Source organism: Xiphias gladius, chromosome 16 (assembly GCF_016859285.1).
Source record: "Xiphias gladius isolate SHS-SW01 ecotype Sanya breed wild chromosome 16, ASM1685928v1, whole genome shotgun sequence".
NCBI classification, from domain to species: Eukaryota; Metazoa; Chordata; class Actinopteri; order Istiophoriformes; family Xiphiidae; genus Xiphias; species Xiphias gladius.
Genome location: NC_053415.1, coordinates 13,115,380 through 13,237,500, shown reverse-complemented (window position 1 = coordinate 13,237,500; position 122,121 = coordinate 13,115,380). Strand labels below are relative to the sequence as shown.

Here is a 122,121-nt window from a genome sequence, read left to right as displayed (position 1 = left end):
ATGCATGATTATACACAGCGCCATTTGAATGTGTACACAAAGGAGTTATTTTCAAGGCACTTTTGAAGCCAAATGGCATTGTGTTAGTAGCCTTGTGTCTTTATGTGTTTTACTAAAAAATATATTCAACATAGACAAACTCAAAAGAGATAAAGGTGGAATGTGGAAAACTAATAGTACAAATAACAACTGGTCACTATAATTTCTTCCAAAGACAGTTTGAGGCTGAAAGTGATCACAGCAGCTTACTTTATTTCTCTTTGCTTTGGTCAGGATCAAGACAAGACTCTGCCCAACTGCAAGAGAGAGACAATGAAGATTAGAAATAAAAGCATAAATCCATTCAACATGAAGTATCCTCTAGTGTTAAAACTGGCAGCAGACGCTCGGATAAGCCCTCCCACATACTCAGTCTTGAGAAATTCCCTGTTTGTATTCTTTTCAGGAGATCGCATTGCATAATTCCCACGTGGCTAGACACAACAATCTGTAGATTAAGCCCAACAAAAATATGCATTAGAACTCCCTGGCCTTAACAGTTTTGTAAGTGCATTCAAAATACAATTCCCTCATAATTTGAGCTTTTTAAAAACAAAAAACAGAACTGGTTTCTTAATGAAAGCAGCAATAGTCCACAATAGAAATGGATTAACCAGAAGAGAACTAGAGATGCACAATAAGTCTTTGAAAGAGCCTTCATATACAATTGTCACAGCAGAGCCAAACATATGAAGCCCTCACTTTGACAGTGTGCATAAGAAAATAATTGCTTTATTTATGGATGGTGTGAAATTAAGCACACTTAAAAGCTTGGGACAGTACGGTTTAATCAACCCCCCTGATTCATGCTAACAATTCACACTGCAACTGAAAGCAGGGCGCATTAAATACATTCCCTTATTACTCTATAAATGCAAGTGGCCAAGCAGACAAAACCCAAGTGATAAATTAATAGTAATAAAAACACCAACTGCACGGACAGATACAGAAATTAAAAGCCAGCATCAAATACGGCAAGCCATTCAGCTTAATAAAATGCAAGACAATAACATTTCTTAGAACCAATCACATGCACCTACTGTAGGATATTTAAACACATTTAATGTTGATTTGTGTCTCGTTCAGCATTGACTGAATTAATCTAATAAATATTGAGCATTTAGAGTCCTTTTGGGTAGGATGATGTACAGATTTTGATGGTAGTGAGTGAAGAAAGCTCTCATTTTGCAATTACACCTTAAAGCCTGATTGCATTAAAGAGCCACTTCACCCAAATCAAGAGAAACACAGTTTCTGGATTGCGCCTTGTGGTATTAAGCCATACAGAAGTTTTGGTTTTGTGACAAGCCTTTTTTTTTTTTTGACATATTTGTCTCTAAAATATCAACTGTACCACTACCCCACCACTGTGATGGTGGATGATGTTTTGTTTGTGCCGCTAAAAACATTGAAAACTATTTTCCGCCAAAGGAACCGTTCCAGTCAAAATGTTGGCGTTGCGGTGGCAGCAGAAAACTTAAAGGCAGATATCCCTAACCTGTGCAAATAAAACCAATGGATAGATAACACGAAGGGCAAATGGGGTAAATGGGAAAGTTTGGGTGAACCCTTAGAATTAACTGTAAATAAACTAAACTTAAGTGTAATTAACATCACTACAGCCATCAAAAACTGATTTTCAGATTGAATTGTCATTTTGTTTCACTTCATTATTCAGTCTGACATTGTGCTCATGTTTGCGAATTTCTGTTTGAGATTGGAATATTTTTATTTTACCCAAACCAATCAGTAGCGAGCAACCTATCCGTTCTGCTGACATCACTTTCAATTGACATGGACGCTGTGGTAGCGGTAGCAGTTCATTTAACATTTCTTATGACAATCAAAAATTTTTCTGTTGTTAGTCTCTCGACTTACAACAACCTCTACAGCTTCGTCAATCTCATCCACATCTGTTGCCATTTTTGAAACATTTTTTAATGTTGCGATAAACATCTGAGATGTGAGCAGCGATTCAGAGGTTGGAACCAGCCTACGAACATGACTAATGTTTTCAGAATTTACTTTTTATCAGGTGGCACAATAGCACAATGTACAGCAGAAATATTTATGAAAAAAAAAAAACACAACCAGTGGAAAACAAGTATAACATTGCCCACGGGTTATGCACACTCACTCACTCATTTGAAAATTGAAACATTAAAATAACTTTCGTTAAACCATCTTCACTGGCACACTATTGACAAATAAAAAGAATTTCTTTTATGAAACATGTTGGACATGAAGTGCACATACGTAGACAGTGTGATGTGTGTGAGTTTTGGCAGAGCTGCTCATTTACAGCTGCCAACACACTATTCAGTGTTTGATTTGGCAATATGATTTACAGTATTTGTGATGAGGAGGATCCACACAAATTATAAAACCTGCTGCCATCTTACTGCAATATGTTGTTCATTGCTAAGTGTAATTTTGGGGCATGCCCGATCAGACTCGACCCAGTCTTAAGTGTGTCTCTTCAAACACCTGGTCTCTTCTTACCAGACTCACAAGAAAGATGCATACATTTAAAATCATATGTTGAAAGGCTAAGGGAAAGGAAAAAAGTATCACACACAAGTATTACAAAAGTATTACACACAAAAACACGCACATTTCTCTTCTGAGTTCCTCATTGTGTTGAGGACTAACATTTATTTAAAAAAAGGGAGTAGAAAATGAAAATCTCTGATCTGTTGGCTTTAAATTCATCACTTTCACAATGTGGTAAACGTCCTCCACTTCTATTGTACACTCTTCTAATTATAAAGCATCGGCATGTAAGGACATACAGTAAGTATACAAGGTTCATAATTTACAACCAGAAGTTCAAAATCAAAAACTCTCCTAATTAGTTAGATTTCACCAGAATGTGTCATCAAAATGTCAGAAGCCTTCACACTTTAAACACGTCCCAGTAAGGCTTTAGACATCTAAGGCTTTAGACATCTCATACAAGTAGAATCCACTTATTACAATGACAGCTTATTGCTGATGAAGCACTGTGCAGAGAAAGTATATAACACAGGGCGCCTTCCCATAATAATTCACCTCTGTAGGTGAGATGAGAAGCTTATAGCATTATATAAAAGTGTGACCACTTGGACAGTGAACAGAGTATATTTTTTAGTCTGTGTTCATCTCAAGTTTGAGAATGGTTTGAGATTCCCATGACCTCCCGCTTTAGCAGCAAGGGCCTTATCTCTGGTGGGTCAATTACCATTCGCTTTGGCTTGATCTTGTTTGTTTAACTTGACACAGTGAAGAAAGGGCTGACACTGACCAGAATCTGCTGCATTAATGTGTTTCATGTTCTGCATTCATCATTGTCACTGAGCTGGAAAAGACTGCCAGCATCACACGGGGACAGAAAAGAGGATGTGTTTGTGTGTGTAGAGAGACAGCAGGAGAGAACGATATGTGTGTGCAGGTAAGCAATCATAATAGTCATAATAATAATAATAATAATAATAGATAATAATAATAATAAATAATAATAATAATAATAGAGATTCTTTTCTTAACTGTGAGACTTGACAACTTTTTCTTTTCATGCACTGTGTTTTCATCAGACTGAACAATGATGCCGTGGTAGAAAATAATAAAAGATCATTTTTAAGTTGAGTCACAACCAACAACCCAGGGGACAAAGAATCAAAGAAATTCTCTGTAAGGATATGTTTGAATAGCGGTTTCAAAGTTGTGCAGCTGCGTTATCTTAAAATATTTTAACTGTGTATGGTCCACTTCTTCTCTTGAAATCACAATTAGTTAATTTTACTCTCAACATGTTTTAAGCATAAAATACTACACTCTATGATCAAACAAAAAAGTCCAAAATGCCCAAATTGTACTGTCCAAACACTGAACTACAATTCAGAGTAAAGTAATTTGAGTTACACTCAAATTCTACATGATTTTTGTCGGTTAAAAATAATAGTACAGGTGTTGTTCAGGCAGTGTAACACTCCACTGTCCTAGTTCAATGTGCAACCTGTGTGATGATAGGTGAAAACTTGTAAATGTAATTCTCAAGCAGTCCTTAATAAAGGGTGTACTGTTCCAGTGTGTAGACAGCTAATTCATGATTGAGTTCACAGTATGTCTCATACCTGCTTCCTTCCTTTACTTGTACTCTTTATATTATCCATCTCGGTCACTTCTGATCTAATCTCTCACCACTTTCACTTGAGCAAATTCATGATATGATTCTTATGCCTTTTTATTACTTGAACACATTAACCATTGTATTTGTATGTTTTTGGCTGGAACAGCCCTATAAATGCAAATGTGGCTGGCTGACTGAGTGCTGAAGTTACACCCTTTGTTGGCTGGCCGAGTGCTGGAGTTTCCCTATTGGCTGTGGCTCTTGCAAAATGAACTGGCGCCAACAGTTTCTAATATGTAATTTGGGGTTCTTTATAGGCAGTGTTGTCAACTTAGCCCCTTTGTCGCTAGATTTACAGACTTTTCATATCCCTTTAGCGACTGTTCTTCAAAAAATATCCTAACGACAAATCTAGCAATTTTTTTGGACAAACCTTAGCTACTTTCTTTAGAAGAGAGTCGCCAGCATTGTCCTGCGAACACGAGGTTGGGCTTTCCCTCTGCAGGCACACATATCTCTGGTCTCATTCAATTGACCGCATGGCAGCTGACATAGATGTGAATGAGCTTGTAATGCTCTCTCTGAGTGATAATTTTACAAGTAAATATAGCTGAAATCACGGCACAGCTGTTTTCTTTAACTTAAGTGTATGGTGATTTTGTCAGATGATGTCGCGGTTATAAAATCTGGATTCTAGCAGTGCAGAGCAGCAGCTTGGAAATGGCTTGGAAGTAACCGCTCGTTAACATGCATTCTTAATGGGTTACATTTCAGTCTCTATTTCATACTTGTTTCATTGTTTGGCAACAGAAACAGAAAAACATGTAAATGTGAACAGCTTTATTGCGAATTCGGCTGTATTTACTTACTGTATATGTGAGCACAGACAGTAGGAAAAATGGTGGTCCAGCCATATACTCGGTTTTGACCTTGTCTTGTTATTATAGACAATGCACATTAAAGGGGACCTATTATGCTAATCCACAATTCCATATTTTTATTCTGGGACTCCAATAGAGTAGCTTTGCATGATTCACTGTTCAAAAAAAAGTCCTTATTTATCTCAAACTGCCTGTAATGCAGCGCTTCCGTTGAGCCTCTGACTGAAACAGTCAATACTAGCTCAGGTCTCCTTAAGAGGACTCCTTAAAGCCCACTTTCTTCTGATTGGCCGAACATCCAGATGCTTGCCAAGGGGCACCGCACACAGTGCTTGTGAGCACTGCCTCATCCCTTTATCAATGTGGTGGTTCTGAAAGCAAACTGTAAAACTAAGTAACTAGTGACTAAAACCAAGTAACATAACATGTGTTGTACATATATTACCAACATAATTGGAATTGGAAATGGCAATTTCTCAAATCTATCTGTACATATTCAAACCTGAATCCAATCCAGAATATGAGAGTGGACAACACGAACATCAGCAGCAACAGAGATTAAAGCAGGACGTCTCTTGTTTGGTAAATATTACGCCTGCTTATTGTGTGACCTAATAGTGGATTTAGTCTTTCAATAACAATCCGTATAGAAAAACGTTTCTATAAATGAGACTGTAAATAGTTGCATGTGTGGGAAATGTGCTAAAATGTCAACTGAGTGCAAAACGTCTACTGTGTTTCTAGTCACCTGACAAATGTAAGTTCAATATTTACTCTCCTTTTAGCTCTGCTTTGGTCTGCATCCAACCCTGAGAGAAATCTGGCTCATCAGTTGCTAAATGCTTCACTGCATTAATCAGCTAGTCATTAACTCTGTCTGAAGTTTGGTGTTGATCAGGTAGCATACAGTGGGGTTTTGACAAAACTGCTACCCGCTGCATCTGGAAATGATGCTGATGAGAGCAGTGAGAGTGAACCAAAACAGTCAAGTTGGGGACAAAAAAACAGAACAATGGGCTTGATGCTTCATTAAAGCCTTTAATTACCGTGAACTTTGCTTTGCTCTCATTTGCAACCACACCATACTCACTACAGTAAGCTTTAAGTTATTTACAGCTGCTACTGACTGTCTTTTCACATAAACCCTGAAAATACTTCTCATCGATTGTTGTTTCAAGGCCTCAAATGATCTAACTCTACAGTTAAAAACTCCAGAGACAACAACTGGAGAAGTGGAACTGAGATGAGGAGTTGCCTGGTTGTCTAACACTTGAGCGCAGCTCAACAAGTCAAAAAATCTTCTCAAGCAGGTTAAATGCAGAATAATACAAGCACTTCATATCAGAAATGATGAAAAATTCTTATGAATATATCTCTTCAGTATTTGCTGCTGCTGAAATATGTTTAATTTAAAAATTGTGTTGACAGAACCTCCCACCCAAGCCCCTACAGCAAGCCCACGGCTCAATTAGTTATGCAGCAGGGTTCACTTAGAGACCTGTCAGTAGCTGAATCTCTGTTTACAGGTAATCCATACGTTTTCTGTCAAAGTGAGGTGAACTGGCTTGGACTAACAACAGGAATGTTTCCACTGAAAGTTGTTCAGGCACACTCTTACTGCAATACACAATACACAATAGCACAGTGTTGTGCAGACATTTTAATTACGTTTTCAGGACAGTGTAAATTTCATGAACGATTTTTGTCAGCGTCTAAGTTTTTATTCCCTTTAGTTGACTTTATTGCAATAGGTCTATGTAAGCTTGTAGGAGGAAGAAACATTACAGTGTCTTTATAACATTTTTAAACATTTAGAATATGTATTTCAGTGACTTTTTCAGGTTTGGCCATAATCATAGAGGTAAGTGGGGAGACAAATATGTCATGGTTTGGTATAAAAGATGGATGAATCACCAACGTGAATATGCTGTTCCAGTCAACATCTGGAGTGTTGTTACTGATCCTAGACATCAGACCTAGAGAATCTGAGTGTCATGGTTACTGAGCTAAAAGAGGATCATCAGCACAGGGCTTCTATTAAAGGAGAGAAATCTAAAACCTCTTCTCATAAAGGCACACCAGAGAAACACCCACAGGTAATAATCAGATACACACAGGCACCCGCACACACACATGCACACACACACACACACGCATGCGCGCACGCACACGCACACGCACACGCACACACGCAGATCTTTCCCTGTAATAGTCTGTGGACATCCATAGTTGATAAAACCTTTGATTTGTTTAAAAAAATGCGTAGAACCTTTTCATGTACCTGTCAGAAGAGTAAAGAGGAACACCTGTACACCTGGCCCTCAGAGAATACTACATGGTAACAACATGTGGCATGGATGGTAGAGATGGGAAAGATTCCCATGTTTAGAAATAGGGAGCATTCATGTCAACTCAAGACAGTTGAATGATTGCAGAGTTGGAAGTTTGAGGGTTAAAAATACTGCAAATGGTCAATATAACACTGTGTCCCTGAAATGTGTGTTTGATGATTTTGAGTGACAGTCTTTGGCTACTGTGGGTCATCCGTATTTATTTGCCTTGTCAGATATTTACTGTTATTTAACTGCAAGTTGGATAAATTGGGGATTTACAAAAAAGTGTCAACTTGAAATGTATTTACAAGTTGAATATATGGGTTGTCTGGTCTCATATAACTAGAGCCTGATTGATATTGTTTAATTTTTTTTTTTTTAATTTAACTTTTACCTTTCACCAGGTAAGTCCCACTGAGGTTGCAAAGCTCTTTTGAGTTTTTATTTGGGTTTTTTTGAGGCAGATATTAATATCAATATTAAATTTTTAAAAAATCAGATAATAATATATGGACTGATATTTATTTTTTGCATGAAATTTTTTTTTTTATAAGGATCCTTAAAATTTGATTATTAAAGAATCATGACTAAGACCAACTAACAGCAATGTGGGTGCTAATTACGAGGATAAAGGCTGTGAACTGTACATGAAAGCATTAAAGTCCTGTGGCAATACTAATGACCTTCAGGACTAACTATTGTCAGAACTATTAGGGAGAAAAAGCCCCTGGAAATTCAAAATCCCTATAATCATCAAGTATATTTTCATTGAATGGGAAGTTCCCTCTGTGGTTTGAAATATGTCTAATATATCAAAGCACAGCGGGCAGACGTTTCCATGACCCATGGGAGCTGAGACCTTAATCTGAGCAATGTTAGTGCTATGGCAGATGTACAGGGCTCATTTTTTTTTAAATAATCTGGGAATTTATTCGTTTTTAATTTGAATAAAATGCACAAAAATGAATATTGGAAAATAAGTGGTATTGTAGAAATCTAATAGAAAACAAATCTGTGTGAAACTCTTAAGCAAAGAGTGGTTTCCACCTCATAAAGGTGCTGTGATCAGATCTACATCTGGGCTGCACGTAAAATGCCTTATTAAGGAGAGAATGACAGGAAGGGCAAGGTTTCAACTAAGCTCAGCAGAATCAAACTGTATCAAAAGTACTGCTAAGTAGAGTGCTAATAATAGACCAATACAAACGAAACTCTCGACAGGAATAGAAAGATCAAAACAATGCCTATTTAGTGCTCACGCAGGCAATGTGAATGGCTTTTGTGTGGTGCTTATTATTGCAATCTCTGTGTAGCGATGGTACAGAGCAAATCTCAGTAATTAACCTATGGTAATGACAAAAGCCAATTTATGGATCTTAAAGATCAAATGTATCTGGGTTAATGTGAGGTCAATCTAATGCATGTGCGGGAATACCAGCACTGGAATTGAAGGAGAGGTGTACTGCCAGTGTGAATTGTGCTGTCAAAAACATCCATTCTAAATAGACAGTGTCGCAAAAGCTGGTGTCAGGCTTAATTTGACACAGTAACTACATACTGTGAACACAATTGTACACTAAGTAATTGGGTTTTATAATGTACAGTGAGATTAATAGAAGACAGACAGATAAAACAGACTTCTTTTTGCGTACTTTTGAGTCAACCTGCCTGTGTTTACGATTGAATATGCCAGTTTTGGATGTGAAACCTGAGTCACCTGCTCACTTTATTTTGCAAGCCTTGCCATGAGCTCCACAATTCAAGGAAGAGCCTCCTCTGCTGCCTGCATGCTCAGGAAGCCCAACAGTGTCTGCCACAATGGCTGTGTGTACATACTCCTTCATAGAACACAGTAAGCCTTGTTTCTACTGCAGGAACTTTAATGACTCACAACTTGGAGCTTCCCATAACCTAAACTCTTCGGAACCTGTGAGGCTTCAGTTCTAGACTCTGCCCCGTGTTTCCACTGTGTTTTACAAACCAGAACATTTTTTATATACAGTAACTCAGTGTGCAGTTCAGGGACAGTCGAAAAAGTGGTTCTAATATTTATATGGAATTTCTTCCACATTTACACATAATTACTTTTAAACATCAGTATCACTAAATTAATTAGAGGGTGTATGTGTGTGATGCAATTGGACTCCTTAAAGCAGTATGGCTATTTTCTTTTCCCACCTGCAGTTAGAGAACAGAATGGATCAGAGAGGTGGGATTGGAACCAAACCAGCTCTCCAGTACCAAGTGTGTCCTCTGGGACAGGCTGGGCGCTGGGTTTGCTCTTTCCTGCTCCATGCTATCGAACTAAACTGCTTGGTTTATTCTCACCTGAATCATAGGATGGGAAGGCAGAGGTGAAGAGTCTGGTCGAGAACAGACTGTGGGATGCAGTGTGAGATTTAGTGTTTGGTCACACCACCCCAGTTCTTAGAAGATAAAAATAGCTTACTACTGGAAAACCTTACATGATTTTGAAAAAAAATTCACAAAGGTGCCTGAATGTTACTGAGAAGTAGGTAGTGTAGTGTAGTAAGTAAAGTAAACTAGTGGGATACCCTCCAACACTGTGCATATAATCAAAAGGCAGCAAAACACGCACTGCATTGAAACACACACTGCTTCGCTAAACTCATGCCCTGCTTTACTAACGCTGTGTGCTATGCCTCTGCAAATGAGGAGTTGCATTAATGACCCAAGTACTCACAGCCGCTTTATCAATTACGTATGCACAAATTAACAGTATGAGTTGTGGCAAGCAGTGCAAAGTAATAACATATTTGCCAGACCAATCATAGTCAACAGCACTGCTACCAACCCCTTAAGAGGACATGGAACTGGCTCTCAAAGAGAGCTAAGAACAGTGGAAACAAAAGCAGAACCCGTGACAATGTTACATGTTAAGTAAAAGGTCATTACGTTCCTGTAGTAGAAACAGGGATAAAGAGAACCTCAAAGCAGCCAAGGTTAGTGAGATGATACAAAGATCACTCATATCATCAATATATAATCTGATGCAAGTATCAATATGCCTACCTCATCCTTTGAAAGGAAGTTTTGATCTAACCTGTGTGTCAGCTGCAGGCCACCTTCTCACCTGCCTTGGCAAGATATCCCTGGATTGCTTGCAAGTGGATCAAAATGCTGTTGCAAAGCCTTTTACCAAGTCCCCTAAAAAGTGTCATGTGATCTTGTTTTTACACCATCAAATTCATCTGTATGGTCAGGTGCCTGCCTATGTTAGAGAGTTACAGTGCTGCAGCCCCACATCAGGTATCTGATGTCTTCTGATCAGGACTTTTTCTCCTTTCAGGCTGAAAACTGAAGTCTCTCCTAAACTAGTTAAGTTTTATTTTTTTATTACTAGGATTTTTACTTTCCTCGTGTCCGCATTGTATGTCTGTTGCTGTTTTTTTTAAATTGTGAGGCCTTTTGCGATGTCGGCTCTTGTAAGGTGCCAAAATAAATAAACTTACTTACTCTTCCTGGGTTATGTGAGCCTTCCTGACCACTTAGTAGGCAATGCCTCTGTAGGTAGGGGCCAGATGTTGGGCCACCTGGACACGGCGACAGACAAAACAGGCATTAGTTATTCAGCCAGACTCCAAACAGAGCCTACTGACAGATCATGGCTCCTGGGGAGTTATGCTGCATTTAAATAGCACCTTTTGATATTAGATCAATACGCTGGATTAACAGTCAAGTCACTCATGGGCAGATGCTGTGGGGAGACAGCATGCTTTGACTGTGATACATTATGTGCCAGAACTAAACAAAGAAGTTATTTCAATTCCAATGGTTTTGTTACTTTTTTCACAAAAGGTCAAGCGCTGTCAAAAATATCAGCATATTGACCTTTTTAAACATTCCAGAAACATTGGGATCATAGATTATGCTTTCTTCCCCTCTTTCTCACTAACAAAGGGTTAAAACTCATTCACACCAAAATCGCAGGGGGCTGCAACTCTCTGTGCTTGTCATTTGCAGGTCATTGTACAGTTCATTTGAAGTCTAACATGGCATGGACTGTCCTGGTGATATGTGTGTATTGTCAGGAGGACAGAGACACTGTGCAGGATGACAGCAGGCTCTGGTACTACTTGAGCAGATCTGTTCACTTCTCACACACCAGTGGCTCATTCACTCACAGTCCAACACCTACACACATCTCATCATCCATCTTTGCAGTCTAACTCTAAAACCTGGAAAATATTTTCCTGTCTTTGAATTTTTTTTAATCTTTAACCTTATCTTTAACCTTATTTTCATTTTATCAAACTCATTTCTGCACAGTAGGAGTGCTGGTGTAGAAGGACAGGATCCCTCACCTGCTTCCCACACACAAACTTTGGCAGTTATATTTGACTGGGTGTTGTATGAGCTGGGTCTCTGTGGTTGTGCAGGTGAGCAAGTGCTTTTCACCTTGTGCCACACAGGTACCCCAACATTAGTTTGTTCAAAAATTAAGTGAAGGAAACAACCAGTGCCAACAGAAAAAAAAACAGATATATATGTAAGTTGTTTTTTTTTTTTTAGCTTATATGCTTGTTAACATACTCAAATAGATTATCTGTGAACAACAGTAATTTATAAACAAATACATTTAGTGAGTGTGTCTCAAACTAGTCTCCAGATCAGCAGGTAGGACATTGTCTAGGGTATCAGCCAAAATTGTTTCAGTACTCCAGAGATTGAACAAGCAAATGAAGTTCAACACACTCTTTGGTTGGTGTTGGACATAATGGAGGACTTACAATGAATCCTGGGTATTGTAGGAGAAGTCAAACAGAACTTGAAAAGAAGCCTAAAAATGTAATTTTTTCAGCCAATATTAGGATTTTTTTTTTCTTTCTTTAATGCATTTACAGGTAACATTGGACATTGACATTAGCACAATTTCTTCCTGCAGCTGTCAATCTGCAGCTAGAACACTCATGACATTGGACTTGGGCTTTGTGACTAGAGGACAAAAAACACTCCAGGGTACCCAGACATCTCCTCTTCTGTCTCAGACAGACAGCACAAACAGGCATGTAGGCAAACATAAATTTGTGGACACTTACGCTATGAAGACACACAAATCCTGCAGAGATATGCATTGTGTGTGTGTGTGTGTGTCTGTATGCACATGCACACCCCTTAAGTGAGTTGTCTATCCTGTCTCTTTCACTGCTAGCACGAAAATAAACGAGTTCCAGCTGCTGCTTCTCAACAATCCACTTTTTCTTATATTGTAGTGACATATAAAGAATTAAATATTAATGCGCTATTGTGTATTGATTGAAAAAATACCTGCCACTATAATGGCTTGGTTGATATTTCTGAATAAAACAATGACAAACTCGTTATCAAAGGGCATTTTTTAAACATTTATGACAGCTGAGTAGCTGTGGAGCAGAAGGCCTCACATGGGCAATAAAAAGCATGCAGATGAAGACAATACCCATTTATAGATGTTCAAAATGAAACTTATGCATGAATAACAATGTCTCTGGAGCTGTATTAACCTGGAGGACCTGGCACCATGAATTCAAGAGTCCAATTGATTATTTTGATGGGTGAAAAGGTTCAACTAACACATCTCCTGAACACTTACAAGTCAGTACAGTGTATAGCTGCTACTGGATGAAGACAATAAAACACATCTTGTAGAATTTTATTGTAAATTCTAACAGTGAACAAAATGAGAAGTTCCTTTGGATGTGAGGACTAAGAGACTGGACTGGAAACATTCAGTGAAAAAAATGTTTTTCATTCTTTAATTCCAGACGCAGAGTCGACACTGATGCCTCCTTTGTTCGGCTGACTCATGGTTGGGGAATGGAACTGTTGTGTGGTGTGGAAAGATTTCACCACAAAAACAGAAAAGAGAGTCCACTTCAGGCAGCAGGAACTGAACAAAGAGAGTCTTTAAATATACCAGTCCAGTCAGTCGAGAGTCCAGTAAGTCAAACTGAGTACAGTGGAGTAGAGATCTGCTGCTAGACATGCAGAGATTCTGGTGTGACTGTGAGAAGCCATAGAGACCCCCGGCCCCTTAAGGGAAGGACTACAGGAGACACTGGCTGTCCACTATGGAGGCCAGTAGGTCCTCTGAGGTGTAACCTCCACACAATGTGACAAACCCCTCTGGTATGACCCTTCTTCACACTCCCCCATCCCTTTCCTTCCAGATTCTTAGACAAATGAGTGAAGACCCCTGCCCAGGCACTACCACAGGCAAGGACGGAGACCGCGTGGACTCCACCAGTCACGGCTTCTCGCTCCATCACTTCACACTTAAATCCCCCATGCTCTCCGTCCCCTTCCTTTATCTTTTTTTCTCAGGCTTCGGGCTCTCTCTGCTCATTTTGTGACTACAGGACTTTTACCAGGGTCTCGCCCAGACATACGCCACATGTCACCCTCCCGTCCATGGCCACACTGCCTAAAGCCAGATGTAGTCTGAGGCTTGACAGGAGAACTACTATGACACATCCCCAACAACCATTTCTCTGTCTTATTCTGCATCTCTTATAAAGATGAAAGAAATACTCGGATCCTTTCCTTGAGTACGAGTGCCAATCCAAAACTGTAAAAATGCTCCAAATAAAATTCCTGCATTCAAAATCCTACTCAAGTACACACATATTATGGGCAAAAAACACTTAAATGATCATAAATAAAGCAATGGTATATTGTTATACTATTAGATTGTTACTAATGCATCAATGCTGCTACTGCTTTAGTTGGCTGAGTTGTACCTAGTTTTACCTACTGTATATACAGCTAGGTACCGTAGTTTGGCCCTATGGTTCCCACCCAAGAAGTATGGCCCCTCCAAAGGGTCACAAAATAAATCTGTAACGCTGTGAGATGATTATGGAAGTAGCAATGAAAATACAAGACTAAGAGTCTATAGCCATGCTAGAGACTATATGTAGGCCCAGGGGTGCTTTGAGCTAAATGATCATGTCACCACACTGACATGCTGATGAGATGTGAATTTGTATTTTTTTTTTTTTTTGCCTTATTTGTAATCATTGCTGTATTTGGGTAATTTTGAAGCAGGTATCATATTTTCCATGTTCCCCATCTTAGTTTGGTGTGCTAGGGTGACGTTAATTTTGCAAGCATTTGGTCATAAACCAAAGTATTTGACAAACTAAAATTTGAGCTGCTGATAGTGCTAGGGGAAAAGTTAAGGGCTACCAAAGTGATTGCATTTCATCCATAGAGGGACATGAATGCACCAGATTATTTCAATCAAAACCATTAATGTCAACCTCATGGTGACACTAGATGAATAGTCAGGGGCTCACCAAAGTCTTAGGATTCATCCTTGGGATACCACGAATGTGTGCACAAAATTTAAAGGAAATCCATCTTGTAGTTATTGAAATATTTCAGTCTTGACCAAAGTGGTGGACTGAACAAAGTTCTGCTTTATAAATTTTCTTTATTTATTTATTTATTTTTGCTTATCTCTAATCTTTGGTTTTATTTGTGAAATACTGAATGTTGAAAATATAAGTATATCATATTTTGCAATGTACGATCTTAATCTGAAAAGTATGTAGCAGTTATAGATTGAAGTATATGAAGTACAGTAAAAAGAATATTTCCTTCTGAAATTCAGTTAAGTAATGGGATGATGCAGCATAAAATGGAAATCCTCAAGTAAAGTTAGAAATTGTTCTTAAGTACATTACTTGAGTAGCTGTACTTAGTTACTCTCCACGACTTATCTCTTATTCTGTCTATCCATGTTTCTCTCACGTGTGTATCAATCTGACTCACATGATTTCTCCCCCATATTCCCAATAGATCAAATTTATTGTATCAACCGACTTTTCCTCTTTTTTTTTTTTTTTTTGCTTTAGCATCGAGAGGGCAAAGCTAATATTGTGGAATGCAAAAAAAAAAAAAAAAAAAAAAAACCTTCGTGGACTAATCTTGTGCTGAGTACAGCCATGATAATGATGATGGATTAGAAATACAGCAGTGTATTGGGATTACAGTGCTATTAACTGGCCAGGGGAGGAGGATGAGGAGGCAGACCAGTATCAAGCTAATCAATCAAATAATCGGGACAAGCCCTTGTCTACTAGAAACAATTAGACCACTTCTCCAAAATCAATAGCCCTGCATTCTGTTTAGATACCCACTGGTCATTCATTCAATAAAGCCTCCGTGGGTTTTGATAAGCCTGCCAGTCGGCAAGGGCCATTTGAGGCTCAGAGTGGGAACAAAATACATCAAACAGGCTCCAGGAAGGCCTCGTAAAAATTGCAAATCGAAAACAATATAATTTAATGTGGCAAAGGTTATTTTTCCACTTGTTCATTATCAAATGTCTCATGTGAAAGCATTGCTATAAAGACGAAAAAATCTATTTTGTCTTGAGTGTTTGGGGAGAACAGGAGGGACATGTATTATATTTTAAGGAAAACAAAATAACGATGGAATCAAAGGGGTTCATAAAGTTGCTCTGAGAAATAGTCCTGGTAGTAGAGGTGTCTCCTGTTTCCAGCACAGCTCCCATACATAATTAAAGCAGGAATTTGTATCTGTCTGCACTCTGTGGCCTCCTGATGAATTAATATCTGGTGGAAGTCCTACACAGCCATCAGATTAGCTCATTTATTTCTGTCAGCTGCTTGCTCTATCAGCTATTTGTAAATCAGAGAGGGTAGGTGGGTGGATTGGGGGGTGTTGAGATTGTTGGACGTGTATTTATTATCATAAATGGCTGTTATGAATTAGGTCTGTTTCAAACATCCAGGCTATAGTGCCGCAAGTGTAAGTGCACAGTGATGACTAATTTTTTTCCTGGGAGAAATGTTATGTTGATGCTGTTGTGCTAGTTATACCTTGGCATCACAGCAGTTCTCTGTATACACCAACACACTGTGAGATTGACCGTGGACACACAGTCATCGAAGGGGACAGGACAACTTGATGTTGATCTAAACATTATCAACTTCCAATTAAGTATAGGTTTGACATTCCACATGCAGAAAACAAACACACCTGCAGAACAGTGCAGAGGTCACAACCCGGTAACTTTGTGTGTATATCAGTGCGGTAATCACCTTCTGTGTCCTGGCTGTGGCAGTTGGGTAGTTTTGGACTTCAGTCAGTGTAAAGTCGATGTCCTACTCCTCCACAGGGATGGCTCTTGCCGTGTGTGGGTGTGTTGGGGGATCCTCTCCCAGGTCAGTAAGAAGATGTCGTGACAGGATGCAGGAGCTCCAGGACCAGAGGTGTGTGTGTGTGTGTGTGTGTGTGTGTGTGCGCCTTATGTGCATGGGCGGGTGAAGGGATAGGGAGGGGAACAAACAAGAGGACTGCATTAACCTTTGGTCTGCTGGGGAGGGGAGGGCACGAGCGGGCCGGGCTGGTTGAAGGGACACCCCATAATCAGGCTCCTGTCAGCGCTGTTTCCAGGAGATTAATTCAGCTGGTTTCAATTCCAGCCGCTGCTCCCCTAGCCTCAACCCAGGGTGCACATATTGTCCTGTTTAAAACACATGCATGTGGCTCTGACTCAATTTAACACAGGCATAGCTGAGGGGGAAGGCTGGGTCACGGGAGTAGCCTTCTTCCCTTGCAAACACAAATAACATGCATCAACAAGAAAGCCGAAATCCCAGCTCCGGTTGAGGCGGAGAGGAATCCAATCAGAACATGGTTGCAACCCCCACAAGAAGAAATTATGTTTGATCAGGCTGGAACACTAAATTACACACAGAAGATGCAAATTTTCTCTTACAGTTAACAAAATAATTACATGACAGTCCTTAGCTGTGGTTATCATTTTTACTAAACACCTGCTCTGAGCCACCCAAACCAACAGTGCTGCCGAAAAGAGCCTGGCTTTTGTGATCAGAGGCTGAGGAGTCTCTGGTGCCTGTGCTGGCTAATGAACAGATGAGACGGCAGTGCTAAGGAGCAGGTGATACATTGACAGAGACGTAGGGGCCCACCGTTAGTTACCTGTAATAGCCCAGGATGACGATGTGCACCCCAGCACTGGGCTGAAAGATGTCGGGGTTCTTCTGATCATCCATTTTCCGCAGCTCGTCCGTAAAAGGTCCCGTGGCATTGATAACACATTTGGCTCTGACATCAAATTCCTGCCCTATGAAAGAAAACAGCATCAATCACCAGGGGCTATTCATCTGTGGCTGGTGACAAGCCGGATTATTAATTTATCAGCGAACGCCCCCCCTCTCTCCGTAATAGAGTGGCTCGAGTGTGTCCATGGGAGACTTCCCAGGATTGTAATTAATAGGAAACAGACATACCTAATTTCCCTCTTGCTTCTTTGTGTCACAGAGCAGCTTGGTGGCAGTGACTGAGGAAGCCTTTTGAAATTGTGGAAGGGAAATGTTTGTTAATGTGATGCTTGATGTTGACGAGCCACAGTATATAATGGTACGCATATCAAAAGATACCATGAGGATAGCAAATGATCTGTTTTGACAACAAGGTGAATGACGGACTACCCTTTGTAATTTGACGTTTGACGCTGCCACTGCTAAGAAGGAGGAAGAGGAGAAATGGAATGACGAGGTCTTAGGCCTGAAATTCATGTTTTTGTGAGGGAGAAGAAAAAAATAGGAAAAATTCAAAGAAAAAAGAAATGATGTCAAAACTGTTTCTATTATCCTTTCAGTCTAAGCCCTCCCTGTGTAAGGCCCTCCTCTCACATTATTAAAGTGAGACATCTCCTCCAAGAGCATACTTCCATCTTTTAAAACATCAGGGGGTGGTCATGTGTTGAGATCCTCAAATCTTGGTTATTCATGAAATGTTTCAGAATACCATCTTTTACCCTTAACTGCTTTATTCTTCTAAAGCCGGCCCTATGCATGACATTTAAAAGGTAAGTAAGGCCATTTGGAGTCCGCTAATTCCGTCTTATGTTCCTCCCTACAAGATCTGAAGCAGCCCTCTACACCATAAAAAGCTTATAAAATATTAAAAGCCCCTGCATTAGATGTGCAATGACTATGTGCAAACTAGCACTGAGTAAGAGTTGCTGGGAGGGCCCCTGTTGTGAGGGCTAGAGAGAGTGGGAATAGAGTGAGGCAGGGAGGAAGGAAGCGGCTTTTGTTGGATTTACCTGTGATCACATCCCTGCAGTGTGCTCCGCAGACCCTCTCCTTCCCCGTCTGAGGGTCTGCCCTCTTGAGTAGGTGCACCACTTCAGTGTAATTGGCTATGGCAGCCCCATACCTGGCAGCAGTGAGGGCGATGGCGAGGTTCATTCGAGCATCGTTGTGTTGTCCTGCAGCGGGGGGACAGGACCAGAGCAGGGGGATGTGAGTCACCCCGAGCCTGTGACTGGTGGTATGGAAGTGTGTCGGAACCGATATGTCACATCTGTCCCTGTCACTTTGCATCAGCGCGATGGCTGCTCCGGCCACACAAGGAGCGCACTTAAAGCCACAGTGCACAGTGGCCCTTTGGCCTGAGTGTGGGCCCCCGACCACTCCGCCCCTCCCCTCTCCTGCACTGGGAAGGAGAACTGGTCCTCGGGAAAAGGCAGGGAATGTGGGGGATAAGCAGTAGACGCATCAAAGCCTTAAATATACCAGCAGTGCAGAGGTAGGACCTGACGAACCTGTTGTTTGACAGTGTGTGCTGTTTTTTGCCCTTATGTGTAACATGTTATAGTGTGTTATACCTGCCTTTAGAGGACGCTTTGTTACCACTAAGATTTTTTTTCACTTTTTTTCTTTGTATGGGCTTTCTACTACTTGCTTACATAACACAGATTTTTACACATTTTACAAATTTAAATGGGAATAAAAACAATAAATCATTGACACTCTACGTTTTAAAAAGAAAACCGCATCATTTCGATCACTGAAAACAATGACTCTCTCTCCTGATAATCACATTTTTCAGTATGTCATTATGACAGTAAATAGCTCCTGACAGCGGCTGATCTGCTTTTCCAGCTGAAGATCCCTTGGCAGAATCCTTTTAATGAACAGAGAAATCTAGTATCAAGATTTATGGATTAATCCCTCTTCAGCTCTAAAATACCAGAGATCTATATTCAGAGTCACAAGGTCACAAGTTTTGTAATTTAAATGAAAGGGTCTAAAATGTGACAAATGAACAAAGCCCGGTTTCATTAGGAAGTGATTCTTATGTACATCTTTGAAGATTTATTGCTGGACAATCCCTTGGTTCAAAAGTAAAGAGAGAATAGAGATGATTAATCACTTTTAATGTTGGTGTCTCGGGCGACTTTCTTTCTATTTGTTATTGCCAGGGAAGTTCAAGTCCTCGTTGTTGGCCAGGGAAAATGTTGCTACTTTGCAGGAATGAGCGAGGTCCTTTGTGCCCTGATTTATTTTACGTTTGAGCGACTTGAGGCTAGCTAGCTGGTGGGCTCTGCTTAATGCTACGGCATGCTCGAAGCCATTCCCCCACTATGGAAAATAAATAAATAAATTGAAAGCAAAAAGTAAAAAAACAAGAAAACAACAGATTTAAAGGCCACATTTTAGAATGAATTACATACAAGAGTATGCACCCTGCCATGATGTATTAGGAAGACCATGGAATCCACTTCTTCATCTCTGTAGGGTGAATGTGACCATTATAGTATATGGTTAGCAAACTTACGCTACCGGTGGTGTGTGTGCACACGCATACCCACATACTCACAAGCAGCTCAGGCCTGAGCAGGGCCCGGCACCAGTAGGCAGTGTCTGATCCTCAATGATTGCTGAGCCTCCTAATGACCTCTGACCCTGTGATTCACAGCTCTCTGTTGTGGGCCTGTCACAGACTGGCACCGGGCAAAGAACAGGAGTATTAATACTACATTAAATGTCAGGAATTCAAGAATTATTCAGATCCGATACCAGGATTTATGAACAAACAGCATAGCATGGCTATAATAACCTGACACACCGATGAAGATAATAATGATGATGATAATTATCATCAGCAATTAAAAGCCAAAATGGCTGAATGACAGACCAGAGCTAAATGAGCATCAAAGCTCCCTGGAGGAACAGGAGCCCTCCTCCTCCTCTCCTCTCCTCTCCCCTCCCTCCCTTCCAGCCCCTACCTCCGCTCAGCTCACACCACCACTCGTTCCAGCCTCCTGGAGGTACAAAACTCAGTGGAGTGAGAGGAACTCTGCGGCTGGACAAAATGCTGCAAAATGACAGGGACAATAATGACAATGAATTTCATGTCTCCCAGTCATAGAGCCAGAGATGGTTGGCTGACTTGTCCAATTAAATTGTTACAGGTACAGCGGGAGATGGAGTTATTATCCCAGATGCTTTTGTCAATTACTCCTCTAGCACGGAAATGAAGTGCACAGTTGAATGGTACATAAAGACACAGCAAGCGGCAATATTTCCTTAAAGGTATAAAGTTTAAATACGGTGCAGAATTGCGAAAAATGATTAAGCTCAGTATTATATAACATAACATACAGTATGTAATACTAAAGAATGAACTATGAATATAATATCAGTTTATCAGGTCCCTTTGTGACATTTGTCTGTGTGATTTATGTGTATGAAGACTGACAATCTGTTTGTCATTTCTTACTAAATTATATGTTTGCAAAGACTACGTTTTCTAAGGCTAAATAATGTCTACATGTTGAAACTATCTGACCATGATGGCTTGAAAAATCCTGAGGAGATGAACCCGAGCAGTCAAGGCCCGATCTCCAGTAAAGAAGGTCAGAACAGAAAATGTCACTGCCATAATGTACCCAGTTGCGTATGGGAAAAGGGGTGGAAAAGACAGCTTGAGGAAATATTAAATACATGCAAGTGGTCTAAGGTTTTTAATTTTTTTTATTCCTTTGTGCTTTCTACACTAATTATGATAGAGTTCATAATTTTATTATTACTATTAAATTCTAGCCATAGCTTCCTATTTTTCTTCTCAGATTTTGCTGCTTTCTAGAGGTAAAAAAGATATTTTTTTCTAAATCTGCTGGTATAAAACTGAACAAATATAAATAGCTCATGTAAAATACCCCCCTCTCCTACTTACTTCTGCTAAATGAATAAGGTTGACAGATCACTGCTCAGAAAGTGGCCGTATTCCCTGAGAAGTATGTTGCCTTTTTGCAGTACATGGGAATCCACATATCCTCAAATGCTAAATGAAGTCTGACAGATAGCCTAGAGAAACAAAGTTGGGAGTTTGCAGCTACAAGGGAGACCTTGAGTGAACAGGACATGCTATGTACACCCTGGCTAACAATCAACATATGCTTTGTTTTTCTGATGCCAACACGAGGCACGTTTAGCCTGGAGATAGATGGATCCTGGGACTGGTTGGAACGCAATGCCCACTGGCTATTTTCTGTTTTTAAAAAATGTTGTTTCTAATTTGTTTACGCTCACATACACAGCAATTACATGACTGTGTGAGACACAAGATATTTTACTTAGAAACCATAGACTCTAGAATTTGTGATTATGGAAAAATAACAATCAAAACCTGTATTTAATTATACTTTTTCTTTTTGGTGCCAAACACACTGATCTAGACATCTGTGCTGCAGGGCTCTCAATTGAATAACACTAAATCTATTTAAATTTAAAAGTGTTTATGGTATGTTTGGGTTATGAGTGTTGATGGCAACATACAAGCCTTCAAGTGCGCCATTCAGCTTTATAGATATGTTACATGTTGCAATTACTGCAGACAAAATTCTGTTGTCCTGAAAGTTAAATTTAAACTTAAACTTTTTGTTCACATAAGACAAGAAAAAACAAGTTTTGCAATCATATGAAACAGATAAGAGAGATTTAGAATTCCACAATCTGCAGTCAGATTGCTGTTACCAGCATCTCCAGCTGTGATAAGTGCTTTAATTTTTAACACTGCACAAAGTGATTCATACTTTATACTTTCATCCTGCATTATAATTTACACAGAACACCATGTACTGTTCAAGAAAATATTTCACGATTTGAGGTTTGAGCATCATAATAAGCAATGGCTCTAATCAGTTTGTCTTTCATGAGCATGGCAGAATACCTTGCAATACAACGAGAAACTCAACACCTGAAGGGTTGGTAATATGTGCTGTGGATCATATGTTACCACAGTAACACTCTTTTATTCCCTATAATACTGTCTGCAGCTTCCTTCTCTATGACAGTGTTGCAGTACTAAAAAAGTGCCTATCATTTTATGAACTCTGCTTTGACTGATGATAGTTGGGTCAGATATGGCTTTGTGGGAGTGAGGGAGGGGTTCTGGGATGGTGACAGGCAGCATGATGAGTTAAGACGCTGCCACAGCTCAGCAATGAGAGAGAAATCAGAAAATCTCCTATCCCCCTCTTAGTAATGAGCCACACCTGTACACTGCTTTAAATACCAGAGAGAAGCTTTAAATGTCAGGTGCAATTAAAGCTTATGATTCAAGGCTGCACCAATCAAATCAAGGCCCCTGAGTTCACCCAAGTCTGAGAGAGCAAAGGCGAGATGGTGCAGAGACGCCATGGAACACTGTTCCTTTACCTTACACTTCAATGGGCCTCTCAGCCAAAGATGATTGTAAAGTTTACCACCATTCGGCTGAACTTCTCCATCTTCCCAACTCCATGGGTTTATCAAGGGAAAAGTTTACTGCTTTTTTCTGGTATATGAGGTGAAGAATTATCAGAGAATATGTCAAATAAAGAAAAAACATAGGTTTTACTTGTACACCTGAAGCGACAGACAAGTGTAGTCCGCAAACTGGACTAGACATGGGCTCCTTTCACCAATCATGACAGAAAAGTTGAAATAGATCATTTGTCAGAACTAAAATATATTTTAATTAGGGCTGAAATAACAATTGCTTTCATTTCTCCCAAAAAACCCAAAGATTTTCCATTACTATCATAGAGGAATAAGAAAACCACCCATAATTTGCATTTTGGAAGTTGGAACAAGTGAATTTTTGGCATATTTTGCTTTAAAAAAATGACTTAATCGACTTATTTATTCAGCTAATTTTAATTCTAATTCTTCAGCCTTTATCTCGGTAGTTAAAGTAATAAATTAAACATAATCTGTCTGCATATTTGAATGACAGCAATGACCTATTATAGTAAACCTTATCCTACTGCTATCAGAACATTTTATTCCTTAATAAAGAACCAAAATTGATTTTCCTGCTGTTTTGTTAGTTATTAGTTGATTTTGAGACCTGAGTGAGATTAGAGGTTTTGGGGGTAAATATTATTGCGACTACAAGTATAAAGTTCCCGGCCCAAACACTGTTGCTTTAATTTGCCCTCTGTTTCATCCAAGACATGTAGTACAGCCTTGATTTTACTGTCAAGCTGCTGACTAGGCAGTTGCGATTCACACTAATTGGTCTCTTCTCCTGCTCACCTCTAGGACCCTTGTATGTTCATACAGATAGCAAAATAAGGCTCCTAAAGAAAACACAAGCTGAGAATAATGAGATTTCTCAAATGCTGTGAAATGTAACAGAAAATGGTGACATTTCAGTTTGAACCTTGGTGACTCGCCTTAAATAATTCACAGACAAAGGAGGACACACAGGCATCATTCCACCTATTACTGAGCAATAATTTCATGAATTAATTAACAATATGATAACAACAGAGGTCTAGTAAGTTGTAGGATTTCTTTAAAACAACTTCAGAAAATTCCAGGCAGGCAGTCATTCAAGGAAAACATGTCACTGCTTCCCATGAATGAAAAATGAACATCGGCTGGTAAATAAAGCAATATGACCAGCGGGACCAGGAATTCTGCGGATAAGTGTCAGCTGCGGAGAAAAAATGAAGCATTTACCTGTTTGTAATCCAATTTCATGATGGCTTTCTGTAGATATCGGACTCCTCTGTGAATGAGCTTGGTGCTGTGGCTGCTGGTGCCTGATGAGAAATTGTCTCCCCGCACAGGGGCAGTTTTGAGATCTAACAATGGGAACCAAGGAAACACATCAACATTTGGATACTTATTGTCCCAAATCTTTAGAATTGATCAAGATACTATTCACAAATGCACAACCTTCCACTGTAATATTCATGACGAGAACAATATTGTGAGGCCATACATATTCCATTGGTTAAAAACAACAATCACTTCCACAAGTATGACAGCATGAATCTCAAAAAGGAACTGCGTGTGTGGAAAACAAGCTTAAAGAAACTAAACTAAACTAAAAAAAAAAATCTAGAAAACATCAGTTTTCTTCTGCACATCATTAATGAATGTATATTTGAGAGATTGAGAGAAATCATGACTTTCATAGCTTTTTTTAACACTGAAATCGCTCTTTACTTTGCTTATTAGAAGCTTCTTTGCTGTCCCAGATGGTCTGTAAATCCCAGTTTTGAACAGAAGAAAGGAAAAATACTGAGGATTAGAAGAAAGGGTTTGAAAAACCCCCTCTACACCACCATTAGACAACTCGTGTAAATAAAGGGGCAAAACACATTTAAGAAGCCTCCAACCAGCAGCATAGATAATTGATTTGGTATGTAATGGTAACCACAAGAGGATGCTCTCCCTCATTGGAGGAAAATAAAAGAGTTATCATCTATTTTTTTGTGTTGGTGATTGGACTAAAGCCCATGGACTTGTTAAGGAGAGAAATCCTCCCAGTCCAACCATGCTGCTGCTCTAGACTTCACAGCAGACATGTGAAGCGCCTTACAGATCAAGCCCCAGAGAGACAGCTTGGAAGCAACTCCATCACAATGGCAAGGAGGTTATGCAACATCAGGATGGAGAATGCCCATTTGTGGTTGCAAGCAGGGGCTGAAAATGAGTCTGCCATGAAAAATCCTGTCAAAAAGCTGTCCACAAAAAATTGTGGCGCATGTGTTATAAGAAAAACTAGAATTTATCAGTTTGTTTGCTCATGAAACCCAAATACATTCCTTTTATATGAAGTGACAACTAGATTTTTAATAATTATTAATAAAAAACAATTAAAGCACATGGGCCGCTATCGTTGGGGACTGGCGATGGCTTAAAGACAAAACCCAACCCTCTTCTCTATTTTTCTTACTGTCAACCAATGACATGAAAAGATCAAAACCAAAATATTTTCAGCCTGTCTCTCTGACTTCCCTACCATGTCTCTCGCACTCAGTCCAATGCGCCCAAGACCATTCATGTCTACTGAAGATGTAGGTCTATAAAAACAGGTCACAAATATACAGCTTCATTACGTACTTAGTAATTTCCTTAAACAACTCTTGTTTTAATAGACATCACTCGAAAGGGAGCGAATACATGCATTTGTGCATTTGTTGGGGACTATTTTCAATTGCGGATTAACATACTTTTGGCGCTCTAATGAGTATTTTCAGCAGGATGGTGTATATATGATGGTGTATTATCACAAAATAATTTACAGTGCCAATGTTTATCATGATGAATGAACTTGTCACCCACTGCAATGTTGTGGCTCATTGATATGCTTCCGATAGTTTTTTGGCAACAATGGATGTCAATGGCACTTAGGAATAAGGTATATCAGGCTCTGGCTGCACAAACAATACTTATTAGGATCAATTCACCATTGATTTGGGGCTGAAGAAACATTTTCTACTATCCATTCACTATCTCTGTATAAGCTGGCAAAGTCTACAGCGTAAATCAAAAAGTCTTTCTTGTCTGTTAGTACAAGTCCCAGAAACAACCAGTGGACTCACACTAAATACCCTAAGGAATACTGAGCTTCGGCTCTTTTTGCTCAAACCAGTGGACAAAAGCAACTTGCTGCCTGTGGGTGCATCTAAATATAACCTGAGTCAATGGCTCCTCCTCCGACAATGAACCCATCAAACTCCTGTGAGCTTCGCAAGGCCATTATCTGAGCTTGTGTGGGTGAGAGCTCATCCATGTAGACCGTATTTACCTGTTCAGCTGCCGCCACATGCGATATACAGGCCTATACCATCCATGCAAAGGAAAACCAGTCATCCATTTCACTGTCATATGACTCCAGGGGACAGTACATATTAATAAATGTGTTTCATTATTATGCACATGTCTTTATATTCCTCATGATGGATTTAGGGAAAAAAGAAGCAATGCATTTTCTGTGACAAAACTGTCAGACACCATCAACCAATAAAAACAATACATCATGTGCTTGTTTATATTCCACACCCAATAACATTTCAAAATATTGTCTTTCTAGATTAATCACCAAATCTGCATGTGCTACGCAGATGAACAATACTGAGACATGTTAACAAGCAAAGTTGACTGATGGCAAGATTTGTAGTTAGTAGAGAAGATGGTGCCACAGGATTATCTAAAATAAGCAGAGCAGAAAAAGACTAATGACTCCCATTCTCAAGTTCAGTGTGGTTGTTACTTGTGCACATCACAGAGGCACCATACAATCTACCATCTATTAGAAAGAAGAGGCAATAGTAAACAGGATGCAGTGTAACTAAAATTACTTCTGAAGTTGCTCTCTATAATTTTTTTATTTTTTTATTTTTTTTTCATATTTTTGATTATTTTTTCTATTATTATTATTTTATATATCCCATTCATGGTTTGGGATCAGTAGAATGAAATTGTGTTAAAAAATATCGTCTATATCTAATAGAGTTAGTCTTTTTTACAAATTCTGAAATATTTAAAGTAGGATTATTTTTATTCAACAAACGTAATCTGAGGCCACCTAATTATATCAATAAGACTGTGTTAACAACATAGATCACTAAGCAGTCCTCTGCAACACTTACCAGAATCTCATCTGTTTAGTTTGGCTATAAAATGCAAAAAAGGCCTCCTCTAGCAGTGACAGCAATTTCTATCACCTCCTTGTGGAACGCCATGCCTCGTACTGCAATCTGCTACTACAGCTCAGCTGATAATGAACAGGAAAAAAGAGAGAAAAGAACAGCAAAGATTACAGTGTAAGTGATCCACTGTTGAAACAAAAAGCATACAGTGGACCTTTTGCGCCAATTCAGTTGCATTCAGAATTTATGGATTGCAGTTTTTCTTATTTTATCAAGTATTTTGCTGATGGTATTTTTACTTATGTAGGATTTTGAATGCAGGACTTTTACTTGTAACAGAGTATTTTTACCTTATTGTATTGGTGTTTATGTGAAGGATCTGAATACTTCTTCCACAACTGGAAACATGCCTATTGCTGTGCCTATGAAATTCACTTTGTTGTAAACAATGTCACCATTTCAATACTGCCCCCTGTACTGGTCTAGAACCAGGTCTACCTCCTTACATCGCAGCCTGGATGGTGCACTGCACTAAACTGTAGCCACAAGGAGAAAAATCCTCCTATCCAGTTGCCTTGAGGAGAAAGCTTTACAGCTTAGGCAAAGCGCCATCCAATTCCCTCATTATCCATTCTAGGACACTTTAGTGGGGCCGAAATGGAGTCGCAGCAAATTCCAGTACAAAAACAAATCTGCCACAGTGTGCCCAATATCAGTGAACAGTCTCCATAAACAGGCTTGTGTCTGTGCTAGCCGCAAAATCTACTCACACCTCAAACAATTTAGATAAGAGACAACTGTATGTCATATCATTAGAGAGCACAAGCACATTCCTGGTTAACTAAATAATTAAATAATCTAGGCCTATTACTTTTTAAAGTAATCAATACATTTTACTAGTGATCTTTTAAAAGCCCATTAGCCAGTGGCAATGACAGGGTATATAGGATTCCTTAAGGTCCACATTCATAACTATTACAAAGAGATTCACTTTACACTATTTAGAGTCCTCTCAACCTTTTATAAATCAGATATGTTATTAATCAAAGAGATTGACAAAGAAACTAATGGTGTGTCTGATTTTCACTGGGGCACAATCCAGCCAGCAATTGATTGTGGCACCAAGGACACCTGCAGCTTCAGAATACATTTTCACTTTCAGGAGGAGAGAAAAAAACAGCACTGTGAGGAAATATTGCCCCACCACATGAATATGCAGCGGCTTGATACCAGCAGTGTCATTGCTAATGTTGCTGCCAATTACAGAGCATGTCATGACACTGTGATTCATGAATATTCATCGTTGACTGATATAGACAGCAGCAGTATGCAGAGGCCTCTATTCCCATTTTACTGTCTCATTGTGAATGGTGAACAGGTACCTCCATCATGCCATGGAGGTGCCTCCCAGCTGCAAGACAAGCTGTTCCATAAGGCATTGCTAGTTAACAGTGTGTTATATAAAGGTGTATAAAAGTGATGAAGTGCTCCCTGGCTCTAAAGAGCAGGCATTAAAGCATATTAAGTAGACATTTAAGCTTGTAAAGTGGGAATCTAGAAATGGAAGAAAGACACTGAGCAAAGGGATGCCTTCAGGGTTGGGCTGTTCAATTCTCAGAAAGTTTGATACCTGCTGGTGCTTAGAAATGAAATGAGGTTTGTGGGAGCGACCAGCGGATTTTGCAAACTACCTAGGCTGCAATTTAAGGAGGATGGAACAACTCCCTCCTAGCTTTTATCCAGTTTCAGAAAAAAAGTCTAAACTAAACTATTAAAACTAATTAAAGTAATATATGGAAGAATGATTAAGAAATCAAAAGAAGTGGAAAGCCTTTTAGTAAAACATATTTTCTCAGGTTTCTGAAACAAGTATTTTCATACTTTTGTCAAGTAATGTGCTTAAAGACAGTTTTGAGGGAGTGGTGTTCCACAGAATATTTCCATCTTCTGCAACTTTATAAATCTGCCCCACTAAATTTCAGAGGGAAATTCTGTTCTTCTCACTCCACAAGTTACTTCACAGGTATGGCATGCAAAACATTCAATGAGCTTGGGCATATGAAGAAACTCCTGTTGATTAACCTAACAGTCTGACTTATTGCACAACCTGGACAGGGAACAGCATACCTAGAAATAAAGTAGAAATAAAACAATGAATAAATATTCCATTTCAAGTAAAAGTGCAGCATTCAAAATCTTACTCTACATCAGTATTATTACCTAAATGTTCTTGATATATCAAAAGTACAAGTACACATTATGCATCTGAACGGTGCCTGTCTGAAATATGATATTATTGTAAGTGATTTTGGAGTAACATTAGTGATGCACAAACATGAAAGCAGTATTTTGATATTGCAGCTGATAACGGTGGATGTCATTTTAACAACCTTATATACTCTGTTTGTCTGTTTAATCCGTCAAATATCATTGTCTTTTATGAGCTGAAGATAACTTGTATGTAAATTCTTAATGGGCAAAGTACCAGACTATAGGTGTCATACAAAAGTACAATTAAAAAAAGGTACAATATTTCCCCCTGAAATGAGGTGGCTTGGAAGTATAAAGTAAAAGAAAATTGAAATTGCCTCAAAATATTACCAAAGTATAGTATTCAAGTAAATGTACTTTGCTGCTTCAACATCTTAAACATAAATGCCTCAATTGCTGAACACTGATAGAGATCATTCTATATGCTATAAGCCCGTACCTTTAATAAAGTTGAGTACTGATAGTTTTGGAAGAGTATTTATAGTGGTATTACCACTTCTACTCAAGTATCTGAATATTTATTTTATCACTGGGAATGACCAGCTCCAGTATTGACTCCACCACCATAAGCAACTCATTACAGCAGTGAGACTATTGTGTATAGCTACTAAATACATATAACATACCAGTTAACCATTTAACATGTTTGAAAGTTGGGATCCAGCTGCCACATTTCAAAACGCTGCAGCTGCATCATGGGCAGGCACGTGGTCTGTGAGGGTGATACTCTGATGTAATCTTATCGTTTACATCATGCTTATATCTCTTTGGATGCAGTTAAGATAGAAATATTGACAATTTCATGTGGGCCAGAAGCTAAGTGGTGCTAATGGAGGCCCAGAATCTGTGAACCACTTGCAAACTGGAGGCTGGTGACGTGTAGTGCTGACGTAAGCTGGACTTGTGACAAAAAAAAACAAACAACATCTAGACTCCAAAGTCCAGTTCATGATGGACAACCCTTTCTCTTTCATGCTCTCACCCTGGCTTGACCTGTCAAGCAGCGGACAGATGCTGGGATCCATGAACATCCTGTGACCTTGAGATGACGACAGTGTCTTATCCAAGTGCATTTCCTGTAGATTTCCGGATTTTACCTGAAGAGAAGAGAATAACAGAGCACTGACGGTCTGTAAGCCAATTTAAAAAGATGCATCTTCTCTCTTTCTCTCTCTCTCACACACAAACACACACACACACACACACACGCACACGCACACACACACACACACACACACAGTGGTGCACGGTCGGGCTCCCACACACTGCAACTGGTAATGTCAGTAAACATTTCTTCAAACAAAGTTAAAATATTATCTCAGGAAATAACTTCTGTATGATTAAAACTAACTCCTCAGTTTCAAATGACTGTCAATTAATTGTGCATATAAATGGGAAGTTAATTATTCTTCAGTAAAATGGCCAATTAAACTGCTAATTGTGTTTTCATTTTAATTCTAAATGGTAAATGGATAACAGTAAATACACAGTGTGACCATGCATCGCCCCGACAGCACTATTTTCAGACAAGGTAGTTTGGATTTGTTATGCAGACGTGCGTCATATACTGTATGTATGGTCAGTGGACTTCAGCACACATGCAAAGGTAGAAACTAGAGGCCTCATGTAAAGGATGCGAGTGAAAGGCGTTGTTCAAGATAATTACAGCTTGTCACAAAAAACACCATAAGGTTTACTAAAATATTCTGCTTCTGACTATTCACAGTGCAGTGAGTGGAATTTGTAATTTACAAATCCTGCCACACAGCCCACCTGAAAATGACTGGGCGTGCCCACACAGCCTTAATGGGGTTAGGTTAATTAAAAGGTTAATTGTAAGAAACAGGAGCTGTTTGATGTATGGCTGGTGAACAATAGTGTCCTCTAGAGGTGAGTGTAACCATGATATAGTTTTCCTTTTTTCCCCTTGCACTTGCACACTCTCTCCTTGTGTGCTCTGAGTACAGGGCAGTTAAAAAAAAAAAAAAAAAAAGAAAGACTGCTCTGTGACTGATGGCCGTTCTGTGGTTCGTATAATAAAGAATCAGTCCTCTAGAAATAACACATGGTGCTACGTGCTATGTAATTCTGGCTGCTGTTCTACGCATGTGCTCCCACATCTTTACACATGTAGTTGGTGCTCTCTCCTTGGCTTGCTGCCCAGGCCAATATGCATCCAGAAAAATTTAGACCATGATGGGCTACAAGGTGCTGGTTTAAGATTGCACTGAGATCAGTAATTCCATCGCTGCAGAACAATAAGGCCAAAAGATTATTTTGGCGACTGCGTCAACTTGAGCGTTTTCTGCGTCACTCTCCATTCTGCCTGCTCCTATCACGTTTCCCTCTCTGGGGACTAAATTGGTTCCCCCATGACAACTGGCCACAGGCCCACTAATTATCCCCCCTTCCTCCTCCAGCAGCTCACATACACTACCAGCTCTATGAATAGGCAGGCCACCCCGCAGACCCCACCCCATCTGAGGTCTAAATTTGGAACACAATTGAAATACAGATATCCTGTCAGAAGATAACGAAGAATAATATTGACCCCCACTTCATTAGGCCTATTTCATACAAGTGTGGTGAGTCTGGCATAACAGCCTCATTGTGACATAACTGTGCCTAGAGGTGCCAATGTACACTCAATTTTACAGTAAAACAGCCACAATCGGGGAATAAATAAACTCAGTACTAGTCAGTAGAAATGTTTCTAACTGTGACATATGTGTTTCAATACCTGTGATAAAAACACACCTTCAAAATGGCACCTGGGTGGAACGAGATTACTACATGTTGGCTGCTGCAATTTACAGAAGTTATTGTATCAGAGAAATGTCCTATGTGCTGATATAGGGGGGGGAACAAAGGTGATTACACCATGACATGCAGAAAAATATCCATCAGTATGAACAAAAATGAACTGTATGAGCGGAAATGACCGGATCATCAGAACCTGCATCATTTACTTTCTAAACCTGTGATAAGAAAAATAAACAAACAAACAATGAAATCATAGGGATCACAGTGATTAATGTCTGCTTAAAACAAGCCTGACTTAACTCCCCTGCAAACACAGAGGTGTCTGCACTGAGTTTAGGCGGGTTTACCCTCCACTACATCTCTGCTAAGGTCCATGTGGGAAGCAACACAGAACACATACCACCAGCCAAACACACTCGCCAGAAAAATTGGGGCTTGAGAGAGCTCCCGTGCGGATTGGTCCGTGTCGGTGTCGACGCCGATGACGTCGGGCTGTGAAACACGTGGGCCACGGTATCCAGAGCTCACATAAACAAAGCCACATTGGCCAGACTGGGTAGTCGAAGCTCGTGTCGCTGTCAGTGCGCGGAGTCACACGGTCTGCCTGCCTGGCATTGTTGGGCACCGACGCTCATGGTTTGGAGCTTTTACTGAAATTGATGAATACCCCCTGCGCGCTTATCGCATGGATTGAAAGCCGAGATCCTGATGTGAAAGAGGTAAGGTTCACGCATCCAACCTGATCTCTTTGCAGCATGATCTGTGTCTGTGCCTGACTTGCACCGACTTCTCCGGGCCAGTTGAATCTTTTTCCTTTCACTCTGTTTTTTTTTTTTTTTTCCACTTAAACTGAAATGACACAATACCGGGTCTGACCCGGACCGTTCAGACCTGTGGATGTGGCCGATATTTCACGAGAATGTTCGGCGTTCTGCTTCGCAGACAAGTTGATACGAATGCGAAAGTTTGTCAGTTCATCCTGAACAATTCCAGACTTTATAACAGCAAAAGAAAAAGACGACTTGTGCAGTTACATTTCTACATGCACGTATTTTGTCCGTATCCATTCAAAACTGTACGAATTTTTTTTAAAATGCTGTGCGTAGTAAGAAATTGTTTATAGTTTGTGCGCAATTGTATAAATTGATTCTGGCTTAATCTGGTCTTTTTTTTTTTGATGTTGTTTTTATTTTATAATCTTGTAAATGTCAGAGTTGTGTGTCTTATTAGGGGACGATCCAGAACAGAGCCGCCTTTTTGAATCCTGACACCCATACAACTCCAGACATTACCCATTTCAAGTGTCACCGAAAAACTGTCAGAAGACTTGAGGTATGATACGGAAAATTGTTTACTAATACAAAATACATACAGTATTTCAATTGTTTCGTGTTCTTTTACTTGGAATTGACTCACTACTGTAAAGTGCTGTTAATAAAGCTCTTGTTCAGACTAAAATGGGATTTAACTGGCTAACCTGTCGAACTCTATTCACAGTTTGAAGATTTAGTGGAGAAATTCTGATGTACTTTTACTGGTTTGGTTTTCAGCCATGCCCTGCGTTCAGGCTCAGTATGGATCATCACCTCAAGGAGCTAGTCCTGCTTCCCAGAGCTACAGCTACCACACCGCAGGAGAATACAGCTGCGACTTCTTAACACCTGAGTTTGTTAAGTTTAGCATGGACTTGACCAACACTGAGATCACAGCTACTACTTCTCTCCCGAGTTTCAGTACATTCATGGACAATTATAACACCAGTTACGACGTTAAACCACCCTGTCTGTATCAGATGCCCCACTCTGGAGAGCAGTCCTCTATCAAGGTGGAGGAGGTCCAGATGCACAACTACCATCAGCAGGGCCACCTGCCACCTCAGTCGGAAGAAATGATGGCTCACTCTGGGCCTATGTACTTCAAACCCTCCTCGCCTCATGCCCCAAGTACACCAAACTTCCAAGTTCAGCCCAATCACATGTGGGAGGACCCGGGCTCCCTCCACAGTTTTCACCAGAACTATGTTGCGGCCACGTCTCATATGATAGACCAGCGCAAGAATCCGGTGTCCAGGCTTTCACTCTTCTCCTTCAAGCAGTCTCCGCCCGGTACCCCTGTGTCCAGCTGTCAGATGCGGTTCGACGGGCCGCTGCATGTCTCCATGAACCACGACAACCCGGGCGCGCACCGCGGCCTGGACGGCCAGAGCTTCGCGGTGCCCAGCGCCATACGGAAACAGGCTGGCCTGGCCTTCCCTCACTCCCTGCAGCTCAGCCACGGGCACCAGCTGGTGGACAGCCAAGTGCCGTCGCCCCCGTCCCGAGGATCTCCGTCAAACGAGGGTCTGTGTGCGGTATGTGGCGACAACGCAGCCTGCCAGCATTATGGAGTGAGGACCTGCGAGGGCTGCAAAGGATTTTTCAAGGTGGGCTCAGATGACAGTAATACTGAATCAGTAATCCTGTCCGTACATGAAAGGTACGCTGTGTGCCCCTTATTCACTGCGCCCATGTGTTCAATTCTGTCCAGTTTCCTAAAAATAATAGCGATGCAGCCTAAACATTTATTAGAACCACGTTTTCGTTGCAAGCCACACTAAATGTCATTAAGCAACAGCTTAACGTGCGTGCGTGAAATGCCACACATATCTGGGAATAAGGAATAAAACAAATCTGAAAGACAGCGATTGTGTATTTGCTGACAGTCTATTCCCTCTTGTTGGTTCCTACAGTTGGGTCCCAAACAGGAGATGAGACAGATATTATATCGCTTTCATCTTTTCATTTTTTTTTTCCACGTTGTGCAGTAGCTTTAGAAAATAGGCCTAGGCAGTGACACTATGTTTTTCTATTTTTCTCTTTCCAGCGCACCGTCCAGAAAAATGCAAAATACGTGTGTTTAGCAAATAAAAACTGTCCTGTAGACAAACGCCGAAGAAATCGTTGCCAGTTCTGCCGTTTCCAGAAGTGCCTCGTCGTCGGAATGGTGAGAGAAGGTATGTTTAGACCATGCCTTAAATCATTTTAGACTAGTAGTGTATATTTCCACACTGATACACCGGGAAAACATCGTGCGTAATAGAATGTTATCCTATCCACATATAAGCATTTACGCAGGATTGTCGACTTATGGATTTCACGTATTTCTCCAAACGCAGTTGTCCGAACGGATAACCTCAAAGGTCGGAGAGGACGCCTACCGTCCAAACCCAAAAGTCCCCAGGAGCCCTCTCCACCCTCGCCGCCGGTGAGCCTCATAAGCGCACTTGTTAGGGCCCATGTGGACTCCAACCCCTCCATGTCTGCTTTGGACTACTCTAGAGTAAGTAAAGTGGCACAAGCCTAGAGATTAAACGTACACACACCACACACACACACACACACGAGAAAAAGACAAAAAAAAAAAAAAAAAAGACAGCAACTATTACTTTGGGTGAGAACAGAAAGAACAACAAGATTGACGACCTTTTTTCATTTACTCCTGCTTTGAGGTAGCAATTTATTGCTTTGAAAGTTTTCTGAAATACATCGCTGAATTCCTAACTTTGGCAGGCTTTTAATGTGGCATTTTTCTCCTAAGTAAATTGCAGTGAAATAGAGAAGTTCATCAAAAGGAGACGTGAATATAACAGTAAAAAAAGGCACCCTTTCTCTCTTGGAAATGGGCATTTGCAATTTCACGGATTATATATTTTAAAGGACCTCATTAAGGCGCTGTTTAAATTAAATTCCAGTTCCAGGCTAACCCTGACTACCAAATGACTGGAGACAACACTCAGCACATCCAGCAGTTCTATGATCTCCTGACGGGCTCCATGGAGATCATCCGGGGCTGGGCAGAGAAGATCCCTGGCTTTTCTGATCTACCGAAGCAAGATCAGGATCTCCTCTTTGAGTCCGCCTTCCTTGAACTTTTTGTCCTGCGGCTGGCTTACAGGTAAACTGCGTAATTATTAAACAAAACAATCCAGGCTCTAGATAATCATCCGCTCCTCCTTCAAGCTTCATCGCTTTCGGTTTTATTAGCTGCTCAATAATTGGAGGGCTCTTAAATTCCCATTTATTTCCAAGCGTAATTAATGGCATTTTCTCATTAATTGCAGGTCCAACCCAGTGGAAGGAAAACTTATTTTTTGTAATGGGGTGGTGTTACACAGGCTACAGTGCGTCCGTGGATTTGGAGAGTGGGTGGACGCTATCGCGGAGTTTTCTTCGAACCTGCAGAGCATGAACATAGACATCTCAGCTTTCTCCTGCATCGCAGCTCTGGCCATGGTGACAGGTGAGTGAAGGCGGCTGCTCCCTCGGAAACTCTGCCTGCGTCACAGTGCATGCAAAACAGATCAAGTTCATGCGTCGGAAACAATTTCCCCATCTCATTTCCCTCTCGGTGTGTTTTTTATTGCAGAACGACACGGGCTTAAGGAACCCAAAAGGGTCGAGGATCTCCAAAACAAGATAGTCAACTGCCTCAAAGATCAAGTGACATTCAATGGCGGTGGATTGAATCGTCCCAACTACTTGTCAAAACTCTTGGGAAAGCTCCCTGAACTGCGCACACTATGTACCCAAGGTCTGCAGCGTATCTTTTACCTAAAACTAGAAGATCTAGTCCCTCCGCCAGCAATAATTGACAAACTTTTCCTCGACACCCTACCTTTCTGAGTCTGACTCGATGGCGAGACCTCAAAGAACTTCCAAAAGACTGTTTGAGTCAGACTTGACAGATTTTTAACGTTATCATTTCTGAATATTTTGCAAGCTCCGTAGGCTAATAGAACAACAGTTACCCTATTATGATTCATGAGGGGAAAAAAAAAGAAGAGAGAAACAGGTGGAAGAGACAGAAAGTGTGATTGCTGTTTAGGCCTTTTGATTCTCTGAAATTGTTTTTTTGTTTTGGGGTTGTTTTTTTTCGAGTGCCAAACGAGTGAATCATCACAGGGAATTTCTCTCCAGTGGACAAATTGTCAACAAAGTTAATCCAGTGTTGCAATCACTTACTATTTATTTAACATCGGCTCTACTGATTCAGCATACTCAGATGTAATATATTCAATTTATATATATATGACCACGCACGCGTGCGCACGCACACTCACGCACACACACATACGCGCACACAGACAAACACACACTCACGCACTGTATATTATGATAGATTATGGGATGCCTCCAATGCATCGGTTTATAACGTGTACAAAGTTTGTTATAATGAAAAGATTTAATTTTCTTTTCTTTTCTGACTCGTGCCTATGTGTTTCTGACAGGATCCCAAAAGTATCCAGAAAAGACAACGCATGTTCTAGTTTACGTTTTTTTCCCCTTTTTCTTTTCTTTTATAGGCACTTGCTGAGGTGATGTCTATATATAATATATACCGGACACTATGTAGTCTGCTAGATTTGATACAGATTCGTAGTTATGGCACTCCTTTTATGTATAACGCATATGTGGAAAAATATCTCATCTGTATAGAAAATGGGGGACCCATGGTGTTTGTAAAACTGTCAGACATTCCTTGTTTGTATGTGCTGTAAGTATTGTTGCTGTTGAATATAAACGTTTCTATATATTTATTATTTCTATTGCCAAGAGCTACACTAAGCATGGTGCAATTTAAACGATTTCAAACCACCCAAGTTCATGCTGAGCACGTTGTCTATGTTTTATGTCTTATAAACGTCTGGATAGTTATGATTTAACACGTTTGGAAATGAAAAAAAACTCCATCTTATATCAAGAGGTTCGTGAGCGTGTGACCTAGGCCCACGTCTTTGACATCCTGATGTATACTTACAATTCTGTAACGCATTTGGTGCCGAATTCAAAAACTTTAGAGAAGAAAGAAATATTTAATGTTTACAAATAAAACTTTTAAATCAATTCTTTGCTAAATAATTTCTCTGAAGTTAATTTATTCTTTAAATGTAGATCTATGTGATTGAAATACGCTGCTTAAGCGCGAGAGAAAATATTATTCTGTAGTTCAAACTTAGATATTATTTTAATTCCCTCCAGTATAGTTATCAGCGCTTACAGGCCTATTGAACAAAAACAAACATTGAAATAATACTACGTTTTTTTCCTTTTAGTAACTTACTTTAACTAATTGTGAAATTATGTAGAGCCATTTAGTTCAAATGAATAAAATAAGTTATTACCTTTAAAGACTATAAATATGTCGCAAATGATGGGCAGGCCTACTCATGTTGTATTTTGAATTCTCTATTCTCTATACACACATATGTTGCTTTCTAAATGATCACATTTATTATCTGACCATTTCAACCGTTTTATTTAAGCCTATACTGTGTGAATATTTCAGTCACCAAAATTAGGCTACATTTGAATAGACTTTTAATTTGTTGAGCACCTAAAAGTTTGCCCCTTGCATGCGCGTCTATGTTTCTAATATTTCGACAATGTAAAAAAAACACGCTTTTATTAGTCCATCCCTGGCTGTTAAAACCTCTTTTCATTTTCTAACGTCTATTTGCATTTGACAAAAGAAAAGGTTACAACGGATTAAATATAGGAATCTTCATTTTTCGTTTGGATCCCACACAAAGTAATATATTTTTTTTTTTGAACCATCATTTAAAAGCGAACATCGGATTTTATAATTCAGTATATTCCACTGGATGTTCTTTTCGGGTGCGAAAGTTGATGCAAATAAAAGTTGAAGGTTGTCTTTCTGGATAGACGTTCCTTGTTGAATAATAGTCTGAGGATTAAAAACATGTAATATCCACTTTTATTTTATTTCAGTTTGTACATGAGATCATTAATGCGCTTCCTCAAACCGCTTCATTTGCCTTCACTTTTACTTTCTAAACGCGGTGTTTAGGTCTCACCTTCTTTACGCTGCCGACAGGTCAAAGCAGAACCAGAACCAGATATAAACCCCGCAAATAAAAGGCCCGAATATCTGCAACCTGCCATTACTGAGAGGAAGTGAGCGCACTCAGTGTGCAGCTAAAAAGAACACATTTACTGCGAACTGTGAAACCTGGTTGGGCACAGGTAGCACAGCTTTATACTGTGCTATATACTTGTCTGTGGATTTTTGAATTTTCAGTGAACAAGAACCATATGAGGATGCCACAGACAGGCACATTTTCTCTCTACATTTCTCCACAGTCCCGACGATTTAAAGTTGTTTTTTTTTTTTTTTTTTTAGCGGAGCCGGCGTCTGATGAAAAGACAAAGCAACCTAGTTTGTTTGACTGTAGTTTCATAGCAAGCCTGTTATTACCGTCAACCTCCCACAAACCCCCGGGGAGTCCAGCTCTGCTCCCCTGATTTCCTGCAGCTTCTCCTCCACGCCTTACCGGCCATTAAATCACACAGGTTACTGTCAGGTTCAGAGTCCACCACTGCATACCCTTTAATCCCACTGACTGGTTGCCCCCTTACACAACCACGATGCAAGACACTCCGAGATGTTGTCGCGCATCAAATCTGCATATTATGGTCCGTCACTGCGGAAAGGAAAGTCGTTTGGAAATGTATATAAAACGGCAGCGACTGGCCCGCACGAACTGAAGCCGCGCCGCTGTCACAAAGCCTTTCCGTTTGTCTATCAGAGGGGAGAAGTGACGCCAGGCTCTGAGGCATGTCTGGGACTTATCCTCGGTGATTCCACATTTACCACATGATCAAGATGAAGGGAACAGCTTATTTTGAGAGATATTAGCGGCAGGCAATAAATTGTCTAAATAATTAGATCGTCACTGTAAAGCGCTAATTCCAAGGCAAATTGGGATTACATTCAGAACCAGTTTGCTGACATTTAGCAGATCTGTTGAAAAGGGTGCATTACAATGTCACAAGCTCCTTCTATTGACTCAAAGTACAGTTAGGTTTTAAACATGTCTATCTCCACACAATAAAACATGACACATGTAGCTAAGACTTCTGTCAGTGTTTGTGCATGATTATATACGCTGGAGGACCTTGAGTCTAAATTCATTAAGAGCCTAGGACTTCATTTCCTCCCCACACTTGACATCAGCGGAAGGTTAGATGTGATGGTGTCAGCATAAGTAGGACTAGAAGAAAAGAAAAAGAAATAATTTCCCAGTTGTTCTGTCTTGTCCTCAGCTCCTGTACAGAGGACAACAAACCAGGGCCAGCGAGTGAAAGTGGCCCTCTTCAGAGAACAGAGCCTGTGTGTCTGCTGCTAAGTGCTTGTACGCAAAGTGAGAAGGGCATTGAAGTATAAGACTGAGCCATAGCTTCACGAGAAGGCTCCTTCACATCCGCAGTAGGCCATCGCTATTGGACGCATGCTGCACACTGCGACTGTCATGGATTATGTTGCATGCACAGCTGCACATTGTTGTGCTTTTGTCTAATTCTGTGATGCAATCTGACAGGTTCATGTGTGTGGCGCTTGGTTGTAGGTGTGTTTAGCGTGGTGGCCATCTGCATGACTACGTGTGAACTGACCATTAACATCGACAGTTATAGACAGGAGCCATTCCCCAACAACAAAGTGGAATAAGGATGTATTTTATTTTGAAAGGGATATGCCTTATTGTCATTTTTTGCCAAAAGTTTTCATTTGTTGACAGTATTGGCCATAACCTTAGTCTGGAGGTGTAATGTGTGAATTACCATGTTGGGAAGATAAGCTAGACCTTTGCTTCATCTGATCCCTGTGGTGGGAGAACAACTGACCTTTCACCTTTTCACTACATGTGAACTTGGTAGACATCTGGGAAGGAGACCTCACTGCTGCTCAAACTGAAGCTACGTTTAGAAAGAGGAGAAATGTGTTATTTTTTTTCAACTGCAGCAGCAAAGAGCAGAGTGCAGCGGCAGTCAACAGGGAATGCAGAGGGAGAATTATTATGAGGATGCAAAATATACATGCTACAAACTTCTGTGATACTTTGTCCAAAAATACATGCTGCCCAATGATGGCAATGTCTACACTCTCCTGAACATAGCAGAGGGTTTTTTGCACACAGTGTGTTGTTTTCTCCGACTTGGATAAAATTAAGCCTACAGTAAATTACAGTGAAGTTATATCTTTTCATTTTATGAGTGGCATTTAAAGTTATTTTGAAGTAATAAGTGAGAATCTTATCAGAAAGCTTGTTGGCAACACCTGAAATAGATCCATATGACTGAAAAGCCAAACCATGCTCTCTATTAGCTGGCTTTCTTGAAAAAGAAAGTGATTTAAAGAAATCATCTGATTCTTGAGTATGTCTTTCCAGCTGCCCTTGGTTACGCACTGCTTTTCAATAATTCTGCTGCTTTTCATTCATTCAGCGCATTCAGTCTCCATTCTTACATTTAGAATCACTTCCCTTCATGTTACCTTTTCCTCTGTTCGGTCAGGCTGCTCTGTGAGCCTGCAGTAAAACATGTTGATTACACAACTTATGAATCCTGCCGACTATAGCTCTAAACAAAATGAATGAATAATGAGTAGAATGATGGCCCTTTGGATATGACTGTCTATAGTTATATTACTATGACTATTTGATTTACCATATTGAAATGCTGATGATTGTCCAATAAATAATGCAAAAAGCTGATTTCCAAGTGGCGAGGCAGGAAAAGATATCCACCTTGCATATAGATGGAAGGGAAGCCGTGTCTGTCCCTCTCAGCCTGTGGCCCAGAGCAGCTTTATCATTCATAGGACTAAACAGACAATCAATTCAGCAGCCTTGTATGAAGGATGAAGGGATGCGACAAGCTGTGAATGATGAGGAGCCAAAAATCAAAGGCCTCACTCCTTCTTAGCTCTAATGGCCATTACCAGCCCAGACAGCACCAGTAAAATGAGGTTAATCATTCGCACAGATCCTTTCAAAGAAGACTGACTGAACTTGATGCCTAGTCAGATCACTCATAAATATTTACTTCATATTAAACAGCTGTGCATGCTCTGTTCTTGCACATTGATTTCTGACGGATGCCATCAAATTATTGTTTCAAGTGTGGTCAGTAAAAACCATGATTTGCAATGCTTGTACCAAGACTCAATTATGCTAACCACAAGAAATTAATAATGCAATGAAATTGACAGGACATTATGTTAGCAAGGGGGTTCTTCAGGTTTCTGCAGGAAACTATACATTTGGAGAAAAAAAGAAAGGTGATTTTTACAAATGATCTTATAATCACCAGCAACCACAAGTGTTCAAATAGTACATTCAGTGCTGATAAATAGCAGTCTGTTTATCAAAATTAAATAGCCCTACAGTTTAAGTTTATGGGCACAGCATGTATCAGTATTGAACACATGGGCTCAGTCCTTTGACCTTATTGACAAAATGAAATCAGAAATTTCCTTTATAGAAGGAGTTAATGTTTCCTCGGGCAGACGTGTTTCCGATTCAATTAGTTTTAATGAAGCCGGTGCTCAGTGGTTACTGAAGTAGAAAAAACAGGCATAAATGCCTGATGGTAATAGAGGACATATTAAGGAGGAAGGGATCAGACACACAGTGCGTGTTTCTAAGTGGCGAAAAATGCCTCTTTCAGGCTGGTAGGAGCCAGTGGCTTGGGAAGCAATGAATTGTATGAGCCTCAAATGATGCATTAGGTCTCTGGGGCAAGGCTGGAGGAGACTGAGGAGCAAACTGTAAAAACACACGAGAGAAGAAGCTAGTTTTGATGACACATGCGGGGTATCACCAACAATGCTCATCTAAACAGTCTTATCTACATAATTTTATCACAGCAGCCTAACATATACATTTCAAATCATTTACATTGAATTGAATTTTTTGTGAAATAATTACATTTGAAATTCCTAAAGTCTAAAAAATGCTGCCCATTACTTGCTTCTTGTTTTCTCCCCCCATTTACACCTTCCACTGTGACAATGACTGAATGCAGGGATGCAAACTATCCCTTCGTCAGATGTCAGTGTGTAAAATGTCAACATGGTCAGATGCACTGGCTCAGTTCCCACACGGATATGCCCTCATCCTGTGTTATGGTTTGTGCCGCTGCTCCATGTGAAGTGAAACATATAAAACACACCCATGCACATGTAATCTGTTCATGTCTTTGAGTCAAATCATGTGTGTGTATGTGTGGTCCTCTATCATCTGCAATCCGGATTAAGTAGAAGGTACATGGGTGCCCTGGTACCCTAGCGGATTAAGGCGTTCCCCGTGCGACTGCAACAGCCCTGGTTTGATTCCACCTGGGGAACAATGCTGCATGCCATACACCGATTTCTCCCTCCCGTCATTACATGTATGTCTCTTCTGTCTGCTCTCTAAATAAAGGCCTGAAATACACCAAAAATACATTAATTCCCAGGAGAAAGATGCATTTGCTTTTTAAATAGAAATTACAATCACAGATTTATTAATTGAGAAGAGATACAGGAATAGCAAAAGTTATGTGCTTCATTTGGACAATCATACAGCTAAACAGCAAAAATACAGTATGTCTATTGAAGTTTGATCATAAGGTTCAACAAAAAAATGAGCTCTTATGAGCGCAAAGCCACAGACCTCTGTAGTGTCACCCCTCGATTAAACAAGCAGATTTGGAAAAATGTTGCGGTAGGTTTTTGCAGCTCCAAAGTCCTCCCATCAGTGTATTCTTGCTTCCGAGCTGAATCTCAGAAACGATCAAGTCAACTTGTGAAAAGGCAAAGAAAGAGATTTGTTTAATGTGATTTTTTCAAAAAAGTTCAGTTCAAACAATCCAACAAGAACTTCACAATACCTTTTACCTCAATCTTCGGCGTGTTGACTAGCAAACAAGTCTGAAATGCACTCACACTTGTCTGCATCTACAGGGCGTCCTAGGCCTCTACTCTCCATTGAATGAATTTCTGTGTGCATTGATACATGCAGTATAGGTATGTACCCACAACACAAATAGATGCACGTACTGATGGTGTTACTAATCTGCCATAGCACATATAAGTACACATTTACAGTGAGAGGGTGCCAATAGATGGAGTGGTGGATTCTTGAAGGGTCAAGAGGGGAATATGATGTGTGTGTGTTGGACAAAAGGGAAGGGGGGATGGGTTTATGGTGTCTGTGTATCACAACAGACAGGCGAGATCCAACCCAGGCTCCCACACAGCTTTGTCATATCACTAGGAGATTAGGAACACACACATGTCAAGCTAGGCAGAGCCTGCTGCAATAATGCACCTGCCAGCTCTCAAGATCCACTCAACCCTTGTTCAACCCCTTGTTCCTACATGTTAACACAAAGGCATGCCCACACAGAAATGACAAATTTCTAAATATTGACCCTCTTTCTTAATGCACATATAGAACCCAAATGTTATCATTTGAGATTAGTGGAAAAGGAATTTGTTGAAAACAGCATTTAGCATTTCAACTTGTCAGACAAAAGAGGAATAAATCAATGGCAATGTGAGAATTAAAATATGTTAAAGGAAAATGTACTTCAACACACATACAGTGAAAAACATAAAATATCAAAGACATGAAAAGGTTGGGAGATTGGAAAAGTGGATATTTTCTATGAAAAGACTGATGGGAGAAGGTCGTCTTTCTTCATGACAGAGTTCCCTAAGAAAAGGACAGAGTGGAGGCTCAAAGAGATTCATCTCTACCAGGATTCAAGGTCATCCAACCTGGTCATCCTAGAAGCACTTGAAAAATATGGAGTGAAGACTGGAGATATTTTTCCCCCCCAAAAAGGAGTGTGGAGGGAAGACTCTGACTGAAGAGAATCACTGACCTTCAAACAAGCTCTCTATCCATATAGAGTAGGGGAAGACATGCACAATCCATCAAAAATGCACATGAACTTTCCCTCTTCAAATAGTTCCCGCTTGAATAGCAGTCAATGGATCAACTATGAATATTGCATGTACTGAATTGCAGGGGATCAGATTGAATTCACTGTGAAAAAAAAAAATCAGTGATATTAGAAAATCATATTTCAAGACTGAGACTAAAAATTATGTTTCGAGTGAAAACAGTTTCAGTTGTGAACAGAATGACAGGTAGTGATGATAGATTTAAACCATGTTTTGTTATTTGCAACACAACCTGATCACAGACTTGATTTTAATCACCAAAAATGTAAAGAGAAGAAAAATATATAACACAATTAATAAAAGTGTAAATAAATAAAAGTCCCCCCTACGGTCATGAAATTGTCTTTTGCCACAGTCCCTCTTCAGGAATGAAAGATCAGTGTTAATTTTCAGCCGGTCTTTGATTGGATGAACCTGCCTGCCTCTTGCATGACATGGCTAGCACAGGTCAGTGGCTGGTGCAGTGTAGCATGAAACAAACAAATAGAAAAAGGCACCTTGTGGCACTTGACTCTCGCCAGAATGCAACTGTCGGCAAGCCTGCCAGCGTCCTATAATAACAACCAGTGCCTCCTATCCAAAGTATGGGAGAGAGAGAAAGAGAGAAGAGGAGGGGTGGAGGTCAGGGAGAAAAGAGAGCTGGAAAAGGGGGAAAGATGGATAAAAGAGCTGGAGAAGGTTAGGAAAAAAACGTAGCATGTTAGTGCTCTGAAATCTGGGAAGAGGAGATAACTTGCTGATTTAATATTGAACAGTAAAAGCATGTAACAGTACAGAGAGCAGATAAATATAAATGATGAATCCTGGCACAGAAGACGTTTTCAAAAAATCTGGCTATGTCATGTTTATTTTTTCAATCTTCTAACAGTGCATTATCACTGCTTTGCTGTGGCATTAACAGTGTTTTGGCTTTCCTTTCGGGGCAACTTATGATGTCGGTTGTTAATACTGTGACTTGACTAAAAATAAAATTCAAATCACTGAATCTCTATGCCTCTTCTCTTACTGTAAGGCCACTGAACTGCTTGAATACTATATTCATTTTATATTAATCAGCAGAAATACAACGATACGTACAAAGATACACATACTGCTATTTTCTTTTTTTTTTTTCTCTTTTTTTTAAAAAGGCATTTAAGGGGAATTCCACTGATTTTACACATCAATAACTTCTCCAACCTTAAAAACCGAATAGTTCCCTTGCCCCTACCCTCGGATATGACCCATAGGAGCGTACCAGCGGCAGGTGGTCATCAGGGTAAGAATAATAAACACCTGGTTTAGGCTGTAGAGCGGTAACGGATAAAAGAAACAATGATGATTATCGGTTTCACACAGGAAACAAACAAGGGCCTCCTGCGTGAAAGTCTTGTGGTTGTGGTTGATCCATCCCTCCTCGTAACGCAGACTTATTTGCTCTTTGAACTACGTCACCTGGCTTCCTCCCTTGCTCCTATCATAATTACTGTGGCCGCTAGAGGTTGACTAACAATAAAACACAACTATGGGTCATAATAAGCTGTGTGCACGGACGACCTGTGTGTTCATCTGTCTCCTCTGTTTACAGGTCTTTAGGAGTACTACTACACATGTGAAAATAGTTGTATAAAGTGTCATTTGGGTATGATGAATGCAAATTTGAAAATGAAAGAAATTTGGATGCATGGAGCTAGAAAGAAGTGAGCTTACAAGACCTCTGTAGCCCACTCTTCATCTCTGCTTGGGGCTAGTGGCTCGAGACTACACCAGCTGCTACTAGCATAACTCACTGGAATCTCAAACAGAACTGTCGGTAGTCGAGTTGTACTGGGGGTAATATAGGTAGGTAATGTAACTGTGCATAGGGAAAGAGAATGTGTGGAATAAAAAAAGGCGATATCTCTGATCCTGCTTAATCAGTTTTGATCATTTTCTAAAAACTCTCCGTTGTTAGAGGAGTGCAATGCTAAATCGGTGGAATTCTCTTTTAAGGACCTTTCTGTAATTAAACACATTTAAGCTGTGCATAGAATTAGGAGGGTTTGTGTTTTTTTGTTTTTTTTTACTGTACTCTTTTACCAAAGCATAAACATAAACTAAACATAACTGTGTTTCAAGACAGCCTTCTCTAACAGTCCATGCAAAATTAAGACAAAAATAAGATGGAAAGGACAAGGTAAAGAGGGTTGGAGGAGGTTTGAAGGTAGGGACAAGACAGAAGGGAGAGGGGAATAGAGAACAGGAGAGCCATGCCGATCATCCAGTGATAACATGAGGAAAATAAGTCTGATTATCACAGAGGCCGGGAGCATTAGACAGACAGTTGGGAGTCATCCCGAAACTCAGGAGGGAAGAGGCAAGACAAGAGGTCACAATTATGCCCCGCTAGCTGCACTCCCCTCCTCCTCATGAAGTCCTCTAATATATTCAGTTAGTTCCTGTATGGCACGGAGGGGAAATTCTAATTAAAGGGTGGGGGGAATTTTGACACATGTGAGGCAGAGATCAATATTTAGCACCATAATCAGCCATTCCTGATGGCTTGACGGTGTCACTGTGAGCAGACTGCGGCTCTCCATTAGAGGCAGCCAAGCAGGCAGGCTGCAGAGAAGCGCCAAACTCCCAGCCATCATGAATCAAAGCAAGTGATGCCTCTCGTGCTCGATTTTGCTTTGCTTTTTATCTTCATTCATCCTCTTAAAGGAGAAAGTGAACTCTGTCAGACTGCTTTGTGATAGGGGTGCAGGGGAAGTGGAAAAGAAAGGAAGAAAAATGCCATAGAGTGGTTATGGTAGATCAGGGGGGAGAGCAGCTGTCAGGACTTTAGACTGGAAGGTGTTTGTAAGTAACACAGATGGTCCTCTCTATTGAATGATTTCTCTTTTTGATTTGACAAATATTTTTATATTAATTTCAAAAAGTTGTGGAAAGCATTTAGATCCTTTACACTAAGTAACAGTAGCAATACCACACTATGAAAATACACCATCACAAATCCATTAAAAGTCCTACACTGAAAATGTGAAGTAAAAGTATGTATGTATTGTTAGCAAATATTTATAAAGTATCAAAAACTGAAGTGCTCAAAAAGCAGGAAACGGCCCATGTGAGTGTTATACATTGTATATAATACTATTTGATGTATCAATAGCATTTTACTGTTGTAGCTGGTGGAGGTGGAGCTGTTTTTAACGAGACAGGTAACTCAAATTTGTACCTAAGTACAGTACTTGAGTAAATTCACTGGTAAATGTTAACTTTCCACTGCTGTTTTTGAAAAAAGTCCTTTATTATTATATTATTATTTTTTAAAAACAGTAGCGCTCTACAAATGGAAAGTATATTTAATTGTCAAAACCACATTACTGTATTAATTTTCCAAATAGATACACACACGCTCGCACATTCACAGCCCACACAACATTTGTGGCATGTGAACACGGCTGTTCTGCTGACATGGATAGTGACCACTGAGTCAGTATCAAGAACATGGTGTTGTTTCCAGAGGGCAAGGAGAAAGTGCAAGGGGCAAAGGAGGGGGCATGTGAAAGTGTGTGTGTGTGTGTGTGTGTGTAGGTGGGGAGGGTTGGGGGCAGCCCAGCCCAGGATGTCCCCTGTCTCCATGTGTCAGCCAATCTCCTTGTTCTTGCATGTCACTGACACACATGTGGGTACTTACCAACCCAAGTTGCTCCAATTAATGGCTGTCCCACTGCGCTGTCCATTGTGCGGTGTGCTAGCCTGGGTGACAAGATATGGTCTGGGATCTGTCTCTCCAGTGACATAAGGAAGGAATTTTAAGAGGGAAAAGTGATGCAAACCCACACCGCCTCATGCTGCGCACAGATAGGTAGATAACAGACTCTTGTAAATGAGTGGCAGCAAGGAAGGCATTGAGGATTCTCTAATTACTTGCTGCAATCTATCTAAGTCACTGGCCTTCTAATTTGATTTATCAGAATGCATGAAATCCCTTGGAATAATGCCCTTATTAGAAGGACAGAATTGACGGGGGTACAAGAGGTCTGCCGAGAGGAGGAGGGGAGGGGAGATTTAAGCATCAATTACAGTCAAAAGAAGAATTAATAGTTATTAATCCACAAACATAGCTATCGTTCTCTCTGTTACCTTTCTGCCACAATATCCTTCACACTTGCCCCGCCACACAAGCACATGGTCACATACACTTCTCCTGCATGCACAGACATACACATACCAGCACAAAGAATACATACACGCAGGCGTCTTCCTGTTGGTACACACCAGTACGCGCATCAACACGCACATGCACATCTACAAACAGACAGATACAAACAAACATGCACACAACCACACACATCTATGAATGCAGGAGCAGACGTGCATACTGCAGAACTGAGTGAAAATGAGCATCGAAAAAAATAATTCACATAAAAAAGCAAGACACAGTAACAAAAGCCAACATGCCATAAATATCTCTTACTCTGGACGGTCGTATCATTTTGCCCACTGGTGGATCAAAGGTCTTTAACTCTTTAACTAAATTCTTGACTGACAAATTCAATTGCTGTCAGTCTTCCAGGGCCCTCAATGTAATATGTGCATTTTGATTCAATTTGTGCTGCAAATACATACATATACATATTGTTTATCTGGTTATGGATACAAAAAAATCAATACTTATATCTGTGCTTTGTCATTCCTAAGTGCATCATGAAATAGCAAGATATCCCTCTAATTGAATCCAGCAAAACCACATAGATTGTTAATTTTGTGCTATTAAGGTTTTGCAACATTTGCAATGTCTTCTTTTTGCCTGTTGATGACTCTTGTTTGTCCCCTTGTATGGGAAAAGAACATTTTATATATCTAAAAATTGAATTTAGAAAGGTCAATCTCTAAACAAATAACAATAAATCAAAGATAGAGCTCGTATCATTTCTAAGGAGAGGACTTCAAAGTACAAAGGAAGACTTTTCATAAGCCAATATCATTACAAACAAAAAAAGTCATTTTACTATGTGGAAGATGATTTTGTAATTACACAAAGCAGAAAAATCGTGATTATTCAAATCACCCTAATTAAGTCATGTTACAACTAACAGGGTCATATCACATTCACAACAATGACAACAAAAGGACAGCTTGTCATGTTAAATAATTTAAAGAGCTGTGAAGGCAGCAATGCTGCATTGGGTGGCACTCTGGTCTGAGTTTTATGTTAAATCCTTTGGTTTTTGTTAAAGGGTTGCTGAGTTGCTGAAAAGAGAATGCCAGTGCGCTGTTGCTTTGCTGTCAGTCACACAGAGGCAGTATTTAGACAGGGAGCTGAGAGGTCTGCTCCACTGCCAGCTCCTGCCTTTTAAACAGCCCTTTCCTCAGAGAGACAACTTACCAGTGAGCGCCAGTCAACCTCGCCTGCCCGGCCATGCAGCCCCCCCCAAACACACACACACACACACACACACACACACACACACACACACACACACACACACACACACACACACACACACACACACTTTGATAGCCTCTTTGCCAAAGAACTATTTGGCAGAAGGGGAGAAATGATCGTGTATGGTCAAACCCAAAGGTACATTGTGATGGGTCTATCCCCCTGTTTCAACAAAGGGGAGCGCAAGGCATCTGGACAGCAGATTCATCAGCATTACTTGAATGGAGGAACAAGCTCATACAGCATTACGTGGCTGTCAGGGAAGATGAATCAGGCAACTTGCTGCATTGAGGATCCTCACAGACCTTCAGTCATGGCCTGTGGTAAAGACTGAAGGATGGGAGAGAGGTTGTGGAGATAACACATCACGCCCTGTCTACGTCCTATATTATGGTGCTGTCCTGTAGAGTGTCTGGGACAATACTGTGTTAGCTGCCAGAGTGCCGTTGACATCATTGACAAACCTCTATGGTGTCAGGCAGTCACTCACACTTCTACTGGGTGTCTGTCATCATGCTCTAACAGTCAGGCACTGACACCTTTTCACGTGAATGAAGATTCTCCAGTGACTGACAAAAAATAGTGGATGGCCTTTAAGGAGGGGGAAAAAAACACAGCAAGAATAGCACCTCTCTTCAAAAGGAGAGACTTATAATTTGCAATAATGGCACACCAATAGCTCTCGGAGAGAAAATTACAGGAAAAAGCCGATCTGAAATTTCCTTTTAACTGACAGAAACACATCCATTGTAGACAGAAGTCTTGTTTACTTGGTAAAATGGCATCAATTAGGAGCGGATGGCAAAATTAGCATATTCTCTTAATGGACTGGCCTTTCTTATGCGGCGCTCTCACACTGATTGTATGGAAGGGACATGTTAAGGGAGACTGAGAAAAGGTCAGGTGTCTGCACCATTCAGGTGATCATATTTTTCACCAAACAGTTGTGCATTCTCCATGGCTATTGTCATGTTATACTGCAGCTGAGAGCAACATTCCTGTATGTGGGGAAAATTTATTTTAAATTATTGCAGAAAACAAGTCACTCATTCTGACACTTCCAAGATACTGGACAGGTAGCACAAATTCCAACTGTGTATGTGTCCATATACATTTATTTTTTTAACATTAGTTTTAAAATTTGCACACTAATAAATGTAAGTATGTCACAAAAAATGATGTCAATTCTAGTGAAAATGCTACTGCAAAACCCATCAAAAGTATAATCAGATCTACAGTATGTTTCTGTTAGAACACACACACTTTAAAATCATAGAAAAAAATATTATAGCCAGAAATTAGAGAAATTAACAGACAATTTAAAGAAGTGTTCAATATCCCTTTCCTAGCAATGAGCTAATCAATTTGAAATGATTTGCCAGTTTATTTTCATTATTAACAGCCCCTCATCACTTTGCAAGCTAATTAATTCTGAAAACGATATTTCATCATCAGTGCTGCAGTATGTATCTCAAAAAGGGCTCAGCTCCTCCCAACCAGACCAAAGCCGCAGACTGCAAATTCTCTTCCCTCGTCCTCCCCCCCTCCTCCCTTGTGCCTCTGCTCCCACCACCCCAAATTGACTGGTCTTGCACAGTTGCAGCTGAACAAGAAAGGAATTGCTAGTGTCAAGACACAGTTTACAAATATGACATCTCCTCTGGCATGGCTGGAAATATGAAATATTGATTTATGTGCAGTAAAAGGTCTTATAAAAATGATCACATACACATGAGGGATTAATGCGCAGAAGATCAATAGAAATTTCATTCTTGACACTAGACTGTCACCTATGGTGAAATGCTAAAATAAAGAAATCAATATTATCTATGAAATGTCAAATTTATTATAATTATGTGGATGAAAGCTGGCCAAGTGGCTCCCAGGGGGCTAAGAGGGATAGGTTACCACTCTCAAGCATCCCTCATGTCCCTTCTTCTCATGCTGCCAATTTTGAGAGCAATATTGGTGTAAAGGGTTTTTACCCGTTATGTATGGCCTTGTTGTAACAAATTCCTCCTGGAATATTTAACTGTGGAAAGACTGACAATGGACAGAGCTGCAGTTCATAGCCTGCAGGTTGTGTGGTTAACAGCTGTTAGCTTTGGCACATATTGTATGACTCTGCCCTCTCGTCTGAAACCTATTTGGCAGCTGCTGCTGACATGGATAAGTCACAGGCCACCAAAGTACGACATCTCAGCATGCATCCTGCTTCAAAGATGACAGATTCAGTCTGGCTATATATTGATCTTATAACTAGAATGTATCAGTAATCACGCGGATTTGTTTTGCCTTGAAAAAAAAAAAGATTTAATGAAAAAAATTTACATGAAGCCATAAAACGATCATATTAATTGAGAAAAACAGTACCTTTTTAATAATGATTTTATGGTCAATCCAACTAGTTTTACAATCCACAAAGTGGATTGACGTTTCTGCACATGCTCCACCATTGTAAACTGATATCAAGCGGCTTCAGGTCTTTATGTGTTACTGGGCTTTCTCACATCCCCCTCAAGGTTTTATTTGCTATTGCATTTAAACTAAGAGCTATTTGTGTTCATTCACTTGTTTTCCATGTCTAATTAATATCCTCTGAATGTGTGGGGATCAATTTATTTAATCAATGTTGGGTAGTGCCTCTAGCTTTCTAAAGGTCACTTAGATATGGAATGGGATATGATCAGAGTCAGATCACAAAGGGGCGAGCAGGTAATTTTAATGTGGCAGGCAAACTTTGCATGTATGATCACACATTTCTGAAAAACTACAGAAAATTATTTTCCCTTCTGTCTTTCCATTTCAGGCAATAGTCTTTTTTTCCACCAGAGGCCCAATGTACACACTAGAGTGTGGCAGCTGTGTAATCCCTTTAACAACCGACGGGGCTATTAAATGAACCAGCGTTGCAGCTGCAAATAGCCAATAAAGCCAGCACAATATCATCCCTATTAAACAGTAATCTCGGCAGGCTTAAGAAGTTCTCTGAAAAATGGGAGGAAAACCATAACAAAATGTAATCAAGCAAAACATGGGGATTTTTCTCAACAAAATAAGCCAAACAATTTTCACAGTGGCTTACATGAAAGGTGCTGAGAAACAGCACTCAAGCCTCAGAGAACTTCTCAGCCCCTTCAGGTGACCACAGTTTGCTGCCTTATCACAAATACAGAAGCACACAACAAAAAAAATGAGCCTGTCAATCGAAGCAATTTATCGCCACAGATATTAACAGAGAAAGGGAAACAGGAGAAAATAACAAATTGTGCAGTTACATTTTAAAAGTGACCAAATCGAATTCATAAGATCACAGTTTGAGAGATAGAACCCAGTTTATTTTTCTCCCTTTCAGCGGCTTATGTGCTCTGTCAGATGAAAGCGGAGCAGAGAGCCGCCGTTGATGGAGCCTTTGAGCCTAGAAGAGGAGGCAATGCAGCCTCTTGAAGGGGTGCCGGGGACAGCGATAACCAGGGAGGCCGCAGGAGCTCCCTCCGCTGCCGGGGGAAGGTGTTCCAACTTATCAGAGTCGGCACACGGGGAATGATTACCCCTCTGCCAGGCCGATTACTGCTGGCTCTCCGGGTCAAAAGCAGGCAAGGATGAAAGGGAGAACTGAAGCCTCCTATCCTGCCACCAATCATCCATTAGCGCTCAGAGGCGAGGGGCTTGTCTCTCCGACATGGGCTTGTCAGTCTGGTGCATAAGAAGGAGAGGGACATAATCACAGGCAGGACTCTCACTCACACTGATGTCATGGAGGACAGCGTGGGGCCTACGGAGGTACTTTATGGATCTGAGTATAAGCACTTCCTTGACATATTATTTATTCATTTGAGTTTGTTTTAGAACAATCCTCGTCATCTGCACAGTGAGGCAAAGTGTTGAGTGGTGTGTACACTGTTGATGTATGGTATATATGCTGATCCACTCACATGAATAAGAATGTGAAACAGGCCAGATAGCACAAAACATCACATCAGACACATCAAATAACAATAACTGATTGAAACACACACCATACAAGGTCCCTCTCCTTTCTGTTTGCAGTATTCTAATAATGTAGGATAAGGCATGAGGAATGTACTCAGGCTGGTCAGCCTGTAATTTTGCTGCCTGTGCAGTATCTGTTCCGTGTATTTTTTTAGACCATTTTCACGCGTCTCTGTTAAAAACAAATGGGACCGCTGTATTCTTTATGATATATGACTAAGTACCTGAAACAAACCACATAGGTCTGAAACTGTTCTACTGGCTCCTGGGTGAGTGAGACACTACAGTTGGAGTATATACATTTAATGCTTCACTCTGTATGCATTCTCCAGCTGCCGTCATGTTATGGATGGACAATGGGCTGGTGTGGCACAGCTGACCAGACTCACCTCTGCTTATAACAGCACAACCCTTCAGATTAAGGTCAGTGCTCCAGTCAGCTACCTCTCACTCTCCTCTCTTTAATACCAGGAAAGGGAGAGGAAAAACTCCAAGCCAATTGTTAGTGGCACCTCTGATGAATAGAGTGTAAAAATTCTTCTTCCTATGCCTCCATGCACAGGTCAGTGTAGGGGTCTTTACAATACAACAGAGTAATGCCTTACTCAGAAACCTCAATCATGTAATTCCAGCGACCAATCTATTTGGCAATATGGAGAGCTGGGTCTCAGGGGAGTGGGTCCGGCTGTGGGAATTTGGGACGGATGAGTGGAAGGAAGCTGTGCTACCTCTCCCACAGGTAAGCCAAAGGGACGCTGCAGGTCACTCCTAACATACGAAAAGTCCTTAATGTGCTCAGAAAAATGGAAAGGGGGACACTTACATTTCCACAACAACCGGGCAAACTCCACCTGCTGAAGAAGATAATGTGACACAATTGAAAGCTCCAGAGCAGCCACTTATGGGTACTGTAGTGAGATTGTTTTTAGCCATGCTAAAGGTGTGACTTTAGGGATGGCAATGTCGTTCTGTTGGTCAGTCATTGCACCACTTTGGTCCAGGCTGAAATATCTCAACAACTATTAGATACATCGACAGGAAATTTTGTACAGACATTCATGGTCCAAAGAGGATAAATCTGAATGACTTTGGTGATCTCCTGACATTTCATCTAGCGCCCCCATGGGGTTAACATTTATGGTTTTTAGTGAAATGACTCCATAATTATTAGATAGATTGCTGTGATATCTGGTACATACAGTCATGTCCCTCTCAGTAAAATGAATTATGATAACTTCATCATCATCATAAGCATCATCAGATTAAATGTCTTAATTATAAGATACTTTGGTTTATGATTTAATATGAGAAAAACTAATGACATTCTCATCAGCCTGAGCTGTACATTGTGTTTAATGGTAATTAGCAAGTGTTAGCATGCCAACGTGTTTAACTAAGATGGTGAACATGGAAAACATTATACCCCCTAAACTTCAGCATGTTAGCATGCTGCCATTAACATTTAGTTCAAAGCACTACTGTGCTTAATACAGCCACACAGAGCTGCTAGCATGGCTGTAGATTCTTGTTGTAAACTGCTTAAGAAAAGTTTAGGTACCAGCATTTCACCAAGATCTTTTTGCTGCTGAAGTGTGATTGAGCAAGACAATGAATCAAACAGTCACCATGACCCAGACTACTTCTTCTCAGTAAAATGCTGAGGCGATTTAGATAACCCTAATACAACTGATAAATTGAATGAAATGAAAAAGTCCAAGAGAGAATGTTTGTAATGCTGAAACAGAAATGACATGCCAAATGATATACAAGGATCAAGAGTAGCCCTCACATTAGTAGCAATTAACACTGGCCTTGCCCTTCTGAAGATGAGTAGACAGAAAGCATGTAGTGTGTAGCATATAGTGACCAACAGCACTGCAGTGACACTATCACTGAGTGAACTCTTTATACTTCTATTTTAACCATTTCCCGTATTGAAAATATTGACAATTGTTCTATTCATCTTTTCATATTGATCAAATCTGATATTAAAATGCATAAGAATAAAACTGAAAGGATGCACATTTATCATTCTGCATTATTCAGATGAGAGTGCAAGTTGAACAAAGTAACAAATTCCAATACAAACAAAGACTGAGATCTCACTACATGGAAAGACCTGTGGAAATGCTGTTTTCAATAATCCAAAGCATCTTGTCTTGTCCTTTTCACATGCTTCCAATGAATTATGTATCTGCAGTGATTTATGGTGCGCCATGCTCAACCCTCTCCCTCTCCCTCAATGTGGAATCCTACATGGATTTTTCACAGGGAACCAACTGGGAAAACCAAAATTGCTCAATTTAAAGAAGTAATTAAAACTGTCCGCAATCAATATTTATCTTTAGAAGGACCCTGGTGGGGGTTTAGTGCCTCGCCATCCCCCCACCCTGCCCCATGTCTAGCCCTACGTCCCAATGCTCCTTTCATTGACAGCTGTTCACCTCCTTCAAACAAACCAGAGACAGGAGCAAGCTGTTCTCACTCAGGACTAAAATGACATGTGTTGTGAATAATCAAATGACCCTAATATGTAGGCCAGCATAATACAAGTTGAGCAAATTTAGCAGCCTAAGATACAGATGAATTTGCCGGGGAGCCTATTTAATTTGCCCTTCATTGTGTATTTAGTGCAATAATTAACTGTAACTCTAAAACAGCCAATTCCTAATTTTCTGACAAACTAACACATTTGGATATTATCAAACTTTCAAAACACATAAATTATCAAAAGCTGAGCACTCTCATCTTTTGATACTCTGCACTCAGATAATTAGTTTGACATTATCCTCTCACCTGTACACAAGCGGAAGAAGTAGAGCAACACATACTCCAAGAATGATTATTAATAGATATTAAAAAAACCCTTAAACCTCCCTATAGCATATAAACATTAGTATATAAATTATTTATAACACACTATAATGTAGTTGTAAGCAGATATAATAACATTTTAGATGCTTCTATCCCTTCCCCTATGAAGCAGCAATACTGTAACTCGTGTATAAACAGCTAATGATTGATAACACTGTATAACAAACCTCAGAAATAGTTGTTTTACCAAAAAAATTCTAACTCAATGTCCATTTCCTTGATATTTTTCCACAGATTTCAGCTGCATCATTTGGCCTTCATCAGCAGAAGAACTTTGCTCAGTTGTCATAGAGTGAAGACTTATTAATAAATAAAATTACATGTTCAATAAATATAATTTGTTCTTTACTATTAAATACTAATTATATATATATATATATTTCATATTTTGTGTTCATATATATCTCTTAGTAGATTAAAACTTTCTTATATTGTCAATCATTCATTATGTTTCTTAACCCCAGTTACAGTTATAATTGTTGACAAACATTATAATAACAAACACTTGAAAATATCTTTCGGCTGACAACCTAATACATTATGGTCTATTAAAAAACTAATTATTAGGTGTTTATATACTGCTTATAAATGCTGAATTTGGTGGGGTTACAGTGTTACAGTGTTACCCTCATCTACTTTATATACACATCTAGACTGGTGAACTCCCTAAACTAGAGGCTAAAATCCTAAATGGTGCAATAGAAATCACTCACATTAAACTAACTGTGATAAAGGGTCATGAGAGGACAACCTCCATCAAAAGACAGTAACCCTGAGTCCCCAGACTGATACATCACACTTTAATTCAATAGAGTATTTACTTGCAATCAATTTAGTAAGGTGAAACAGTCATGTAAAACAGAATAGCGATGGCATGACAGTTTGGTTAGACTGTCTTTGGAGACCTCTCGCTGCAGGCAGAAATCATGTCTCTGTCATTCTATATCATCAATTTTAATTATCCTCACAAGTGCTCATTCTGCTTCAGGCAGCAGAGGGGAACGCAGAATCTGGGAAAAATTCCTTTAATTTATTTGGGATGTGAAGTGTGAGGTGAGATCTCTGTCTGTCACAACCCCCCCCCCCCCACTCCACTGCCACACAACCCCGCCCAAAAACCACACACACACATTTTATGGGTTTGCACTTCAGTATACATATGTGCAGTAAAAGGCTCACGTGCATTCGTACATCCATGTACAGAGATGCAGTTATGCTAATTGAATAGGTACGTTCTTTTATCATTTATCTGTGGGTACATTTAACAAACTTTTTCTTGCCGTTTTCCCTCTTTCCTTCTTTAATGCTGTTTCTTGTGTTGCTGCAGCACCCCACTAGGAGTTAGCCAACAGGTCAATATAGCAAAGGTCATGCACCTCCTTACCAATCTCCTGCTGCAATTGAACACCGCACACATTTAGTGATCATAATGACACCCCCACTTGGCAGGGGTCTCACTCTCCACTTTCCCCTTGCTGAGTTAGACCACCTTGTATCTAACCACATACAGACATCATACAGACTGTACAGTCACTGCTTGTGGGGGTTTTTGTAATTGGGTTGCATTGGGTTAGATTATTGGCTTCATGATCATGCACTGTAACCGTAGTTTGGTTGAGGGGTACTGGAGTTGATCCTGAAGATTAAGGAATTTTTTGGTTTTTGAGTAATGTGGTAGATCACACTTGTTCACTAACCCTCTACTTAACTGCCAACTATTATTACACAATTAGGATTAAGAGGAAATGGAAAAGTTAGATTTCATGATGACTAATAGAGGACTATGTGAGAATTTAGCCAACCCTGGCTCCTAGAAATTACATTCATATACTACTAAACTGCTTTCCCAATTATGATGTGTTGGTATCATAATCACTGGCTGGATGGAAAAGTTAAATTATGCTGTATTCACTACAGGAGGATAATGTACTGCAAGAACTGATTTTGGCCAAAAACAAATACGTTGTCTGTGAACATTTTGCTGATATGTTTACTATCAACATATCTGCAACTTGCCCAATACATAAATTAAGAACATATCCTCATTGTGTTAATAGAAGTCGTAATCCGGTTACAACTGTAAATCATGTGGAATTTTCCTATAAAAACGTATTTGCTGTTGCAGTTTAGTTATATAAAAAAGTATTTTGTAGGAGACAGGGTTGCGCTACAATGCCCCTCCTTCAAAAGGATCTTTGTTAGATCCTTGTTGTCACGTTTATTCAACGTTTTTATGGCAAAAGAAAACAAGACAAGAATGTCGATATCGGATGATTTTGCAAAATCCCAGATTATATATTATCACAGATTAATATCTGTGAATTACAACTATGGTGCAGTTAAGGTTTGGTTGGAATAGATTTGGCAAATAGACTATGGTTAAGGGTTAGCATTGGGCAACTAAAACACTTGGTTAAGGATAGGAAAAGTTAACTGCACGTTAACTGCAGGGTTAGGTTTAGGGGACGCAAATCTTGTTACATTAAGGGCACACTACCTCTTTGATTGGCACTGAACATTGGCAGTGGATGTAAATCCTGTGGAATTGTCCAATATAGACATAATTCCTGGGATACTGGGCTGAGTCTAAATATTAAGGGTTAAAATTAGCCTAAAGCGATTTCTATGCTCACAATTACAGTATCTTTGTATAACAACTTAATCTTGCAGCAGCAGGTAAAAAAGGTTTGGCTGAAGTTTAACAAGGTAAAGAGCCCCTTTTCCTCTTATAGCTTCAGTTTTATGACATAATATTCAACAAATATAGAATAGCTGTGGTATTTCCAATTGATGCTATTATTTACCATACAATGTCTGATGCTCAATCAGACTTTCAGTGATTGGAAATCTCTAGCATGTAAGTATACAATATAGTTACATCCAATTGAGGCAAATTGCATGCATTTTTGGGGATCATTACGCTATTAGCATCTCTAGAGGGGGCAGAAAAACACTTGAAAAATCTCTCTGCTAATTGCAATCAATTTATTCCTTTCAGAGAAACTTCTAATGCCTCCCGGAATTCTACCCTTCATGGATTTCACATGGGGCTTCATGGATCTCATCCGAAAAACTGTTGTTGGCCACTGAGAGTGGATCAGTTGAAAAATGTCTGAGGATATCCAGAAAAATATTGTAATGTACTGCTAGAGTCACATACGTACCGCTCTGCATACAGCCTTCGCCATTAAGTTAAGGCAGGAATGACCCATAAAAAGACATGATTAATAGAAAATGGGATAGGCCATGATTGGCAAGTGCTGAAAAGTGAAGCAGACAGATGAGGAAGTGATAATGAGTTCTGGCATTGGTTAAAAATTCTTCTTGCTCCAGGGTGAAAAATAACCCCCCACCCCCCACCACCCCCATCCCCCATAAAAAAGAAAGGATAAAAGAAATAAGTTAGAGAAAATCACTGACCAGCTTTTATGTTTCACTGTCAGCTGAGTGTCAGGGATTTGCTGTCATAAAGATAGTGAAAGCTCAAGAGCTGGTGCTTACCAAGAATTAATCAGTTTAGGTTTTGGGTCCTGAACATAAAATGTCAGACATTGCCGTTCAACTCTTGTAGGTGATTTCTTTGAGCCGAACAACACAATAATCCCACTCTCACTTCTACTGAAGGTCAAAGTTGGTCAGTGAGCCAAGAAATACCATATCAGAGCTTCCTTCCTCCTCAATTGCTGCGAGTATAAATTATGGAATTAGTGTATTGATTGCTGACTATGGCTTCAAGCGATCACTTTTACAGCCATGACAAGATTATTTTATCCTACTTTTCCTGTATTACTATATGTTGGGTTTGAGTTATTCTGCCAGCATGGGGAGTGACAGCTTGAATTTATTCAATAAAGTGGAGCAGTTAGGAAAGCCAGTGAGGCAAAAAACAGAAGACACGGCATGAGAGAGAGAGACAGCGTTGCTGCCTGTAAACCTGCCATCCTAAATAAAAAAAGATATCTGCCCAAATAGAGCACTGATCAATACATTCATACAAACACAAGCACATCGTTTGTTAAGTCTTGGGTGATAACCTCACACTGTTGCACATGGGAAACTGCAGGAGTGAGAAAAAAAAGCCATAAATTACAGATAATAGAGTAATTTGTAATATATGAATGGGGAAATGGGGTAAGAATCGCTGTGTTTGAGTTGTGTTTGAGTTTATATATTTGTGGGTGTCAAAACAGACATGATACAATTTCAAGCATAGAAGTGACGGGATACATAATTCTGCTGCCTGCAAATGGCTGCAGATTAGCGTTTGTGGCAGTAATGCACAATAAAAGTTGGTCGGAAAAACATTCAGTATGTTTGTTAGGCTTTAAATATACACTATTTGATTTTGATGAGAAACCTTGACTGTAAACAAAATGGTGTTTTCATAGAATTAACTCTACAGGGCATATTTCAATAGGTCAAACATGAGTGTGTCCAGGAAAGAAAAAGCCACACAGTTCTAAAACTCTTAATGATAACCTCCGTTTATCACAACTTGTGTTCATAGTTTTTCCTATCGTTTTTATGGGTTTTAAAAGCTTTTTACTCCTCACAGCTAAGCTGGCAAGAAACAAACAGTCAGGCATTTTATCACACACCCGAATTGTCTCACATAAAAACTGTGTGCACACAAAACTACGCAAGCGCAAGACTTCAAAGTTGAACCTGTAATGACTGTGCTCATGTTTTTTTGCCTCTTTGTACTTTTTTTTTTGTAGCAATGTTGCAGCTTTGCCGATGAACTTGGTGAGTAAAATGTAAGTGTACAAGCAAGATAAAAAGATAAGGTAGATAAAAATGCAACTGAAATGATTGTTTAAGGGCAAACAAATGACTATTAAATAATAGCACGTGTAATGCTGAATCATGCGTATTACTCAGCCGCAGACATGCACTGTGTAATATTGTACTGTGTACAGTACAGTTTGTACTGTACTTTTGCACAAAAATATGTTGTTAAAAATTGATTTAAACAATCACAAAATAAATAAATAACTCAACATGTAAAAAAAAGTTTGTTTTTTTGCCCGCCATAAAACAATAATTTAACTAACTGAAATTCATTTCTTCAAAAGATTCATGCTCCTTTGTTTTCCTTTGCAGCAGCCAGTGGAGCGAAAAAAAACAATATTACAAGTGTGCTGTGACTGATGTACCTTCCCATTTATAATCCAATTTGTATTGGCTTTCACTTATTCCCAAAGCACCTAAAAACATAAAAGGTAAAGTGCATAAAAGGTACTATGGAAATGAGACACACTGTATGAGCAAAGATAAACTACAGACACTAAACAAGGGCAATTTTATTCCTGCATTATATACTTTGTGAATTTCATTACCATAGTTCTACACTAAATATGCAACTCTTTACATAATATAGCTTTAGGACTTAAAAAATATAGCTAATTTCGAAAAACAACCACTTTCACAGTTATAACGATCGGAATAGCAAGGAGATTCAGTTTCCTCAATGACTTGTGACCAAGTAGAGAAGAGTATGATTCTCCATTAGACTATCTAGAGCTGCTCTCTTCAGTTAAATTGTTAATAACCTAAGACAAATATCTTGGAACCAATCTGTGAAAATAGCATTAAAGACTAAGACAATGCCTCAGTCTGCACATGACAGACAAGCATCTTTGGTCTGTATTGCATCAAAATGACAGGACCTAACACAAGTAATCTGACACATCTTGATCACAGCACAGTCCTGATCTTTCTGTCACACTGGGGATTAAAACAGAAACACAGGGCTAACAGGGGTCAGATATGAAATTTCAAGGAAGTGACAGATGACAGGACAAACAATTAAGTGTCAGTATGCTGACCTTGGGGCAACGGTTTTACACCATGACCCTCTGTGCATTAGTCATTCCACCGGCAGCATGAAGGGGTGAAAATGTGTGCCTCACTGCTCTTGTCCATCGAATGCCACAGGCCCAGTGTTGTTCATTGTTATGTCATTATGATTAAAAGATGTACAGCACTATGGAAATTGGAGAGCTTGTGATTTGTCTTTGTCTGGTCGGCCTCCTACAGTATTCTGTGTACACACACACACACACACACACACACACACACACACACACACACACACACACACACATTACATTTCAGAAGTTAAGAAATAATGTAAATGAAGATGTGATACCCTCTTTGCTGACTTTGGTGCTATGGTTCACTATCCAAAGAGAAAATTTTTAGTTTTTTAGGCTATTTGGCTATTTTAGTTACTAAAGGAGCCAACTTTTTCTACTTTTTTTTCCTACTGTGGAAACTATAAAACTGCACCTCAAAAACCATGGATGTAATTACTTCTGCAGAAAGCACAACGTGAAAGAGAAAAAGCCATGTTCTGCTGAGTATTGCTTTTAGAGGAGGCAACCAAACAAGCAATGGTGCTGTAATCGGTCAAACTTGACTACTACTTCTTCAGGTGGTGGAGCACTTTTACCTCAGAATTGTCCTAGTGTCCTTTTTTTTTTTTTAAAACAAAAAACAAAAAACAAAACAAAACACAGAGAGCAATAGGAGAGTCTCTCATTCCTATATTTCGTCCTTCTCTATGACCCAAAAGTTACAAGATAGCTTTATTAATTTTTTCAATAGAATTCATTGACAAATATAAATGTTATTGCTTCAGATTATGCATATTTGTATGTAGTATGTAGTGTGCATATTTTTTTATAACTTAGTATAAGTACAAATGTAAGGCTTATACTTTCTTTGCTCTTCCAGCTATTTCTTTCACCTGTTGAACAAATTTTAAGAACAATAAAATGTTTCATCCTCAAAAACACTATTACTACCACCACTAATATAATCATTTATTCAAAATAACTTTTTAAAAGAACTGAATAATAACCAGTACTACTACTGCCCTGCACACAGAAGAATAATGGCCATTAATTTCCAAATGTATTTTTTTTAAATCATCATAGACATTGGCCAGCATGGTCTAATTTCTCTGTGACAGCTGGTGATGCTTTCCTGTGATTCACAGTAATCCACTTTTTATTATGAAGAAAATACTGGTATTTTTTTGTACAGTGGGGAATGAATAAATATTGTACGTGGTAGGGACATATGGTCTAAACAGAACAGAAATTACAAGCCACATTTCAGGAAGAAAATTCAGCACTTCTTATCTACTACACAAAGGATTTTAACTGTTTTGGCATTATTAAGGATATTAATGTATATATTACAAAATGCAGAAATGCTTAATTAAAGCTCTTAATGCTATCAAAAACCCAACATGTAATAAAGACCTTTGTTTTCTAAGGAAGACACAGTTATACTGGGCATAAATTCTAATTTCTAAGTTAAATTCATTTATTATATTTTTAATATTTTATTATATTATTTATTATATTTCTTTAAATATACAGTGTTGGATCCTATTTTAAGATTACTGCTCGAAGATTATGCAACTAACAAATTAACCAAGGCCAACTGCCACAGTTAAGTTTCACAGTGTGTACTATCCTCATTAGCTGGCAGAGCAGAAAACAATATATATTGGAAAAGATACAGAATCCCAGAGACATATATAACTTTTCATGTAATAAGGTAACACACCGATTATTAAGTGTAAGCCCTTTCCCCCATAATGTAGTTTACCTGCTTTGATAATGCATACTATTATGTAAATGAACATGACTTGACCCAAATCTGCTTTGTGTAAATTAATGCATTTTACTTTTACGATAAGATGCGGCATATTCACAAAGCTGTTTGTGTAATATGTTATCAAGAAGGTAGAGCTGAGATTTAGTAGATAAAAATGGCATACTACATTACTATAAGATGAAGCTGTTGGGCAATTCTCCTACTAAATGATTCCATGAAAAGCATTAATATTGTTTTATTAGTAAGATTGGTATTTTCAAGGTGCAAAACAAATGTCATTACTCATCTGTGGTCTCAATGCCTCATTATACTGCTGCAGCTAGCTTCACCAACTTGTTAAGTAATTTAGTACTTGGTCAGTCGGACCTCAGTTAACATTGGCATAATCTTAGTTCAAGTAAAAACGCACGACGCACCAGAGGGCGCATTTAGTATATTTTCTACAGCAATTTTTATTTTCACTCATCTGTGGTAAAAATATTTTATTTTTGGAATGTCATTTGTTTGATTACAGCTTTATGTGATAACATTTAGGACCAAAAAGGATCTCAATGTTCAGTTCCTTTACTTCAAAAATGTCACTTTAACAGAATTACATAATCTTATGTTACTGAGATGCATTGTATTATGATGAACTCGGTAGTTCTGGTACAGAAATATTATTTCTTCAGTATAATCTGGAGGGCAAAACTTACTAAGAGGAGATAAAAGGAGACAATACAGAGAAATCCTGACAAATGTAAACCTAAATCAAAACCATACAACGAAAGAATACCAGGCTTTGCAAATGAAAACACGCAAAACAAACAAACAAACAAACAAGTTTAAGGAGCAGATAAGTGGGGTTATGACCGCTACAACATCAAGCAAGGAGGTTGACTGGATGGAAAAGGGGGCTGGGGACACCTTTTTTAAACTACTTCTCCTGCAAACAGCATTATCTTGATTAAAGTTTAATTAAGGATCACATTTGGCTGTGCCTTTCATAGCGATCTACATGAGCAGATTTCCTAGGGCTTAACTTTATCGCTGGGAAAATCCTCCTTTATTACTTTCAACCTGTTGTAAAAGCTGTTGGCACGGAGGGACGGCTGCCTCATTCAGTGGCCTTGTTTGCTGCTGGAAAAATCCAGAGTCTCAGGAGATCTCCCCACAGTAGTTCAATTTAATATCTGTCCTATCACTACAAGGCTCAGGCTCATTATTAATGATACTATTCATTAATTTCTTGTTGGGCTGATGTTATTTATTAAAATATTAAAGGAACCTCCTGAGACACTCTCACGTAATGAGCGATGTGTCCTCCTTCCACAAACCCCCTCCTCCCTGACTCCAACCCCCCTGTGTTGGATGGATGGTGGGTGGAATTACCCCACTCGGACGCCGCTAGCCTGTACACCCTCATTAGTCGTTCTCCAGGGCTGAGTGACACCATAAATCCATTCTGCATGTCGACCAACGGCAGCCATATACAAACGCACACCACTCGCCTCAGCCCCTTAATGAGCCATTCCCATGCACAGGGAATTGACTCGTGTCCATCCACCATAAATGGACAGTATTTTTTGGAAGAGCTAAATTGCAGCCAACAGTTTCACTTCTCATTAATAAACTATCATGTTATAAACTTGAAATTGAACTGATTGGCCATGTCTGCAGTAGTAAACAGAGTGATGCTGATTGTAAAAGTGACATTACTATAATGCTTATAGACACAATAAGAAGACAATGCTATTTTTCAGTTCCTATATGGTAGGAAAATTAATTACATAAACAGAAATTAAGTTATTGAGTTAATTTCACTTAAATGTATGTCATTATATATATTATGGACAGTATAATAGTATAATAGTCAAACATTAGGAGAAACTATAAATTGAAGTATACTCAGAATTACTGAGGCATCTTAACAAATTTAGAAGTAATAAAACTGTTATATGATTTTCACATATGCAAGAAAATTAAACAAAAACGTAGAATTCTGGTTCATACACAGACTGAGAAAGCCACTGATGAAAATGTTGAAGTGAGACGTTCAAGAGGCTCGGAGTTAACAACTTATGTCAGTCTGGCACCTCAAATTTGTATACATTCCCTGTTTCAAGCCCCTAGTATTCATGGCTACACACAGAAACCCAAGAATTCATTAATCATAATAATTAATCTGATCCAATTATAATGCAAAGAATATAACAAATTGCAAGGAAAAATAATGATCTATCACTGCCATGTCATAGGGATATGGGACTAAAGCAGTAATTAGACAGAGGGATTTTAAATAGTACACAGCGAGTGAGCAGCTGATGGCTCTACTGTTTGAATCTGATGATGTAATTAGAGACCAAGTTGAACACAGTACTTTTGCTGGTTTAACTAATGAAGGTCTAGCTTTAGTCACCTTTTTAGAGGCAAGATGTACTGTACAAGTAACTCATGTTTTTGTGAAGGTAAGTGAAAAAAAAAAAAAAACACTTGTGTTGTTTGTTCGGTGAGGTCTGGACCAAACACTTTAAAGAGTGTGCCTTTTACTTCATTATATATGATGCCTGCACGGTCAATTAATAAACTTTTAAGTTAAATTATATTACATACAGTTTTTAAACTGAATGTTAGATTTATGTCTAAGAGCTGGTGAAATATGTAGTGTGTTGTACGAATGCAACAAGAGGCTTCAGACTTGGACAACTTTGATCTCAGTGTTGCGACGAGTACAAAGACATCTGGCGCTTATCACAGCTGCTCAAGAGGGTCTCCGCAAACAGAACTCAGTGATGCTCTGAAACATGTAAAGATGCAATAATTTTCACAGAGATTCACAGAGCAGGTATATCCTCAGGCATAAACCACATCCGATATACAGTAAATCCTCTATATGTCACTAGATAACTACCATGTGCAAACCATCATGGCACATACAGTTCTGTATGTATTCTGCTCAACATTATCACTTAATCACAAGTAAGCTACCCCTAATAGGGAACAATAAAATTGGATATGAAAATAAACAGCCAAGAAAACTATAAAGTAAAGAGATTGAATGCTCTCCATGAAAAGCCCTATAGAAATCCTCCTCTGCTTCTTCTTGTGGAATCGTTGGCTTCTCATGAGCACAGAATTAATCACCTGCCTGCCTTCCTGGTCTCTGTTGTAGGACCTGAGGATTGAGGTAATAAGACAAGCCCTTCAGGGACACAACGCCGAGTATAAATATCAGCTGCTGTGCATATGTAAGTCACTTCCGGATTTATTTATTTTTTAATTTCTTCTCAAAGGCTCAAGTGTGCTAATATCAAATAGCAAGCATTTAGGGAGTGTTTAATGGCTGTTGGTGGGTGGTAGGGAGCGTTGGACTCTGGAGCATGCGCCAGTTCATGAGTAATTAAAGGGTGTTTTGCCGAGCATAAATAATGCTGTTTGTATTGGCCCGATGCAGGAGTGGAGTGCGGAAAGAGGAGAGGAGGCGGCTGGGAGGGGTTGGACAGACAGGAACCACAGGGGTTAACCTCTCAACACACACCTCTTCTCAGCACTCTGCACCTCTTAAAGCAATGCGCAGGCATGGAAAGGCTCATTTGTTACTTCTATACCACTCAGCATGACTTAAAGAAAATTATTGTTCATGAAGATCACTGTGACGTGGGAAGAATTACAGTGCTACTTTACACTAAACCGCCTAATTGTTCTTTCATAAAATAAATATAACTGGGGAAAAACATGGTAATAAGCACAAAAACTGTGAAGATACATAGTTTTTGTGTTAATCTACAATATAGCAAACAGCCAATTTTGCAATCTTTACACTGGTGGCCTATGCATTTTAGCATGGATTCGAAGATTTTTCTGAAGGCTTTATCTGAAGACTAATGGCAACTTGTTATCTGTGTTTAATATTTTTACTTAGAGTTGTTTCTCTCACTATTATGTTGTTGTTTGTATTTTTTTGGTTTATGTTATTGTTTGCTTAAATAGCCATACAGCACTTTGTTACACTGTTTTCTAAGGTGTTCTATTTAAAAAAAATAAATAAATAATAATAATAATCATTATTAACTTGATTATCATGGAATTTAATCCTTGCCTCTTATTTTTTCTGTGGGTATTAACTGCATACACCTATTACGCCATGTTAACAGTATTTTCATGAGGCTTTTGTAACAAATTCACCATTAAAAAAATCTTATGAACAGTGTGTACTTTAAGTCATGTCAGAGCAGGTGATTTTCACTGGGGTAGGAAATAGAGTTATTTCCTCACACATTAGTAGAGGAGTTGACAGGCCATAGAATGTACTGCACTTGAGCGCACTAATGGTCAGTGAGTAACCCCCCCCCCAGACACCACCACTGCAGACACCAAAGGAGTAGGAGCAATTTATAGATCCTTCCCTCTTGTCTCCTCTCGCCAACATGTTCGCCTGCACTTAAAAATGCTCAGGTATGTGCCGCTCTACTTGCCAAAGATATAACTCTAAGTGGTGATATTTTGTCACAGAAAGGGCATAAAACCTTTTGATTTAGAGTAAAATTAGAGCAAGATTTTCTCCTTATAATTACAAGAAAAATCCGCAACACAAAGCATTTATCATGCACATGAAATACGCTTCTTGTTAGCTTTAATACAATCAACACAGCAAGTGCAGTAGATTTGCCAAGAGAGAAAAAACAAAGCTCTAGAGGAAATAAGTGATTCTAAACATGCTGTACTTTATGAAACCGCGATCCAATATTGCCTCTAACAAAGGGGGAATAAATATCCTACCCTCCTCCTCCTCTTATTTTTAGGTGCCACATAGGACTGTGCTCTTGAAGAGAAACAGACTCACAATATAGGCTTACAAGTTCCTTTGGGTATAATTATACCATATCTCTCTAGTAACAAGTGGCTTAGGTAAGGGGGGCAAGGGGACAACCTCTCGAGTATAACAATTTAGCTGTCATGACTGTGTGGCAGGACCCAGTCCTGTTTGGGAAGCAGGCTGATCCCCAGAGTCAGAAGATAATCGTGTCCAGCCCAAAGAACCAATAAATCAATCTGGTTTAACAATCACGTTTTACAGACCTCTGTTTAGCTCTATGAACAAAAAAACATCAGTATGTGCCTTTAAAACAAACCTTTGTTATTTCTCACTATGTAACGTCAATAAACACGAATTGACCTCAACAGGAGTAATATCTAATCTTATTATTTTTTAACATCTCTCTGTCTTCAAGCTAATTAAAATTTGTCATTACTGATGGTGCCACAGAACTGTTTTTGCTGCTTGATAAAAATGATCAAAGACAGCTAAGAGAATACAGCTTTCCACTATCACCTCAATGGTCATGCACACAAAAGACTTGTTTATTCATTAGACTTTTAATAAGCTGAGGTATCAGAGCAGACACATGCTGGGATTGTTTGTGACTCTGCAGGAGGTACTGTAAAGCTAACAGGGACTGGCAGCACCTGTGCCCCCACGTTCCAGCTGCCAGCGCTGTGCTGCGGGGCCCAGGAGAGGCACATTAGCCAGGGCTGCGACGGGAGCTCCGCTAGCCCTGGTCATGCTGGGGAAATGTCAGCCGCGAAACTAGCCAGGTCCACTGAGCCCTGAGCCTGGCTCTGGCGCCCAGCATGACTCTGACATGATCATGGACGGCGGTTGTGACACATGTAAGCAATGACTCCACACAGCTATCTGATCAGCATTATGCCACTGTCAGAAGGCTCTGACTACAGGAGCGTGATGAGAGCTGTGATAGGGCTCCCTCTCTCATATGGGTCAAAGATGGAGGTGGCCGGTCCACCTCCCTGAAAGCACTCAGTACTATACACTACCTTCTCACTATCAAAAGCACTTGATATGTATGAAAAGACTCACACAATCAGACAAAGAATATCTTTTCAGAATTTCATTCATTAATTTATTTCCATTAATCTATTTATTTATTTCTCAGTTCATGTATTTATTTTTAGTGAACACACAAGTAGGATTTAAAATGCACCAGAAGCAAAATAAGCATTATTTGTCATAAGCTTGTGTGTGCATCAACCATCAATCATTGCCATCAGAATTGCCACAGTCTGCTGTCAGGGCCTATTAACGCTGAATTCATTTCCCTCAATTAATTCAAAATCTAACCCCTTGGCAGCCACCAATGTATGTTTTTATATCCATCCACCCACCTATTTGTCAAAATGGAGTCAGTGACAGTAAAGTAATGCATTCATTATAAAAATGAGAAACAATTGTCCGGACATACGATTAATTAACTCAGCATTTAGAAAAGACAAATATACAGCAACAGCATTTCTGCAAATACTATGGTCCCCACACCAATAAACATTTAAACTACACACAGACTCAATTCATCGTTGAATATTCTTTCCAAAACAGGAAAAATGTGCTCTGTCGCACCTGAAATTACAATTATAGATTTCAGAGAAAAGTTGCTTTCTGATACTTAGGTTTGCTGACCCAACTTGTCTTTGATTTAACAATTTTTGTGATGACAATGAGCTTATAAACCCAAAGCCAACACATGAGATCCCATCAGTTAAGTAAGAAAAGACAAAGAAATGTCATCAGAGTGTATTACTGTCTGATCATTTGTCTTATCTAACTACCCCCCACCCCCCTCATATATACACAGATATGAGCATAACCAACTAAACAGAAAGAGTACATAATTAATAAACAGCACAAAGCGCAACTCTCCTTATCACCGAGGCTACTGTATCCTATTAAACAACAGTTTTGTCTTGAGGAGGACAAGACGACTTTCATGCCCAAAATGTAGGGTTAAAATTAATTAAGTGTGAACATGATTTAACTTCAGGATATCATTTGAAAGTATAATTGCCCATAAGGATTAAAATGAACTCGGTGGGCTGTAGTGTCACCCCACTGAGCTTTCCATGTTGGGAAATGTCCAGTTTTAAAGATTAATTTGCATCTTTGAGGGGAAAGTCTTAATCTCAATCTTAGGAAACATTAAAAGAAAGGAAAAAAAAAGAACTTGCTTGCAATCAGATGCCACTTGACTAAAATGTTCACCATGCAGAATCCAAAATTACATTTTTCCTGTGCATGATTCCAATCGCTTTAGTGGCTGTGCAGGGAGCATTTCACCGTGCATATTAATTACACGGGGGCTTTGTCATGTGAGGGTCACAGCAGCCATGCTAGCTAAGGTGGGTCATTTGAACTTGGAGTGCAGTTTCGTGAGCCTGCTGTGCACATCATGGTTTCAGTCAGAAGGCAAAGGGCCGCAAAGCTAGGTTGCTGGTGTGATTACCAGTTCAGTAATAAATACCAATTTCTCATTGGCACCCGCAGAACTCATGCGTCTAAGCAGTTCACAATAGGATTAAAATACGCCTATTAGACTGTGTTTATTACAGATTAGAAAGTTAGAACAGCCAATTATTCTGATCACTTATAGTACAAACATAATTTTTTTAATTTATTGAAAATAATTTAATACAAACTGATTTTGGAATGAAAATCCTTGAAAATTATGCTTATAAAACCTGTAGTAGGGTTAATTTAGCGCCACATGTTACACTATTTCCACTTTCGTAACTATGCAACCTCTTCTTTAAAATAAATACATCACTGTGTTGTGTAAAACAATCAGTTAAATTTGTTTCCTGTGCGGTCCCTTTGCCACAAGTGCTGGATGACATGAGCTCATGTGACATTTGGGAGGAGGGACGGAGGAGGGAGGGCATGAGTTGTCGCTGGTTACGCATACAACAGTGACTCAGCTTGCTAATGTATGGGACATTTAAAACATATGTACATGTTACAAGGAAAAAGACTATGCTGAGATTTGAAAACAATGTATCTCATGTTAGGACTCCTGACAAACGTCTAAAAGTACCCTAATAATAATCCAAATGTTTTGGTGATGAAATAACAGTAAAGTGCTTTTCAAGTAGCATTGGAAGTCAAATCATTACCGTCTTTCTGTATTTATGGATGAAATTCCTGAAGTAATTTGAACACACATGAGAAAGTGGTCTTCATAGGGCTGACTGTCGTTTTCTAATGTGATATACAGATAAAGATATATAAATAATAGATATATATATATATATATAAATAATAATAACAGGGCTCAAAATATACAGCACAAATGATATTTTCTGTGATATTGGCATCAGAAAGCCACACCTGCAGCAACTCTGTGTCCTTGAAATAATTACACTTGTACTGTTATGGAGGTCATAATTCATCCTCATTGTCCTGAACTTTGCTGTATGGAAAAAAAAAAAAAATCACAACACACTCATGCTAATGTCCATGCAGCATTCAGTGTGCAGTGGGAAGCATGAATAAGGCCCCACTCAGTATGGAGAAGTGATATCCAAATCCTGTGATGTGTCCTTTTGAGGCACACCTAACAAGTTTTCCCATTTCTGATTAGCTCAGCAGAAACTGTGATAGTTTAGCTTGATAAATTAGAGGAGGCAAGATTTAATGAACGGAACATGGGGGTCACCTTTGTTTCTTGGGGTGTTACAATAAGAAAAAAACAAACAGATTTTTCTTACTGCCACATGCCTCTCCTTAATAATCAGATTTCTCATCCTCCTCGTAATAGAGGGTGCACAGAATCTCATTACCTTCTCTAGCTGAGGGGAGAGAGGCAACACTTCTTCTTTGACTTTCTCTGTAAACTGGGGAGGGGAGGGAGAGGACTGGGGTAGTGGTAAAGAAAGCATGGGACACACAGAGTTCTGCTTATTTGCACATACATCGACATCCCCTTACAGATATGTAAATGACTCAGGCAAAACCCAAATGCTAAAGTCTACACCATTAGTTTTCCACTTCATAATCTCCACATGGGGCCGTTAGAGGGATAATGTACCATACAATACATGGTTTACTTTTAATTAATAGGGAAAACGTATTTTGAAATTAATATTAAATCTAGATTAATGTGGAAAACCTCCCAGCTCTTTGTAAATGTACAGCTCTGATCGTTTGTAAAAAAGAGGGAAAACAGCAAAAGCATTCCACTTGAGGGGGGGAATCAAAATTCAATAGGCGTGAAATTGTTAAATGGAACAATGGGAGATCACAAGTTTATTTTTTGGCAAAATAAGAATAAAGGGCAAGCATGGTTATCTTGTCACCAGAAAAAAGTCATGCAGCAATTCATATAAACTTCAAGCTGAGAATAAAAGGTTTTACAGTATATAATTGTTGAGTTGCAGTCAATGTTGTTTTACTTATGAAAAAATTAATAGGTATATCAGTTAGTTGATAGACAAAAAATTGTAAAAACAATTTTTAAAATCAAGTCATTGTCTAAGTCATTTATCAAGGAAAGAGACTAAGAGACGACAGCCAGAGGCTCTGTGAGGCTGTACTAAGGGACAGTAATGCTTTGAGCCAACTTCAGTAGCAACTTACTTGCTCATAGTGATGACAGTTATAATGTTTACATGATCACCATCTTAGTTTAGTGTGTTAGCATGCTAACTTGCTAATTAGCACTAAACACAAAGTACAAGTAATGCTAACCAGAGTGATTAAGATTCATCCTCTGGAGACCATGAATATCTGTACACAGTTTAAAGGGAATAGTTGTTGAGGTTATTGAGTTGTTTCAGGCTGGTGGCAAAGTGGTGAACTAACATTGGGATTCATAGAGCCATGTTGCTAGAATGGCTAAAAAATACCAGATATTCAATTTTCATGTTTTTGACACAAAAAATGTTTTAGACTACTGATTGTAAAATTTGACAATGTTAACTTGAGCTCTCATAACTTGTGATGAGGGTTTTTAACAAAATTTATAGACTAAATAATTAACATCTGAATTAAAATAGAAACTACTGATCAATCAATAATGAAAATAATCATATGTTACAGTCCTAGTTGGTTTCATATCTTACCTTTTAATTTCAAAATAGGACAAGGATTCATGAACACTTAGATTAGATTCTAAATATTCATTCCAACAGTACATCCATGTCAGTGCTGCTCAGGAATATATCTCATAATACAACATATAGCAATGACCAGTCAGGTTTTTCTCTGACTTGAATTCAAGATATTTTAAAACAGAAATGCCCATACAGAAGTTCCATGCTGAAATCACACTAACAACGACCCTGCAGTGATGTAGGCTTGCGACAATAGCCATGTTTTAAGCAACATCTGCTTGATCTCCTTTGTTCATCCTTCCATCTGACAGACCACAAAGTAAAAGCAAAAAGGACAGCTCCTCCACCACCCAAAGTGGCACAGGACAGTATAACCCTCTGCGTGTTCTGCTCTCTCCAAATTGCCAGCCTTTATTGCCAGGCTAAGCCCCAGTTAGACCAATCTGCACTTCTTGTATTCCCTGTCCCTACTTACTTTGTCATAAATCCATCTTTCCGACATCAGAAACTTCCTTGATCAATACACTTCTCGGTTTCTCCTTTAACTCACAAGCATACATGTCAGGCAAGCCTTACAGTTGAAGGGATGTTTGTTTATATATCTGTCACTGTTATGGTGCTTCATGTACACTGTACAAGTGACTCTTTATTTCTGAGCACATGGGGTTTCCCACTCCCCTAAGCAGAAGGTGACAAAGCATTTAGCAGCTCCTCTACAGTAAGTGACACATTTGGCTTCAGTTTGAATTAAGCACAACGATTAATGCATGTTAATTCTTAATTATGCTAATTTCATTTGAAATGGGCTGTGAGGTTCTAACAGGGTGGCTGGGTGAGAGAGGATCCTTTGGCGACATGAGGTTGTTGTTTTCTCTGGTAATGCTCCTAGCACATTCACATGTCCTCTGGTGTTAGAAACCCTTAATGAGGATGGAAGTTCAAACATGACATGCTCTCAGCTCATAAAAATAATTGGGCTGTTTTTATATCTGTCAAAAAATGGGATAAAAGTATAATTAATTTGCGTTCATCCCTACCCAAATCTACAAGAGCATTTTAACACATCACATTTTAAACAAAAAACAGTGGCAATGCCAGGATACTCTGAAGGTCTTTAGCAAATGTGTACAATGATGTTTGAAACATAAACAATAAACTGCCAATTGTGCAATGTAGTTGTAAGTATGGAAAAAAATACAATATTACTCGATAACTTTTAAATTGTTTTGGAAATACAATAAAATTATCCTAACTTGAAAAATGAATGGATGGGTATTTTAATATCTTAATGGCTGATATATTACAGAGTGGGCCAAGAGGGTTTGAATGGGCAGATAACGCTCATACTAAATTGTACTTCAGCATCTTGGTTTTTGATACATCTTTAATATACTCTACCATGTGAAAACTGAAGTGTCATGTTAACCAAAGAGCAGTTAAAATTTTTTGTCTCTCTACTGGACAACACTCAACATCATATTTCAACGGAGCAACACAATGAAATGATCAGTCTGATAGGTAATTCAGTGTACACATTTGCTAATCTAATGAAATACGATCAAATCAAACCAATCTGTGTATCAAATGTTTGTATCCAAAAATGCATCTCTCCAGAAGCCTGCAAAATGTGTACTTTTGATTTTATAGTTCCATAAAATGTCTCTAATTCTCTTTATTCTCCTGTGTTTCGGGTATTCAACAAAAATGAACAAGACATGGTTTGCACTAGTATAGACTGTGGCAGTCGGCATATTTCACCTGACGCGAGCTGTACAAGTCGCATGGCACAACCAGGCACAACCAGCCACAACTGGGCCATTAAATATATGTAAATGAGAAACACAAGAGAGCAGGGTATAATAGCACGCACAAGGGAGAAATGGATCCTGGCTAGTGATTAATTTATTTGATGATGCCTCTAGTGAGGAATTTTAGGTCACAAATGAAGTGACAGTTTGACAAATTACCATTTTAAGGAATTTACTGGGAATCATTAATGAACAATTGTCAGGTAGTTTACAGCAGGCAGAGAAGATGGAATAAATGTAGATCCCTGTCCTTATCTGAGATAAATGATTTTATTCTTTTCTTAGGACATCCTTTCAGAAGGGTCTTGGTATATGAAATGCAGCAAGCAATTCTAACTTAACAGCAAATTTATTTAGTATAGAAAGAGGCACAATTAAATAGCTGTTGGTGGGAGATAAAGTAGTTAAATAAGGAGCAGTCACCATCAGCTTGTTAATCTGGATAAATCCTGCTGTGATTGCACATCACTGTTCTTCTTCTATTACAGCTCTGTCACCACTTCAAGGAATGTAGCTATCAAGCAACATATAGCGAATACAGTGATTTGGGATGCCCTGTGTACTGTATAGTTTTAAATAGGTAAAATTATCCTCAATGCACTTGTATCAACACCTATATACATGCTTTATAATTTCAAGCACATGTCTAATTAAGAAAAGATTTATGCAGAGTGATGTAAAACCTGGCATGTTCCTTATTGGAAGAAATATAAAGATTGCTTCTGGCATCTTTTGAACAATTTGGCTTTGTTACTGACAAAATAAATTAATTCATTAATTAAAATTGGGCTCATGTGTAAAAGATGGTATCATGGTTTATTTAAGTGTTAAAGGAGACAGATGCTCTTTCAAGAGTCCCTGTCAAGCTTGTCTTTCCCGTTCAGTTTGTTGCCTTTAAATGACTTTTAAAAGCCAGTGGTAAAAGAGAGCTGAGATGACAGGAGGAATCTTCACTGCATTTATTAATTCGACAGATTCCCTGATTCCCCTCCTGGGCCCCTCCAGAGGACCCAATGCTTCATCGACTCGATGGTGCATTACCGTAGGTGTGACAAATATCTTTGGTTTAGAAGTGCTAGTGGTATGTTGGTTACAGATGACATATCACTTTGATGTCTAAAAACTCTCATAATTGCACTTTCCAAAAGGGAAACAGTGTCCCAATTTGGTCCATGGTGCAATGATGTGTTGCTGTGAGGAGGCTACTCTGTGTCTGATATCGTTATACTTGTTATATGCGAGGCATCATACCAGAAGAACAGATTTCACTTTGATGAAAGAAATTCAAATAGGTTGTTACTCATAATAAATATTAGCTATGTAGTATGCTATGGTAAATATTGTCACAAGTGTCATAAGTGAAATTTGGCTACGACACAACTATATACCATAATTTACACAATAGTGCACTATTGTCAGCTCATTCCTAAATAATTCCTAAAAGTCAAACTGAAATTAATATTCATTTTTGTACACACATATACACACACACACAAATACATATTTATACACTTACACACACACACACACATACATATTTATACATATATACATATATATTTATACATATACACACACACACACACACACACACACACACACACACACACACACACACACACACACACACATACATACATATACACACACACACGTATGTATGTATTTATGTATATACACATACATATATACACACATACACATACATATACATAAATACACATACATATATACATATATATCTGTAAGCAGCTTCCACTTTCCAAATGACATACAAACTTAACTGTGCAATGATTCCTCTCAAAGTTTTGAATGTTGTAAAGGGACTGATGTTAGCACCGTAAATAACCAGTACTATGTGGGCTTGTGGAAAAAAAGGGAATACTTCTGCGAATGTTTGCAGGATATGACGTCAGTAGTGCACTTTGAAACAAGATTAGGTCAAAACCTAATATATAGCTGGACCATGTATGGTCAATGTGCGAAATTGATGACCTGTTGAAAACTGTTGTGAAACCACCACAAGCAATTCCTTTCAATGGAAAGTAGCTAAAGCCTGCTCAATAGGACAGTAAATGTCGCTGTACGAAGTAATACATTAATTAGCATATTCATGATGTCATTGCATCTTTTTTGCATTTTGCCTAGCGTCAGATGGTTTCAGCCATTTATCTGTTTGTTTCTCTCGTACTCTCTGTGCTCACATATACAGTCTTAATACAGCCGAATTCCCAATAAAGCTGTTCTAATTTACATGTTTTTCTGTTTCTGTTGTCAACTAATGGTACATGTATGAAATAGTGACTGAAACGCGGCCCAGTAAGACTATATGTTAACTGAGAGTAATTTCTAAGCCCTTTCGAAGCTGCTGCTCTGCACTGCTAAAATCCTGATTTTATAACCGCGACGTCGTCTGACAAAATCACCATACACATAAATTAAAGACAACGGCCATCTCGTGATTTTGACTATATTTACTTGTAAAATGATCACTCACAGAGAAAGTTAGAAGCTCATTCTTGTCTGAGTCAGCTGTAGTGCGGTCATTTGAATGAGATACATAGAGAGGTGTGCCTGCAGAGGGAAAGCCTGACCTTGCACTCATGGGGCAATACTGGCGACTCTCTTCTAAGGAAAGTAGCTAAGGTTTCTCCAAAACGTTGCTAGATTTGTTGCTAGGTGCTTTTTTGGAGAAAAAAAATAAATAAAATAAAATAATCACTAAAGTGGTCTGAAAAGTCAGTAAATCTTGCAACAAAGGTGCTAAATTGGCCACACTGCCTGTAAACGCCCCAATTATGTAACTGTAAAACTATTCACGACAATTCATTTTGAAAGAACAACAGCCAATGGGGAAACTCCAACAATGACCAATGGTTTAAGTTTGTCAGTCAGTCACAGACTGACATTTATAAAACTGGCCTTGTTGTTGCAGTCCAGCCAAAAAAGCCAGCTCTCAAATTTAATTGCTTTCATTGGAAATGCCCACCCAGAGGCCAGAAGTTTAGTTGCCGTTTCCACAAATATATCCAAAAACATTTTCCTCCTCTTTTTTTTTGCTCAACAATGTTGGTGCTTTATCATCATAGTTAATATTTTCTTACACAAACTGTGAGGAAAATTCAAATTGTATTTAAACTTTAAAGCAAGCTTTGTTATCCATTTATTGTAGTAATACACTCTTTCAGTGGGACAGCAAAATTACACCTTTAATTCAAATTTACAGACCACTGCAAACCAGAGAGGGTATAAACTGTCTATATGATACAAAATCATCTATAGGACAATATCAATAGCTAAAATTGCCTGTTGACTCTCTTCTGCACAACATTTCCTGAAGTACTAGTCTTGATTTATGTCAAGAATACGAAGAAGCAGTGCACCCATATCCCTTTCTCTGTCCCAGAATGCATTAAATCAAATATCACAGAGGAGTGACTTGGTATTTCTATGATACATCTGGGTTATTTTGCTCACTAGTTTCCTCTACATTAATTACATGAATGATTACTTTGTTCTGAAGAGCAACACTCCTACTGAACATAAGTCTGGCAGTAACACAACAGCCTATCACAACTCACTGGTGCAGACACAGCCTATTGTTACTCACTTTGCAAGTATTGCATTAGAGGGAAACGTGGAAATTTGATGCTGGAATTGAAAAGTGCTAGCTCTGTAGAAGAATGAGTCATTCCTCTAGTTCTCTTTAAGCAGCCCAAAAATAAAAACTGATTTATTGACTATTTAATAGGGTGGGGAATCATTTGTGAAGAAGTTTGTTTTCTTCTGAATTTCAATAATTTACATTTCTCTTAAATGTTTAATTCGAATAATCCAGTTTTGAATGTAAGTCTTTATGCTTTGAGCAAAGAGGTCATCACTTTACAGTTGCCCTTAACTGGGATTATTTAGCTGACAGGCATGACAAAAAAAATCTGTGGCAACATTTTCTTTTAAATTACAGTAGAGCTAATCTGGTCACTTGCAAAACAGATAGAAAGAGAAAGATGACAGAATCCAAATGTCTGCTGCAAAGCCTTGGTTTTTTTTCTTTATCTTTTTTTTTTTTTTAACCAATAAGACATGGGTACTCTACCTCTGCATAACCTCTGACCAGACCTCTTTGGTGTCACAACTGAATGCATGAGTGACCAGGGTAATGTTCACACTCTGCATTGGATACACATTGCATGTACCATGAAAGTGACTATGAGTTCCTTTCCAGATTGTGCCCAATTTCATGGTGCTATACACACACAGCATCAGTTGATCATACTGATTTGGTAGATACTGAGTGTTTTCTGTACTTCAAGGGACTGTCTACAGCATGCTTTACCATGGATAGCAGTGCCAACAATATAAAATTGCGTTTTGCATTTTAAGTTATACAGTGAGTTCTGTAAGTAGGATTTATTGAACCAACAAACCAGTATATCTAAAGAAAGACAACAGTACAGTGTTATTCATCACATATATCTTCTGTGTTTTAAAGCAATAAGGGGCTGTCTATGTACATAGTTAAAGAGAACCTAAAAACCTTGTAAGTGAGATCATCTCCCTCAGTGAGGCAGAAAAAAGTAGATATTCCCACCCTTTCTTCCTCTCCTGCTCTTGGCCTTTGTGGTGAGGATTATAAACTGAATTCAAGTGATGTGTGTGGTTGTGGTTTGATTAACCTCTGCTCCAAGCTGTTGCACCACACAATATCATTGCCTATTGACCTGCAGGTGCTCAGAGGTTGGGCCAGAGCAAAGGTCTGGAGATGTGGGACTAGCAGTGGTAACAGACCCCGGCCTAATTGTATGTTCTTTGTAAGCTGAAGTTATTGGCAGCTGCCACTGTCTCAACCACTCCATCCTAGCTCTGGCAAAAGGAACGGGGGCCTGCTAATTGCAATGGCCTTTTCATCATCTCAAATCAAACGCTTTCATACAAGCCAGGAGAGGCAGCATCCTTTCAGACCATTAGTGAAGTACTGTACGCACTGAGCTCAGAGCTGGATAGACGCATCACCACCACCACCTCCACCACTCGCAGGATGTTACGCACTCTCCCTCACTAGCTATGGGAGTATTTAGCACACAGCCCCATTGACCTCTCTCTCTCTGTACCTGAATGCCATAACCCGATTTTACCAGTCATTTAAGAGGGTGGTTGGCAGGAGAGAGGATAGCAGCTCAGATGGCGGGTGTAAGTGGGGGTGTGATGGTGGGGTGGTTGGAAAGTTCAGCAGTGCTGGATTGTAAGGGAGGGCAACTGGTCCTCATGACAAGAGATCAATACCGTCCTCAGAGTGGCTGGAGTCAAGCTGCTGGGTCTGACAGGGGGCTGTGTGGCGTAATTGGATCAGGGGGCGCAGCAAGTCGCCTGCCCACCCCCCCTTCAGTACTGTCACAGCTGTCACATGTCATCCCCCTGCACTGCTGTCACCCCAGGAGGCTAGTGGTTCTCTCCCTCTCCCCTTCCCCTCGCACCCATGCAAATGTCCACTTAGCAGATGAATGCCGCCGATATTAGGCACATTCTTCATGCTTTTATGCAAAAGTAAAATCTATGTCATTTGAGAATTTCATGGAAATAAAGTCACCATTTATTCAGAGCCGAAAGAGTGAAGCCGCCTGTAAAAAGTGAAAATGGTTTGGTTCAGCTTATTAAAAATGGAAAGAAAATAAGGCTTTGGAAAAACAAACAATGAGGGAGTTGAGGATTAGAGAAAATAAAAAGAAAAGTGAAAGAAAAAAAACTTTATAGATAACACATAGTAATAAAAAATCTCTAACCTCTATATTACCTCATATAATTCACTAGTAACACTTAATCCAAAACTATTGATTGACTGATGTGTGTAAGCTTGCAGGATATCTGTAAATTGAACCATGCAAGGAGAGGTATTGGTTGTTTTCCAATAAATATTGTAGCACCATTGTCACATAAGACTTAAGTTGATAGGTTCTCACACAGAAATGGACAAAAAAGATGCGTAACCTCTTAAGTAACTTTATTTTACAATGAACTCAAGATGCCTTTAATCTGTCATTTTTTCAGCACGGCACAAGGGAGATGGCGATTGATTCCAATGGGGAAGACTGTGTGATGTAAAATGAGAATAATGGAGATAATGATTGTCTGATGTTAATCTAGCCATTGTGGATTCCAGCTGAAAGCCCTTTAAAAAGTAGTGTTCTGGTCAATTCCTGGAGGAAAGTGAGAATGTTTTGTCCACCCTGACTAAAACGATTCCTAAATCTAACTGTTGGAAAGCTCCAGTAATTGTTACCATTTCATCAAAAGCAGACTGAGAATATTTGGAATAATCACACATCACATGTGACGTACGTGGATATTTCCGACTGCAGACATCACAGAGCTGGGTGGATTAAAGACTGGTTAAACATTAAACAGGAATCCATATGTAAATTTACAGCACCAATTAGGAGATGCTGTCTGTGATGTTATCCTCCAAGAGACTCTCTGCCCTCAATTTTCACGCACTTAATCAAATTAAAAGCTTAGAAGCAGCATGATTATCGGATTATCACTGATACATGTACAATTCCTTTTAGTTTGGGCAAATAAGGGGTTGATTCTGGTACAATCTATCCAGTGGCTTAACTCACTGTTGTTTGTTTTGGAAGACTATAAAAGGAAGAATCACTTTTCTTTTGTCATATCAAAATTATCCCCATTAACATTCTATTTCCTAGAACAAATTTCGATAATTTTCTCTTATATAGTTGACTCAACTTTTTACAATTCTGTTTCGCGTCATGATGTAGATATCGATTAGACACAGTTCTGATGGCACTGTTTTGATCATGAGGCCTGAAGACCTCAGGACTGGAGAAGGTTTTCACACAGGCAGAATATGTTTCATACAGGTACACACACACACACACACACACACACACTGCAAGGGTTAATACCCTAAAAGAACATGCAAAAGTGAATTCACATAAACAGACGAGTGAAGCTGAATCACTGTTTCACTGATCTATGAGAGCAAAGCCTCCTTCTGGGACTGCAACTTCACCTTGGCAGTCTCAACGGTTCAGCAGTCACAAGGATGTGGTTAACAAATGGGGAGAAAGCTCGCCAACTTCAGGGCAGTCACAGGCTTGTGCTAAGTGATCTGTATTCCCAGTGAATCTGCTGTTCCTTAACCCTGTGAAATTAAGAACACTTCCTGAAACTCGCCCCCCCGACCTCTAACATAATACAAAATTCAAAAAGCATCATGCATCAGTGTCCTTGTGTAATGTTAGAAGAAAAAATTGCCAGAGCAGAGCTAGGGAATTTTCTTCCTCAAACACTGTTGGAAAATTCTTATTACTATTGACTATCTATATTACCTATACAGTATTGTGCTACAATACGTCAAATAAAATCGATGTTTAATTTATGTTTTTTTTCCCTTCTGTCTCAATACTGGAGGTTTTTCTCCACAGTAGGAATTCCATGAGGCTATACCCAAGTTTTGTAGAAGTGTTTTGTAGACATAATTTACCAGATACCACCTGCTGTAAGACAGTTAACAGTATAAAGAAAAAGGCTCTCTGAGTATCGAGGAAAGTAAAGATTGGCAGGTGAAAGTGATGCTTACAGGCTGACCTACACACAAGACCTCTTCATCCGTGACTCATAATCACTACTCTGGGGGAGTCACATGGTCTGCTAAAAGGCAGCCAAAGCCATTATGGGGGTGCTAAAAACTCCACTTAAAGATCACTTTATAGCCTATTACTTTAACTATGGTTGGGTATTTACATGCCACCTCCAGCAGCTTTTTGGTTTGGTGATACATTTGCTTGTGGGTAGAGCATCTTATGTGACTGTCTGCTGTGACAAAAGTAGCCTACATCCAGGCAATCACTATATAAAAAGGTGCAGTGTATTTCCGTTCACTTGCTGCTGATCCTGATGCCATTGTATTAAAGGATAAGATAATAAAAGGCCAGATATTCATGGATACATGGGACAAGTACATTTTAAATGTAATTTTAAATATTGTCAGAAATAAAAAACATCACCTTTTTATAGAGCACTATCACAAAGCCGGAAATGCTAAAGATTTATTAATTTCTTGGAGGATATTTGTATGGTGGCACGAAAAGCTGCCACTGTTACATTGTGTATTACATGACCAGGACCTGGTCCACTAGCTGGCTAAGCTTGGATCAGTGGAGACAGCCATTACCCTGGGGTCAGCCGTGACCGCGTGACCACACCACTCTGACGTGACGTGGAGCCGGGGCGGTGGTGTGTAAATAAAGGGAGAGAATAGTAACTCTTGTCATGGCTGCAGCGAGCTGAGCAGCTCAAGCAAAGATGGTTGCCCGCAAACCTGACTGGGAGGTGGTTTTTGGCTCTGTGTGGAGGTGGCTGGCTGGCCAGCTGGGGAAGAGAATGACTACCATCACTTCGTCCCTCTCACAGCCTCCCCCTGGCCTGACAGCTCAGGAGCAATTCACCCAGCTGCTCACTGCTGACATATGACTTAATCAACCACATGTGTACTAATGAAGGGCCATATGAAAACAATTAAGGCTATCACAGCGGCCATACAATTCAAGCTTTTTCTCAGCTGCTTAAGCCTATATGAGAAAGTATTATTACATTTACAGTAGCTGAATTTGGTCACTGACAACTTCCAGTTACAACTTTCATTTTTCCCCGCCACTTTAAATGTATGGTAGATAATCATGCTAAATAAAAGGCGATTATCAGCCGTTTCCTGACAATTAAGCTACAGACAGATCAAAATTATTATTTTACTTCAATATTTCAATATCCTGCTCTGTGTGAACCCCATGCATTGTGCAAATGTCTCCTCAACAAAGGATTACAATCAATTAAACATTTATGGAAATGGCATCGCTCCCTCTAACACGGGGCTATTTCCCTTGACATTTTGCACCTATTATATTTTCAGACATTTGATGATGTTCCTGACTCATACTTGGACATTTTGATAAACACTGCCATGGACAAGACTGAGACAAGGTAACCAGGTACATGTCTCTATTTGATACATCTTGTACTTCCCCACAGTTGGAGGCTTACAAATGAGCCAATTCTAAAGTTTGTCAGAATTTGTGAGAAATATCATTGACTAACAAAACATGAATCAGTCACAGAATAATTACAGTCATTACCTATTCAATTTATGAGTTTCTTTGGAAGGCATTCTTTATGAGTTTGGATTGAATGTTACAGGCCAAAGAAATAAAAGCTGTTTTTTTTTTTTCAGATTAAAAATTTATTCTCAATATGAAGTTCGTAAATAACATAAATGGAAGTAAAGAGAAATACTATGAACGCTATCTTTTGCTGTGAGATCTCATACTTATAGGTTATATATTTAAGTTTTTTCTATTGCTACATAGCAAGTGTTAGCAGTAATGGCTGTTTACTTGCCAAGACCTTCAGCCATTGTTGTGTTTACAAGACAAGAGGTTAGAATACACCCTCTGGGCAGCACTACTTCTTCATCCTTTCATGGTGGACTGAGGGCAGATTGGATGCTACAGTGACTCACTATCGCAAAGTGGTATTACGAGACGGGACAGGCAGGTGCTAGCTGATTAGCATGCTAACTTCAGTAGAAGAAAGTAAGTTAGATAAATAGAATTTAAACAAGAGTTAACATTGGCATTGCTTTCCATCACTGGAGACAGCTAAAGGAATGAAGTTTGATGCTGAACTCGCACCATTTCTTCTAGACTGGTAAGTAAACAGCTGTTATTGCTAACTTTAGTTGTGTTAGTTGTGAGATTATTAGTTTTTGTTTCTTACATTAAATTGAATTGTTGACAGCATTGCTTTCAACTCAGAGCTTGAAATATGCAGACACAGTAAACAGGGTATGTGAATCTGTGTAGGGAAAGTGCCTATGGGTTGAACCGGCAGACACCTTTAAGACTGAAAATATTCATATCCTCTCATTATCATTCAAATCTGTGTTTATGCATAATACCATTTCACATAAAATAACTCAATCTAATAATCTAACAGGACTTACGTGAAGCAGACTCCTTCTTTGACAGTGTTGTCTGCTATGAGTGAAGCAATGGGCAGAGGTTGTCAATGTTTGCCGGTGGGTTTGCTAATGGATGAGACTGTGATGAACATTTCAATTCTCTTACTTTAATTCACTATAAAAAAAACCAACACTTGCCACCCAGAGTTTGAAAATTTCACATAAATTTGACTTTGTCTAAACGTGTGGTGTTTGTAAAGCTTCCAAAATACAAAATGCAACTTAAGAATTATAAATTGTTTTTCATCTGGTTCTCCTCTCTTAAAGAGGGGAGAGCAAACATTACTCTGATATATTCATTCTACATCTCCCTTCAATAATGCATTATTTAAAGTATAAACCTTGAAGTCTTGCTTGCCTTTATGCATTTTTACATTGACAAAAGGTCTGTAATTCATGCTGTTATTCTGGAAAAAGGAAGAGTTTGGATAAACAGCATGGTTCATTCCATCTTAATTCTTTATTCAACTGGCATATCATGGAAATTTCAACAGTCATAGCAGATTAACCTTGTGTGTGCTTTCTATGGGCCTCTCTTTGATACATTTACATGCATCCTGATCAGACCTCTGTTTGGCGAATTATTGCATTTCCATCCTTTTCTCACCATCTTGACCTTCTTCTAGCAAAATAATCATAACTGTTATGTTCGAATATTTAGTCATAGTAATTATATAAATTATGAATTCCTTGAGGTTGGAGTATTCTCAGTGAACCATGTTCAGAGAGCATGTCTGCCACCTCTTCAGTAACATACGGTATAGAACAGGCTTCATATCCACAGTGTTGAAGAAGAATTGCAACTGGAAGGTCATATTAGGTAGTGCTAAATAAGGGAAAATGTATTTTCATCCTGAAAGCGCTCCCACCATAATGGCAGGTGAAATGTTTGTTGCAGTGGTGTGAAAATGTCATGACATCAGTCAAGGTGAAACTCACAATTTAAAGGGAAAGTCTACCTTAAAACAAATTAATATATGTTGTGCAGATTTATGAAAATTAATTAAATATCATAGTTATAGTAACAAATAATAGTTATAACATATTATACTATAAGTTTTATGTAATATTGTACAACTTGGACTTTTTACCCAGTAAGCTGGAAAGCAGAGGCAATCATCTACAGACGAATTGTCATTTATGATTACTAAAAAGAAAGTATTTGCTTGCATTTCCTTTGAAAGCTGCCAGTAATGATGGCATTATGATTAGCGTGTATGATAAACTGTGCAGGAATCTTAAATCATTGGACCAAATCAAGTAAAAAAAACCACACTACCTTAGGCAGTGCCATTTAAGGTTGGTAGTCAGCTGGAGCTAATCCCAGTTAACACTGGGCGAGAGGTGAGGTACACCCTGGACAGTTCGCCAGTCTATCACCGGGCCGACACGTAAAGACAAACAGTCACGCTACAGGCAATTTAGAGTCACCAATTAACCCAACATGCATGTCTTTGGACTGTGGGAGGAAGCTGGAGTACCTGTAGGAAACACATGTCGAACCCAGAACCTCCTTGCTGTGAGGCGACCACTACACCATTGTGCTGCTCAAAAATGTTACACTTCCTTTAAGTTTTAAGATGGACTTTTCTTTTAACCTTAATGGAACAGAATGATGAAATGCTTTTCTTCCACAGAAAAAAAATTGTTTTAATCTTTAAAAAAAAAAAAAAAAAAAAGGTGACAAATAATTGCCTTTTATTTGCATAGATGACCACTTGAAACTGGCTTTGTGACAATAAAAATATCACTCTTAAGAAAGCAAGCCTGCAATCAAAATCCATTCTGAGTATTTTTAAAATTAGATCCGAGCCCTCACTTTCTCTTTTTAGTAAATACTATTTTCTCTACGTAATCAGAGCTACACAGACAAAACATAATCATGCAATGAACAGTTGTTCTATAAAGGTACAAGTAAAGGTAAAATATTTATCTTAAAATGCAACTGCTCTATTCAATGAGATTTGAATACTAATGTTTGATACACAGGGCATCTATTTCTCTCTTGTTTTCATTTAAAAAGAACTATGGTGTCCTCTATGTATCCCTGACAGTAACAAGTAGTACCTCTTCCTGTGACATGGTTTGTCCTCTAAAGGAAAGTTACTGACATTGTTGAGGGTTGAGTGAACACATAATATAGCAGTGCTTATGACATGCTTCACATTGGACTCTATTCACAGCACTTTAAAAAAAAAATTAGTAATGGTATCCCTAGATGCAGCACACAATATACAACTGTGTGATTACAATATCAATATGCACTGTGGCACCCAAGGTATGTAGAGGAAGATAGGAATCCTCCACACAAATATGAAAATCAACAGTGTCCCCCTATTCCATATATAATCAGTCAGCCCACTGCGGGAAGAGATATCAGCCTAGCTTTCCATTTGCAGATAGTGGCATGCAGCGACATTAAGAAATCACCCTGAATGTGCAGGGGTAGATAACTGAACATGTTGGGTGTCTACGGGAGATATATTTACACAAAATAGGGAGCAGACAGAGTAGATCTAATTGACTAGGTAGCAGTTTGCAGAGGTTGGTATGGCAGATCTCAGAGTCGAGTGGATGAGGGGCTTACAGAGAGGCCGTCAGAGAGCAAAAGATTAGTGCTGACGTCTCTGCCACATCAATTACAACCCGCTGCTTGGCTGGGGAGAAATCCCCACCACTGTCTCTTCAAGGCCACCAAGCACAAACTGGGTGTGTCAGAGGTCATCCATGGGAGGAAATTCAAGGCCCTGGCCCTCCCAGGGGGAGCCACTCCTGTGGGCTGGTGGTTCAGAGTCCCCTGTGGAGGGTGGTGCCACAGAGAGTTTCAGAGCAAACACTAGACCTGTCATTCACAAGAGCCACATGGTCATGCACAGTAGGAGGGGAGTGGCAAGGATGGAAAGTATGTAGCTCAGGCTATTTTTCATTCTTTTTTCATGTTTTTTGCGTAGACATGTAACAATATTCTTATATGATGTTACATATAATATTCATTCATTTTTGGATTACAAATCATTTTTTTGTTTAAGGTAATTTAATAGTTCCAAGAAATGTTGATGTTCTCAGTAAAGTATCCAAAATAATCACTGAAACTGTACATGCAGTGTATGGTTGATAAAAATAATAGCTAGATAATGAAAGGAAAGTGGCTCAGTAAGAAAAATGCTATCACAATTTTGGTACAGATTATTTAGTTATCTGGAAAGCTGATGAGAGATTTTTAAAGATGGTTTTTCACAGCACTCAACCTTGTAAAATATAGTCATTGTTAAGCTGTGGGCTTGCAGGGATACCTTTAATATACTCTGCTATTAAACCCAAACAACAACCTCTAATTCTAAACACTGCTGACTCCAAAACATATCCAAGTCTTAGTTAACACAAACACGATGTCTTGGTGTGCTGGCCACTGGGCTAGACCAGCATGAAGCCATCACACAGAGTTAGCCTGCCCACTCTGCCTGCCTGTTGTTGTTGGACCAGTCAGAACCCCCACCCCAATGCATCCGGATCTGCAACCTTGTCAGTGGGGGGTTGACACCAGGCATTAGCCAGTGGGGTCTCTGATAGCCCCAACATCTTCACCTTCGGCCTGAAGCCCTACCACGAACATCAACCATCAGGCAGAGCAGCACTATGACTAAGATGGTCAAAGTCATTACAGACCGCTAAACTATTTTATGATATCGGCATTATTTCAGCTGCAGTGGTAAGGGAAGATAGTTGAACTTATGACAATAGAAACTCTTTAAAAATTTAAAATTTTTCTCTTAGGTACTGTTTTTAAAGTCAAGTTTTAGCAATTTGCTATTGCTCTCACATTGACTTTACTGATATTACATCTACTTTATTCACCAGGTTGATCAGTCTCAGAGTCAAGTGGATTATCTAATTCTATTATATATACAAATGTTGCCATTAAGCCAGTTATACATTACATATTTCAAGCATAGAGGCAAAACAGAGTGAAGAGCAACTAAGAAGGACAATCCTTTAGTTGCCTAAACAACTACAAACCAGGACTTCAGAGACTCTGAGTATGGCATCATAATCCCATTAACTTTAATTAGATTTATGTAATGCTCACCTTTCATCTGTGACAACAAATTAATGATAAGCCAAAGAGAATTAAAACAGTGGTAAGTGAAACCCTTTCCTTCCCCCCAAGGCTCTCTACTGGGTCTAAGTCTCACCTAAAAGCTCATGAGAATTTAGATCAAACCCCTCCTGCGTAGAGCTGAGTGAGACCAGCCATAAATTGCTAATAGACTAAATGAAACGAGGTAGGAGGCTATTGCTCTGCAGCAATTACCCCTTAGATGTAGTCATTCATATCCCTGCGTGTCTCGTTTCATCACGGCACCACTGGCACTTTGTCAGACTGTCTTTGTTGCACAGCTCTGGGTTGGTTAGAGGACTGACCGTGGTACTGATATGCAGGGCAGCATTTGAAACAACAAAGTGCCGTTTGACTGGCTAGCCGTTCACAAGAATGGCACCTCTTCCTGCCTTTCATGTAGCATGGATTTCTATAATCAATTATTAATCAAAGTCGCGTTTTGAAACTCAAACTCAAAGACATGTCTGCCACACTTAAGTATCTCCCTGTGTTCTTTATTTGCTTGGTCGCCTTTTCATGGCCCTATTTATGATGCTCTTATGTGTTTCTGATGAGTTGCTATTAAGGTACATCTTTATGCAGTGGTGGGTTCATTTTTTGGGGGGTGATTTATACTAGACAAAGGACACACATTATGACCATGAATTACTACAGTTTAAATGAATCTGTAGGGGACATCCAATTGGATTATAGGGCTTACAATTAAAGGTTGTTCTGGTTGTTAATACTGTAAAGACAATGTCTGCTGTATACCAAGCAGAAAACATGCTAAATTTAGGTGGCTATTTGGGCAGGTATATTTACCTCTGCAAATAAAACTGAAACATACATAGTTTCTATTTTAACTATATACTTGTACCATCTTTGCAATGTTACTTAGGCATGTGAAAAGGTTCAGTGTTTCATAAAAAATTAGCTCCACTTTAAAATAATTGATATGTGATGTCTTTTACTAGAATATACAAATTCAAGAGAGATGCATATATACAGCATTATACATGCAATGTTTTAATAAAAATTTAAAAAAAAACCCTAGTACAACATTAAAACTGCTTTGAAAAAAATGACTCAGTCAAGCAAGGGTTGGAACATCGGCTACATCAATAACATTGTACTGATATAGAGCTGCCACCTTTGAGTGTGTACTGTACCTTTTTGGCCTTAATATCGTGTCTTTCCAAAGATTATAACAGAATGACCTAGTGCTTCTATGTTTTATTACTCAAAGTGTAAAAATCCACACTAAGCATATATTGCGCAAACAGTGAAAATCAGGATGGAAAATCGGACATGTAAATCATAGTTCATTGATCCTGTTTACCCTTAGCTAGCACAGGATAAGGAAAATCTTGCTAATATAAAAATCTATGCTTGTTGTGTCATTCACTTTTCAATGGGATATCTCTGAATAAACACCTATGAATAAATATTGTGCCACTTGCAACTCAATTCAACCATTTGATAAAAAATTCATCCATTGTTTGGGAAACTCCAACTCTTCTGTCCACCTTTTATTATTAGACAAATTGAAGCGTGCACTGGGAGGGAGGCCAGCAGTAAACACAGAGAATCTATTTAGCCATCCCATTCCAGGGCTGAGAGGAGAGCTGGGCCCTTCAAAGGCAGAGGCAACAATGTGAGTGACATCAGGTCATCCTGCCTCCTCACAGTCACCTGGCTGATAGAATTGTTCTGGGGGAAGATAGGAGGGACCTGTGAAGCACAGCTTTTTTGTCATTGCCATATCTTATGATTGATGGCTCCATGGCCGCAGTGAATCTGCCCTTTTTAAATAATTTATGTTGCCCACCGCTATGGACAAGTAGCTTATAACTGGGTTGTTATTTTTCCATTGACTGGAGAGATCAATACTTTAAAGACATGACATAGCCACTAATGAACTCCTTAAATGGCTCTCTGGAGTGCAAAACAATTGCTGTGTTTACTCAAAGTAAAGAGTGAAAACAGTTTTATTGCACTACTACTACTACCACTACTACTTCAATGGATACAGTGTAAACAAAAAGACACAAAAGATGCAGACCAGAGTTGGGGTCCTTTAATTCCCTTTGAGTTCAATATGTAAGTATAAATAGTAATTTTAAACAAAATCATTGTGCTAAAAATATATTTTGCATTAAGTTGTATGATAGAGTAGGAAACCACATTTTGGCAAGTGATCTGAAAGTAATTTGGTGCAAACCTTATTAGTAGAACTAATTACAGGGCTGCTCTTGTGGAGTCAAATAGATTGTACAGTTGTATCTGATAAACTGATAACTCAATGTATAGTCCAAGACCCCTGAAATAAGCAGTGTAATTCCCTAAAATGGTCCAGTAGAGTTATTCATTGTAAATCAAGAGACCCTTTTTCATTCTCCCTCTAACAAAGTGACAAATTAGCTGAACAATAGTGTTTGAATTCTTATTAAATTTGATTAATTCATACCATTAGTTGATCGCACAACAGCTCGTAAAATATACTAAATTAATTTCTTTACTGTGATTAATACATGAAACACTTGAATTAACATCAATAAATCAATTTGTGAATCAATTACATTATCATGTTTAAATACAAAGCTAATAGTGTACATTAACTAGCGGTGTAGAAGTGATCATATATCATTTGGCAATGCAAAGAGGAAGAGCAGAGGAGCATCCTTAAATGATCAGCGATGAAGGAGACCCAACTCTGACCCTAATAGGTCCCGATACATTTTGCTGTGAAACAACGGTAAGATATCTACCAAAAGGATTTAATGTAAGCCAAGCTTCCTTTTATTCGAATACTTATTATATAGAAATGATTACACTGTTCCTATCAAGTTAGTTACTGAAATACAGTAGCGCTATGGACTATGACAGCAAAATACAAATACTGTAAGAACGACAGGACTTAGTTCAAATAATTTTTGGATTTAAATTGTAAACACAGATCAAAGTCCATCTACAAGAAATCGCTAGTTTTCCTGTATACTATATTACAAGTTGAACTTGTTTTTCTTACATACAACATATACTGTATAAAACATACTGTAGGTGAAGTGGAGGCACTTCAGACAAGACGCTTCATCCAAAGTAGCACTTGGAAATTGCCTTGTATAAGTGACTACCGGCTCCAGTATGAACAAGCCCGCTATGAAAAGCATGTCAAGGCTTCTTTCTGGTTTCACTGCAGAGAGCTACAGACATCGCTGCTCCCTTACAGGGCTGCTGCACACAAATGTGAGAGGTCCTCTCAACCAGCTGTTGTGGGGATCAGTCAACAGAGTTAACGTGACACACTTTGTAGAGAATTACACCTCTACCACAGTGAGTTTGGGGCCTATATGGTCTCGCTAATAAACCTGGACCTTGTAATGGCTGTCTGATCACTCAAACATAGGAGCAGCAGCAACGGGAGGACAAGGAAATGTCATCCAACATGGATAGAAAATGTACCTCCACCTTTGTATAAGGTTCATGTGGGCTGAGTTTGATTGGTTTCTGTGTTTGTGCCAGGGCCTGGCTTGTTAGATGTTATATGGGCACAAGACTTGACTGTATTTTTACCCACTCGGCCTGCTTAGAAACCTGGCTCTCTAACCTAGACTATGTTTATGAAAGAAGCTACACTATACCTTAAGGAGCTGCACTGTACCTGACCCAAGCAGCGTAGTAGTACATGAAGTTGCACAGTACTAATAATTACTCAAAAGCAATGGCCTGCAAGTCCATTGTTGTTATGCAAAATAAATAAATAAATAAATAAAACAGGAATGGACTTTAACTTAAAGCATAAGCCTGACTATGTACTATATCTTTGTTACTGTCAACAAATCTCGTGAAAAGACCAAAACAAATTGTGTATTAGTCCGTCTCTCCGTACTTTTCCAACTTCTCTACACTGTCTGTGGCACTAAGACCCATTCCTTTCCAATGGAAGATGAGAATCTAAATGTCCTTGTGTTGCGTCTGGGGTTATTCCATGTCTTTTGTGACATAACATTATGTACATGTCACCTGTATGACACTGAGACATGAAATATGATTAATAATGCAGCAGTCTTATTTGCATATTACTAGAATAAGTTTCATGTGGTGATTAATTTTAATTTTAAACATTAGTCTAAATTTTCCTTCTTTTGAGGTGAAATTAAAGTTGTCTAATTATAAGAATCTTAATATCTCCAGGGCCAATTCAATGCCATTTACCAAAAGGACTGTCTCTGCTACAGATGCAACAGCCAGTGGCCTTTTGTATCTTCTTCCAAAGCGGTTCCCATTGACTCAACTGATGTCTCTCATGATATCATAAAAGACACTTAAAAATACAATACTGAATCAAAATGCTTACCAACTTGAAACAATCTGTTATTATAGAGGGGAGTGAATTAATTCCTTCGCTTGCATCAAGAATTGCTTGATGCCTCAGAAGATAATTTGTCATGTAATTCTTTTCACCTACACAAATGCACCAACATACACTATGTGCTTTCTTTTTTAACCCTGATAACGACCATTAATTCATCAAGAGTAAATAAAATGTTTAGTTGGGAAGGGACATTAATTATCACATTCATCTGCTTGCTGTTTCCAAACTGGGCTATAATGAAACGTGCTGTAATAGAGATTGCTCTTGGGGAGGCAAGCTGTTTATGAATTGCTAGAGGTACAGCAGCTGCCTTCCCCCTTGAGAGATAGAAATTTATGCCGTATACCCCACTGATTGTTGAGAAGGTAAAGAACCAATAGCAGCATGTTCAGAGGTTTAATTTAAAGTGTGTTTCTCACTAGGCTGCTCACAACACTTAATTAAACTCTGCTGTTTTGGCAATGACAAATGCTGTGGTGCAGGAGGAAGCTGGGCTGCTGTGACTGAGAGGCTTTTGTAATTTCTTTCATGTGCAGCGATGGCCAGATCCAGGTCAGAAACTGTAGAATTAAAGAACTAAACAAGATTTAGACATGGGGAATGGGAGGGCAAGGGGGTGGGTGGTTACAGTCATTTCTTTCACAGGAATACATCTATTTTTTCCTCTTTCTTTATGTCCTCTTTTCTCATTTTTGGAAATTTTTGTCATTGATTTATGAGGGTTGAGATTCTGTGCCTGGTTTTCTGTGTTTATTGCCTTTCACGCTGTCATTTCCTAAGGCATGTGTCTGCAGCATTTTACTGAATGGTATGATGAATAAAATGAATAGTAGGTTCCTGCACAGCATATTCCTATTATTTCATAATGGTCTGATCCTTCTATTAAGTCTCTTAGCATGACTCTTGAATTGCCAAACTATATTTGCACCAAAGGAAGCATTAAGTTTAAAATATGCAACTAAGTGTGAAATTTAACTTCAGAGGTCTAGCATACCAGAACATCAAACTCAGAGCAGTCAACAAACTGACAGGGAGTGACTAATAGCTTTTTTTTCCTGGGTAGAAATCCAATTCATGCCAAACAGAAATCTTATTTTGTTTCTGTAATGGTATGACTGTATTACTGTGCATTTCATGAGATCCATTTAAAAGGTGGAGCCAGTCTAGCACATAGCCACTGCAGATCCCTGCCTGCTGCTGTGTTATGAAGTCGCAGAACTCTGGCTATACTACCAAGAAATAACCACAGAGATGCCTGCAAGGCACAAACAGGAGCTGGAGCATTTCATTCAATAATGTAATCCATACTTTTAAGTAAAGGACCTCAATTCTTATGTCTTTTTTTATTACTTGACTGAATAGTACCACACATTATTTTTCTGTCACATGCCAATCTTTTAGCACAGAGCTTTATCACAACTGTGTAAGTAAGTACTGATTTCACGGGCTGTGTAGCCAAGAACATACACAATCACTAGGTTCAGTTTTAAAAGGCGCTTCCCACAACACAATTACTGCCACTATTTAAACATATTTCAAGGGTTACATTCGATTTGATGTAATCTTTTATCACATTTAAATATTTCCTCTTGTCATAACCTAATAAATACACCTGCTATTAAACTTTCATGAGCTACATATAAACAAATCTGTATCTTATTTACAAATCTACATCCTGTCATATGATTGTGGATTTATTTATATCTCAATTAAAGGGAGCACAGATGGCCGTTTACATTGTACTAAGGCAAATTGTGAACACTCATCAGTGCAATACATTAATACACATGGAGAGACTGTCTTCATTATCATGTAAAAATTATATCTATCAGTACAAACTTAGTAATTCCACTAGCGTTGAAAAATGTTTTGTCTAAAACCAGATCATCAAATAATAAAAACTGAGGCATATGCTTATAGAAAATTAACGCAGTATTTATCCTGTTTTATATAGGGGTTGCAAACAGCTCCATATGTATTTTGGTGTTCTGTAAATGCCAGGGAAACACAACAGCATCCGTTGGAGTTAACGGTGCAGCACTTTTGTGTTCAGTAGCACAAATCATTAATCATGAGGCCGGCCATATTCTTGTAGTGCCTGTGCTTTCATTACTGGGCCTAATTAAACAGTTCTGTGAACTGGAATCTCAGATTCCTCTGTTACAGATTATCATTAATTATGGTGAAAGTGCTCAGAGATGTTGGACTCAATTATATTCTGCTCAACCCTGGCAGCGGGGTGATTCATTGTTCTGAGCACTCCAAAACCGTACTGTCTCTGCTTATCACCAACCTCCACTTTTGTAAATTGGGCTCTGCCAGCCAACAAACTAAGAATTATGTGCTGCTTTTTTCATTACAAACATGTTGGAGGAGCACAGACCAATTAAGGGTGGGATATTTCGTGTGGAGTGATGAGGCAGGCATTGGTGCAGGGAGATGGGGGTTGGATGGGGGGGGGTACTATAGGAATGAGCTCACCATGCTAAAGTTGTGGCTTTCTTACCATGCGTGCTGCAGCCCTCCACCAGGTCTGTTGACTGATTATGCTCAGCATGTTTCCTCAATATCTCAAAGCTCTCAATGTTTTAATGGTAAAATTAGAATTTTGACTGAATATTACATTGCTATCTCTCTGCCAGTATACACACAGATTTCTACTGTCCTGGAGGAGGCTTTAATGAAGATTTCTGTTGTACTGGGAGCTATGAGTGTGTATAGCTTCGGGGGAAGCGTTAACTTTTCATAATGTTTGTGTATGACATGCAACTTTTTATGCAGCTGAACAATGTAAATATTACTTCTATGGTCTTAGGTAGGGTACTGGGGGTCTGTGATGGAAACAGTGTGTGAATGAGATTACCGGCCACCTTTTTTTAGGGTCAAAGAATTGAGAGGAAAATCTGAATCAAAGAGAAGCAGAAGTTTGAATGGTGAGCTTAGGCCTTAGCAGTCTACACAATTTCATATGCCACAGTAGGTAGTGATTTTAATATATATGAAAATCAGCCGGAGATGTGTGCAAGTGTCTCTTGTAATATCACCAGTGGGAGATTTTCACTGTCTTACAAGCAGGACTGTTTTCGATTCCCCTCACTATAGTGTTGTCTCAGTACGACTCACAATAAAATATCTGTCTCAGTTCCATTGCTTTAAAGAATTAACGCCTTGCAGTAAAAGGGATACATTTGAGAGGAAAACAAAGCAAAGCTGAGATGTCAAAATTTTACTTTACCATATCTTTGTTTCTCTCATAGTTCCTTAAACTATGGTTGGTCTAATCCCATAATTCCCCTGGCAAAGGAGCAAGAAATGGGATTTTTTCCTTCTAGTGACATAGCGCAAGCTCATTGAAAATGTAATACACTGCTTCCAAGTCACAGGTCAGCTAGCAATCTGAATTTTAAAAGGACTGTGAATAATATTCTGTTTTATTTTGAAAATGAACTTTGTGGCCCCCATCATGAATCCAATATATGTCTTAATCTTCTGGGCTCTTGAAGCCCACAGCTCCGGAAGAAGGCCTTTGACTCCTGAACCTAATAAGGAAATCACTTGTTTTCTCATCCATCTTCCCATTTTTATAAGGCCTGACACAAAACAGTTCTTTATTTGAAAAGTAATTGATGAAGCATAAAATAAGTGTTATGTAATGTAAAGGCTTTTCCCCATCTTTTCTACGTACATATAATAATTGTGTTACGTAAGAAGCCTGAAGCACTAATACAACAAATTATTATTATTATTATTATTATTATCATCATCATCATCATCATCATCATCATCATCATCATCATGCATTTATATAAGATAGTGTACACTGTGTATGATGAAAAGATGAACATCTAAGCATCTATTGTTACTCTGAACTGAATATGGCTGACAGTGGCAGTGAATTTAAGCGTTAATTACATACTAACCTTTTCAGAATGGATATTTAGACGACTGTGTACTACAACTCTGAATGTTCAGGAAATGAAAACATCCAACGACCAATCAGTATCTACTCACATTAGCATAGTCTTTTAAAGCCCAACGCCCCAAAACATGCCACGGAAATCCTCCCCTATTTATCTTAAAATAGCCACTTAACTTTGACTGACACTAATTCTTACTACATGAAACTGTAGAATCCCCTTCATTTCCCACTTCTGTCTCTGTCAGAAAATTACAAAAGACAGAGTTTGTGATGTCCCCAGTGCGCAAACCCCTTTATTCTGTCAGATTACAGCATTTGATATGACGTAGTGCGGCATTCTGGCCTCACATGCCTGCCAGAGAGAAGGGACCTGTCAGCAGCAGAGGAGAGCAGTGCAGATCATCACTCAGACTGATCCACAGGCCCAGAGACTGTCATCTCCTCTGACTGTACAAGTCAACACAAATAAAAGTGAGGAAGCAAAAGCCATAATGGCTGGGAGAGATCCAGGCTCATTGTGGCCATTACTTTTATTCAAATCTTACAGATGACATGATGTGAAAAATGAGCCTGTGTCTAGTCGGGTGCCCATTAGTGAGTGAGCACATTATCTCCCCTTTTTCACATTGAATCTCCTCCCCACATGCAGTGGCAGATGCTTGTGAGGAGTCACTCACTTTTATGGGCTTTTGACTGTCATCCTCTTTTAAATACAGGGGCCTGCACCAGGCAGAGATGACGTATGGTTGTCAGTGCTCTTTACCTCACTGACAGATGCCTTCAGTGGATCCCTCCTTAAACCTTCTGTCTAAAACTAGGGGGGACAGCTAACCTCTTCCCTCACAGAGCAGACAAGCATGCATCAAACTGATCATTACAGCAAAGGGTGTGATTTCTAAAAATCTTTATTACCAGACAATTACAGTGCAATTTACTCAAGTATAGACTAAAGGCAATCATGAAATACAATTCCCCAAAACCCTTAAGGGTTGATACTACATAGGGAAACGAAAATTTAATGAATATTGAATCTATTATGAGGATTAGAGGGGAAGATAATTGTATATTAGATTGGTGAGTTCACATACTACAGTATAAGAACTCTATAGAAAAAAAAAAGTTTTCTTTTTTTTTTTTTTTTTTTTTTTGCTTGCAAGCCTTGATTCAAAAATACAAACAAACAAAAAAAAAAACAACATTGAATCTAGGCTCCTCTTTTGTAACACCCCTAATAGTCCTTAGGGTCCTTAAAACATCCCCCAGCTGATGAAAGAAAATCAATTACTTTGTCAAATCACTGTGTTCCTGTCACATTGTTGTGGCTGGAACTGACATGATGACCAAGTGCTACCTCAGTGCTTCATTCGCCTATATAGACTGCGAGAAGTTCTCACCACATAATAATGTACGTTATTTTCTATATATTAATATATACTAATATTTTAACATGCATACAACATCCAGACATACATCCTGATACAATCTCTAATAAATTAATCAAAGCAAATTTAGAACCATTTTAACTTAGGTTTGTCGTCACTTTCTCTAAGTATGTTTGGTGAATAAGAATACAGTCAGACTTCCATTTAGTCCCTTGCTAACAAGATAAATCTGATCTTTTCAGTGGTTGTTGGAATATAAAAAAGGTTTAAAATTTCCCAGCAGACTAATTAGAAATGTATAAGTATTTGAAATAGGACAATGTGTGAAATGGAAAATCAGAATTGACATCATAACATCAGAAAACTGAGAAGTAACTATCCAGTGGCAAGTAATGCATCAGTGTACAGTGTGGCACTGTTAACAAATATTCAGCATCATGGAAACCACCAGGGAACCTTGAGCCTATTTGAAAGTAACATATACATTATTCTACAATAACAAATACATTTAGATGCAGTACTACACAGCAAAGCTCAGAGGTTGTGGTCACTGACAGGGAGTCTTGGCTTCTCTCAGGCATGAGAGTGAACCAGAGCTGCTCAGTTCAATCTAATCTCTGACAAGAAACAACAAGCCTTTGGGACACCCCCGCGGTCCACCTCTACACCACACAACATCATAAGCAGCTGAACTCAGGGGGTTAAATCTACTGTAGCTGTCAGGGGAGAAATAGGTTTCCATTTTACAACTTCAGTGGCAGAGAAGACCATACAAAAGCTCCTCTATTTCCCTCACTATTGCTCACTCGTTTGAATCTCTTTCCTCTCTCTTCTGCTCGTGTCAGTTATCCCTCAGTACACACACACACACACACACACTCAAGGAGTTCCCTTTTGACTGCATCCCATTACTACCCTGAGAGGGCTGCACAACAGAGCTCAATGTCCCCAGTGATACCACTCAGTTCCCCACATTCCCTAGTCAAATAGTGTGGACAAACAGGGTTTGGTGTTTTAAGTGCCAGCACAGTTTTAACTCTCTCTCTTCACTTCTGTCTTTTAAATCTCCTTATCTATTTCAAGCTTTAAAAGAGAATCTAAGCGTCATAAGTGCACAACTACTTAAAGGTCTGTATTCCTCTGTAATTTGGATAACAATTTAAATAATCGTTATTCTAGAGGCCAACAATTTTACTCACAATGGTAATAGACCCATCACAGAGGATATGTAATGATACTGATTGGATGAAAAAACCTTTAAAAAAAATTCTTTAATCATGCAAATTACTGGCTACAAAACACCTCTGCGGTTTTGATTTAAAAGTCATCAAGTCAGTCAACTATCAATTCAGCAGCAATTCTACAGTATTTTTGTAGAGTAAAGCTTACTTAAATAACTGAATTTTTTCTTTCTCAGTTTTTTTTAACCATAGGTTACAATTACATTCAGTATACAATTACATAATTAACAGAGATCTGTAGACCAAAAAAAGCACTTTTATTATTTCCTAGTTCATTATAATTTAAAATATTGATGAATTTAGGGCTAATGCTGGCTTTTTGCAGATATATCAATATAGGCATTGCAGTACAAAAACACCAACGTCTGATATAAAAACAGAGTCTCATTGCAAAGTTTGTCCACCAAGTTTATTTAATTACATTTGTTATGGGTTTATTGGTAAATTAAAAAAGAAGAAGAGGAATATTGGCCAGTATATCATTATTTGAATTTATAAAAGTCTCAATTATCAAAGCCACCTCTTCAATCTTGGAGCAGTCAGACTATTATTTAAATTCTATTCTTATAAATATTACTCATGTTAAAACCTTTAACAGCAACTGAAAACATTAATGACATAGATTTACATGCTGTCTAATGGTCACCTGTGTGTAATAAATTGGTCAGTCAAGGAATTTGAGACTCACAACAGGTTTTAGTCCTATGTTTTTAATTTTGGTGGTGGGGTGACCATTTTACTTATATATGGCCAAAGACTGTGAATCTATTCATAACAGTTGTAAGGCGTGTTTAAAGAGATACTATGGATTGTTCACATGGTTCTAGATATTGCCACATTCTGTTTTGCTGCTCAGTGTTTATCCAAATATACCAGGTTCTTATGATTCCACAAGGATCTCATGCATGATTGTGCTAATCACCTGCCACACCAGATTTCCTGATTCATTTTATCCATTCATCTTGAGCAAATGTAGCGACAGCTTGCAACCTGTTTGTTTTGAGTTGTCAAAAAGGAACCAAAGGCATGTATCAACATGGAATAAATGCTACTGCAAGATGTCACCAGCTGCACATGATATGATGAATTACAATCATATGTTAATCAGCCGGAGTTGCAGTAATGGGTTGTTTACACTGCGTTCCATCACAAACCTTCTAGGACTTTTTTTTCATATACAGATACGGAATCTTGGACAGACAGGACTACAGTACTGTATAGAATATTAATGAAGAGATTCAGCTTTTTTGTTTTTGTCCTTTTTATTCTGTTTGTTTTCCAGCAGTGTAGGAACAACTAAAAATGCATTCATGGAATGTATGAAATGAAATGTGTCTTCAATGAAAAATTAACTGAGTTTGTTCAAGCGATTATAATTACTTTGTTTAGACCTGCCCGCATGTTATTGTTGTTGTTACAAAATCTACGTAACACAACTGCTGCTATGATTCTCTGAAAATATCGGAAACCTAATATTGTTTTCATCATTACCCAATGTATTTCTCTCTGACATGAATGCAAAATCATAAATGTATATGTGGGTATGTTCGTGTCTGTTGTGAGATGTTGGCCACAGAGCAAACAGCAGCAGATCCAGCAACAAGGTCAATACTAGCATAAGTACCTTTTTTATTTCCCCAGCCACCCACAGTGTGGGATCCTGCTGTTTGTCCAGCAAACTTACTAATGACTAGAATAGCCCTACTGCTTCACTATTGTTTTCTTTATTCATAGGTGGGTGAATGTGGAGGATCTAGAAGGTATTTAAAGTGATTGAATGACACTGATATGAGAATACATACATGATCTGTAGCCTAATATCTGGATATAGGTGTTTAGACAAGACAATCGATAGCCTTAGAGCGGGCCAGGTTTTACAACAAACTTACAAAATTTAATGGCTTACATTCCAAAATGCTACATATCTATTTTGAAAAAAAAAAAAAAAAACATTACCTAACAATAAGACCATGTTTGAAAAACCTGACTGTTTTTCTCCCTAATAAAAGTATTTTATAAGAAAATTAAGTGTAGTATAATTTCAAAACAGTGTATAATGTAATTTTGCATTTGCAAAATCATAATATAATCAATCTGGTTCTCAGTGCAATGAGCTGTACTCTGCTATTATGCATTACATGCACACCTCTTCAACTGTGTAAGTCAAAAACAGTAACCGTAACAGTTACCTCACAGTAATCAGTAACTAATTTTGGGTTGTTTTTTTTTTTTTTTTTTTTTTCCAACCACTGTTTTCTTGGAATCAGTTTGGACAAGAACTATTTATAAACATACACAATGTGATCATGCCATTGCAACATGATTCAAGCGAAGGGCAATTAACTATGAGATTGAATTTTTGGGTGGATTCAGAGTGTGCCACAAAAGACGCAACACACCACCTGACTCCTTTGGTAGTGCTACTATCTTACCTGCATCTTGGCTGACTGGTACAACATAACCTCCCTCAGTCATCTCAAATATATATATGGAAAATTATGTATATGGTAAAGGCACATGAAGTGTTCAAGTGTTAAGTGACTTGAGGACTTTGAGGACTTGATAAATTTTACTCAACGAAAAGCCATATCCTCAAACGGATTTATTAAATAAGTGAAACAGCAAACAAGGTAATATTTTTAGGAAATTAGAAATCACAATATAACTAAAGTAATTATTGCAGCATATGAAGTATGTGGAGGGAGGCTACTGTCTCTAAATAAATGAGAATCAAAAGTAAACAGAGACATCAGAAGCACAGACACACTTATAAACTATGCTACAACTAAATTGCTTCCACACTCCATGGGCTCAATATGCGATTTAAAAGAGCCTGGCGGTGGCAATATTCCTCTGATATGGTGTTTAGTTTTAATAGGAACCCTCAGCTCAAATATGAGCTGACAAACACAGCAAGACAAACACAGTCTCTCTCTGGCAATGAAATATACACTATCAAATAGACCTGTACCTTTTTGAATCCGCTGTGTGGGTGAAACTAAAGCGCAGAACAAACAGCATTCTGATATGGCTTTGAGGGTGATAACAGCGTCTGACAGGGCGGAGACAGCAAGCTTTGGGCTCGGTGCAAAAACACAACCTGTGATTGACATGATTCCCTGGCCTTAGAGAAGTTTACCTTTTAATAAGAGCTCAGAGAGGCCCTCTCAACAACCTGGCCCAGACTCTCACCAACAGCGGGCAATGGCTGGGGAGGTGTATGCATGTGTACTTATGTGTTTTAGGGTTAATTGTGTGTGCATGTGCAAATGCGTGTGCAGGGATGCACATGTGTGGATGTGCAAGTGTTTCTGTGTCCACTTGTAGCAGATTTCAATCAAGGATTTCAGCCCCTTCTCTTTTGGGCCGAGTTGTTTGAAGAAAATGAGTAGATTCAGGATCAAGAGCCTTTCTGGAGGAATTTAGGTCTGTTTGAGGATTATGACTTCTTCATCCTGTACAAAGCCTGCACAAAGAGCTATATGCTAGCCCTTGGAGGCTGGGCTTACCGATGCCTTCTAGACGGCGATACAGAAGTGATAAAATCCGGGACAGACATCACAGGCACAGATGTTCAAAATAAATAAGGAAGTTGAAAACTTTCCAGTTTTACTCTAGAAGAATAGTTCTTTTATCGCGAAAGAAAATGCATGGTTATACAATGTTATAGGTTTGCAGTCATAATAGGATACATAAGTAGGTGAAGAAAGTTTTTCCATCTAACGTCCTGTAATGCCTGTGAAAATGTTGCTCTTAAGCTAATAAAAATAATTGCAGGCCTGCTTAGTGCCTTTGTGAATTTCTGTAAACATTTTTCTGTACTTCTGACCATGAGTCAGAAGTACAGGGCTTGTTTCTCTTGAGTTCTCTTGAGTTCAGAGAAACAAGCCCTGCCTGGACTTGTTTCTCTGAACTCAACAAACTCTGCTGAAGCCCAACCTCCTTTTTTCTGACTTATGAACTGCAATTAGCACACCAACACATCCCCTGCCAGCTCTGATCAGCATCTTCAGGTTTGAACCATACTTCCTGCAGCATCGACAACATGCCTAATCTGTTTCTGAGGGATGTCACCACTGACCTAGCCTCCACTGAAAAGCCGACATGACTGTGATAGCCACTTTACAGAACCTTCATTAGTCATACAGCTGATGAGTGAACTGTGTCAGCAACACAGTCAGCTAGGTGTGGATCATCTCTGGTGCTCAAATCAGTCACTATTTACCCTGTTTACAGCATAACCTGAAAGCAAAACAAAAAAATCAATAGAAGATGGGGACAAATTACTGTAAGTGCCAATATTTAAGACAGCTGAGATAAAGGGCTCTCAGCTTGTAACAGATTCTTTCCATTTACCTTAAGCTTATTGAGCAGAGGGTCCGTCAATTGTTGATAAGACCATTAGTTAGTTGTTGATAAAACAATTTAGAACCACTATAAGTCTAACTAAAACAAATTGAGGCTGTTAACAGATAAGATCAACATCCAGCAATTACACTGCCTATTTTTTTTTTTTACAGTATATTCTCAGAATAGCCTTTTTTCCCTTCAATTTGGCAATAACTTTAGTTTAATTCCTAGAGCTTACCATCAGATTTAAGCATGTAAAGTGTAAGCTTATCCAACAAAATCTACCCTGTAAATCCTGCAACCCTTTATACTGTAAGTTGATCTATAAGCTTATTATGCACGAAAAACCTGCATTCAGACACCACATTACCTGCACACCTGGCATAATAGAATACAAGCATTTAACCTTTTCTTAACTAATCTGAAATCTCCTACCAAGATTAATAGGTATCACCAATAACTTTATTATACTGTTAAGCCGATGAAAGTATCATATAAATGACTAAATTCCTGGGAATATTTTTGGGCTAGAGGGTTGTTATGTAACATGCTATGGTACACAACACTTTTAAAAAGATACAGACACACTGATCTCAGCCATTTTCAACAGTATGCGAGTCTGAAGAGTGCCAGCTTTGTTGAGGAAGGTTGCCGGACTTTGTTCGACCCCAGAGCAGTGTGACTCTTGGAACTGTGGTTCCACTGTACTTTCCACTTATATTTTTTGTTCTTCATCAAGTAAACGCATCCCCATACCATTTCAGCCAAACAGACCAAGCAAGGCGATCATTGAAGCCACGAACAAGCAGGAAAGAGGAAGTAGCATCTCCTACAGACAGTCACAGCAGGGGACAAACTAACTATAGCCACATCAATGACTAACTCTCACAGCAAGGACACCTCCCTTCACTTTGAAAAGGAAATAAATTAAACAACAAAAGGGGACACTGACATTCACTTTCTTTCAATTTATTGCACCAAATAACTGCTTGTCATATGTCCAGCACAGGATCATTGTTGAGCTCAGTGGCCAGTAAGACAACAGTGAAATGAAGAAGCATTTTAAGAACACAGTTCCCTTCCCAGCAGGAATGATGATTGCTATATGGATTCGTAGATGAACCAGAAAAAGTTACTTCATCTACTGGCCTAATATGGTCATTCTCACACAGGAGGAGACACATCTTTGTACTTCTTCATGCATTACACACACAATCAATAATGGAAAAATATACACTGTGAAAGGCCTTAGTCGCACTGCCTACAAGCAGCATTGATAAATGATTTTGTGCCAGTTATGACAGCAAGGTGCATGCAGTGAAGAGAGTGGAAGGCCTTTTTAATAGTGCAAGAAGAGAATTAAATCAAACCCAGGAGGGCCTCCACTGGAAAGGAGAGATGCTGCATTTTGCTGCTCTAAATCAAAGCTCTACTTAAGCCCGGCCCTCTCTTTCCCCATCTTTCTACATTATCAAAGGAAACCTGTCACTGCTGTCTATGGGAAAGTTTACAAATCATGATTGATCAGATGGAGGATCTCTAAACACCTGTGTGGGAAAATAAGCATCCCCTGCATTATTATTTATAGGCCAAAAAGTTTTTTTAGTCCACCTTTAAGTTCAGAAAGTATCTAAAACACTGTACATATATAAAATTTTTATTTACATTTTTTTATCCAGTGCATAATGTTTGATTAATGGCTTAAATTCTTAAAAATAGAAAATTGAAAGTGATTATATACACAATATAATTACCATTTTCCCTATGCCCTCTGTGTACCTATGTAATTCATGTACAAACAATGTGCCCATTTCAAGTCCACAGAGTAAAACCCTGTGGAACACAGTTCCTTATTATCCCAGGGAGGGGAAAACAAAAAAGGGGCTTAAAAAGGAGTGAAAAGTTTCCAAAGGTCAAAAATTAATCAAACTCATTACCTGTGGAAGAGAAGGATCCAGGTTGCTGCTAACTCGTTTAGCAGATTTTTAACCTCTATTTTCTTTTCAAAGGGGCTGGAGATTCCCAAAGGAGCAGAAGTCCATGACTCCTCATTTACAACTGGATAAATGAATCATAATGATCCTCCTAGGCCTGCTGAAAACACAAACATCACAGTTTTAAAAACAGAAACAAAAAACTGCGTAAGGCACATACATGTAGACAGATATCATTATATCATGTAGAACTAAATACCGTATTAATTATTTTTAAACCTTAGACTTTATATGCCTCAAGAACCCTACACAACAACCCAGTTTCCAGCCACATTGTGCAGTACAAAAAGGCAAAGCCACTCCAGCTGGGGAGAGAAAATCCTGCCACCAAGGCCACTGGCTACGACTTTATCCATTAAATACTGCAGAAGAAAACAACAGAGCAAAAGCTGTATGAGGGGAAGAAGGGAACCCAGGATGACAGGCAGTCCACTGTCTTGTGTCTGTTCCTAATGCAGAACTTTCTCCTGACAGGAGCTTCTTATTGAGGAGAGACACTGATGACAGAAAGAGGGAGACGGTTGGATACTTAGGCCTGAATAACCACAGAGCTTCTTTATGTATTGGAAATATATTAGGCAACCATTACTGCAAATATCTTCAAAATACTTAGCTGTCAGTGGGGAGCAGTGTGTGAATACATTTTGCTGAGTGGTGAATGATGTTGTCAGACACTAAAACTAAGTATATAATTAAAGATTACACCTGTATGTTAACTGTGAAAATATTTGATTCAACAAAAACACTGATTAAACAGATAAAATACACAGTGAAATGTTCCGTACATTGTACATGGGCAATAATCATTAACAAGGTTTAACATCTTGACCTAATTTTTAGGTATTATTAATATTAATCTCTTAACATTTCAGTTCCATGTTTTCTTTTTTTTTTTCATAACAGTACTGACCTGAAAAAGGAAGCTGAAATTAATTTTTTCTAAAATCAGGATCAGTGTAGATTGTTATTTTTCACAGGGAAAGAAATACAAGACAGTATTTAGGGTAATTTCTCATGCATAAATAGCTGTGAGACTAATTTGAGTTGATTTGGGTTGTTAGGTTTATGGCCTAAACATGCCGATTGTTTGAGAGTAAAATTCTGACTGTGCACAGAAATGTAAAGAGACCACTACGATTGACACTAAGTGTCCATATGGCAACACAGTACACTGGTCATTGAATCTGATAAAACCTACATAAACAATTAATATCTTACTCCATCCCACTTTCTGTTAAAAAAGTAGGTTCTTTATCATAATCTGATTGTTTTTATTTAACAATTAAAATCATTGCAAAATTTCAAAAAGGCAAAACAAATAATGCTTTTCATACTAACCTGCATTTTAACATGTTAGACCTAAACATAAAAAAATGTTTTATTATCATTTAAAAAAAAAAATGTTAAACTTGAGTTGTATTTACACCACAAGGAAGAGAGAAAAAAAACAAAATCACAAAAAACAAGAAAACCGTTAATGCTCTAAGGGAAGTCCAGGCTGTAAATGTGCACAATATTCCACATTATATACATGTCATTTCAAAGTGCACTCCAAGTGACGCAGTGTCAAATCTGTGTGACAGATTTAGGTGAACGCTGGTGAAGGGAGCCCTGCGTGGGGAGAGCGGCTTAGGGCTGACTCAAGCAGCCAGTACAAGATCTCCAGCAGGCAGAAAGGAGCCCTTCTCACTGCAGAGCTGCTGCCTGTCCAGCCCACCAGCACTGACAGCCAAGCAATAACATGACACCTTTGCCATCTTCTGACTGTACTGTGTTTACACACAACTCTTTGTGTCAGCTTTTGGGGCCCATACAAAGTTACAAGGCAGTACATTTGCTGAGAGATTGACAAGAACGTGAAGCCAAGGCACAGTTTCAAAAAAGCTGCAAGGGCCAGTGTCAAGTAAACTATGTATTTTTAAAAAAAGAAGACGATATCAACATGTGAACATACCAAATAATATGGAGACTGATTGGGTTTATAAACTTAGTGGTTTATAGAGTCTGAGGGATGTGAATTGTGACATTGTATGAGACACATATGTTGTTGGGGCTTCGTATTTGGAACAAATATTTTTTCTGCATTTTTAATGTAATGTCTCCCTCTTTTGGCAGACGCTGTAGAGTGAAAGCAGGAAACAAAAATTAATGAAGACAAATAACCTTTGGATTAGATGTACAAAACAAGAGGATTTTTATCATAGCAGACCTTTATTTGTATGTTGATTTAAAACTGTTTGAGTTTTTGTAACTCTAAGAATAACCAGTGTTTTTACGTATTATTTGAAGTGTGTACAGTGAAAATGGAATTTAAGTATTTAATTATTATTTCAATTCACTGGGACATGGGAGCATTTTAATTTAAAATGTAATCAAATGTCATATTTTTCTTGAGTTTGATCATCGTTGGTTAACCTAAAGTTATAAGTGTGATCTCACTGAGAGCTGGAGGTGGATAAGTTAATTCTGAAATATGGGAGCTCCCTGACATCTAGTGGACAAAATGTAGACTGCTTCTGGAGTAGCAAAGGCCTACTGCAATCCGTGTGCAAAGTTTAAAAGGCCATTGGTGGAGAGTAACTAAATACATTTACTCATGTACTGAATTTAAGTAAAATTCAGAGGTCCTCATACTTTACTTGAGTATTTCCATTTTATGCTACTTTATACTTCGACTCCACATTTCAGAAGGAAATATTGTACTTTCTACTCCACTACATTCATTTGACAGCTTTAGTTAATAGTTACTTTTAAGATGAAGATTTTGCAAAATTGATACTATAACAAGCTTTTAAAATACAACACATTCTTAAAGATTAAACCAGTGGTTTCCAACCTTTTTGGCTTCTTAAGTCTTACAAAAAGCAGCAACTTTACGTCGGTGTCACATTTCAGATGTCTGAGTTGTTAACAGCTCCACCAAATAGTGATTTTCCCCTCGAAACTTCTCACATGGTTTCATTTCAATAAATATTCAATAAATAAATATTCAATAAATAAAATCAAAGGTAGAGAAAAATCTAAAAAACTGAAAACAGATTTGTGTATCAGAACATTGTTTTTTTCTCTATTTTCTTCTCCCATTAATCATCTCTTGACCCCTCATATTTATCTGGTGTCCCTGTATATAAAACTATATATAAAGTAGTTCAATCCAGCTTCACCTCCAGCAGCTACAACAGTAATATGCTGCTTACACACTGATGCTTCAATATTAATCATCTAATGATGTCAGATATGATATCGGTCAATGGGACCAAACCAGTACTTTTACTTTAATACTTTAACTACATTTTGCTGCAAATACTTGTACTTTTATTTACTTTTACTTACGTATTGAGCTATTTTATTGATGCTGATGTTGGTACTTACCGTGTTGGTTTGCTGGTATTATGATGTCGCCCAGTCATCTGCACTCCTGCATCTTTGCTTTGTTTACATCAAAAACCACTGTAAATAAGTGTTGACTTTATTTTGTCATTTTTGAAATTTTGTAGTTGTATGTGAGTTGTGTCTTCCTTCCCATAATGTCAAATAAACAAACCAATAAACAAACAAAACTAAGCACACCACAAATTAGTCCCTGAAACATCACCACTGAGGTAAACAAATGTCTGCTTTACACAGGTAGTATTTAATGTAGAGATATTGATCTTAATTGGATTATATTTACAGTCCAGACTGTAAGTATCTGGACACATTTTTTCGTTCTTCAAGCTCTGTGCTTCTTTTTTTTCCAAATGAAATAATCTGTACTACAAACTGCAACCTCTCCTTTCTGTTTTGTTGAGGTTTACCAGGGCTTTGCACCATGTGGTGAATTCTCTGAGGTTATGGTCATTCATGGAGAGCATTCTTGACTTGCTTGTCTTGTCATAAAAGGCTTTTCCTCACAATGTAAATGATTTTCTTGTCATCCACAAGTCTACCAAGTGGTTTGTCATTTTCTAGTTTTCCTGTACACAACTGCTTATTTTGGTAAACCAACTGATTTTGATATGTTCTCTGATGGGGTTTTGCATTTGTTTCGAGCCTCATTATTGTCATCTTTACTTGTATGGTCACCTTTATTGTATATATTGACAGACAACTCCACCTCAATCTAAATGGCAACTCTCTAATCTTAATCAACTCTGAGTCACGTGTGCTTTTTCTGTGCATGAACTAATGTTGAAATGACACACAGGCGCCCAAGAAAGCTTTAGTAGCCAAGTGTCCAATTCATTTTAAACCCTTGCAATTAGAGCACTATGTCTTAAAAGGGCTGTATCTCCCACACACTTCTTTCATTACTGAATAAAGCTGAGACTGAAGCTGAACTACTTACGGTCTGGGCTGTATATTGTACAGGTGTTGCTTTTCTTCTCTCCACTTCTTTAGCTGACATAAACAACTTAAGAGGACATAAACTGATTTTCTACAGTGCCAGAAAATCCCAAACTTTTCCAATCTGTCCAGCAATTTACTATAGTCAATAATACCGAACACAGCACTACAGCTACATACAGTAGCACTAAAACTGAAAGTCTGCCAGAATCAATATTTCAATCAATATAAGAGCAGACTCAATTTTGGTGGGCCAAATTCAAGATTGGAGATTGTGAAAGTAATTGACGCCAAGAAGTTGTTGAGTGGAGGTAGGTTTACACAGTACGGGCCAATAATTGTTAATTACTAAGCCATCCAGGTTATAGGCTTAATAAATGTAGTTTTCACAGCCTTTACCTGAGAGAAGAGAGCAGAGCTATTGGCTGCCGAGCAGTTTAAAAAAAAAACATTGTTTTAAAAAGCTCAAAGGCACAGTATAAAACCAGTAGGTGAAGGTCTTGGATATAGTACACATTCATTAAAAGTCTTGTAGGCCTTGGAATTAAAGTGTGTCACATTACCGAACCAGTTCAAGTTGTCTATTTCAGTGACAATGGCATTTTCATTTAATAAGTAAGCACGGTTATATTGTTGAAATACGTTTTTAACAAAAATAAAAGGCATTCTCGGGAAATTATTAGGAAAATTACCAACAATATTCCATAGTCACTTTAAATTGTTAACATAAGCAAAATTGTTTTTTTTTTGTTTTTTTTATCTTAAACGTTTAATTTAAAAAAAGTATCTACCTTTAAAGTTTGCACAGAGATGGCCTGAACAGTGACACGTCAGTTTGGGGTGAGCAGGATGTTACTAACTAAGCTAACACTAAACTAACTAGCTAACGTTGGCTGGTAACGTTATTCCTTTCTGCACTCGGTCACTGAGTCAAATACAAACCTTACTAACTTTGAAAAACAAATCAGGCTGTTTACAAAACTTACCGCTGCTTTTAATGCTTTTCCAGGTTACTCGAGGACTCCTCTGTCCAGGTTTTGATCCAGGTGGGGAAACAAAGATTTCGACCATAGACTGTATATAAACCCATGTAAACCTACGCCTTCACAGTCTATGGTTGTGATCGATGATGACCCTGGCATTCAAATTATGATAGCCGGAAGTGACACACATCGTTACTACTCCTGTAAAATGCGTCACCAAAATTTAAATTGCATTATCAGGTGAATTTACTCAGACATAAAGCCGTCTTTTTAAATTTTATTAAATATAATAGAATGTTCATATTTTTCTTATGCTGGAGGTAACAATGGACATCTCACTTCCTGGCTTATTTTATTTACTTTATTTATTTGTTTATTTTTCTGCTTAATTTTCTTGCTTGTGTGTCTGCTTTGCTCTGCTGAGGTCATAAGGAGGTGGGAGATGTAGGTGGGTAGATTTTTGATATTTTTGTTAGTACTCCGCTTTTCTTGATCTCTTTCTCTCTGCCTTTTTTCACATTAGTAGTGGAACTTGAGTTACTTTAGCGTACTTTCAGGGACTCCTTTCCCACACAAATTTTTGGGCCTACAAAGCAGGGGAGTAATTCAACTGTCTCAAAAGCTGACACTTCAACTGATGTCTTTAACTGCTTTCACATCAGCTGACCCCTCAACTACTTTCACAGCTTCCACTTTGACTGATTATTCAAGTGCTCTGAATATTCAGCCAATATTTCAGCAGCTTTCAGTGCTTACTCAACTGACAGTTTAACTACTTTCAGCTCTAAAACCTAAACGGACATTTCAGTTACTGCCAGTGCTTACATACCAGCTGAAACCTCAACTGCTTACAATGCACACTATTCAAGTATCTCCAGCACTTTTAGTTTAAAAGCAATTTCAACTGCTTTCACTACCATACTTCAACTGATAATTCAACTGCTTTTGTCTCTTTGTTTTTAACTGAAAGTTCAACTGTGTTCAGCACTTGCACTTCAATTGCTTTCAGCATCTACATGTCAACTTATGCTTCAGCTGATTTTCCCTCCTTACCTTACAGACCAGCTACTTTAATTTACCGTTTAATTCCTGCCAGTGCTTACATACAAAATGACTGACACTCTTATTATTAGTGTCAGTTCAACTGACATCTCAGCTACTTTTATCTCTTCTTCTTCAGATGACAATTTAGCTTCTTTTTACTTAACCATAGTTTAGTTTATGTATTTACTTGTTTCAAAACAAAACCTTGGACAATAAAAAAGTTTATTTAAATTTAAATGTTTAAATTCAGCATAAGAGCTGCTTGTACAGTCTTTCCTGTCTGTCAACACCTTAGTGTAAACAGGAAAATGTTGAATAAAGTCTGAGCTCAAACTACTGCAGTGTATCCCCCATGTATTGATAACACAAATATTAGACCTGATTTAGTACTTTATTTCTTACAATAGTGGATTAGAGTCGCAAACAGTCTCTCTTCTCTAATAATCGCTATTGATCGCGCAAAGAAACAAACAGGGACAGCCTCCCTTGTTTGAGGTCTTGATTTGCTACTCAGCAAATTACTTAATTGGTTTTAGGGTGCTGTTTTCCGTGCCGTTTTTACACCCATTGATTGCATTAGATGGAGGTCAGATCAGGAGAAAGCTAATGTTGTATTAGTGTGTATTGAATGGCTGGTGGAGCACCACATGTGTGCCTTCTATTTATTGGCCACCACTGCTATAAACAGAAAAAACCTAGGTCCTAGGTACACCCGTGCACAGTTTTTCAAGGTACTTGGTTGTTGCATTTCTTGGAGAACTTGCCAGTTCCTCTGTGGATTCAATCTGTCTCAGTGTCTTCTGACTCCTCATGTAATCCCAGACTGACCCAGTGATGCTGAGGTCAGGGTTCAGTGGGGGCCAGAGCTTCTCTTGCAGGACTCCTTGTTCTTTTTGTTGCTGAAGACAGTGCTTTATGACTCTGGCTGTTTGTGTGTTTATTAATTTAGAAGTTTGAATTTTCCCAACCTGGATTTACACAGTACTGCATATCAGCATTTTCTAAATCTTATAATTACTATTTTTCGTCTCTTTAATCTATGTATAGAGGTGTTATCTAAGTATAGAATCCTCTCTCAAAATGGCAAAGATTAAAATTTCTTATGTAAAAACAGTTGAAACAAGTGTGAAGCATGCCATATCCGAAGAAGCTGAAAATCTGCTTGCTCCAACCATACAATACCTTAGTCTACTTCTGCTTAAAGAGAATAAAGAAAAAAGTAAATCACAATAACTGATTGTGGAGGGTCTGTACTGGCTTATAGTAAGGTACCTGGCAACGTTGTCATCTTTATGCTGCTACCCGTCTGGATTGATGAAGTCCCAAAGAATTATTAGTGACATATGGTCTGAAGCTAATACAAACTGCATTCAGCAGGCTTCATCAGTCCACTTTGTCTTCAGCATGAGCGCAGCTGGAGAGAGTGAGATTTGAGGTGAAATTCTGGAGGAAAGGCAAGGAACATCATACGGAGGTTACTAGCTGAGCTTCCCCAACTGAAATGCCTCAAGCCCAGTGGGAGATGAGAAAGGCTAACAAAAAGCAATATAGATGAAAAAAACACTATCATTTCTATCATTAATGCTTCCAAAAAGAATCTGAAAAGAATAATACTTCAACTCAGTGAAGTTAGTTTGAACTGTGAAATGATGTTGAAAATTATTCTTCTGTGCATTAGATGGCACTATTGCTCTTATAATGTGATGGTTGATACTACAGTCAAATCACAATGTTTTCTAGTCGGCATTACTGAGACAAATACTAAGCATAATTGCTATCAGCAAGTTGAAGAGGGTTTTGCTTTTCACCGAAAGCATATTGCATGTTGTGCGTTTGTTGTACAATATAGTCACAGTGATGCAAGTTTCAGTAGCGATGGATGACATGCGTATATTATGACTTCACTGCTGAGCAACAGAGAATTACTGTTAAGAGCATTAAGAACCACTGTAATATAATTGGTAAGAAACATGGAAAACACTACCTACCAAAGCAAGTCAACATATGACTATTACAAAAATTACAAAAAAAATTACAATCTACTGAGATTTTCAAATCTATATCAATGGATTCTAATGCTTATGTATATAAAATACTCAACTGCACAGGCACATCAGCTCAAGAGGCACTGCAAAATTTTTGGTGATGTATAGAATTTGACATGTCTTAGATAGTTCCTTTTCTTCTGATATCTTCTAACTCTGTAAAGGTTGGCTGGTCTGCTTCGTGTACTTGGAGTTGATATTGCACAAGCCCAGTGTTGTCATTTTAAATGAAGATGCATGGTGCTAACAGGCTTACATCCTGGAACCACTTTGCCTGCATGTGTTCTCGGTGTACTGAAGGAACATCTTGCATTCCCTTCCATATTAAACATGCTATAGGTTCCCAGTTTTATAAAGAGTAGAAACTGTAAACACGTAGCGAGTCTTGATTGTGTTCATGTATTATTTGTTATTATTTAATCGCAGAGGAACAGACTTATAAAAGACAGATCGTGGAAATCCTATTTGCTTGGAAATATCTGTTAAGGTAAATGAAAGTGTCAACACTGCCTCATAATAAATGATTCAGAAAGCGAGATAAGTATTTTTGTACAGAGTGCCATAGGAATATGGTGTTTACATCATAAAAATATGTTCTGGATATTATAGAAAAAGCATAGAAATACATTAAAATCCCTTTGATGTCCTTAAAGGTTACAACAAATCTTCCAATATTTCATCTAATATTTAATGAGATAACATTATGTGAAGGCAGCACCCTGATGTACAATTCAATTATCTAGAGAATTTAAATTATTTGCAAAATTATTCAGCAAACACCGACTGTAGAAACACTGATTTCATTACTGAGAATTTTCATCTTTTGCTTAGTTGCTTTTTAACCTATATTTAGATTTGAACGACTGACTTTTTTCTTTTTCACTCTTTGAAAAAGCGTTATATTATGTAGTAAGTAAGGGTTTTGAACTATGACTCTACTCTGAACACATTGCATTAGGTGTATACAGAATGTCCAAAATAACAAAAACATATGTTTTTAATACGTGTTAGGCTTAGTGTATAAAAGTAAGTCCTGAAAATCAAAGTATTACTACAAGGTTGTTGTCCTCTTCGAGCTATGTTGTCTGAATGATTTCCCCACAAATCTGAGATCATTTCCAGGTGTACAGTATGAACAGCATGAGGTATTATGCAGGGAAGAGTGAAATGCTTTCTCACAACCCCTACAGAGCTTCTGCACCTGACAGAGCTCGTCTGACAGGAGAACTGTGTCTCATTATAGGTGACTCATTATCTGCTCCACTTGGTGTGTGTGTGTGTGTGTGTGTGTGTGTGTGTGTGTGTGTGTGTGTGTGTGTGTGTGTGTGTGTGTGTGTGTGTTTTTGCCTATGCATTAGCACGTGTGCACAGCTGTGTGATATGACATTTTTGCTTTGAGCCTACTAGATAGTTATGAAGGCATCATGTTTTATCCAAACACACTGTGACCATCATAAGGGAGGCAAGTTTCATAAATTGACCATTAAGTGACAACAGGGAGAATGGAGGTCAGCGTTTTACTAAATGTGATAATTTTCTGACCTTTACTGCATGTCCACTGTTGTAACTCACACACCTCCTCACATTTTCTCTCAAAATGTGACAACCTCTCCGTTTCTCTTCCCGTGAACTTTCTTCCTCTATATTTTTACAGCTGTGTAACCCTATCAGCTCTTCCTGTGGCTCTGCCTCCGTGGAGAAACCTGTTCTCAGCCCCCAGTTTTCTGATTTAAATAGGTGGCGTGGGTGTGTGAGCAAAATACCACGATTTTCATTGGAGTGGCTGTTAAGGATGATATTAATTAGCATAATTGCAATGACCATGTGGACTGAGATTATTGTGTGGCTGCTAGGCTGTCTGTTCTATTGTAGCTCTTCTTGGAGCCTGTGGATTGCTCATTGACTCACCCAGCAGTAGCGTTTCCTAGCAACACCTCTTGAATGTACTGTACAGTACTTCCCCATCGCATGGGCGCCTTTAATAATCTGCTTTGCTATTTCCATGTAAGCTTTGTTAAAAGATTTATGGTGCATTTGAAATTGTGCTTTCTTGCTGCTGTTCTTTCAGTGTATGGCAGTAAACCGTGTAGATTCAAAGGATAAAGTATCATTTACAGCAGGGCTTTCCCATGCATTACCCTCTATGACAAGAGAATTAACATGATGCAAGAATGTAAGGACTCCAGTTCATTCAGTGAAGAGAAAAATGCTGATCAGTGTTCATTACTCTGAATGAAATGTCCCAGAATAATAGTAGTGCTCTGCTGAAGTATGGCTTTGACCTGTGCAGTTTCATTAACTGTGCCACACTCCTGATAGACAGATTTAATAAGTGAGGATAATTTCACTAAGGGACCTCACTGTCATGACGAAGCTGTCTGAATGCATACATCATGGTGTTACACAATGCGGCTACGCTATGGCCTCAATTAGGTGTATTCTGGTAGAGAAGTCCTACATTTTACCCAATAACTAAATGCAATAGTCCCCAGGTTCATAATAGCGCAGTCTATAAAATGGAGTGCAATAGAAAGCTATGAGCTGAGGGCAGTAGGAATTGAGAGAGGTTATCTGTTTGCATGTAATGAATCCTGGCATTACCTGTATTGTTGTTGCCTGAGTCCGGCTGTGAAATTTATGGCCCATAAAAAGGCTCCTCATCATGTGGCTGACAGACAGTGTACATTCTCCAGGACCGGAGATCATGACCCTGTTGCCTTGTGAAATTGCGAATGAGATCTCTCTGAATCATCATGCAGGGAATCTGTCTGCCTGTGGGTTGGTATGGAGACCTCAAAGCTTTGGTCTTGGCATCGAATTGTGTTTTTATATTTTTATTTTCCAACCCCCTCACCCCCTCACCTTAGCGTTATCCCGGGTGATATATTTGGAGTCCTACCACAGTTATTGCCCTGATCCATCCATGCACAAATACTGTATATTCTTCAGCTGGATCAGCTGCTACATTTTCTAACTAACTCGACCTCTATAAATATAAGGGGCTACAACTTCTCAGCATGCAGCAGAAGGCCTCTCAGGAGCACAACGCGTTTTCCCGCACGGTATTCACCTTGCCGCTCGTCCACCTCTTCATATTATTCTGTTTTATTCATGCCTCATATTAAACTTCCTCTCCCATCATCACAAGCTAAGCTAGACCCATGATTGCTGCTTGACTGCATATGTATCATCCACGATCTTTGTGTCAGACTCAGAGTTACCTCCTCTGATTCTGCTTCAGTTCATTTTTTCATTCTTTCGGTCTTCACCTGTTTCTGTCCAATGCTTTTCCCTGAGGTGAAGAAGATGTTGTCTCCCATCTGGCTGAGTTCACAGTAGACTCACCGTCTGTTACAGTCCTCTTGTGACTCCCTGCTGCATAGTGTTCAGCCCACTGCCCGAAGTCCCACTAAATTAATCCAGACATATTTTTTTTAGTGTAACCACCCCCAGACACCTTGTAAAATCTGAAAAATTCTACTTTGTTGTATTAGAGAAAAGATCCTCCTTTATTGTAATGTACAGTAGGTAACACACAGCACAAATACTTGCTGTCTGTATCAGAATAGGCCATTTTATAAGTTTTTTTTCCCTATGAATCGACACTTGCATGCTTAATCACTCTTTAGTGTCAGTGACTTCAGGGAAGAAATGTGACACTTATATTTCCCCACTGAGATAAGTGGGGTAGTATCACAAAAGTCGCTGACATCATATTTGGAACCACATTTATACAAGGGTTTCTGAAATCCTGTGACTAATGGCTGAGCATATGGCTACCAGCATTAGTAAATGTATTCCATCAGCTCCTCTCAAAATGCATTTTCTTTTAATGCATGCCCATAATTCAACAACTGGATATTGTTTCTTGTGTCATGATCATGGCCTCATGATCAAATTAATATATTCATAATATGATTTATCAGTTGATTGAGGGTCAAAATATTCCAGTAGATGTGAGGCATACTTTGCAAAGCAACCCTACACTGTGTTTTAATGAAGGCATCAGGAGGCACATTTCCTGGACTTGGACATGTCTGGTGTTAATGAGCCAGCTACGCTGACCACTGTGGTTACTTTCAAGGCCGTGCAGTTGTCTTTGGGTGACGATAAAATGAAATGAGAAAGCTTGAGTCAGCAGTTAGAATTTGAAGCGAGATGATTAAAGGTAGTAGTGAAGACCCTTTCTGGGAGCAAAAGATTAAAATGATACTACTCTCCATCTTCCTCAAAGCTAGAGCCATTTGATGTGGCCCCTACACACTGCTCGTCCAAAGCCAACATTTCTCTGCAGCAGATTACACATAAAATTAAACATATTCAAATATGCTTTGGTGAGAGTTGCTATCATTAGACGATTGAAAGATTAGTTTGGCACATCATAGATTGCATTTGAAATTCCTCCTGCTGAGGATTTGGCGACAGAGAATATTTTATTTGTCCAGAGCCAAAAATTTGTAAGAATATAAATTACTGTAGTTTTTTTGACACTGATGTATCAGACATTTAAATAATACATTCATTTAGAGTTTATTACTTTAATAACAGTGAAAGCACAAAACATATTATTAGAGCTGTTCAACAAATGAACAAGTAAATTGATAGAAAATTAATTGGCAGCTATTTTTATTATCAATCGTTTAAGTCTTTTAGAATAAAAAAAATTCTTGTTCCAGCTTAATTTGTTAGAAGATTTTGTGTTTGTGTAAATTGTATGTTGATGTTAAATTGCTGAAAACTTTTTTGATAAATTTTTTTCCATAGAAATTGGATAATGTGTCGTACAACTAACATGTAAATTGGCGGCAGTTCAATGACTCCCCAATACTACTTGGTTTATCTTTAATATGCACAGTTCCTAAGGTGACAGGCTTTAAGGACTTATTATTCTATTGAAAGCCTGTTCCCTGTATGGTGATTATTTGTACTTTATCAGAGCCTGCTCTGAAATCTACACAAGAAGCTTCATGAGACAGATTGTGTGTGAAATTCTGTTAAGTGTGTGATTTGTGATCATCAAATGTGTATGGGAACATGGAGTTTGTGCATACAGTCTCATAAGCATTATCTTACTTGTCTTTGTCCTTGGTCAGAAATAAGGCTTCAACGATCTGCTTCCATTGAGACCTGTCATTTGTAGCATGCTGTGCCTCGCCCCAGGTTAGGTTCATCTCTTTTAACTCGGCTATCACAGATTGCTGCCAATTTGTTTTGGGTATACCTTACTTTCTTTTTCTCGATGAAGTCCATCTTAGTGCAATCTTTGGAATTCAATCCTTTGCCATTCTGAAGACATGCCCTAGACATAGAATTTGATATCTTCCATAGGCTGCCATGAGATAGGCTGTCCATGGCTTTCCAAAAGTTGCTGAAATTTGATGTGCGGTGGGGTGTTCCATTCTACACACTGTGCAATGATGTTCTTCAAAGCAAAGACTGATCTCTGCAACCCCTTTCTCTCTTGAATTGTGCCTATTCCCATCTCAGCTTCTGGTCAACAGCGGAATCAATTCTGCCAAGTAGAATCCCGGAGAAAACTTTGGATGGTATTGACAGCAGTGTGATCGCCAGCCAGTTGTCACAGTTTGGCAGATTGCCTTTTTTGGGGAGTTTAAAAATCAGGCCCTTGCCCTTGTTTCCCTCTCCTAGATCTTTCTGAAGAGGTCTGTGAACTCCTTGGTTATTAAGGTCAGCTTTCAGCATCTCTGCATGGATAGAGTCTACGCCTGCAGCTTTTCCACCCTTCATGGCTTTGATAGCATGCTTCACCTCTTGCCTACCTGGGGCACTGGTGTCAATGTCAAGGACATCCTCTACT

The 122,121-nt window shown here is 38.8% G+C and overlaps 1 protein-coding gene and 1 long non-coding RNA gene across 2 annotated transcripts; one reads left to right on the top strand and one right to left on the bottom strand.

Moving 5' to 3' along the window:
* The first annotated feature begins 32,667 nt into the window (after positions 1 to 32,667).
* nr4a2a (nuclear receptor subfamily 4, group A, member 2a) lies at positions 32,668 to 37,948 on the top strand. Its single transcript, XM_040149508.1, has 8 exons — positions 32,668 to 32,837; positions 33,349 to 33,450; positions 33,669 to 34,540; positions 34,981 to 35,110; positions 35,273 to 35,436; positions 35,849 to 36,051; positions 36,218 to 36,396; positions 36,523 to 37,948. Exons 3-8 carry the CDS (start codon positions 33,671 to 33,673, stop codon positions 36,777 to 36,779), a joined length of 1,803 nt encoding a protein of 600 aa, XP_040005442.1. The 5' UTR covers positions 32,668 to 32,837; positions 33,349 to 33,450; positions 33,669 to 33,670; the 3' UTR covers positions 36,780 to 37,948.
* Positions 37,949 to 51,909: 13,961 nt separating this feature from the next.
* Positions 51,910 to 113,378, bottom strand: LOC120801684. The gene is made up of 3 exons (XR_005709122.1): positions 113,218 to 113,378; positions 107,849 to 108,005; positions 51,910 to 54,016 (listed from the first exon to the last, which is right to left on the bottom strand). It is a non-coding gene; the product is annotated as an uncharacterized LOC120801684 (long non-coding RNA).
* Positions 113,379 to 122,121: the final 8,743 nt, after the last annotated feature.

Coding starts and splice junctions, on each gene's coding strand:
- nr4a2a (XM_040149508.1), top strand. CDS start 33,671: ATGCCCTGCGTTCAGGCTCAGTATGGATCATCACCTCAAGGAGCTAGT. Junction 35,111..35,272: donor CGTCGGAATGGTGAGAGAAG/GTATGTTTAGAC, acceptor CTCCAAACGCAG/TTGTCCGAACGGATAACCTC. Junction 36,397..36,522: donor AGCTCTGGCCATGGTGACAG/GTGAGTGAAGGC, acceptor TTTTTATTGCAG/AACGACACGGGCTTAAGGAA.